The following is a 131,569-nucleotide window of genomic DNA, read 5'->3' as shown; positions in this document are numbered from 1 at the left end:
ACCAGACGATTAACAATCTTTCTATCTACTAATCACATACGACTCTGTCCATTCATCTGGCCATATATCAATTCGTTGTTTATCTATAGTGTGTTTATCTATTTATTTACCTGTATCCACCCAATCGTCAATCAAACAACTAATCGTTACAACAATACTTGCATCTATATCGATCCATGTGTTAATCGATCAATCCGATTTGATCAGCAGTGTTCATAAAGTGGCCCACTTGAAACGTAGTGTTTTCATGCACAAGTTCATCGCACAAGTACACTATACACGTGTGCACACACAGACAGCCACACATCCATCCATCCATACATACATACATACATACATACATACATACATACACACACACACACACACACACACACACATACATACATACATACATACATACATACATACATACATACATACATACATACATACATACATACATACATACATACATTAATACATTTATCCATGCATCCATACATCATCAACCCCGTTCCACCTAACCCCCCCCCCACACACACACACACACACACACACAACATTCAACCCTGGGTCTGACATAAAAACACATGGGAGTGTGATATTCTACAATTTCTTCCAGACAACAGAGTAACACTTTTTGGATCACAACGTGTCCAATCTAATTAAGCCCTAAGTGATTTTAAAATCGATATTACACATCATCTTGCAATCTCTGCCAAATGGCACGATTCCACCACCACTAATCTAGACAACGTCACGATGACAAACTTTTACTGGGTTTACAACCAACACAACCAACTACAAAGTGCCTGCAGTAGAAATTTGAATCATTCAAATGACACCATGGTACAACTGACATGTTTTTAGTCAAATATTATTTGCTCTTAAGTTATGAAATTAGCATTTTTTTTAGTCCTGATACCCCTAACATGCACACATATCATCTCTTCACCATTAATATACAGCAATACAGGGATTTACCCCATCCCACCCCACCCCCATCCCAGCCCCGTTATATCACATGTCTGTGGTTTCACTCACACGGTAGAAACAGTGACACAGGTGAGATGGTTGAATATGTTATCATAACGATGTCCCGTTTGCGTTCGTGCCAGAATCGTGACATATTTATGTGGTCTTTTAATTATCAAATTGTCGGCTTGAATATTAAATAGTTTATTGAATTTAATCAATTGAATCTCATTGGTACACACGTGTTAAGAGAGTACATTACTGGTTATTTATGAGTCGACCATTATTAGATACATCTCCAGATAACCACTTGAAGAAGTACATAAATCATGTAAACCCGAAGATGGAAAGATGTTACTGTTTATAATTACTTGTACAGAAAACAGACTCAGAGAAAGACCCTGAAGACATGCAGCGAACTACTAGTAGACATATGCAGAGAGAGAGAGAGAGAGAGAGAGAGAGAGAGAGAGAGAGAGAGAGAGAGAGAGAGAGAGAGGGGGGGGGGGGAGAGTGTGCGTGGGGGGGATGGGAGACAGAGACAGAGATAGAGACAGAGACAGAGACAGAGACAGAGACAGAGACAGACAGAAATACAGTTGCAAGGATCACTGAAGTCTACAGTATGACAGGAATACGATTTGTTACGTTAATATGCTCGCCTATTCAAAATCTTCCTAAAAGTACTCATTTAGCAATTACCACTTTGGTTTTGTCGACAGTAACCTTTCAGATTCATCAATACGTGTACTTGTCTCGTGTAACGCGAACTTACGTGAACTGCATTTATTAGTATAATACAACCTACTCAAAAATTTCCCCGCTTAGAAAGAAAAAAAATTGCGAACTCAAACGTGACACTTTTAGATCCAAGATTTTATCATATTTTGATAAATGAAGCCCATTTTTAAGATTCAAGTCTAAAATAAGGTTGCTTTATGTAGAAAATTTATAGCAAAACAAGAATTTTTATCAAAATATTTGGCGGGAAAAAAATGACGTTGCAGATTTCAAGTTTTGGAATCTGGACACGTCCTATCATTCATCAAACATTTGTCCATAAAGCAGACGACATCAACACAGTACAGACAGACCCTGAATCGCGTGGTACTAAATTCAGATGTTGGTAGGCACGTGATTGAAATACAAGACGGAGAACTATAAATTACGAATTTTGAAGCAAAAGATATCATGAGTAAACTAGAAAATTGAAGACAAAGAAGTCTTATTTCAACATGATCGAACTTTATATTACCGTTTTCGTTATAGCCACATGCCTGGTCTCATCCGAAATCATTGAATCTGGCCTTGGTTCTCTTTGCCAATGTATCCCTTTCGAATTAGGCCTAAATAATTGTTTGGTTCCGGACTACCATTCTCTCTCTCTCTCTCTAGATATTTAAGAAATCGGATCATGTACTGATCAGCATCACACCCGAATGTATACATGGAGTTGCGATACATTTTAAATGGTATATTTCATTTAGACTAAACGTAGCATCTTCCTATTTAAATCATGACATATGCAGTTTCTTGTTGATTTCTGCGTCGTTGTATCAAACAGAAAAGCTGCATGGTGTTTTGAAATTGGTTGTAATTTAGTCTGAATTCATTCCCTTGATTATTTTCTACTGTTTAGTTATTGGAATAATTCAAACAGTTATATTGAGTGGATGAGTTGAAATTCATCTATTAAAATATTTGCCAATATACACCTTATTTAATAAATGATCCGGTGTTTTTAATTTCCTGTGAACTGAAATCTTTAAGTGGCAATTTATTTATTTTTTTGAATGAGATACAACACAAAGGTACTGTACGCAAATACACACATAAATTGCAATAAATGTCGTTGTTTTCTTTTTTTTTAAAGAAAAAGAAAAAGAAAAAGAAAAAGAAAAAAGAAAAAACTTACGTTCATTGGTGTGGCATTTTTTTATATTTTACTGCAGTTCGAACTGAATATACACTATTCCTTGCCCCTGCGTTCATATGTAAATTGTCAATTTAAACCACTTAGGTGTACCTGAATTATATTTTTTTTCGACCAGACAGCCAATCCATAAATAGTGGTAAAGTTTTTTTTAAAAAGCAGTTGGTCAGTATATCGAAAAATAATATCTGCATCGCAGTTTTAATATGTTGATGACTTTGGCACTTTGAAGGGTTGACCCGGACATGTCAGCTATTTTGTTTTTAAAAATATTTCTGGACTAAGGATATTTCATCTTAGTAAGTTTTCAATCTCAACACGGAGGGAATTTAGCCAAGATTCGTGGATGTGGTTCAGAGCGCTCTTACCTGGCGGGTAAGGGCGTTTAAGATGGAAGAGATTCTGAAAACACATAATTCTATTCAATAAAAATATATTGTATTTGTACAATGTACCAGTGTCTCGTACTTTTAGGACATATTGTGAGCAATGAATTTCACTGGGAGTACACATAGTACCCGCATCATCCGACAGAAAGGTCCTAACCTACAGACCTGTTACACGGTCTTCGTTGCGTGTCATACAAGGCAGAAATACAAATTCTCATTTTGTATAGCTGGAAAATATGATTTTCTTTTTCTGAAAATTTTTGGATATTAGAAATATTGTCTTGAAATGTTTGAAGTTCCCTGACATTCACCAAACCACCCACTTTTTAAACAACTTCTCCAAGTCGTGATACATTTGGGGCAGACATTACCACGCTACGTGCATACATGACACGGCGTACCTTGAAGCGTGGGTTATCCGTGGAGGCGAGACATATTTATATTGGAATACAAGTACCGTGACCTAACCTTTTACAATTTTTTAGTTTCATTATGCTTTTATATACTTACCCCAAGCCCCACCCCGCAATTTATTTTTTAGGTCTATGCACACGGTGAAACAGTGCACACTGTTACCGACATATTTTAAAAGAAGAGAAAGATGTCTATCTACAAAAACATGGTCTGAATCAGATAGGTTATGTTTTTGAGGTAATTTGAACTGTGCCAGATTTGAAGGGATTGTTTCTTTCACTATGAAGGATGTAACAAAATTTTTCTTTCTTTCTTTCTTTCTTTCTTTCTTTCTTTCTTTCTTTCTTTCTTTCTTTCTTTGTTGTAAAAGTGCGTTCCTGACTTCCTCTCTCTCTCTCTCTCTCTCTTATGAGAGTCGAATGAAATCAACGCCTGCTCAGTCCGTGACGAAGTTGGAAATTTACCGCAACATGCCTAAGGTCTAGCAGACGCCACACCTATCACCTAGGTATGTTTTATGGGTCATAAAGTGTCTCAGACTACATATGATTTAGTTTATCTCTGTTATATTATCTTTGGTATTTTAATAGACTCCGGAATTCTTTTTTAAAAAATAAAATTTTGTTAACGACCATTTTGTTACTGTATTTTTAGAATCTAAATAGATGAATGCACACATGTTGACTTTTTTGCACAAATTCGTGCAAATGGTCACGTCGTCTAGTACTCGTCATGAACGATTTTCAGAGTTTAACACGTACACCACGTAGATGATTCTGTATAGTAGTCTGAGATTCTAACAATATTTTATCAGTAAGACACACCAAATGTTTTAATCCGTGTCGACAAAACAGTGACGAATTAGCATGATTCGTCAATAAACTTATTTTGCTGATATTGACCTTTGCATGTGTATATATCTGGTTGTGGTCTATATTTCAGTAAAGTTATGAGTCTTCAGTTATCAGTCTGTGTCGAGCGCTGGAACTATTTTTTTCTATGACTACAATTGCACCTGTATATCATTTTGAAAGAATGTCTACATTGAACTATTGATCTCGCCCCTCACGACAAATTTTCAGCTTCAGTCAACTGAATTATATTAATACGGATTTGTACACGAAACTGAAATGACAGGAGAGGAAATATTTTAAGAGCTTCTGGACTTTGCACTTTTTATACATCTTGGAGACGTCTCCGTATATGCAACTTAAAGTAATCAAGAGGGAAGTTAAACTGAAAAAAAACCCAGGGGTGTACCTATGTAAAGTTTTAATGTGTGGTACTGGTTTGATATATATGGATCTGTGATAACAAAATGTTCATATTTTCTCAGAAAATGGGAAATATTGGTGAGTCATGTCTCATATTTGTTTTCGGACCACGTGGATCGTAAAGGTGGGTTTTGTACGTGGTCCTCGATGACGTCATTTCATACCGACCAATGAAATCAGTGATAACTTTTCTGATATTGGTATCTAGAGTTCCTGAATAGTACAATTACCGAGTACCTTACATTGGCCACGAGTCATTTACATCGTACATTTTGGACGACTAAAAATGTCCCGAATAACTTGAAATTCCGATGTCAGAGTAGATTAGACAATGTATTCAATCACCGGCAATCATTAAGAGGGAAATAGTAAAATGGTTGGGTCGTAAACTGCTGGATAATAGATTGCACAACGTTACGGATAGATGGTTCTTCTTTTAGTGAAATACGAGTTGACAAGATGAGCCCAGTTATTGACTCAATTGTTAGTTTAAGTAACGTCAAAATGAGTCAACTTTGTTCATGCTATGTTACTCTTGGTGACATTACAATATACATTACATTACATTACATCATTTACTGTTATAAGTTGTATCGCGTTGTGTAATGTATCCTATGTTTGTCGAATTCCTAACATATTGCCACATAAAAAAAATAACTAATGAAGACAAATTGACCGCAAATACGGAAAACAAACCTATAATTATAGACTGCAAATGCCTTTGAAAATCAAAATCTGGAGCTTGCAATTTGGCTTTTAAAACAAGACATTTATATGTGTGTATAACAGCAGAAAAAAAATATGGCCACCAGATTTGAAGTTCCATGTGTATTGTGTTTTTTTTCACAACGTTGTAGGTTTGTTTTGGAGAATGTTAGAGAAACACATCAAACATGTCAAATCTCTTTTGTTGAGGTGGGTTTTAAAGACTTGTATGTATGGTTCAGCGAGTCCACTTCATAAAAAAGACACAGGTGTGTGACAGCAGTAACGAGGACAGAAACCATTCCCCTTCAAGCGTAAATCGGTAATCGCGAAAGTGTCAGTTGGCAGCTTCAAATTGAATTCGAATGAAAGCAAACGGGTTTGGTGGAATTTTGTCTGTCTGTCTGTCTGTCTGTCTGTCTGTCTGTCTGTCTGTCTGTCTGTCTGTCTGTCTGTCTGTCTGTCTGTCTGTCTGTCTGTCTGTCTGTCTGTCTGTATGTATGTATGTATGTATGTATGTATGTATGTATGTATGTATGTATGTATGTGCCTTTGTCTTTATATTTGCCTCTCTTTCCCTGTCCGTATCACCTTGTCTCTGTCTCTGTCTGTCTGTCTGTCTGTCTGTCTGTCTGTCTGTCTGTCTGTCTCTCTCTCTCTCTCTCTCTCTCTCTCTCTCTCTCTCTCTCTCTCTCTCTCTCTTCTCTCTCTCTCTCTCCTCGCTTCTGTCTCTCTCTCTTAAACGAAGTCATGGCTTGAAAGTTATTTCGTGTACAGGTTGATATACCAGAGTTGTAAAGGTTTGCCCCCCTCAAGATAAGAGTTGGGCGAGGCACGTGTAGGTCCAGGTAATTCATCATTGAGTGAGATATAGTGGTGACGAAACGATAGGTCATTCGTTGGTGTAATGGAGTACTCACGCAACATTCATAGAAAAGGGGAACGGCCGAAGGCTTACTAACAATGAAACGACTTTTTAAAAATGAGGACAAAAAAAATAAACATTTCATCTCGCTCTTGTTCAAATTTGGTCGACAGAATGTTCTTTTGAACAAGTTAGAATTGTGTATCGCTTCTTATACAGTCATGTAACAATGAAAGGAGATAATGATGCTGGAACCTGTGTAAGCCTTTGTGGGGACACTATATTCTACCGTAGAATGGGACTCTAAAGTCATTCCTTTTTCTTTTCTTTTTTTAAATATTTACATTATAGATTTGCCAAAAGCTCCAGATATCATTTTTATCGAGAAATAGCCAACCCTCCTCCACCGTGATGTAACAACACCCACCGCCATTAGCTTGGAGAATTTTCGTTATGCATAACTTCTGTCCACAATGAATAAAAATACTAGCAATTAGTTTTGTTGGAAATAAATTATGCTCTTGGTTATTTGGAGCGCATTGTTTCTACCTTGGAGCATTGGCAGTATGAAAAAAATAGCATTATTACTGTATAAATCCACACCAGGCCGTTGACTATGACGTAATGGTCTATTTATAGCCACGACGGCTGCAATATTGAATCGTCGTGTCCTTGAATACAGTTTGTGACCCCTTGAGGTCAAAGAACACACGCAATGGCATATATAGGGAAATGGGGTAAAGAGATTTTGTAACAATGGTCAAGTTTAGTGGCCAGACTATACATATATATCGAAAACATTATTCATATTACATTACAGGCAGTCGACCAACGATGTGTTGTGCCGAACTTTCAGGCTAGGTTCTGGAACTTTCAGCTGTTCACCTGACAACCCAGGCTGAGAATCTATTTGAAAAGCCTTTTCCAAAACAATTTTAGCATTGAAATGTTTGAATAGGACAACGATTTTTTGATTATTGGTTTTCGAAGCAGTTGAGAAGGAAAAACTTTTGTAAGATATTATTGGAAATGAATGTCATACATACTGTTTCCTGATATGCTAAAGCGAAAAACGGCCCCAGGTGTGTGATGTTAGTGTCAAAAATTATTATTCTGTCCAAGTACATCATGCAGAGATATTCTCTCCCTCTCCTCCCCCCCCCCTCTCTCTCTCTCTCTCTCTCTCTCTCTCTCTCTCTCTCTCTCTCTCTCTCTCTCTCTCTCTCTCTCTCTCTCTCTCTCTCTCTCTTCATATTTGTGACTCTAAGTGTTAAGTTATTTTTAAAGGTGACATACTTCTGTTAGTTTCACACTAATTGGTCAGTGTCACGCTAAAGGAGAGTTGGGTGCGAGGCACGTGCAGCACAGACAGTACATCATCGACTAGAAACGGTGATGACGAAACAACAGGTGGCGATGCTGTTCGTACATTCTTCGGGTGAAAAAAAAAGCGAAAACAACAAGGTGAAAGAGAAGACATAAAAAAACAACAATGGAAAAGTTCAGAACACTGCTTGCAACTTGTTTTAAGTTATTTTTAACTCTGTGGCTGTAATATCGCGTCGCGGTAGGGCTGTTTAAAGTTGATACCTTTGCCCATTGTTGCTGTAAACGTGAAAGGTGTAACTGGAGCAGACATTTCACAAAATGTAACTACAAGAATCAGTTCTTGAATTGTTGTCACGAGTGTGATGTCTTTATCCGTGTTCCATAATTTACTAGTAGTTCATATTCGTGTTTCGCAATAATCGGGTCACTGTGGGGGCACCGGATAGAAGACGTGTCCTGTCGGCAACCCCAACAAAATAAAAAACCCAGATTAGTTCTTTGTTCTCGGATGACTGTCTACTTTTTCATTTTCAATGGACGATATATTTTTAGATATTGGGGTCGGTCTTTGAAGCAAGTGTCACTTGTCATTCGCTTGTCGCGTGGACTGGAGTAAATGGTCCATTGCAACCCTTGGTGTGGAAAATTCCGGAGGGAGGGTTGCCAGGTAAAGAACTTTCCTTTGTGTATTCAGACCAATAGTGGCATGGCAACAAAACACGCCTTGACATGTTTCGAATGTAAAGAGTATCGTGGAGGTGCACAGCTATTGACTCGGTGGTAGTTACCTGTGCGCCGCACGGGAGAGGAACGTGTCGGTCCTTTTTAAGATACCCCACGTCACGAACAAAGAACCCCTTGTGCTATGGGCCACGTCTTTTAAGAACTAAGAACCGCTTTTTCAACGTTTTTAAATACTCCAAGTCGGCCTGCTGTCGACCCTGGAATCCACATATCTACCGAATAAAAGGCATTTCTTTGTACATCGGATTTTTTTTCTCTTTTTCTTTTTTAACGAGCAAATAGCATTGCTCGCCTTTGAATGGAGAAGTCGGCCATAGGAATGAAAGAACCTTTCTTAGAGAGGTGGTTCATTTGCATATGAATAGACACTGCGTGGGGTGGATCCTGCTACCCCTGCAGTAAATCAGTGACAGTCTTTCTGATAATATTCTGACCTTTTGAAGTAAGAAAAGAGACTCTCTGTCAGTTGAGTCTTAAGCCAGGTCATGAGCTATCATAAATTTGATCCATTAATTACATCTACAGTTGCTTCAATGCCACCCATGTATCACAACTATGTGTCAAATTGCTTGCACAACGACAAGGCTGTCCTAAATCCCCTGTATGTAGACCCTCAGACCACTAAAGGAACAGAATGCTGGTCGTACGTTCCCAACCATGTATCGTGTTATGAAAATAGGGACGAAGATAGAGAAGGAGACTCGAAGAAGTTAATACTGTCTGCAGAGTAAACTTAAAAACCAAGCTTCGCCCCCTTCTCACCATACATGCAAAGTCGGCAGGTATATCATCACTGGTAGGGGTAAGGGGGGGGGGGGATCATAGTTACAACTTATCATCATCATCATCACCATCATCATCATCATCATCATCATCATCATCATCATCATCATCGTTGTCAGCAGCATCGTCGTCGTCACCATCACCTCACCACTTTTGAGTTCATTATCACTATAATCATCATTGTCGATACTTCCAAGTTCATGATCATTATCATTGTCATCGTTGTTGCTATCACTACCACACCACGAAAACAACTACAACTTTTTACTCTCTCTCTCTCTGTGATCCCCCCCCCCACCCTTTTACTCTTATAACCGATACCAATAATATTGGAGATCACACTGAGACGCCTTTGCAAAATCCGTATGGAACCCAATCCATCTTGAAAGTTATTCATTCTTGCTAAACAGAACTAAAAACCTCTTTGTTGACCTCCTTTGAAGTGCAGTTGTCAGATAAAGAACATTATGAAGTGCATTATGCATTTCCATCACCCTATCTAAATTGACACCAACCCCCTGAAATTTAAGGGGAAACAAATTTAAACTCTGCAGGGCTCGAATGAATTCAAAGCCGGCAAACTTAAGCACTAGTCTAGAGGCTATCCGTTGGTTTTTGAATCTGAAGATCCCTTAGAATGTGAATGAGATCTTCACATTCAAAGCCATGGATAACCTCTAGACCATTCCCCTCACATCAGATCTGGAGCTGTTATTTACTGCGAAATTATTGACGGCGCGTTTTGGACGATCGATGCCGTAAAAGAGGCTGTGGTTTACGACGATGCCTCTCGACTAACCTAGTATATACAGCTCGAATACTCGTAGACTGTGCAGTACATTAGATCCATATTAGACGACCAATGCAATGTGGATGTCATTCAATGTTGAGGGTTTTTTTTAAAAAAAGGGAAATGTATGTGTGTTATATTTGGAGGCTGTCATCCACGTATGAATTGTTACATCTCATTGTTAAGATGTTGATGATATGATCTATCATAAATTGAACTTAGGTCGAAGGAGTTGAGGGGTGGGGGTGGGGGTGAAGGCGATAGCAAGTCAATCAATCAAATTTAATCTCATCCATTTTAACAGTACCCAAGAGATAGACACAACCGATGTGATTGTGTGTTGAAGGTTTATATAGGTACTTGTTTCATAGTTTAGTACTTTGCTTTGCTTTCGTCTTTTTTTGTTTTCTCTCTTCCAATCACTTGCGTTTTCTTTTCTTTTCTTATCTTTTGTTTGGTTGTTTTTTACAGATGTAATTGGAAACTCGGAGAAGTAATTGTGGAAAGGGTTGTCTGTTTTAAAACTTTACGCGGTATTTACTCGCAAAGAATGAACAAAAGTGACAAGTTCCCAAGCCGTACAGATCTTCCGGTGGCCACACTAGGATCTTTTATGAATTTCTTTGTTTGACCTGTCACATCAATTGGCCAAAATCAAAAACGTTTGTGTTACTATTTGCTTCCTCTTTTTCTTCTAATTCTCTCTCTCTCTCTCTCTCTCTCTCTCTTTCTCTCTCTCTCTCTCTCTCTCTCTCTCTCTCTCTCTCTCTCTCTCTTCCCTCTCTCTCCCTCTCTAGCTTGATCGCTCTCTCTCTCTCTCTCTCTCTCTCTCTCTCTCTCTCTCTCTCTCTCTCTCTCTCTCTCTCTCTCTCTCTCTCTCTCTCTCTCTCTCTCTCTCTCCGCTCTCTCTCATACTTGGGGAGGGAACGTCCTTACCAATTGATCTCTGAGGTATTGGCGTTTTCCGGAAATTTTCTTGCTATAGATTTCTGTCTTAAATCTAAAGGTGTCTTCTTCTATAACAAATTTGACCCACATAATGGACACGGTAACTTCGCTCTTTCGGTTATACTTATTTTGAGAAGTCAACATTGCATTCAGACGTCGAATAGGACAAACAACACAAAGTAATTTTTAAGTTTGGCCTGCAGACGTTCGAAGAATGTTTTCCAGTGGTGAACTATAATTTTAGATGCGTCTTTCAGGTCACTCGATGCCCGAAGAATCTTTGATACGGCCACAGGTACACATTGACCTAATCGGATCTGTTCGGCTTTCTACGGAGTACACCGATATTGCCTCGTGATATTTGATTATTTGCAGCTGCTCGCCCATAGCCTTTAAGGTATATGATGTAACAGTTTGAAGATTAGTAAATCCTGGACAGAAAAAGATTAAAAGAATCTTCAATGGCTTGGGGAAAGTGTACAATAACAGAAAAGGACCGCAATACATGGATTACGCATTACAGCTTTCATTTCATTGCCGACACCAGCGGCTACAGATGCGTGAGAATCCCACATCTGTCTAGTGATCGCGTTGAAAAAATATCAAACGTACTGTCCGGGATCACCCCCCCCCCCCCCCAAAAAAAAAAAAAAAAAAAAGATGAAAAAAGAAGATTTAGTTAAGATACTAAGAGTTGTCAAAAGGACTTAAAGACTGAGTCTAAAAGATCGATTTGTCGCCTAGTTCATTCACAGAAGTTTTAAGTGTTCAATTATGTGTTTCAATTATTTGCTTATCACCCATGTCCTTGAATGATACTTATCATGCTGAGGGGAAAATTAACAACCTGTTCAAAATCTACCGACTATACTTTTGTTGACCAAAGACAATCACTGTTTAAAAAAACACCAAAAGGTGTGTAAACCACAAAAGTATACTGTAACGAATGGTAAATGGGTGCTGGAACCCTGTAAGTGTTGGTTACGCCAGTCTGTCATGATGTCAGTTTCTCAGACTGTTGTTGAGCATTTTTGTTGATCGTGGAGCAAATTGTTGTTGTTGTTGTTGTTGTTGTTGTTGTTGTTTTGGTTCACTTTGTTTTTAGAATTACACAAAGTAATGATACAGCGGTGACTCTGATAATGACATCGTTGCGTTAATGGCGATTACTTTAGCGGAACGACAGCAATTTTGTGTGTTGTCGAAGTAAGTTTTTAGAGTACGGTCGATACAGTGCTCGCAACTCCATTTGATCATGTTTGAAAAGAACAAGGTTTTGTTCAAAGGTACTGCCAACAGCAGTGTACGTATCAAATATTGAACGAACACAAAGGGGAAACAACAATCTATCGAGTCTGTCTGTCTGTCTGTCTGTCTGTCTGTCTGTCTGTCTGTCTGTCTGTCTGTCTGTCTGTATGTCTGTCTGTCTGTCTGTCTGTCCGTCCGTCTAGTCTCTCTCTATCTATCTATCTATCTATCTATCTATCTATCTATCTATCTATCTATCTATCTATCTATCTATCTATCTATCTATCACCACCACCACCACCACCACCATCATCATCATCAACAACAACAACAACAACAACAACAACAACAACAACATCATCATCATCAACAACAACAACAACAACAACAACAACAATGTTTTCACTGTCTAAAGTTGATTTAATGATATATATCAATTTCAAATTGTACAATGTATGTAATTACCTGTGTAGGCGTTGTTTATTGCCTACATACATAGGCATAGTATAAGGTACCTCCATCCCTCGCTATCTTTGTCACATGGTACCATTGGGAAAAATCATAAATATTCAGTTTCTTTCCAGAAATATTCATAAAAACGACAACTGTATAACAATACATTATTTTGATTTGACAACGACAGAAGTTGTTTTTACTGTATCTTCCCATCGTCTTCTATTTGACCCCCCACCCCCACCCCCCGGCCCCGTGCGTGCTTGGTCCATATTTTCACAAACTTAAACGATTCGCAGATCCAAAATCGTGTGAGGGGAATTAATACCATTTCACTGTGTGGCGGTGATGAGACAAAAACCCTTCATATAATTGAGAATGTTTCAATGGCTCGTGTTCCAACAATGTTTCGTTTTGTTGTCCTTGGTTTTAGTTGCCTCAGACCACATTTTAATTGCCAAACCGTCCTTGTTGGCATATACGCCTGAACACTACAAATACATTTGTAATGCGATTACGCAACGTGATGGAAAACGTTTCAATCAGCTCATTAATTATTTCGCTGTCCTTGATCGAAATAATGAGATATACCATTTTAACAAGCATGAGTGGATTGTGTGTAATGCCATAAAATACATCACACATCTTCATGTGGAGAGAGTCAACTCTTGGGAAATTTCAACAAAGACAAAACAATGCATTCGTCGCCTCTAGCAGAGTTTTTTTTCGAAAGGGATAGGTTTTTATTGTATATGGCTATAGTAACTGAATATTCAGAGCCGTGCAGTCAAAGTCAGGCATGATCACTCAAACACGCCCACACAATGAGAGAAGCTCAGCCTAAGTTAGCAAAGTCTTACTGAAACGATTTACTCTCCCAATCATAATTTGGTCACTGACTAATGAGCTAATGAAACTCATTCCGTCAGTTTGTATGAAAGCTTCAAGCGCACCACTCCCTTCTATTCCATTCTCCAGCTCAATGTTTATTCACTCTTCTATGTCACCTTTCCCCTCCCATTCATTTTCACATTAGCGTACAAGAAAAATAAAAGTTGAGATCCATCATCGTGCTTCTTAGATGCTCTCAGACACTTAAGACCCATGATTACACATTTTGTACTAAGACGATCTTAGACACTTGAATAATAGTATACCTTATTAGAACATCCTTTTTTTCCCCGGTAAATTGACGCCGTCGGCCAAAACCTGACAAGGTCAAATTCATTTTACTCTGTTCAATAACAAACGCCAAGTCATGTAGAGACAGACATTGTAATATAATAACACCTTTAACACTATTCACTCCTATAAAAAGAAAGAAAGAAAGAAAGAAAGAGACAGAAAAGAGAACACAACAACAGAAAAGAATAAAAAACAAAACAAAACAAAAGAAAAAAAGGCAAAAGAAAGTACAGAGGATAAGAAAATAAAGAGATGTTGAAAGAGAAGGAAAATAAACGTAATTTGCCTGTTCATGAAAACACTGTCAACTAATTAGAACGTGTGGGGTGGGAAATGTCTGAGTCTACACTACAAGATAATTAGGGGTTGGGTACATAATATAAACATTAACATGGCAACCCTTTCTTCTACTTTCCTGTCTCCATGATATGGTTTGATTGCATTTCTATGTCGTTTTTTGTGAGAAGCATGCATGTCACAACTCTTTACTTTCTTTTTTCAACGCATCATTAAAATTAACCAGTTTTCCGCTAGAATTACCCCATTTGGTCCGACACACAAATGGTACCATTAACAATATGTGTCATGCAACTAAATTAGACATCATTATTATGAAAATCGATTTGATGGTTCTATTTCTGGAAACAACGATTCCGCTTAGTTGTGTTTCACTGTAACGGGTGGGGAAACGTTAAGTGACAGTCGATTTCTTTTATGTTGTAATGAAAAAAAAAGAAAACGGTTTATTTATGACGTTTGAAGAATAACGTTATTAAAAATGTAAAACTGGATTATTGATCGATATGAATATATAAACTGACATGATGTTTAGAATTTATGTTATGTTTTTGTAACAACATAAAATTACAAGCACGTCTTTTGATGTTTTTGGTCAAAATTCCATTGTATCGTCGTGTTGGCGGTTGCAATATGTTAATATATTCACATTATTAATAAAGAATGGTCATTTCTTGTACGACTTCAAGCGTAACGAATTGACTGCACATGCGTTGAAATCCATGGCGTGATGTTACAACTGAGAACTGAGGATGAAATGGTAACAGTAATATTTGAAAGTTACCTGTTTATTGAAATTTAAAGAACGAAATGGTATTTTATTCTACAACATCCACTGACCGCAATAAACGAATTTGCAACATCTGAAAGTTTATCGTTGAAATATATAACAGATAAGATGTGATGATTTGATAATAGGATGTAACCATAGAGATTTATAAACCAATTAAATTATATACCTTCATATATAAAAACACGTCATTTCACCATCACTGTCATTGCTAGACTGTCTTTACAATGTTTCGGTAAACTGATGGAAAGAGGCACTTCATACACACGTGTGTCTGTTTGTTTGTTTGTTTGTTTGTTTGTTTGTTTGTGTGTATGTATGTATGTATGTATGTATGTATGTATGTATGTATATATGTATGTATGTATGTATGTATGTATGTATGTATGTAAGTATGTATGTATGTGTACGTACGCGTGTGCGTGTTTGTCTGTCTGTCTCTACGCACGCACACATGTGTGTATGTCTTTTCATAAATAAGGTCTTTTCCTTATCTGTGGTATTTCATCTTAATCGTCACTCTGTCGACCTCCTCAAGAAATGTATTATTGTATGTGTAAAGAAACACGGTACGTTTGTTTTAATATAGTGAACCAAAACGAGATCGAAGGGGTGTGAAATTTAGGCGTATGTGTATTGTGATAATAGGCATATTTCCCTCTGTATAAACACCCTTAGATAGTCCAGATGTTAACTCGTTGTATAATAACAGAAAAGTAATAATATTCTGTGATGAGTTTCCATGATGTAACAAAGTGATCAATGTCGGGATAATTGTTAGTTGCTCAATTACCGCGACTTGACGTCATATTGCAGGGTATGACGTCACTGGTTTCAAATTAAATTACAACGCTATTTAGAAAACGATTGAGTTACTTAAAATAGATATTTAAAATATATTGTTGAATACTAGAGAGAAAATGATCAACTCAATATGCTATTTTTAATGGTTAAAAATGAATCATGATCCTCACGTACATCACGAGAACTCGCGAGAAGTAGACTTACTGAAGCCGACGAGATTAAAAAGTTGTTTCCAATGTTAAAGCACATTGAAATTATAATGGTCATAATTATAAAGTGGCACAAGCCGGGTTAATGAGAAACTGTATATCGAAGCCCGCCCCCTTGCGGTCGCAAAGTGAAATCAAGCATACTTCGTTTTTGTAATGTGTCTCCACGTGAGGGCATACATGTGTTGATGGACAGGTTGAGAGAGTGGCGGCCAATAGAAGTAATGGCTCATATCCTTTGAATCACGTTCACGTTCGTCAAATATGGCAAAACAGTGGAGACTGGACATCAATGAAAACTACTAAAAGAGTTCCTCCTGGAAAATACACGACAATAAGGTATTTTGTTTCTTGCACCTACATGTGTTGCTTGTACACGAAATTGCAAGAGAGAACTGCAATATTTTCAGCTTACAGTGCAATAGCCATTTGGTTCTAAAAACAAAAAAACAAACCCACACAGCTAAACTCACTTGTCATTGGAATATGCTTTATTTATTATGCAAATAAATGTTCTTTTGAAAAAAAAACACTAAAATTATTACAATGGAAAACCATTTTTTCAGAGTTACAGAAAAGAGACAAATGTAAATAAGAGTTTTTTCATGCCTATGCATCTATCACTCTTGTTTATCTTCCAGAGAAAAAAAAGACGAAGAAATAAAGAACTATTTTGATATGTTAATAACTACCCGAAAATATACACACAAATTCTTCATATTTAGGTACAAAAATAGCATCCCAAGTTATTTATTTATTTATTTATTTATTTTACTACAGATTTTGCTGAGCTCTGACATGAACAAGACACATTTTCTGAGCATGGATGGGATTATTTTTTAAAATTAAAGTTGAATAGTTCATTAGTTTCTCATAGTCAGACTTTATTTTATTTGAGTGTTTTATCAGTTTTTGGAGTCAGAATTCTCAGCTTTTTTTTCAGAATCTAGCAAGACTCTATTTCCACCCATTTTTTCCTAAAAACACAAATTACACAGAAAATAAATAGCGAAGACACATCGTATTAATCAAAACCTAACACTGTCAAAATTTGCATATTGGGTGATACCACTACATTGTTGGGGGTTTTTACATTGGGTGCTACCACTATGTTGTAGGGATGATAGCTGTCACTTGTATACTGATGATATTGTTTGTGTTGGGTATTTTCAAAGGGTACAAATCGAAGGTGTCTGTTAGCAGTTTAATTTCACAGAAAAAAAATGTAAGCTTTTGAAGACATATCTTGTCCATCTTTTCATTGCAAATACACACACTCAACAAACATCATCAAACAACAGTTAAATAGTAAACTACAAAATTATCAATGTCTTGCACTACTATCTACACACCCTCAGCTAAAGTTCACAAACATACCAGATGTTCATTTGCATATTACGATTCGATGGGGGACAAAACGGTGAATAATTTATAGCCAATATTTTCAAATAAATTTGTATGACACGCCTAAATATACAAATATGTCATCAGCTGAATACAATATCAAGATATACATACCAATCTCATAATAATGTAGTAAAAATATTTTTTAGACTCTTCAATATTCTATGCATGACCACCATTTTGGTTCAAAGGTTAAAAGTCAAAAGTTGCCATGCATGCAAGTTTCTGATTGGATAATGAATAGCCAATCAGTGAGTAGCAAATCTTGCTACTTTGAAACAATTTGTGACAATGTATTAAATCTACTTTGTAGACTCATGTAGTAATTTGTGATAATGTATCCTTCAAAAGAAACATTGCCGGTGTACTGCGGCAGTCATCTTTTTGAAAAACGACAACTTCGTTATGCGATAATTCAACAAAATTTCACCCTCTGTATGCATGATTTTATTGACATTCTAATGTATAAAATCTAGCCTTTATATTTATATCAATGATATATTTCTTGCATAACTGCTGCCTTCATCTACATTCTCAATGTCAATAAATTTTTCCACAAGACAACATATTTCTCTAGATGCCTTAATCAGTGATAGATTCGACTTCGGAAAAAAACTTACACTCCGGTTGTGTCCTCACAACAAAGAAAGAAAAATATGATTATCATTCCATCAAATATTCCACCAAAACTGATTTGTATACCTTATTAATAACATTTTAACCCAAAATATTAAATCGAAAATAGGGTAAGAGTATAAATTTCCTGAACCCAAAAGTATAATTTCAAAATATAAATAAACAGAAAATCAAAATTGACAATTTGAAAACAAAGTATACCCTTGTTATTTGGAGTAAAGTGGATTTATTTTACCGAGCATGATAAACACATTAATGGATAAATTCATACTTTGTGATGTGAATAACGTTTGCTATCTGTTTTGAACATGTCACGCGAAGCGATCGCAAATAAAAATAGCTAAAACAGACACAAATTAAATGTTTTAGTTTTAGGTTAATATATGCTAATGAAGTAATTACACTCATAGAAGGATGGTGTCTCAGATAGCGAGTTTTTTCAATTCGGAGTATGGTTTTATTTTTTTTACAGATTTTCATACGGTTCTAACGTACATTTTCAAAGACTTTAAGTGTTTGCACTATCTTAATTACACGGTATAAATAAAAACAAAGTAATCAATATCATCCACTTGTGTAATTTACAATATGTAACTATAATAGATTTAGTTTGTGTCTATCTTAGATTGCTGATAGTTCACTTTCCGTGGTAATATATTTGACGTCCACTAAATTATTGATAGTTCCATGGTAATATATTTGATGTCCACTAAATTGCTGAAAGTTCACTTTCCATGGTAATATATTTGACGTCCACTAGATTACTGATAGTTCACTTTCCACAGTAGTATATGTTTGATGTTTACTACATTTGCTGATATCTGACTTTCCATAGTAATATAATTGATTTTCCCTAGAATATTGATAGTTGACTTTCTGTGGTAATGTTTGAAGTCCGTTCTTAAATCTGATAGTTGTGCCGGTACTCTACGTTTTCCTCATCGGTCTCTGTTTATTCATTGTGGTCAACATAAGACTGATGTAGGACGTCAACAAATCATCCATCTTGTAACCCTGGTAACAAAAACAAACAAACAATTCATTAGCAGGTGAAGAATCATGTCATGTCCATTGTTTCTTTCCAACAAACATCTTACTTCTAATACAACTAATCAGTTATCATTTAGAGATGCCCGTAATCAGAACATCATTTTATCAGCGGTTGACAATTAAAACTGCCTTTGAAGATGCTAAAACTTTCATCAGTTTGTTTATGTCTTTGAAAGTTCATACTTGAGGGAACACTAGGGTTGCTGTAAGTTCTACACGTACATGCCTCCTCGTATGGTATATTCCCATTAATGGGGAAAAAAACAAAAGATTGCACAGTTTGACCAATGGTGGCGCTATTTAGGAGTATGTTATCATCTGGAAGTGACTGGCTGAGTACTGTAGCATACTTTAAAAAGTGCCCTTTCAGCTTGTTTCATTGTAATGTGAATTGAATGCTATACATACTAACACAGGTCAGCTGTCTCCATCGTCAATTCTTTTTAATTTTTGGAACTCAGGTTCTTTTACATACATTTGTGTAGTAATAACCCCATCAATACCCTCAGAAACAAGTTAATCTAGAGTGCTATTCATCTTTACTCACGAATGACATATTTCTGACGTTTTTTACTCACCAAAGATGTTTCACACAGTAATTTGCTGCCCTTGACCAGATTTCCAATGGTCATATGGAAGTATGTGTTACCACTACTCCAGTTAGAGATCTTAGTGAATGGGTAGGTAGCCAGTGTCTCTTTACTCCGTGGATCTATCAAATTCACTCCTAATTTGTTGATAGCAATCAGTAGGATCTCTGGGAAGCTGGGCTCAGTGGTTTGCTGTCAGAACAAAAAAATAATGGCATTTAATGAGAGAGGGATGGAAATATGATATAAGTATTGATATTTGGGTTCAGAGTACATTGTATAAAACTTAGATGTTTTTTCAGATGTGTTCCAACACAAAGCCTTTCTAAAAGACTCCACCAAACATAAATATATAATTGCCATTGAGCTAGGGAGTTTAGATTTGGGTACAATTTTTGGATAGGCACAGGGTTAGACCACCAAACATAAATATATAATTGCCATTGAGCTAGGGAGTTTAGATTTGGGTACTATTTTCGGATAGCCACAGGGTTAGACCACCTGACAAACATATAATTGCCATTGAGCTAGGGAGTTTAGATTTGGGTAAGACTTTGGGATAGACACATAACAGGGTTAGACCACCAAACATAAATATATAATTGCCATTGAGCTAGGGAGTTTAGATTTGGGTAAGCCTGGGATAGACACATAGTTCAATCCACCAACATAAATATATAATTGCCATCAAGCTAGGGAGTGTAGAGTTGGGTGGTAATATGGGATAAGCATTAGGATTAGACCACCTAACATAACGGCTACTTGTATAGCATACTTCCAATAGTCTTCTTTATTCATAATGGTCCACATATTTCACTGAAGTACACAGTACTCAATTATTTAGCAGACACAAAATAAACACAGGATGATCTCAATTATGTAAAATTACGTCAAAATAGTAACTAGATTTCACAGATCATCAGTGGTGAAGTCTATACATAGACACTGGACAAGAGTGACATACAAGGGGAAAACGCTGACTGGAATGGCTTATGGGGAAAGAAACAGATGAACATAAACTCATGAAAATGAACTAAGATGTGATACTCACAGCCTAAAAGTGATCAAGAAATTGAGAAGAGAGATAATATGATAGTTAAGTTAGCATATATGAAAATGGATGACATTATTTGCATTTTATGAAATTGATAAGTTGATAAGCAAGTTCTCTTAACATTTTACATTTCAGATTTTAACTACAGAGAAAATAACAAGAATTGCAGTTATTCTTACTTGCTCAGTCTAAATGTTATCAAGGGTGTCCACTTCTTTAGGAAAGGACGCATTTGTTGATTTTTTTCTTAGCAATGAAGTTTTCAGACAGATACACTCGTTAGAACTTCAGATGTTATGTTTAAAAGAAAAACCTTTCACCCAATCAAGTTTAATGTGACAGATTAGTGCTAACTGTGACAGGTATAACGGACTATATGATTGGTTGCTGAGAAAAATATTTGAAGCTTGATTGGTTAATTGAAAATATGTATCCAATCAAATGACATGATGCAGAACACATCTGCCTATTCCATAGAGGCAAAGTCAGCTCATCTGATTGGTTAACATGAAATGAGAAACTACTTGCAGCATGTACATGTAAATATGATATGATTACCCATAAACATGATGTTATCAACTATGTCATTGGACAATTGAAAACTTGGAGTAGTATTTCAGCCAATCAAACAAGGAGACACTTACCCTGACTTCAAAGAAAGCTGATCCAAAGGTAGGCCACCTATAGATGATTTTAAGGAAGGCAATCTTGGCTTCATCTCTTGTTTTGCCAGAATGTTTGTTGTAGACAGCAATTATGGCCTACGCAATAGAATACAAAATATAAGTGAAAGTGTCTTTTATCATAAATTCAAGTTATAGAAATAATATGAATATTTCTGGAAGGAAGAAAGTGTTGATGTGTGTGTGTGTGTGTGTGAGAGAGTTTGCATGAGACTGTGCATAGAGAGAGAGAGAGAGAGAGAGAGAGAGAGAGAGAGAGAGAGAGAGAGAGAGAGAGAGAGAGAGAGAGAGAGAGAGAGAGAAAGAGACTGTGTGTGTGTGTGTGTGTGTGTGTGTGTGTGTGTGTATCGGACTGGCTGAGTGCATGTGAGTTGGGGGCTCATTTGTAGTGAAGTGAAGGGGTACAGGGGAAGTGAAGAGTGTCAAAAAATGGAGACTTACTCTCTTCCAATCATCCTGTGATTGTGTCTTGATGAGATCTCCTGGAAGTAACTCTCGTAACATTTTACTGTAGAATGAAAAAATAGGGAAATACATACAAGTAAGTACTCTACAGTCAAGTCAATATTCATAGATTCAATAGACATTACTTTTGTACTTGTGTATTTACTGTGTATATATGTATGTTTTTCTGTGTTGCTCCAAAAGAAGTTTCCCTGTGAGGGATAATAAAGTACTAATCATAAATACAACACTTACGGAATATTAGGGAACTCTGATTTGTCGTCACCAAATCGGACTCTGTACTGTAGTGCTGCTAATTGTGTGGCTTCTTCCTTAGTACATTTGTGGTAACCCCGGAGAAGTTTAGGAAGCTCCTGAAAACAAAGAACAGTTTAATGAGTTGTTGCCATGGTAATGATACCTGGTGTTGTCACAGAAACCATCACATCTGACATAATGCTTTGACATTGATGGAACAATTGAAGATTTCACAGGATGGAATTCTACCATCTGTATGAACTGCTTTTCAAAAATGAAACATATTAGAACTAAATGTTTGATAAATCATGTTATGTACATATGACTCTGGTCAGTTTACTAAGATAGACGCAAAATAAATCTATTGTCCTTCAATGTGGTAGATTACACAAGTGCGTGATAGCAGCGCCATTGTTGTGTGATTCTAATCACTCTGTGATCAAGATATTGTAAACATTGGAAGTCCCAAAACAGCACTGCAAGTTTATGGAACTCTAAATAAACTAGCTTTCAGAGACACTTCCCTACTGAGACTATAATTAAACCAACATCCATTCAATAGCTTATCACTGTTGTATCAACATGTTGTGACAATAGTTTTAGTTTGTGTCTATCTTAGAAAACCAAAGGTTCAACTAATAGGCTCAGAATACTTGCTAATGATAATGAATGTACTTATATCCATCAATAGACTACAACCCTATGTGACTGACTTGATACAATTTTGAGTAGTTGGTTAATCTGTTGACAAAGACTGAAGTATTCTGCCAAAAATTTCAGGGTAACAATTTTCAATTTTGTGATGGGGACAAAATTAGACTTTGATTCGAAGAGATGAAGTTTCATAAGAAGAAAACAGTTTTGTGTTGGCATAAGTTTGCATACCTGGTGATAGTGGAATATACAGTCAGCGTTGGGGTCTTTGCCTGGTACTGTGTTTGTCCACAATTTCTTCATAAAAAACACTTGGTATGTTAAAACTGGCATGGTACCTGTAACCAAATTGAATTATTGTAAAGTGGAGGACATCATTCCATAGTCAGAAAGATCCAGCCGTTGGTCTGCTATGTAACCAAGTAAGCATCTGGATGTCAAACGGCTAGATCTTTCAGGATAATCACTCAGTTGTTCATTTGAATTAGATGAACAATGAATATTCATGACTATTTATCTTAAGGTAATAAGCACTTAGGAATCATGAATATTCAGAGTGCGTCTAATAAATATGTATGCCTACTAAGACCCACAACTCAAAGAACAACAGAGCTGAAAAGAGTTTCAATTTGGTGTTTCTTGGCAACCGAGTGAAATTTATGTGATGTAAAATTATGAAATGACTCTCCAGAACCTAAAGTTTATAGAAATACCTTTATTTTCTGGAGTAGTGTTCCCCTTTATATACCAATATCATACTTTGAGTTACGAATTAAAATTTCTACTCAAAGAGTCAAAACAGTTCTTGGAAGTAAATATCAATTGAAGTACACCCCTGATGATGCTGTTGAGACATCAGCGAAAATTTGAGATTTGCTTCCAAGAAATGTTTTCGACTTGTGAGTAGGAATTTTCATGGGTATGATTATGTCCATGAATATGAATTATCACAACAAACTTTATTCTAGTTATACTAAATTATCATTGCAAGCATTATCCTCATATTCATATTCACTCATTTGCTATCACTGTCATCATCCTCATATTCACATTCGTATTCACACATTCTTTACCACTGCCATCGTCCTCATATTCACATTCATATTCACTCATTTGCTATCACTGTCATTATTGTAACCATAATTTCTTAACTAGGATAGCCAGAATGTCACAAAATAAAATAAGAGTTGTCAGTATTTCCCTTTGCCCCCTCCCCTTCCCTTATTGACACTATCTCTTATTGTTATGCCCCCACCCCTTCTGACGCCACACTTTCGTCACAGCTAATTTTGATAGACTTACCATCTCTACTTGGTCTGGCCTTCCTAATCCAATCTGTCAAATGTCTGACAAAATCAAAGAAGAAATCTCCCTCTGGTACGCTGATAACTGAAAACAAATAAAATGAACAGAAGTTTCAAGCAATGGTCTAAATAATGGATGACAAATCCAGGATTATAAACAGCGCCCTCAAGCAGTGATCTAAATGGTGGACAAATTCCAACATTATCTACAGCGCCCTCAAGCTGGGGTCTGAACAGTGGAGGACGAATCAAAGATCATGAACAGTGCCCTCAAGCTGTGGTCTGACTAGTCGACAAATTCAAGATCATGAACAGCGCCCTCAAGCACTCATCTAAACAATGGAGCCAAGATTATGAACAGTGCCCTCTTGCTGTGACATTTGTAGGAAAAGCTAATTAACATTCATAATCATAATATTTTGGGTTTCAATCACATAACTTAATTCATATATTTGAGATACACTATTTATATACTAACCTTTATCAGCAATCTTGACAAATAAACTAAACCCTTCTGAAGACTTCAATCTAAGACGTGTGGCTATATTCTGACAGAAGTCTTTTGCTCTTGTACCTGAGTCAACTTCAAATGCCTGAAAAGAGAACATTTGTAATAAAGTGCACTGAAGAATAAAACATTTTACGATTGGAAAGTTCTGGTGATAAAAAACTCCAGCAAACTCACATATATCATCTTCAGTGTCACATTCAATGAATTCAACAAAGCAAATTTCTGAACAAGAAACATAATATCTAACCACTCAGATTAGACTGTTACATACATCTTAAAACCAATCAGATGGACTGTTACATACACCTTAATCAGTTTTCAGATGACCATACAGCAGAGATTTAACTGAATGAGGTCAGACCCCCTAACTTAACCAAAGTTATAGTATCTATTATTGACACCTTAGTTTACTTGATCTTACTACATACCTCATCAGTATCATCAGGAAAGTAGACTTTATGGAATATCTGTGTTGTTTTATGTTGGATAGCTTCCACTTCCACCAAATGAGGTGGATATTTCCGCTGACCATTCCGGATTGTTTTTTGTAACCGTTGTTGACAATCTACGGCAAGCTGGTGTCGTCTTGATCGTAGAATTTTGGTCACGTCTGGAAGGAGTGTCTGACTGCAGGCAAAGATACCAGTGACAAGCCACACAAGTTCCCAGCCTCTCTCCTCACTAAGTCTGTAAATAACAACACATCAACTTGGGGTTAAAACCTTTTAGATAAATAGCGCCCTCTAGTGGGTTAAAATACTACAATACAGCAGTACAGTTACCAATCACATATTCTGTTATGTAGTCCTTTATGCATGAATTATTGTCTGATGTACAGAGTGAACAAGTTGATGGCTGCAACCAATCAGAATAGCTGTTACACAAAACTCTTTCCTGTAAGCTACTTGATAATTGGCTGATCAACTGGATACTTTGATAACTACAACCTATCAGATAAACTGGTAACTGAGAAATGATTCAATGACTAACCAATCACAGAGCGTTTTACAAACCTTATTCTGTTTCCTGTAAGCTGCTTGATGATTTGACAGTAGATTTCATCTCTAAGTGGTTCATGTTTTAGGGCAGCTTCAAATATTTGATCAGTGAGTTCATTACCACTACGAGTTCTCCTTGATGGATAATCACCCATATATTTCATGAGAGGTAAGATCAAGTTAAGAAAAGAATTCTTTTCAAGAAAAATAAACAATACATCAAACTACATGTAATATCATACCATGCAGAAGCCAGGTTTAACGAGTTTAAACAGAAAATACAGAATTTACATTACGGGTCAAGACAACATTGATCCGTCTCGATGTTGTTGTTGCGGTGTTGAAATACGGTAAAAATCCAGTGCAATACATACAAATTAACCAATTATGGAACAAAATCTTATGAAGTTCTACTGCTTGAAAACATTGGAGTTAAAAGTTAGAATTTGTTCATGTCAGTTGTACTGACTATAGTGATGACAAGGAAAAACAGAACCTAGGGACAGAACCTAGGGGACAAAACATGTATTTGGACAAAAGTGACGGGTACAAAACACTCAGAACTGGCCAACTACACAGCCCTTGTGTATTTACTTCATGCTCATCACTGTAAGTGCATGGTACTTCTCTGAAACTGTTGCAACTGCTGAAATGGAATTCCGTTCCTCGAAGATTTAGTTCGAGATTTAAGTTAAATCATAACTACAACTGTGGACACTGAAGCATTAACGGAACCTGTTACAAACAGGGAAAGTAAGCAACTGAATTGGATTAATAGCATATGGCACAGTATGTTGGAAATACAGACACATATCCCATCATTTGATAAAAACAGTTGTATAGCCTTTTTACATTATACTTCACATCACAAACAAATTTAAAGTTTCCCTGACATTTCATGTACACATATAAAGAGGTCATACCATAAAACTGTTCTTATCAAACTATGAAATGTAATACAAGTCTCTGCTGTTCCAACATGCTGTGCTTTAAGTGATCCAGTTCATTTGTTTACTTTCCCTGTTTGCAACATGTTCCGTTTGTCAATTTCCTTCCACGTCAGCAGCTGTAAAGTAAAATACTTTGAAAGGATATCTAAGAAAGCTAAGACAGCTTCTTGTGCTAATTCATCACTACTGAGTAACTTCTTAAGCAGTGGTTGTCTAATCGGTTCCTTAGTATAACTCCACAGTGTGTCTTTACCTCTTCTCTTTGATAAGGTGGCTGTCAGTGTCTTCTTGGGCGGAGTTCTGTTAATGTAAAAAAATATACGTCTTTGTCTGTGTTCTATGACTACACAGTCAAAAATCACTCAACCTGAACAGATTGTCATCCAGTTGAATGGAAATGGGACTATTGATACAGTTACGTTTATATCATGTTAGATATCTACTACAATAGCATGTCAGTAAGATCAGCATTTATATATGCAACCCATGAAAAAAAACACCTTGGTGTTTGCTATGAAGTGAGCTGAGGAAAGATTTCATGCAATGACAAAATTAGGTATAAACAACATTACAACAATGGATGTAGGTTCGGGCGACGCTTTTCTCAGAGTTTATTTATATCTGTGGAAGTTATAATGTAACACTAACAGTAGTACTCCATTGTTATAACATGTAGTATTCTATCAGTAAACAGAGTTATGGGATCCTTGCTCCGAGGGTGTTTATACTTGAGTTTGAATAAAAGGACAAGTCCAAGTCTGGTTAAAACTTCTACTTTATTTGAATCTCGACGTTTCGACTGAGCACAGAAAGTCTTTTTCAAGGGCTATAAAAAACTGGAGAGCCAGGTGTTTATACTCTGATAAGTTACTGACATTAAATATACCTTTGCATGAAACTTGTCTCATTCCTGCTTACCATGAGCAGGGAAACACATCAGTGTTTTTTTGCAGGCTGTAATATATACACAGTTCTAAGACTACACTTCTAATGAAACGATGGTTCTGTAAAAAGAGAACTAGAGACTACATGTGCTAGACATTATATTTCCTTAGAATTAAGTTTTACCATATCAGAGAAAGGTAACATTTGGTGATACATAAGTTATGTACAGTCATTAAGTTCTGCCAGGTAAAATTTGACTTACCTAAAGTGATCTATTGAGAATTGTTCTAAGGTATGTGGTTTCTCCATTGGTTCTGTTTCTTGCTGCATTGCCATCTCTGTCGCACTCATCATTCTATCTGTCATGCTACTTGGCTGAATTGTAAACAAGGCCTGGCATGGAGACAAATTTACACTAAGTTAGGAGGCTACAATATGAAGGTATGTATTCTGCACAAACTTAGGGGGTATTACTGACATGCAAGATGGTTGGGAGTATACATACTAGGAAATTCAACTTCAAATTTTTGTAAGAATACATTGATTGGAACCTTGTTTTTATAGTGAAATATAAGTAGTTGGAAAGAATATTTAAATCAAATTAGTTTGTGAAAAGTTAAATTTAAGAGATTTTGTTGTTGGATCAGTTGATTTCTCAAGTGATATCATTAGGATCAGCAGTACTGTCCTTCAAAAATACCACCGCACGTCGAAGTAACATCATATCCATCGTATCATATATTACTCTGGTAATTAAGCCTTTGGTTTACTAAGACAGACACAAACTAAATCTATTGTCACTATATGTTGATACAACAGTGATAAGCTATTGAATGGATGGTTTAATTATAGTCTCAGTAGGGAGGTGTCAACAGAGTTTTATTGAATGAGCGCCATTAACTTGCTTTGCTGTTTTGGGACTTCCAATGTTTACACTTTCTTGATCACAGGGTGATTAGAATCACACAACAGAGGAACCACTATCAACCAAACCCAAAGTAAACCGAAGGCTCAATTAGCAGAGTAATATGTTTAGAAGTTTGAGAAAACTGCACACATACTACTCAAGGCTTTGAGGTCCCACTTACCACTATCTCAGGTGGTGGTTTTGTGATTGTTGGTAGAACATAAACACATTCAGCAGCAAAGTCTCCCTTCTTACCAGTCCTTTCGTTTTCACCGTAACACCAACTGTTCATGACAGAGTCACCATTTTCTTGTCCCAAGATGATTAAATCACCTTTCTGGAAGTTTAGGAATGATGAACCTTGTTCTGTAATGGGATACAAAACATCGATCACAAAAAGGGATTTTAAGTCTTGTTGCAGATGTCGCGAGTTATGCAAATATGCCTAGCAACAACGGTTGTCAAACATGTGATTGAAAAACGGCTTATTTTATTATGTTGCAATCTGCGTTACCTTGGAGTTTCATTCATGGGACATCACGTCTTTTGACACAGAGCTGGAGAAATTTCAACTCTAGACTAACAATAACAGAGACACAACAAACACAGCAGGATCCTTTGCCCAATCACACTGAACACTGATAAGCATTGCTATTCTTTCACAGTGCAATAGAAACTGGCTTTAGCTGAAAGATTACATTGACTTGATGATTTAAATGGTTTCAATTGTTTGCTTTTTTCATGATAATCAACATCATTACTTATCTGTGTTTACATCTCCACTAGATAATGTGAAATGTACACTAGCCACATCAGACCTGGACTAATGAACCTGATACAAATAGTAAAAGTAAACTCAATTGGATTAATAACACTTGCACAGCATGTTGGCAGTATAGAGACTTCTATTACATTTCATCATTTGATAAGAACAGCTGTATGGCCTCTTTACATAATACTTTTAATAGGTCACATTCACAAACAAATTTGAAGTTCCCCTGGCATTTCATATACACATAAAGAGGCCATAAAACTGTTCTTATCAAACCATGAAATGTAATACAAGCCTCTGCTGTTCCAACATGCTGTGTGAAGTGTTTTTAATCTAATTCGTTTGTTTACTTTCCTTGTTTGTAACAGCTAGTTCCATTCATCCATGCTCTGATGTCAGCAGTTGTAAAAATTGAGGTCTAATTAAACTTACCATGATTTGGTGTGTCTTGTAAAGCTACTACAAATCGTGATTTCTTTTTCAAACCTTCAAGGAAACCAACGACAAGATCTCTGATGTCTTCAGCGTTGGACGATGTGAATGTATACTCATCTCCCTTCACTGTTAGCAATGTAAAGCTTTGACCATGTGCTCTGCCAGTCCTGGTGAAGAACAAAAATACCAACAACGTCACAACAATTGAATGTGATTATACGTACCTGTAACAATATCTCATGCTAGAGGGTCAAAATAGAACTACAAGATTGACTTATTCTCAGTACCTACAATAGCATTTTACCTCATTACTATTGTAAAGAAAACCAAGTTTTTATCATTTTTGACAAACATTGAGAAGTGTGGTCTTTCATTAGAAACCACACAGGCTAAAACAGACCATTTTATAGCATAGAAGCTAAATGATTATTTATAAACATGGCACTGAATATTACTGAATATTATACCATTATAAATTCATTTTACTTTGAGCAATAGACTTATTTCAAACCAATCTCGATGTGAACATTTCTAAAAGAACTGACCGTGTTTGTGTAGTGTAAGTGTAGTAGTAATATGATACTGACAACATAGCTAATGTACATTGTAAATGTATTTTCTGATTTATCATATCAATACATGTACCTGTAGTTTATCAAACAATAAATAAAAAAACATTAGCGTTGCCAGATTACTGTAAACGTGGTCTAAAGATGTTCATATCATTATCAACAACAACAGAGTCGCCATGAATTGTATGTACATCTACATACTAAGTCCTGAACAGAGCTATGCTGGTCTTTCATATTAATGTATATGTATTCATTCCACGTCATCTAAATCCTCCGTCATTCACCCAATTTCCTTTCACATTATATGCATGTAAACACTAGTTCATCTAGACCTCCTGTCACTCATCACGCTATATGTATTTAAATTGCTGATTCAGAGAACAGAGATGCTAAAACTAACACGTATGTCTATATACCTGTCTGTAGCCTGCTTATAAACAAAGGTATACCGACTGTCCTTTCACATTTATACAACCCATAACACCAAAGTAAAGTGTTTTCTGTATGTACCACAATCATTTATAGCATCCATATCAAGTACAACCCATAACACCAAAGTAAAGTGTTTTCTGTATGCACCACAATCATTTATAGCATCCATATCAAGTGTAAAAGTATACTTTTTCATTTGCTAATTGACAACATTAAAAAGGCCACATGCTAGGCTTGTAAATAAACCAATTGAAACAGTATACTTTTACACTTGATATGAATGCTATAAATGAGTGTAGTACATAGAGAAAGTGCTTTACTTCAGTGTTACTCATTGTATATATGTATACACTACATTACCTACATCCACTCTTCAAACTGTTGAAGTTTTCAGAAAATGTGTTACACATATGTCTATAAACCCGTCTGTAGCCTGCTTATAAACAAAGCTATACCCACTGGTCTTTCACATTCATATATATATTGACTATATCTCATTTAAATTCTGTGACTAATCTAGTAAAACTGCTGATTCAAACAGTGCATGCTTTCACAGACTGTTACTATGGATAACTGGTAACAATACCTAGGTCCATACTAATCCTACAACATATGTAACAGCTGGTGACTTTATCACTGTAAGGTCAGATAAACAACTAGCTATCATACACGTACACAAATCATTTTAGAATAGGCCTTTCCAAAATTTGCCATGGTGGCGCTCTACTTCCTGTCTGTGTGTACCTTGGGGGTATACATGGTATAGGTTACTTGCATGATTAATCATAGAGCACTGCTGCTTTCCTCAATGTCTGAACAATTTGAAAAACATCCCTGATTTACATTTCTACAGAATACCAAGGGACAAAGCTCTTAAGAAATGGTACTATGAGGTGATGATACCCTTAATTTGAGTGAGGGCGCTGTATTCTCAATTTCCTGTTTGCAGTCTGCAATTGCCTATTCAGTAGTATTGATTGATTTGTTTTCACTCTACTACATGTACAAGTACATTATTTTGTTAAGGACAGACTGTCTAGAATATAAAATCTATCTACGTTCCCTACGTATTTTAGCAGGGTTTCTCAACAAAATTATGGTATAAGATAGGGAAATCTCTGCAAAAGTTATATTGAATAATGTGATGTACTTCCTTAACAAATGTAGTACAACTGGAAAGTTTACACTGCAATATCTATCTTACCTGCTACTTGAAACTTGATAAAATAATAGTGCCAACATATCTCACAATAGGGTGTTATTCATCTAAAAAGTCTTATTAGAAATATTGTGATTATGTGCTAGGTTCTACCACCAGGGTAAAGCAACTCTTTTTTTTTCTCTTCTTCTTTTTTTTTTTTTTTTTTTTTTTTTTACAGATTTTTAAAAAACTTTAGAACCTGACACTGATCTTACCTGCTACTTGAAACTTGTGTGATTTCTGGGAAGGTAAGCTCTAACAAGACTTGTTCTTGGTCATCCACGACGTAGACACCAGTCCAGTTGACAGCAATAATCACATCATTCTTTGGAAGGCTTGGTCCGGAAAACTTGTATGCTTCATAAAATCTAGAGAACAGCAGAGGCCACTTGAACCTGGCATAGTTGACGACATCCTCCTTGACCTTCAACTTCTCTACTCCTTCTTTGACATAGTAACTCTATAAATGAAATCACACCAATTATAAGTAGACATAAAAGTGGTCATATGGACGAGGATTGGTCATTTATTTATTTTGGATTTTTAATTTATAAAACCATTTTATCATGGCTTCCTACTTGAAAAATTTATGTGAAAAAAACACATGCCAAGTCCTTGTTTGTAACTCCATAAATTGCAAAATCATAATAAATATGTAAAATGTTTAGTATTGTACGTACAATAACTTTTTTACATATTTTTTATCTTTTTTTGCAATTTATTTGCTGGCTTTACTATTAGGCATTGTAGTGGAAATGATGCGACCATAGAGATGGACCCCAAAAGTCCTCTAAGAAAGTCCTGTTTGCGTAACATTCCGAGTAATAATTCTATTAAAAATTCTTTATTAGAAACAAAGTTTAAAGGGGAACACCACTCCATGAAATGGAGACATTTTTATAAACTATGGCTCCCGAGATTCATTTCATAATTTTGTATCACCTACAATTACTTGTGATTTCATAGACACATAAAGTTGATCATGTGCCTTTATAAGGTATCTTTGCTATGGCCACATTGCATCATGGGAGTCAGCAGAAATAATTATTCATGGTTGAACAATGAATATGCATGACTCCTAAGTTCTTATGCCCTTCAGTGTAAACACCTCTCATGAATATTCACTGCTTTCGCTCCAGTCATAGCACTGTCTGGAATGTACGTTGTCAAGACACTTACCCTAGTGTGTTCAGCAATGACCATTTGAGCCCATCGTTCTATAGTTTTAGATCCTGTCATAGCACTGTCTGGAATGTACGTTGGTAGACACTTACCCTAGTGTGTTCAGCAATGACCATTTGAGCCCATCGTTCTATAGTTTTAGATCCTGTCATAGCACTGTCTGGAATGTACGTTGGTAGACACTTACCCTAGTGTGTTCAGCAATGACCATTTGTGCCCATCGTTCTATAGTTTTAGATCCTGTCATAGCACTGTCTGGAATGTAGGTTGGTAGACACTTACCCTAGTGTGTTCAGCAATGACCATTTGAGCCCATCGTTCTATAGTTTTAGATCCAGTCATAGCACTGTCTGGAATGTACGTTGGTAGACACTTACCCTAGTGTGTTCAGCAATGACCATTTGAGCCCATCGTTCTATAGTTTTAGATCCTGTCATAGCACTGTCTGGAATGTAGGTTGGTAGACACTTACCCTAGTGTGTTCAGCAATGACCATTTGTGCCCATCGTTCTATAGTTTTAGATCCTGTCATAGCACTGTCTGGAATGTACGTTGGTAGACACTTACCCTAGTGTGTTCAGCAATGACCATTTGTGCCCATCGTTCTATAGTTTTAGATCCTGTCATAGCACTGTCTGGAATGTACGTTGGTAGACACTTACCCTAGTGTGTTCAGCAATGACCATTTGTGCCCACCGTTCTATAGTTTTAGATCCTGTCATAGCACTGTCTGGAATGTAGGTTGGTAGACACTTACCCTAGTGTGTTCAGCAATGACCATTTGTGCCCACCGTTCTATAGTTTTAGATCCTGTCATAGCACTGTCTGGAATGTACGTTGGTAGACACTTACCCTAGTGTGTTCAGCAATGACCATTTGTGCCCATCGTTCTATAGTTTTAGATCCTGTCATAGCACTGTCTGGAATGTACGTTGTCAAGACACTTACCCTAGTGTGTTCAGCAATGACCATTTGTGCCCATCGTTCTATAGTTTTAGATCCTGTCATAGCACTGTCTGGAATGTATGTTGGTAGACACTTACCCTAGTGTGTTCAGCAATGACCATTTGTGCCCACCGTTCTATAGTTTTAGATCCTGTCATAGCACTGTCTGGAATGTAGGTTGGTAGACACTTACCCTAGTGTGTTCAGCAATGACCATTTGTGCCCATCGTTCTATAGTTTTAGATCCTGTCATAGCACTGTCTGGAATGTACGTTGGTAGACACTTACCCTAGTGTGTTCAGCAATGACCATTTGAGCCCATCGTTCTATAGTTTTAGATCCTGTCATAGCACTGTCTGGAATGTAGGTTGGTAGAAGGCCAAGGAGACGGTCATAGTTCATGTCTTTTCCATACTCTACGTAATACTGCTGTGCTGCAATTGCTGCTAGGTCGGAATCCTGTACACATAGCAAAATACACAATTAGAAGTAGGAATTTGTCAATGAAAAACACTCTTCCATTCACGAAATGATGCAAACAGATGTATGGAAATTGTATGTAGTGGAATAGCAGTTGTCATCTATCACCAGAGGGCGATATTCATGTTAAAGGAATATTGGTAAACTTTTTCACAACTACTCTTTCTAAATTCTACTGCTATGACCTGCCACTAGAGGGTGCTATACATTGTAAAGGCACATCCCTCATACCTCCAAACTCAGATATTGCTAAAACCCATCACTTGAGAACCCTACACACTTTAAAGTACTGATCTTATGTTTTCACACCCACTTCTCTTCTGTAAGATATCACAAGGGGGCGCTGTAGCCATCGCCCATCATATACCACTAGAGGGCACTATTCACATAATGGTGTTACACAGCCTTACCTTTTCACATCTGTACTCTCCAAACTTAATTCCTCTGACCACTTGTTGGTAGATAAGGTTAGTACCGACTGGGTCATCACTTGGATCATGCCAAGGTGCAAATATTTCTTTACGGAAGAACAAACGCCAAGGTGCATTACGCTCTTGTGCACCTTGTTCCTTTGCATACTGCTCACATTGTGAGATGGCGTCCATGACGTGATCACTACCACTGCCAAGTGACGAGACCTGAAAAGTGAAAATTTCATTATTTTCAACATGCTCCTTTAATGAGATATTAGATATGGGTGTAAAGTTCTCTTACAATTTCTAACGGTCTCGATAACAATGAAAATTTCATATATCACTTGAGTTATCTTTCATATATGAATAATGCTAAGTACTACCAGCTTACAATAAGCCATTTTTCATCTCGCGGCAGACCTCACGAGATCCTATGTGAGCCGTTGCATCCATATCAACCACGTGAGGGTGGTTAAGCTGAAAGTGTCAAATACTTAGCAACACTATTGTTCTCAACATCATCACACATGGCCATGGCGAAAGCTTGACCATGATCACATGTTTGACAACCTTTGTTGCTAGGCATATTTGCATATCTCCTGAAATCTGCAACAAGATGTATGTAAACATAAGTATCAAAACTGTCTACAATTGTCAACATAGAAATCTCTTTACCTTGTCAAAGAGTGCAATGTAGAGAGAGAAACCAAACTGGTCTTTGAGTCCGATCTTGTCTGCCAGCTGACCACACAGTTCTCTGGCTGTGGTAGCTGAGTCAGCTAACAATGTCTTGGTTGTACCATCCATGAAAGTGATAGGTAACATCAGTGGTTTCTTGGACTTGGTTGCCTGTTAAACATCAAAAGACAAAAATATTTAGACTTGGTAGGAATATACCGACTTTGTACATCTTAATCAGATATAGGACATCTACGCTGATATCACACTGGTAGTTAAGCCTTTGGTTTTCTAAGATAGTTAGGGGTGCTCACCTGAAGTTCTAACCAGCTAGGTGGTTGATTCCTGGTACCATTAGCAAAAGTTCTTCTCAGTCTCTCTTCACAGTATGGTGCGTAGCCTGGAGGTCCTTCACTAATAAAACACCTTAGGTACTTCACAAACTGAAATAAAAAATTTAATTAAAAAAAAATTTGACATTAAAATAATATATTGATGACTCTCACTGTACTATTATTGTTATCATTATAATTTGGGTTTTTGTCTTATAAATTTTGACAACTTTAACAATTTGAAACTGGAAATTTTGTGAGCTGGCTGATATTTTGTCGTAACTTGCATAACATAACTTACCCTGTCTGATGGTGCAAAACATCCAACACATAATGAGATCAAAATCCATCCTCTAGCATGACTACTCTTGGAAGGATTCTGAGTCAACTGTTTACATATCTGACAATAGATTTCATCTCTGCAAAGAAAAGACAAACAAAACATAGACTTCAAACAGAGTTCAAACAATTCTTCTAACTTCTGATAAGACTTTTACTATTCCAGTCAAAGCAGTCACAAACGATAAAACACTGACTGTAACTAATTTTTAAAATAAAAGGGAGTAAAAGTTTCAGCAGCAATCACTTGACAGAAACATAACCCATGCCTTTACAGCAAAAGGTGCAATTCTTCCAATTACCTAGCTACATTCGCCTAAGGCCAAATAAAAAATAGTGTGTTTCCAATAACACGACCGGCCATAGTTTAAGCCCCTGACCCTAAACATTGTTTTCCCAAGGTAAAAGGTAAAATAGTAACAATTTACGTCTATTTATGTGTACACCTTCATGCCTGTGGTCACTTTTTAAAAATTCGTATTCCAGAGAGAAACCAGGTCTTTTTAGACTATAACAGTACAGTCTGCATAACGTGTTTGTCTACTTGTCAACTGCTAACAACTGCTAACAACTGCTATAACTCCTGACAACTGCTATAACTCCTGACAACAGCTATAACTCCTGACAACTGCTATAACTGCTAACAACTGCTATAACCCCTGACAACTGCTAATAACTACTATAACTCCTGACAACTGCTATAACTACTAATAACTGCTATAACTGCTAACAACTGCTATAACTCCTGACAACTGCTAATAACTACTATAACTCCTGACAACTGCTATAACTCCTAACAACTGCTATAACTGCTAACAACTGCTATAACTCCTGACAACTGCTAATAACTACTATAACTCCTGACAACTGCTATAACTACTAATAACTGCTAAAACAGCTAACAACTGCTATAACTGCTAACAACTGCTATAACTCTTGACAACTGCTATAACTCCTGACAACTGCTATAACCCCTAGTCACTAACTTTACTCTTACCTTAGTTCTGGTTTCAGTATACCATGTCCAATGATAAAATGTAATTTTTCTAGATTGGAAGTTGGTCTGTCAATGATCATTTTATTACTGTTATACTCCGCTGGAAGTTGTTCTCCATCTTGTAACTTCTGATACACTTCCTCTGTCAATTTAGATTTTTTCTTTAGTGTCAGAGATACCAGCTTTCTTCGGACACTGTTCTTGCCTTTGTTTGGCACCGCCTACAAAAAATATTTATACAGGGACAAAATTAACACCAAAGTAAAGTTTTGGGATTACCAAAACAATGACAACGAAAAACAAAGTGTTGAAAATTGTTCCATCTAAACAAAGCAGTACAGTGGTTCTTACATGGAAGTTTCATAAAGATGGGAACAGTGCTAAAAAGGATCTGTGATGCAGTAAAGAAGTTATTTATATCAATTTTCCCCCCAGGGCAAGAGTGAGGCCTCCATGCCCCATTGACTTAGCATAGCATACTTACACTTTCATCATCCATGTACTGTGCCGCCTCCAACGCTTCTTTTCTTCCTCTATTTCTACCTAATGTATCATAGATCTTGGACATCATGGATTTCCCACCCTGAAAATCAAGACACTTGTTTGTTAACAATTAATTATCTACTCCAACATTCATTACTCCAGCATTACATCAAACAAGTGCAGATTCACACAATATTTGACTGATCATGAGTAACTGCCAAGAATACAGAAGCTTCCACAAAACAGATAATGGGTCAAGAGATGTAAACTTCACAAAATTTCTCTGTTCCTTGAAAGACTATATTCAGTTTATCCATAGACATACACAAAGATGAATGGTTTATCTATGGATGTAATATTAATATCAACCACCCATGGAGTTGGGGACAATCTCACGATGTCACACAAGCACTGTGAGGTCATCTTTGAAGCTTCCAAACTAACAAGCTTTATTTGGCATGTATTTGATAAAAGAGTTTGCAAGATAGAAGGTACAAGAAATAGACCACATTTGTTTTTGAGTGTCAAGGAAGTTTTTGAAAATAAGAATATTTGATGGGCAACTGAGTGACAGCTAGAATATCAACCTGTTTGGCTTGAAGAGCTCAACAAGTTTGCCTCTACACAAAAGAGAGCTCAGAACCTCAGATCAAAACAGAGTTTATCATCATTTAATGTTATGATGTTACTGGTTCATCACAGCTCAGAGAGTGCTGAATGTTAAAATAAAAGGTATAGTTTTAACAAATTGGCTGAATGGGTGACAAAGTAGGTGTGTGTGTGTGTGTGTGTGTGTATGTGTGTGTGTACCAAGTATTCATGTGTATTTTGTAGCTGAGCATGTGCTTTCATGCATATATATCAACCTGATTAAAATCTGATTTAACTTGAGCTACTATGATACTGGGTCAGATGTGGAGAAAGGTGATCACTCCAAGAACAACAACATTGAAAACAAAGATCAATATACAAAAAGAACTAGAGGTAAATAAATAAACGGACACTTAATTCCAACATCAGATTTTAATCAGATTTGGTATGTTGCGTGTGTGTGTTGCCCTTTACAAGAGTGTGTGGGTTTAGTAAACATTACCACTTGTTACAAACCATTCAACTAAATATTCCAATATTAAGATAAACCTACCCTTTCTCCCATTGAGGTATGGTACTTTGGTTCTGGTAGGTCTCCCATAAACCTAAGAATCATAATCCATACAGCCATGGCCGCCTGTCAGAAGGAAAATAACACAACAACAAAATCAACATGTGATACCTTCTTTTTGGTTTATATGACGTCTGATTTTGGACTAACAGAGAGCTCAGAACCTCAGATCAAAACAGAGTTTATCATCATAATGTTATGACGTACTGGTTCATCACAGCTCATAGAAGTGACTTTTATAACATTTCCAAAATTGACAGACTTTGTGCTGTTCTGTTTGACATTCTTAATAATTGTTTCCGTTAAGGAATGTGTTACTAATTCTGAAGGTGGCTTGACAACAAAGGAGAAGAAAGGTCTTAAGCTGTGACGATTCAAATCAATACTTCTTGAACTTGTTTTAAGAATTGAAAGTGAACTTGTTTTACATTGAAATTCAGTAGGTACAGCTATACACATCAGTCTACCCATACATAGATATTTGGAAACTGGCTATATATGTAGAACTTTCTTAGTTAAAGTTTAAATTATTTATCAATAAGAAATTTGTTGTGAAGACTGATGACAAGATCTGTATACAGATATTCTGTATAGATCTAATTATCTATCTATATACACACACACATACGAGCGCACGCACGCACGCACGCACGCGCGCGCACGCACACACACACACACACACACACACACACACACACACAAACACAATCTATATATATTCATTTGGACATTGTCACATTTCTGATTAAACATGAAAAAATCTGTGTTTCTGTAAATTACAGTAGTTTTGTACCATGCAAGTGAGAAACTAATGATAGACAAGAAATATAAGATAACATCATACCAGTCCATCTTGTTCTGTGGGTACATCTAACAATGTCTGTTTGAGAGGTCTTCTGATGTATGATGCTGTAGCATTGCCTGTGAAGTAGGTAGCAGCAAACTTAGCAAACTTGTAATCAGATATGTCTTCTTCAGCTTCTGGAACAGGTAATCTCATCATAGGGTCATCTAGACCTCTCTGTAAGGCCTCACTACGTGAACTCTCCAAATCCTGTCAAGATAATTATACATCATCTTTCTGAATTCTGTCATGCAGATGTATAAATATACACATAGATACAGAAAAACAGCCAAATATTAAACTTACATGCACTTACAGGCACACACACACACACACACACACACACACACACACACACACACACACACTCTCTCTCTCTCACTTTCTTTCTCTCTCCCTCCAATTTACCTCTCCACATATTTCTTGACCATCTACCTTTCTGCCTGCCCTCTCGATTTCTTTTTCTTCCTCTCCCTCCCCCTCTTTATATTTCTTTAACACTCTCCTTTTATCTCTCTGTCTCCCCCCCCCCCCACTCTTTCCCCTACTTCCAAAACATTACATACCTCAAATCCCTTTGGTCCAGGTCCTTGTTGAAGTCCTTGATCTGGTAAAAATCCAAACATTTCTTCTACCACCTTAGAGTCATCCACTGGTTGATCTCTGCGTTTCTCTGCTGCAGCAATAGCAGCAACTTTAGCAGCTCTCTCTTCTTTCTCTCTGGCTTCCGTCTCAGCCTCTTCCTGCTCCATTTGAAGCAACTTCATCTGTAGAAAAAAATAACCATTTATTGTTAGATTCTTTTCACATGATATGATGATAGACCCTAAAACACGGTGTAGTGTAGCTGCCCGTAGCAGACACAGAAAGGGACTGTGCTCCCAAAATAGAGTGGTGTAACCCCCTTTCTGATATGTGGTAGTCCCCTGTGTCAATTGAGAGAAGCCTGCCCTCTATGGCTGAAGACCAGTACTCATGAGAAGCCTGCCCTCTATGATGTAAGACCAGTCAAATGAATACAAGACCCAACATAGATAACAGGAACTTTATAAAGGAAAGAACTTTCAGAAACCCATACTTAATTATTTTCATACCTAACAAGACCTGTTGATTTATGTGGGATTTGTCTTGTGCAAGAGAGAGCCACTGTATGCAGGTTACTTTGAGTTTTTTCTCCATAATGTCCAACCCACCCACAACAAAAAACACATGTACACATCATAATTAATCAGACAACTGAAATTATTACTATATTACTCAGTGTTTTTGCTAAGGGTGGTATTAAAGTAGGTAAAATCTATCTGTGTTCCCTAACAAAAATTACCATAGACTCTATAAGAAACATTACAATTTTTTTTACCCCTTTCGGCCTTACTGTTATCGGGGTTCCCCATCTTAACAAAAATACTGTTACTGTTACACATTGTACATCACTCTTCATTAAAAAATCATTTTGATATTGATGATACAGCAATTGTTGAGAACTCAAAATGTAGAGTGGTTGTTGGTATTTTACCTGCATAATCTTAGCGGCCTCCTGCTTAGCTTTCTTCGTTCCCATAGCTTTCTTTAATCTGGTTTCCTCTTCTTTTCGGATTCTCTCAGCTTCCTTACGTTTGATGTGCTGTTACAAAAGACAAGTATATCCAGTTTATATAATGAAATCAAGTCTTGATAGAGATATTACGATGCGTGACTATAATTTTCATGCTCTTGTCAAAAGAAAGTGTAAACTTTTGTTGTGATCATGTACTTTTAGGTTTGTTTCATTTTCATTTAGTGTTTCTGAATATTGATTGGCACCTTGCGAAGTCACACCCTTCAGTTAATTACAGATATGTTGATGGACTCCAAGACCTACAGGGTACAGACAGGTGTAGTATGTAGTGACACCATTCAAGGGCCATAAACCCATATTATCTAATATGAGCTTTCTTTTAACACCTTGACCAATGACCTTGAAAGACTTTGTCAAGGTCAAATGCCAATTTCGGTTATCTTCATAGCGTTTTGAATCAACCGTTAAACTCAGATACCAAGATTTTCTGGTTTTGATTTTCTTACCTCCATTCTGATTTTCTTGTACTGTCTTTTAGCTAGAACCATTCGGAATCCCGATTGAATCTTGACAACAGCCCAGCGTTGCTTAGCAACATATCTACGAACCAAATACCCGCGACAATGTCTCTGTAGATGGAAATGATAATCGTGAACATAAAAGTTGTAAGTAATTTCATTCAGGACTTGGCAGTGATGAATGTAGATTATTTCTGAATCAGTAATGCCTAATGAAAGGAGTTTTTCACTTGAAGTTTTTACTGGAACGAAATATCACAGAAAATGGTGAAAATTACTGCAGATTGAAATTGCTGTTTGCATTGTAATGTATTATACCAAAGAGAATGTGTGAAATCATCAATTCTTGTTTATTGTTACCAAAGCTTAATTTGAAACCTAAGGTCTCCTGGAAAAAGCCTGTCTATGCGTGAGACCAGTACAGTCTGAATTTCAAGCTGTTTTTGCACTCAATTGACCAAAGAAAGAATATGAGTTTTATTATGAGAACCTGTCCAGTATATTATGATGTGTAGAGAAAGTCATTTGTTACTTATAACACACATATATACATTATACACATTATATTTTGTTACATTACAGGTGTTCAAAGTGTACAAGCTCTACTATTTCTGTAATACAGGGATGTGTTATATACTTACCTGTAGGTGAATCATTCTGCTTCTGACAAACTGGTACTGATACGATAATTTTCTAGCTCTCACTAAGGCCTGTAGTCTCATGTAACCACGCTGCATCTGTAATTGAAGGAATACACCAAATGTAATTCTAATATGAGAGATTGACAATACTGTACAATATTTTACTTTATTGGTGGGGACAAAATGTCATATCGGGCTTATTTATTTCCTTGAAGATTCCAGTTTCTTGTCCTATATGAATGAAGTTCATTTATTGAGGTTGTGCGACACTGTGCGATCATCCCTTGGTGCAAGATATACTGGTAACAAAACTGGTCATCTTCTGAACAGTGGAAATAAACAGTGAGAACTGACTCAAGACAAAGTTTGAAACCACAAAAACAACTCTTCCATTTCTTTCATCAATGTCAGGGCTCAAAATTAACAGTAGTCCTGTGTCCACAGACTATCAATTCTTGCCATTGGGCTACCATAATTGGCAGCTTGTAGCCCACTGAGGCTATCACTGATCATGTGATGATTTAAAGGATAGAATATTTATGGACATAAAAGTATTTTAATAACAAACATATTTTCAATAGAAGAACTCTGTTTTCAGTTCAGGAATATGGGACTACTGGTCACCATCCTTGGGCTACCACTTTCTGAAATCGGTAGCCCACTGGGACTGCCATAGAAAAAAGTTAATTTGAGCCCTGAATGTCTTATGTGATGTCAACTTACAGCAAGGTATCGCCTTCTCTGTGCATATCCTCTCCAAAACTTCTGAATGGTGACAGAATCTCTCTTCATCTTAAGGAATTTCCTTCTATAATGCCAGCCACGGACCACCTTCTGTATAATGATAACCTTCTGAGATAGTGCAGTGTCTCTGGCTTGCTCCAAGATCAAATCATGGGCATCCTGTACAGTTGAAAGATGAGCGTTACAAATAGTAGAAATCACAAAACTTAGCAAACAGAGATTTACACTTTAATACTTATTCCGAATGTCTTATTTAGATAGTAACAAAATAATACCAGGTTTTACACAGTTTACTTGGATCGTGCTGTAATTTCAGTGGTTTTTTCAAAAAAACTAAGACATCATTCCAGAGGGCTTCTGAGTAACTACACTGGAAAAAGAGATGTTCATGAGTTTCTATAGCAGTTTTACAAAAAGTACACAAAGGGGATGGATATTTTTCTGGATTAAACTTATGAAGTTGACCATTTGTATACAAGATGTTATGCAACAGCTTAAACTGAAATTCCCTACTTTTACACTCTATTGTCATACTTGTAATCAAACCATAGAGTCTGTCCCAAGGAAGATTTCCAATACCAAGTTGAGTTTCCAATTTCATCTGGCTACTAGGAGGTATAAATTTCCTTCGTAGGAGCTCAAATTTAATTTTTTCCTTGGATACATTGTCCAGAGTCTGAAGTGAGTCTTCAATGGTGAGGTATACATTGTCTAAGTGTCTAGTTTTACTTTCTTTTAGAAATGCTGGGATAGATGAAATGATACCAAACCATCTGAGCTTTTGTATCAGTGATAACCTATCATTAGAAACTCTCTCCCATGGAATTGGTTTATCATCCAAAAACAAATCAGATACACTGTTTATACCAATTTTACTAAAATCCTCATAATAAAATGAATGTCCTCCAATCAGAATATGCTTATTATTCCAAATTAACTGATCTCTACTGTCTTGCTGCTCTTTCGTAAATTTACTCCATGTATCAAAGCAATCTGTCATGAAGTCAGTAAATTTAACAGGTAAATATTTTGTATCAAAATTACATCTAAACACTATGTTACCACCTATTTTTTGTAGCTTACTATCAACAAAATATTTCCAAAGTCTTTGGGCTGTAGGGTCCAATAATTTTTTCACTATAAAAACCCTATTTACATCCTTCATAATTGATAAGTCGGGCATTTTTAGCCCTCCTTGGCCCACGTCTCCTATCATAGTTCTTCTTGCCACTTTGTCTCTACCCTTCCACAGAAAACTGTAGATAATTCGGTGAATCTCCTGGATGATATCTTTAGAAATTTCAATGGACTGTATAAGATATGAAAACTGTGAAATCGCTAAGGTTTTGATAATTTGAATCTTACCCAATAAGGTGAGGTTTCTGCTTTTCCAAGAGTTCAAAATTTTCTTCATATTATCCATAGCTTTAGAGACATTTTTCTTTATTGCATCTTGTCTATTATATGAAAAATATATTCCTACAATCTTAATAGGAGATGTGGGCCATTTTACCCCGAACATATTATCCTGTCTAAACCTCCACTTTCCAATCCATACAGCCTCAGTCTTATCAACATTTACATTTAACCCTGAGCTAAGAGCAAATTTCTTCAGCAAATTAAAAAGAACATTAACTGAGTTAATACTGGTCAAAAAACATGTCATGTCGTCTGCAAATGCAGAGTCCTTAATTTCAATACCTGAGATTGTAATACCACTGATATCTCTATTTGTCCTTATAGATAACAGTAGGGTTTCAAGTACTAGAATAAACAATAATGGAGACAGGGGATCACCTTGTCTAACACCCCTTTGTAATTTAAAATATCCTGTGCTGTAGCCATTATTCATAACACAACTTTCTATGTTATTGTACAGTGCCTTAATCCAGTTTTGAAAGGAGTTACCAAAATTAAATTTACAGAGAACCTTGAAAAGAAACTCCCAATTGACTGTATCAAAGGCTTTCTCAAAGTCTATTGCCAAAAGCATAGCAGGAATATCATATTCTAATGTATGTGCATAAACTTCATCAATTAGTCGCACATAATCACTAATGTTACGACCTTTAACAAAGGCAGCTTGTGATGGGCCTATCAAGTCTGGCAAAACCTTATCTATACGTTTGGCAAGACACTTAGAAGCTATCTTCATATCAACATTCATAAGGGATATCGGTCTCCAGTTTTTCAGAAGTAGCCGATCTCTATCAGGTTTTTCTATCAATGTAATAATCCCTTGTTTTTGTGATGTGGAGAACTCGCCTTGCTCATATCCAAAATTTAAAGACTCAACAACTACATTGCCAATAATAGGCCAGAATGCCTTGTAAAACTCTACTGTGAGACCATCATTTCCTGGACTCTTGTTCTCCTTCATAGAGCATAAAACATTGAAAGCTTCACCCACTCCAATTTTCCCTTCACACAAACTTTGCAAATCATGTGGTAAAACTGGATTATTCAGATTTTCCAGGAACTCTCCAACATTTCCTACATCAATAATGTTTTGCGAGTACAAATTTGAATAAAATTTCCTTATTTCTGCTGAAATTTCCCCTGGATCACTTAAAATTTCAGTGTCCCTTCTCTTCAATTTCTTTATACTTGATTTCCTTTTGTTTGATTTTTCAAGCCCAAGAAAATACTTATTGCTTTTTTCCCCTTTTTCATACCATAATGCTCGAGAACGAACAATTGATCCCTCTGTGAGATAGTCATGATAATCTTCTAGATCCTGCTTAAATTTTTCAAGGGTCAGAAAGGCTGTATCGGAAGGGTTGGTAGAACAAACCTGTTCTGCTGTTTTGACTTGATTTTCAAGGTCAATTACCTTTTGTTTTCTCACTTTAGCTTTATTTTTACTAAAGCGAATTGTAAATTCTCTAATCTTATACTTAATGTAATCCCATCTGAAACATTTGTTTTGACTCTCGGTCGAGCTATTCAGCCAGAGAACTATATTTTCACGGAGTGTTTCACAATAATTTCCATCATTTACCAGGCTTGAGTTAAATTTCCAATATGCTGGTCCATGTTTTTGTTCTGAATACTTTAAATGTAGAATTACAGCAGAATGGTCTGAACTAACACCAGGAATAATTTCTATATTTTCTACAAAATTCTGAAGCTCATGTGAAATTATGAAATAATCTAGGCGACTCTGTTGAATGTTTGGTTGACGTCTACGCCAAGTAAACTGCTTCAGATTTGGATTCCTTTGACGCCAGATATCTATAAGCCCAAATTCATCTAAAATTTCCCCAAATAACTCTATTGACATCCTCCATGGTTTCGGGTTCCCCCCATCCCTGTCCAAAACAATATCCATTGTAAAATTTAAATCTCCACCCCAAATAATTACACTATCCGGATCTGGAAAATGGTCGACCAGTAATTGTTTGATTTCCCTCAGAAAGACCATATGTTCCACCTCTCTATTTGGTGTAAAATATTATCAGATCCAGAAGAATCTATTATAGTGAATTTTATATGTCTCATTGTTAGAAGACATATTTACTATTGTAAATTCCTGGAAAAAATACCACGTTTCGAAAGTTTTCTTCCGTATTTGAAGAGTATATACCATTGTGAGTATTGGATAGCTGTACAAAAAAAGAAATTAACCACACATTTGAAAAAGTGGTCTGGTTTGTGCGATCTATTCAAGACCTTGTAACATGCCTTTTTGTTTTTTTTAGTAATGTACTGCTCTGTGGGACCCAGATCAAAATGGAAATAAAGAAAAAGATTCTTAAATACAAAAAAATAATACCAGGTTTCATGGCAAATGAAACTTTTTTCACTCTTATGAATATTTTGAGTGAAAGATGTTAAAATTGCTAAATTTAAAGTAAATATAAATCTGAGGTCAAGCAGCAAGTTTGTTGCTGAATTTCAAAGTAATGGGATGTTTGATATCAAATAGACACAATTCTACCACTAGAGGGTGATCTTTGGGCATCAGCGATAGCCTGCCACTAGAGGGCACTGTCTCAAAATATAACTCTTACTCTACCTTGAGAAAGACTTTATGATAACCAATCTGCCAATCTTGTGTGCCCAGGAGAGCTTTAGAGATTTTCATCGATGCAGCTTTGCAGTCTTCCTTCTGTGAGGGCTGGATTCCAGGAATACAAACACGATACCTGTCCACATAATCTTTGAAAAGATGTCTGATGGGGTAACCGGCTCTACGGATCCTAGAAAGAAGTAGAAAACAATTGTGATACTATCACATGATTGGATAAACAGATTGAATATATTTGAATATATAATTAGTAAACATTCAGTTGCCTGTATTTTCTCAAAACCTATGCAAATGTGGGTATGTTATGTCAGATTCTGAAGGAGATATTTAAGTTGTCTATGAAATCCTGTACATTGTGTAACTTTGTGACTGAATTAATCTATCACATTTATTACTAATCCTTATCATGTAAGTTAGTTTCATCATATTGATGTACAGCCTTGTGACCAAAAAAAGCTGCCATGACTATTTCTTATCTGATGTGATGCTATGCATTGTTAAAAATATCAAGATTTGATGTATGAGGAGAGTTGGTAATTATATTCCAGTTTTAAAAGAGAGCAAAGGTGAGACTGGTTTTATGTGACTGAAAATGTTCATCAGCTTGGTAGATCAATTGATTTACAAAGGTTACAACACACAAGCAGTTTTTTAGCATTGAGTTTTCGTTCCGTCTTGGCCGACAATCCTCATCAGAATGACAAACCACAGCTGACCACTAGGTGGCGGTATAATCAGCCAATTGTGGTTTTATCTTATCTACATTTCTTTATGGTTAAGGGACAAAAAAAAGTCCTCTGCACTGAGCCTACATCAACAACCTCTCTGAAATAGACATAAAATTTGGCTTAGACGAGGTCCTCTGTACACAGGGGCAAGGCATGCTGGGAAACAAACAAAGAGAGATGCTTCTAATCTCTAACTCTCCAAACAATGCCAAAGATATTAGAAGGTCCTCACTTTGTTTGTTTCCCAGAATTCCTCACTCAAGTGTACAGACGGCCTCTTCTCAGCTAGACATGCCCAATTTATGTATTAGAGGGGTTGCATGATGTAAAATGGGTGAAAATGACTTTTTGGGGTATCCAAAGCGTAAGAAATGCAGCTAAGATAAATTTAGCATTGCCTTTGTTCCTCTAAATTCACCATGACAACAAAGTAGTCAAAACTTGCAGTTCACTTACTTGATTGTTTCCATCATACCAGAATATCTTAGTTGTCGTGTCACCAAATCTCTCTCAAACATCTGAAAAGAAATGAATAATAAGTTGGTTATGAATAAAAAGAAAAATCTGGGTTTTTCTTACTAATGGCTGCATTGATAAGATAGTAGTAAATCTAAATTGTGAAACATTTAGGCTTAGAAGGCTAACTTTGAAAAAGAATAAGATGGAGACATGACTGACTTTAAATTTGGTTTTATGAACACACGACTGGCTTACGCTTGGTTTTATGAACACACGGCTGACTTACGCTTGGTTTTATGCACACACGACTGGCTTACGCTTGGTTTTATGAACACACGACTGGCTTACGCTTGGTTTATGAACACACGACTGGCTTACGCTTGGTTTTATGAACACACGGTTGACTTACGCTTGGTTTTATGCACACACGACTGGCTTACGCTTGGTTTTATGAACACACGGCTGACTTACGCTTGGTTTATGAACACATGACTGACTTATGCTTGGTTTCACGAACACACGGCTGACTTATGCTTGGTTTTATGGACACATGACTGACTTACGTTTGGTTTCTTTAATTCATTTGGTTTGATACATCTGACAAAGAAAGGCTGACAAGCACTCAGCGTTGCCATCAATGAGTCTAACGACCTCCTGAACTGTGCACCGAGTGTTGGCGACTTCTTCTTTGTCTCAGAACTCATCTTGACGTCATGGTGAAAGAGATGTAGTAAGAACCGACTCTTTGTAGTTTCTACCAGGTGAAGCAAGTCTGTACTAAAAGTGTCTCTGTTCTTCTCTAGGAAACCTAAAATAATAGATGAATAAAACATTTTGTTTTAATATTGATTTCAGAAAAAAAATGTATGTGGTAAATTTTCTGTATAAGTTAGAGGGACAAAGTCTGTAACTTTTTAAGTTCTTGGTGGTTACTTTTTTTACAACGGATATTCTATATTACTCCAACTATTGACATGGTGACTTATATCTAGCAAATGGTAGCACTTGGGATGTTTATTATATCATTGACTAAATCAGAGAGAGCAAACTATCATTTAAAACATTTAAATGCAAAACTTATTTTGATGTCAGAGCTAAAGATCTGCATCGGTCGAGTAATGAGAAAAAGGTTAAAAATAGGGTCCCCTAAGAAGGAAAAACTAACTTGTTAACTTACCTTGTGTTTCATAGTATACTGGTCCTGCAAAATGTTGGATTCCAAACATTGTAGCTACTGATGATTTCCCTCGGATAAAGAACTTATTCTTGCCATGTTGTTGGGTTAGTTTGTTCAACATAGTTTTGTCTGTACCCTGTAAAAATACAGCCAATGTGAAATGGGTTAGTTGTTCAACAGTTTTGTCTGTACCCTGTACCCTGTACCCTGTAAAATATAATATGATTATGAAGTTCTCTTTGCAATGACATTCCAATGCACAAGTCTGATAAAGTATATGCAATGAACATGGTGTGGTATATTATGGGAAACACATTAAGGGTAGACCCTAGTTCACATCAATGGAGAATGCCACTCCAGGAAATAAAGACATTTTCCTCAACTATAGGTTCTGGAGTCACTGGACGATTTTATTTTTTGAATATTCACAATTGTTTCACACTGACATGTATAGCATTTTGTACTCATGAATATTTAGAGTTCAACCATTGAATATTGTATTTCTATCTCCCATGATGCAATAGCCCATAGCAAAGATACCCTCAAAATTCACAAGATCAACTTGATATTTCTCTGAAATCACAAATAATTGTAGGTGAAATAAAATCATGAAATGACTCTCCAGAACCCAAAGTTTATGAAAATGTCTCTATTTCCTGGAGTGGTGCTCCTCTTTAACACCAGTTCATCTTTTCTCAGTAAAACATGAGGTAAATCAAAATAAGATTTTTTGCAAAATATATGTAGCATTTGGTTCTATCTGGACAAGATTATCAGTATTAGGAGTTACATAAGTTTTCAATTCATTATTACAGTTCAAATTCAAAAAACTTACAAAGTTATAAAAATCATCAATTTATGGTGAAAATGTAAGTGTTATTTTAGACTTACCTTAGGAAATCTACTTTCTTCATCAATCAATGCAATGATATTCATAGGTTTGAAAGCTAGTAAGTCTAACGTTTCTTGGTTATCAACAAACTGTATATGGTGCCATTTTATGCCTTCTCTCTCATACTCAGCCTGTAAAGACAAATTAAAACAATTAGTGTTTTTATCAAAGTGAATTGTTATCATGTATGATGACTGCATTTACCGACAAACTGAACAACTGTTCTTACACGGTGTTATACAGTGTTACCTATAGCAACCAACACTGGTTGGCAAGCTAAACACATCGGATGACAAGAAATATGAGAAACTTTGTCCATTAGCCAGGTCCTCTCTCAAACACACAATCTGTAATTACTGATGTAGGAAACCCAGCATAGTCTGATAATATGACAATGAATACAGTAATCTTTAGGTAAATATGTCAAATCCATCTACAGTAATAACAAAGACACATCAAAAATAGGCTGCAAAGAAGTAGAAAAGACACATGCAAGTCGTAAAATAACAATGGTGTGAAAATAAAGTACCAAGATGATTTTTTCTGATCTGGCTATAGAGGTCGGTATTATCAAACATTTTATTTTAGTATTCAAGAAATATACGGTTGGTCATTAGAAAAAAAGAACAACCTCCAGCTTAGAACCCCTTGTTACCTTTGCATTGAGAACAATACTGACACTGGTAGTTCAGCCTTTGGTTTACTAAGATAGACACAAAGTAAAACTATTGTCGCAACATGTTGATACAACAGTGATAAACTATTGAATTGTGGTTTGTTTCATTATAGTCTCAGTAGGGAGGCATCTCTGAAAAGTAGTTTATTTAGAGTTCCATGAACTTGCAATGCTGTTTTGGGACTTCAATGTTTATACTATGGTGATCACAGGGTGATTAGAATCGCACAACAGAGGAACCGCTTGTGTAATTTACCACATTGAAGAACAATAGATTTAGTATGCACCTATCTCAACAAACCGAAAGCTGGATTACCAGAGTTTTATCACATACTCGTATCTCACAGATGTAACATACCTGCTCAAGTTTAAAGATGTGCCTCACAAAAAACTGCTGTAGATTTTCATTAGCATAGTTAATACACAGCTGTTCAAAGCTGTTCTTGCCAAAGTTCTCAAATCCAAAAATATCCAGCACACCGATAGAAAGTCGTGCTTGTTTTGGGTCTTTCTTGGGTGTGAAGATTGCAATGTTGATTTTTTCTACTAGCCAGACAAACATGCGACCGTAAATTCCTTTGACGAATGCATCACGGACGTCCATTGCCTGAGTACGGCTCATTGGTGAGATGATGGTTTCTCCCTGGGCAAATGTTGAACGTGTTGTCAGGGCATCTTCTAAGGCTTTTTGATTTACCTGTGCAAATGAAAGTACGAGAATTAACAAATTAGCACATTATCTGTACCATGTGGTTATCAATATACTGCTTGTTACTTTTTTTCAATCAGACTCTTTGGTAGTTTGCAATGTTCAGTATTCTGAACTATTTGGTAGTTTGCACTGTTCAGTATTCTGAACTATTTGGTAGTTTGCACTGTTCAGTATTCTGAACTATTTGGTAGTTTGCACTGTTCAGTATTCTGAACTATTTGGTAGTTTGCATTGTTCAGTATTCTGAACTATTTGGTAGTTTGCACTGTTCAGTATTCTGAACTATTTGGTAGTTTGCACTGTTCAGTATTCTGAACTATTTGGTAGTTTGCACTGTTCAGTATTCTGAACTATTTGGTAGTTTGCACTGTTCAGTATTCTGAACTATTTGGTAGTTTGCACTGTTCAGTTATCTGCAATGTTTGCTTATATTCATTCAGCTACTTTATTGCCATATCATTATATATATAAAACATTGGAAAGTGATAATTCATGAGCACTCCTTTGTGAATTGTTTGTTGACATGAACTGTTTGATTATCTGAATTAAATACCTCTGGCTCTCTATTTAATAATGATAAATGAAACATAGGGGAAGACTGCCGAGTTTGATATGAAATGACAAGAACTTGCTCCCAATAAAATTGAATTAAAAACCCTTTATTTCTATATTTTGGCCCTGCACAGAGATTGCCTATGTCATGCATGTCATGTATGACATGTCCTCAGTCATTGAGTGCCAACCTTTGAGGGGCGCCCTCAGTGTTGACAGTTATACACTCTAATGAGTGTGCCCTCTAATGTCTAAACATATTTCAGCATTTTGTATTGGGGTCAAAGGTTAAAGCATGATACCTAGCATAAGAAATTTTTCATTAATCATACCTCAAGTAATCTGGACACAGAGGCTGTTGCATTCTTATTGGATATGGCAGAGGAATCCAGGTGGTTTTCTTCAAATCCTTCATACTCTATGTTTCCCAGGTGCAAAACAGATGCAACTAATTTAAATATATCCCAGCATTCCTGTTCTGAGAACATTAAGACTTTCATCGCTGACCTGATATCGGCAAATTCTTTTAAGTCGTCACGTCCTTCACACGTCAGACAGTTACCCTAAAGATGAAGAATCAAAACAGAGATGGTCAGTGTTTTCAACACGATAGATTACAAGGATGTGACTAATTTGCATACTAATTTACATATACATGACATGGTACTGTAATTTGCATATTGTTTTGCATAGTGATCAGCATATAATACATTGTATGCATGTCTCCAACACTGGGAGACACTCTGATATGTTTATATTTAACACATACACACATGGACATTGGAATCAGCCATTTCTCTTCATGTGAAAGTATTATTATGATATTGTCATTCATTTAAGATTACTAAAGCTCAAGGATGGTAGAATACTTTTGAAGCACGGTAGAAACCTGCCAAGTATGGCGGCCAAGGTGGCAAGGTCTGTGTTTGCACCATGCTTTCTCTATAGTGGGGAGAACACTGACGTTGTGGTGAGTTAACTAGAAATGTAATATTTACATAATCAAAAGAATACACTAATGTCTGGTATTTGTTCATCACACACCTTTTTTTGAAAGAAGTATTCACAAGAATGTGCCCACGATGAGGAAAAAATAAGGGCTAAAATCACGTGGCAGTACATGAAGCAGTCACCATGTGGCTAAAACAACACTTTCAGTTTCAAACAAATATGTACGCTGAAACACAGTTAGCAGATTTTTTGTGATTGGTTGACAATGCCATCAACTTTTGTTGTGGTACAGTCACTGGGAAATTATGCTTTTTACAATAGAGGCCATAGTACTTGACTATCATGGCCCAATTCTGGTTCAACAGCACTCCAAGTGGCCAAACTAAACAATCTTTTGTCTTTCTGGTAATCACAATCTGGTGTAGTTGTAGTCTAAACTGAGCATGCTCAGATGCAAAGCATTGTGGGATTATTTATAGTTTGGTGATACCTCAACTCAGGTGCAAGCTCCCTACTGACAATAAGTGTTGAAGATGTCAGCAAATTAATTCTAGTGCAAAATGATCTCAACAGCAGATTATCACTCGTACTCAAAACTGACCAATAAGAAGCTGCATACAGACAAAGAACATCTGTTTAATGACCAATCATATCCTGTTTTACATACCTTTGTAAGATAGTAGTAGGATGATGCATCCTTCAATTCCAACAGTTTTTTCTCATCTGCTGCTAACCCAGCTAGCATACAGTAAAATATATGATAGTTTCTCTCATCGGTGGCCTAAAGAAATTATGAAAAGTAATAATTAAAAAAATTACATCTTTTCCTACAATTAGTCACTTTCATACTTTCAGAACCGTTCTTGCAAATTATTGAGAACGTGTACATTCCTACACAGGAGAGACTGATTACTGAAACATTTAAATCTATATTCTTATTTCTACACTGTCTTAGGGACAATTGCAAAATGTCGCACAAGATCACTAAACGAACTTCGTTCATTTAGGACAACCCCCCACCCCCCACCCCTTACCAAACTATGAAATGTAATACAAGTCTCTGCTATTCCATCATGCTGTGTCAAGTGTTAGTAATCCAATTCATTTGTTTACTTTCCTTGTTTGTAAATGTAACAGGTTCCGTTCGTCCACGGTCTGATGTCGGCAGTTGTAAAACTAAACATAATCACGTCTACAAAATATATATGGGGTAAAATACTATGCATTTCAAACGAATGAAATGTAACACTTACAGGTCCAACAATTCTGGATTTTTCCAACAAGTATTGTTCAATTTTTGCTCCTTCAATGATACCTCTATCATTGAAATGGATATCAATGTATTTACCAAATCTACTGGAGTTGTCATTTCGCAATGTCTTGGCATTACCAAAAGCTGAAAAAGATGATAAATACAGAAACATCTGTCATGTCAGTCAAGAAATGAAACTTGTATTCTCATCACACAGGTAGTCTCATGAAGGTACCGTAAACCTAGATATTTTGGCTACTAGAAAGTTGTGCAATTTTACAATCATCAGCTAGTTCACAAAGACTAATTTTTACTAATTACCAGACTGGTACATTGCGTTCATGTACAAGAAGGCGTTTAGTTAGTACTTTTTTTTGCGTTTTTGTTTTCCAGTGAAATAAGCAAAAACAAGTCTTTCGCAAAAATTTCTACGTTTACAGTGTCAAGAAACACCTGTCTAAGTCAAGAAATGAAACTTGACCATGGATGCATTGCCGTTTATAAAAAAAAAAAAAATAACCACATAAAATTGATTTCTACTTTCAATCATGGTGTATCTGGAATTTAAACACCACATTTTCTGTAATCATTACATGGCGGGAAGGAGAGGCATGCTCTTGTCTTCATAATATCACGTCCATTTCGTGGAAACGTTAGTGAACAACGCCCAGTATCAGATACCAGTATAAATTCAGTATAAATTTTGAAATGACTAAATACAGGAAACGTTACCAAGTACACAAGGTGTACAACCTGTACTAATTGTATAACAAATAGCATTCCTTTCCTGATTTTCTCTATTTACTTATTTGAATATCAAATTAAGAACAGCTGCTTTGGACACTAAATGGTTGAATAATTTACATAAATGTAACTGGTTTTGAATTATGTCATGTGAGTACAAGAAATGATTAACTTACACAGAATGAGAAATGTCCTTTGTTTTGACAAATATGGCAGACTGAAATACCGAGTATTTCAAAGAATGTGTCATGTATACATTACCTAATCTGCCTTCTTATCATGGTTACAACCTACATCTATCAATTCTTAACCATTTCAGTAATTATTTAAGGCAAAATAAAAAAAAAGTGTGTTTCTGATAACTCAACCAACCCTAGTTTAAGCCGCCGACCTTAAATGTTTTTAAGCATTTAAAACAAAACGATACAAAATCTGTTTTCTTTCCAGTCATGTCTGTACATATTTCATCAAATTATCACAAAACGGCTATTCTAATCTACATTTCATTTAGTTTTGGGTCGAAGCAATATTTTTCACAAATCAAATCCTGACCTACCTACTCTGAGGCCATGTTATCGGAAACACACAATTTTTTTTCACTTAATCAAAGAAAACACAATTCCACATTAGCTAATTAGCAGTTGTAGTAATTTTGAGACAGTAAGTCACTGCAAGTCAACTCTTCTCAAATCTTAACCATGTCAATAATAACAAGCTCTAATGAAATAAGACCTAAAATCCGACATTTGCAGTCACAGACAATTTGTGACATCATGTTCTAAATTTGGCAAAGCCAGGAGGCACCATTAACTGTAAAAAGTTCTGTTGCCAACAATGATGCAGCCTGAGGTAGACATAGGAATGCAATTATCATCAACTGTCTACTTAGGATGATAAACAAGAAACTACAATCTAAGACTCAGTGTTTACACGGATGTCATCTCCATAATTATGTAGACTAAAAACTATGCAAAATTGACTGTAAATCTCCCTCCTGTATTTAGAGCATTTTAAAAATAATTCTAGTATATTACACATCTCCAGTGATTGCACATTGGTTTCTAAAACCTGCCTTTCAAGTCATGAAATAACTGGATGGTTTTAAACATTTTCAGTAAATGTATCTATACAACAGTTGTCTGGACTTTTTCGTAATTTCTCTTAAATGAAATAGAATTAAAACATGGTATTTTTTAGAACTCTATACATTTACTCTATGAATGATAAAATATAACCTGCATCTGAATACAGACTGTGTATGTGTATATATACCCATGATGCATCTGTATTTATCTGTATCTGAATCTCTGTCTCTCCGTCTCTCTATCTGTTTATCTGCCATAATGGGATTGATATTTTAAGATCTGTGTTTCAATCCACGAAACATTTAGGCAGTTCTAAATATTTCAACTAAATGTATCACTGGTTGTCACCTACCTTCCATGATGGGATTGGCTTCTAAGATCTGTGTTTCAATCCACGAATGTTGTCCACTCACAGCAGCTAAGAATTGTAGAATTAATTTGGTACTTTCTGTTTTGCCGGCTCCACTCTCACCGCTGAAATAAAAAAATCAACAATTTGAAAATTACTTTTATGCAGGTGTCTACATTGAATCTTTTATTTTCAAATGCCAGTGAATAAATGCTAAGCTGTTTTGTATTCTGAACTCTCCTGTAGGAATACTTTATGGTGATGCGTAGGCCCATAAATGTCACATGTTAGCATTACAGTGTGCCCTCTAAGCCAATTTGATGCACCACTGTTGCACAAGATTTCTACTGACGCACCTATATTCAGCATTCCCCTATTTCTTAATAAGTGGTGACTCACAAGAAATGCCAGTTTTTATCATTTTGACTCACAACAACACACTAAAAATGTACATGCTCCTACAGTAAAGGCTGTAAATTGAATGAGCCAGACATACCTGATAATAACACATTGATCCCTAGTTTCTCTCAGCATACGATTATAGGAGTTATCAGCTATGGCAAATATATGTGGTGATAATTCACCAATTTTCTTGTCTCTGTATCGATTGATGTCATCTCTTGTATAGATTGGAAGTACTTGGTATGGATTGACAGCGACTAAAATTGCACCTGTATATGTCTAGAAATTAAAACAAAATATTTAGTAATTTTTTTCTTGATAATTTATGACTAAAACAATCGACGATTGACAATGATAAGAAGAAAGAATGTGAGAGAAATGAAGAGGCTGGCAGCAAGACAAAAGAGAGCAAGAGAGAGAGACAGGCAGACAGACAGAGGGAGAGAAAGAGATAGAAAGTGAAAGCGATGAGAGAGAGAGAGAGAGAGAGAGAGATACTGAGAGAGAGATACTGTAGTTAAGTCACAGCAAGTTAGTGAATGATTTCAGTGTGTGAGAGTGAATTTACATAACACATTGTGACATGAGAATGTATACAAATATTAGAAAACTCAAGAACACAGACAAGAGATGTACGAAACAACTAGAATTTGACTGAAAAAATAAAATTGGGTAAACTTACATAGATATAGTTTTCATTGTATCTGACGAGTAGATTTCTGAGAATACCAGCTTCATGGAGATCGCCCAGTTTTATCATATCTTCTACTCCTTCTATGGAGGATGGGTGCATGGTTTTGAGATTCCTAGCATTAGTGCTAGATAACCAATGATCCTGGGGAGACAATAAAGATGATACAAACACAAAGTGTCATTAATTCTTCAGACATGACCTAATAACTAGTCTATTCTCCAAAGCCTTATTGTTGACTTTTTGTCTCTGTATATATATGACACACCAGCATTTTGTAAATTGTTCGCTATATCATATATGTTGTCATCATCGTTACCTTAGCTAATGAGGATTGGTGGGGTTATGTTTTCATCCCAGTTTCTAAACCACTACATGTATGTATGATACTATGAATTTAGATAAAATCATAAATGTGAAAAGATTGTCCATGAGACAAGGACTGAATGACTAATCTTTTCTAGATCTGGATGTTAGTCAAGATGTTACAAAAGCATTACAAGCATTAGTCATCAAGCTCCAACTCTTGAGGGCGCCATTCATTGTTTTTTGTTTTGTATGCATGATTAATTTAGGAGAAATGAACTCTACTGAGTGTATTCAGTGTTATTTTTGTGATAACAACACAAAACAAATTCAAAGGGAAGCTGTAGGACTAGATTTCTTGACTTAATATTTCAATATAAGTTCTCTGGTGACAAACAGTACTAAGTTTAAATCAGGAAGTCTGTACGTGTAATGTTTCTGACCAGGTTTAACTTTACATGACCCTACTATAAAATCTACATCCTTGCATCTACAAAGTAACTCTTTCACTATTGCCAAACGTGAAAACTCACAACACTTCAACTGAAACATGTCAGAGAAGCTGATACCACTTCAACAGTAACATAGTGATCGTTGCTAATCTCTTGTTCAAAGAGTACTACAGAATTGTCACAAAAAATCATTGAACTGTGACTTCAAGGGTTTATGTTGCTGACTGTTTTTCACACATTTTCTTACTCATGTTCCTCTTACTGTCAAAATGATATACCTTGGTAAACTGTACTTTAGCTAAAATGATGTGCTTATTTATAAAAATCTGTAAACCAAAGAATTTATTTAATGTTTCCAAATCATTGTAGAGTATACTCAAAAAATTGATGAAAAATGTTTTGCAAGGACAGCTCATGAATACCTTTCCAATTTACAAACCTGGTGTTTACTTGAGGTTATACTGGGCTAACATAGCATATTGCAAGATTTCACACTCAAAGTTGCAAAAAGTTTGCAGTTGAGGTGATAGTGCCAGCCTTGTATAAGCACTAAGCTAGCCTGGTGATAACATAAGGTTGGTGTAGGCATTAACCCTTCTAGTTGCTAACATACAGTGGTGAGGTGTTAGCAAGTGGATATCCAGGTGTTGACAAAGGACCAGTGCAGGCTTTCACCCTTCCAGTTGCTAACACATGGTGGTGAGGTATAGGGCTGATGAGCCTGGTGCAGGCATTCACCCTTCTAGTAACAAACACATGCTGGTGAGGTGTTAACGCCAGACCCAGTGATACCACTATGCTGGTCCAGTGTTAGCACTAAGCTAGTCTGATCCTATCCCAGTTAGCAAGTGATCCTGAGCCATACAGCATCTTCAAAATGGTGGCAAGAAACAACTTCCGTAGTCTTAGCAACAGGAAAGAGACACAAGAAATCAAGGCTTACCTTTCCCTCGTCATCTTGTAACTGTAATTGTCCTGAATCTGCAATCTTGACCTTAGCACCAATGGGAACATTCAACCCAATATTCCCCCTGGGGTCTTCCAACCAGACATAGTCTCCCTGTGTGATAAAAACATCAAAATTAGTGTCATTTCTACTACAGACATTTACTTTAACATGTCAGTACAAAGAGGCTTGTACATCAAACCTGTTTACTACTACTACATGTATATACAGCATAATAGAAAATTCCTTGCATCTCAAAGTCAGTTCTTCGGATAGGATGACATTTTCTGTCTCTTGGACCTTCACACAAGACATCTTACAAGAGCCTATATCTCAAGACTTTACAAGCCTTCTTTAGAATCAAACCTTACTGCTTTGTGTACTTCTCCTTTTATAGTCTATCAATTTTTCTTGTTTCAAATTCATTTTCAATTATTAAACCCTCAGTAGCTGTAACAGGAATTTTTTTTTAAATTTTCGTTCTCATTTTCAAAGTATTTCTGTTGTACTTGTAGGAGCATCTACAATTTTGTAGGATTACTACCTGCTGGGTGATTATCTGGGTGATTGTGAATTTCTTGACATATGATTCAACTGTCAGTCTGGCTCAAAGATACATTTTGTACCGTATACCAGTATACATGTACACAGTTTCATCAATGATTTGTTGAGAGGTACAGTACAGTAATTCAACTTACTGAATGGGTCTGACCATTTCCTGTAAATTTGCTGTGTTATCTTATAATCATAATGATTGGTGACACATAAACCAAGAATACAGAAAAGTTACAGCTAGAGGGTTTTAATACTCCATACCTACACTAGCTTAGATTCTATGCTTGTAGTTGATTAGGGTAATTATCCCAACTCTTACTAGATTTTGGGACTAAATACTATAATGTACATGTAATGGCCCTAATCAACTACAAGCACAGAATCTAGGCTCTACCTACATGTGTACATTGTACATGTACATTGTATATAATTGTCTACAGTGTACTAAATTTGTACACCAACACTACCATATACCAAGCTACTATTCTGCAAGATTTGACATTCATGTCACGCTATCAACTATTAGTCTCGAACCCTGAACAACATGACATATCTTTCAATACATATGCAGTCTACCAAACTACATCAAACTGCACACTTCATACATACAGATGAATCATGTAAGTCATTTAAAAAATACCTGATATTAAGTTACTCTGTGTGCATACAAAACATGCCATTCATAATGTACTCTATGAGTACTAGGTAAAGAACACATGCTGTGAGCACAGACAACAGCTGTTACAGACGCACTTTCATAAGGTTGCCATGACAACCACTCAACAAATGGTTACTATTGCAAGCAACAATCAATTACAGTTATTACATTACGAATGTAACCATAGGACATTTATTGGTGAAGTGAGGTGTTTTCTTTCCACACAACAAGCTCAAATTGCAGTGTTCAATAATGTAATTTTTAATTTCAGTATTTGTGTGGACTGAAACTGTGCTTCAATTAATTTATAACATTCTTCACAACTCCAGTCCTGTGTGTGTCATCAACGATATTAAATTCTGTCATCGTTTTTGTATTTCAGAATACTGACTTTATGAAATGTGATTGAATTATTTCATTTAAATTTTTGGCAATCCCCGTCTGTGTTCTCTGGGATTGAAATTAAATAACGTCACCTTTTTAATTTTTTAAAGATTGTGTTGTAATTAAATTACAGTATGGCTACACACTTCCAATCATTCTGCGAGGGAACTTATACCATGCATGAGCCTGGTTCAACAAAAAATATGGAATAGATGCAATGTACTCTGGTTGTTCTACATCACGACAATGCACGTCTATGTCACAACAACGTGTGTCTACATCATCAGTTCTGCTGTGTTCAAAGTCTGAGTGAAAACAGTAAAATTGACATTACATGTACGTTCCTCGATTTTGTTCCTTCAATTTTATTTAATCTACCCTGAAATAGTTCGAATAATAACAATACTATGACAGAACTCCATGACACGTGAGTACAAGTGTGGCACACTCAGGGTATTTGCATTCGTGCTTGCAGTGTTCTCTGCGCCCATACTTTCACGAAAGTACCGATTGAGAGTGCAGCAGAAAACACTGCAAGCACGAATGCAAATACCCTTGAGCATACCCACACTGGCACTCATGTGGCATACATGTAGGGTTCTGTTAGTTATTATTACATAAAGTATGTTTATGCGAAATTTCCGTAAAAATGACACTTTGCGTTCAAACGCTTTTGTGTAGAACTATAGACCAACGTCTATGGTAGAACGAACAATTGCATCCTCATTTGCATATCATTTGCATGCAGATATGCAATAATGTTATCGGTATTGCACTGCAGTGAAAATACCACTCGTATACATGTGTACCAGTAAAAGTAATCTCTGATACATGTATCATAATAATATACGTAGTGCAGCTTCACTTGTATTTGGTTTATATCCATATTATGTATGAAATTTTCTGTTGATTTTCATCTTTTTCTCAAAAAGCACTGTGCAATTACAGTAAGCTGGGGCAGGCATGATGACGTGCTTGGTTATTGTTGATGTATAGGTTATGTATAAATGAACGGATTGCAATGATTCTGCTGGCTCATACAAGTTAGATTCATTGTCTATGCTTTCATTTCATTTCATAAGCAGACATGCATCTGTTTAGTATATTATACACATTCAGAACTGTAAGTTTAAAATTGACAATATTTCCTACTTGGTACTTCCTGGAATTCAGTTCAAAGTACTGGTTGATGTGATGGTGGTGTCAACTGGACTGGCACTGTTCAAGTAGAAAAGAATAGCATTGAAACTAGCCAACAGACTTGGTAATCTGGCCCGAAAATGTCATTCACCAGAACATACTGTCAATTGAGCCAGTATAGTACAATGTATGTCGTCAGATAGCCAAGTCTCAGGGCTATACTGTCAAGCCAGTTCAGTATTTCAAGTCAGATAGCCAAGTCTATTGGCTATACTGTCAAGTCAGATAGCCAAGAGGTTTCTGGTCTATACTGTCAAGCCAGTATGTCAAGTCAGACAGCCAAGTCTCTGGGCTATACTGTCAAGCCAGTATGTCAAGTCAGATAGCCAAGTGAAGTCTATGGGTTACTGTATACTGTCAAACCAGTATGTCAAGTCAGATAGCCAAGTGAAGTCTATGGGTTATACTGTTTGGCCAGTATGTCAAGTCAGATAGCCAAGTCTGGGTATACTGTCAAGCCAGTCTGAGATATATTGTTGGTGTACTGTGCTGTGTTGTGTAACCTTTTGTCATCCTGTCATGCATATGACAGAAATGTATTGTAACCTTTTGTCATCCTGTCATGCATATGACAAGAAATGTATTGTAACCTTTTGTCATCCTCCATTGTGAAGTATATGACAGGTACATGTACATGTATGTAGATTAACTTAGTAACTCATGATGACAATGCAAAATTCAACCTTGATTTATCACACACAGTACATGTACATGTAAGAACGACCTTCGTCTATTGAAATCTTTTATTTCGACTTAAATACATGTACAGTAATATCTGTAAATTGCTAATCTTGGGGACAGAAATCCATCTTTTTTTTTTTACATTTTACATCCCATTACCCACAGAAATCAAATGAAGACGTAACGAAAAACTGACAGTAACAGCACTACACCTCAAGATGTACATGCATCTATCAGAACCAACAATAACTAATGGAATATAAAATAATTTTTTATATTGTTTTCCCCCACGGCATTAAAATGTACCAGGTTAATACATACTAGACAATTTATTTTAACTAACATCTTGCCGATAAAAGTTTAGAACAGGAAGGAAATATGAAATGTCACACGAAAGTTGGACTCCCAAAAACCATGCATTGCATGTCATTTAATTTTCATTATTTTCAAATTTTTAATTTCGCAATAAGATAAAAAGAGTAAATTCATGGTTGAAATAAACATGAGAATTTTTGAATGTATGAATGAATTATTTTTTATTGTTTTCGCCAGGGTATTAAAACATATTAAGATAATAAATGGTCGAATTTTTACCTAGAAGATGAGACTGAAATATGTTTGAAGTATAAAACTGGAAACTCCAAAAAATCTTTCAAATACAAGACGAGACAGTGTTATTTTCAACATTTTTCTCTATAATTTAATAAATTATAATAATTAAATAATTTGATATAATGATAATAACCTTTACACTGGATAGGTCTCCCAAGAAGTCCAGTGAGGGCCATCCCTCATGGGTTCAGTGTTAATGCAGGAGGTACAATGTACCCGAGCAAAACCTGTTATTCGGTAGAGTCAAACTGAACGACACTCTTCTTACTTACAGCATGGTAAATTTAATCAAACCTCAAATGGGTTTTGAACTCCAACCACAGTGGTAAAAGGCAAGTGGTTTAACCACTTGGCTAGACAATCCATTAAACAAGTACAAACATGGTCAGAGGGGTATCTGAGAATTTTTTGAAAAAAATGAACAAAAGTGATGAAAATATTTGCAATTCAGTAAAATAGTAGAATGGTAATAACAGCAGAGGAAACATAAAATATGCCAATTTCTTTGACAGCAAGACTACACCCTCAGGTGATTCACTACTGCTTTTGTGTAAGCTACATGTATTTATGTGTTTTTTTATTACAAGGAGAATATTTTGATTTTCAGGAAATCAGCTCCCAAACGGCTTCCCTTTCTTTAAATAAATCATTAGCTTCATAATATATAAATTTGTCTTTTCACCTTGAAAGTTGTATAAACCAGTTATTGGTTGATTTTAATATTGAAATGGTATTATTCATATTTTGAACAGAGCCAATTTTGGATGCTTCCTCCTAAATTTTAATAATGAACGTCATGAAATTAAGAATTTTCATTGATTGAAAAAGAATGCTGGTAATACATCCTACTAGTCATTCACACGATAAACCAGCACTGCATGGATGAAGGTAGACCAGAAGATCCAGTGTTGATCCACCTATGTAACCACTCACTATCCAACATTGAAGTATATAACATAAGCAGACACACTAACAAATCTTTCACTCTAGAGTCCCAAAATTCAGGAAATATCAGACTGATTTATTTGGTATAATAAAGTAAACCTTTCTCACTACTTTTTAAATCTGATTCCAGTCGGGTAGTAGTAGTAGTAGTAGTCTGTACACATATGAATTACTTGTAAATGTGAATATAACTTATAAAGTAAGATTTAAACAAATTTACAGGAAGTGGTATGCACATACAAGTCTTCTACTACAAATGTATGTCCTGAAGTACGCTTCACTGTAATATGTACATTTTATATACAGTATAGACATATGGCCTGCAGTGAAGAAAATGAATTTGTTATGATGCATTTATTCATTATTTCAAACTGACAGATCCAATCTCACCAGCTTGGCAGTTGAATTATATCAAAATAATTATGACAGCAACAGTTGAGGTTTCGGTTAATAGTAAAAAATTAATTTCTACTTTCATATACAATGTGCATTTTTTTTGGTCAAATTTAGGATGGACTGTTTTATGTTATTGCTATCTCATCCATCAAACTGTTGAAATTGCATTAATATTGTAAAAAATTAACGAAATATTTTTACAGCCATATATAAAATCAATAATTGTAATACATTACCTGCTATAATCATATACTGTGGGGGTTGTTAAAAAATTCAGGACGGGCAGTGTTATTATATTATTGCCATCAGATCTACCAAACTGTTGAAATTGAATTAGTATTTTAATATTTACAGTGAAATATTTTTATATGAAATCATCAGTCTGTGGGGTCAGACGACTATAATTATGCTATTTTTATGCCTCCCATTACCTTTGTCTACTTTATAGTACGAACTGTAAAATCTTATTTGATATGGGAAATAAACTCTATATACATACATTTCTAATTTGATATGATGGCAGGTTTGTTATCAGCCTAATACTCCTTTTTATAAATTGTATAACATTTACCAAGTTATTCAAATTTAATTACTATTTTGATAACATTTCTTACCTCAACGTATCTATCGACATTCATTCCTAATTTCACCCAAAGGGAGGTTTGTTATCGAGTTTACGATTGACAATTACACAAATGCTATGATCTCATCTACTAAACTTTTAAATGACTATTTTGATAACAGCCTAGCATTTTTACAACCACAGGTACAATCTCTCTAGTTTAGTATTATTTCTGATTTCATACAGTGGGAGGTTTGTTATCATGTTTAGGATTAAGAGTTACACAAATGCTATGATCTCATCCCCCAACTATTTTGATAACAGCCTAGCATTTTCACAACCACAATTCACTAACAGTTAACTACTAATTTCTAACTTCTAACAATTAAAGGTGTGTTATTAAGTTAAGGATTGACAGGTACATGTACATAAAATGTTATCTCATCTACCGTACCAAGCTTTTTTTGATAACAGCTTTAACATTTTAACATCCACAGATATTTATAAACACCAAGGCCTATAACTCATTTCAAATTCTATACAATAACCAATTGTTACCGACTGTCATTTACATTAGAATTTACATGCTATAAATTCCATGGAGGTAGGAAGGACCTTCTTACCTACATGTACAACCCCTGTCTACTGAAAGGCAGCTGCTACATTACCTTATCAATTTGTACTGACAATCTGTCTGCAGCTAGACATTTTATAACTTTTCTTTGTAAAACTGAATACAATTACGTCAAACTCAGACTAAAAACTCCAGTCATCATTAGAACTAAACTCAGCACAATCAGAGAGTTGAAAATCCAATAAAGAATTTTGTATGTCTATGTTTAATTCAAAAACAATTTTGATGGTCCACTTGAGAATACTCTTAAAGACTAGACAATTCTGTTAAGGACCTAGCTACTTAATACCTATTGTCCGCAACAAGGGAACTGATTAATATTTTAAAAGAAAACAAGTGTCTACAGACAAAAGTGTGACATCAATATTGCAATTACATAATAGGTACTGAACTGAACCTCTGTACAAAACAACACTCGGATAGTATAGATATTGTGAACTCTTCAATATTTATCAAATGACTGAATTCCCTTTTTTCTAAATATTCTTTAGAATGTTTCTAACTCTTACTTTTATAATATAGCTTTACTCTGATTGTTCAAATATAGCCAAGAGACTTGAATATTTAGCTTGCCAATCAAGCTATTAATTATTCTGAGTCAGATAGCTATCTAAATATCAAAGTCTACTTTGAACTTAGTGTAAGCATAGTGTAAGCATAGACCCTCCACAGACTCAAGATTCCCTTTCCCGGTTACTGCATATAGTCTGGTATTAGCTCCCTTTCCCGGTTACTGCATATACTGGGCTAGTCTGGTATCAGCTCCCTTTCCCGGTAATACTAATGTTTATAGCATCCATATCAAGTGTAAAAGTATACCGTTTCATTTGCTAATTCACCACATTAGAAAGGCCACATGCTCTAGACTTGTAAATAAACCCAACTAAAACAGTATACTTTTACACTTGATATGAATGCTATAAATAAGTGTAGCACATAGAGAAAGTGTTTTACTTCAGTGCTACTGGTTGTAAAAAGAGTACGAAGGTCACCTTTACTTTTAACAGTCCACATATTTGTCACTGTTTGCCTGTCAATTGTATCATCAAATTACCATGGTTATGTCAATGTTATCACTCAATACCAATAAATATCAACTATTTGTGTCATTATCACATCTATGTCTAGGAGGTACAATTATAATTTGGTGTACTCAAATAACCCATTTGAAGTAATGCTAAACTATGCTGTCCATTTCAACTATGTCAAAATGGCTGACACCCTACAATACAAATTTGCATAACAATACTGCAACCTGTGGGATTCATGGATAACACAGACACCACCCCATGTGATTCATACCTGCCATGTCAATTTGGTAGTTTCAAAATGACTAAAGTTTTATTTATGAAACAGTAATCGCTACAGCCACCTAACCCACTTACATATTAATAAAGCTTTATGAAGCATAGTTGTCATTCTTGAGATCTTCAGGACTGAAGTGGCTTCATCAACCCTTCTCCAAATAAAGACTACACCCATTTTATGCCATTGTTAGTAGGTTCACCAGAGTATATTAAAGTGAACACACACACAACCAATATCTGAGTACAACTGAGGCAGTATTCCCTACATTTTGGGCACCGCATTTTTTTACGTTCTGCTCTGAAGACAATGCTGAGGCAATCACCCCATACAATTACAGAATTAGATCACCATTCATTTAACTTTATTGAGTAGTTGGGTATATAATAGTACATGTTTAATTTCTCTAAAATGTTTGAATAGGTAGACCTTGACATAACTTCAACTTCATATTTATTACCTCTGGTACTGTACCGTAACGATTTATACCTGTGGTTAGAATTTAAACCACAGTTGGCATCCAGACTATACAGTACATGTACCTCCGGCAAAGTGGGTTGGGTGGAGGAAGGTTGTGATTTGTCACTTTGTCTGTCCAATGAACTTTTTATTTGTTATATTTTATTTGATATACTTAGATGAAACTTTGTGGAAAGGGTGCTTATATTATAAGAAAGGGGAGGGCCAATACTCGGTACCTGAAATAGAGTATACTGCCTAGGTGCACCATTCAATTTCATGGTTGACATTATAAGTTCTGCTCCATGTGCTTCACATGCATTACTATACATATGCACACGTGGGAATACTGTAACCTAGATATTTTCACTACTTGAAAATTGTGCAATTTTATAGTCTTCAGGTAGTTCTCAAAGATTAATTTTTACTAATTACCAGACTGGTACATTGTGTTCATGTACAAGTCATTTTAGTCACTACTGATTTTTTTAAATTTTGTTTCTAGCGAAATACGCAAAAATAAGTCTTTATCAGAAATTTCCAGGTTTACAGTAAGCTGATTTTCTTGTTCTATTTTGTCCCTCTAGTATACATGTAAGGTAAAAAGCTATTGCAGGTACCGAGATTTGGAAAGATTTTGATGGAGATCCAATTCCAAATCTTGATTTCAGTGATAGCAGAATGTCTGTGCGCCATCTTGTTCTCAGAATAGCTGATTGAGATCACCACTAACAATCTTGTAATCTGCTTGCAATGTCATAGATCCATTCTAGAAATGATTAGATTACTGTCTGATGGGATGTTATGAGTCCAGGCTTTGTAAAAGACGAATAAATTATCCACAAGGTTATAAACTAAATGTGATTAGATCTTGGAATTTGTTGCCAATAATCCCTCAATCAACTCACACAATTGCCCTAGAACTCATTTATTACTGCACTGAACTATATTTGTGTATAATCAACTCTAGTATTTGTGATTATAGTGACTTTTACTATACATCAATCAAGCTATTATCTGAAGATTTTCATTATTGGGCACTAACCCCTTCCTGATTAAAATCAAAATGTATTCCATGCAATTCATATCCACATTAATTATAAATGGAATATTCGACCCATTTTTATATTTTTTGCATCAAATCTCAAGATCAAAATGATCAAGATCATCAAGATCTCAGATGATTTGGTACCACTAGTACAGGACTCCAAATTAACAGTAGTCCCGTGTTCACAGACTACCAATTCTTGTCATGGTGGGACTACCATAAATTTTCAGCTGGTAGCCCACTCAGACTGTCAGTCACTGATTATGCGATGTTTTAAGGATGGAAGATTTACAGACACAAAAATATTTAATAATACACATATTTCCATTAGAGGGAACTCTGTTTTCAGTTCAGGAATATAGGACTAATGGTCACAATCCTTGGACTGCCACTGTCTGAAATTGGTATAACTCACAAGGACTACCAAAGAAAAAACATTACTTTTGAGCCTTGACTGGTAACATCTAGACTTGAGACTGGAAGATTCGTTGTTGGCCTGATTATGTAACCACTTAGCCACTCCACTAGAACATAGTACATAAGTGGACATAACAAGGGATCAATCTGTCTGTGTAAGTTTTTCACTGTTATATGCATATTCCTAATATTATGATATCCATCACCAATAAACTGTGCCACAGATGTTTATGATGATATTCTTTATAGTACATTATTACATATTTTGGTCTTAAATTTCTCTGTATATAAATTGACATTTTTCTTTTCAAATAATGCTATATGTGTATGTGATTTAGGTAACAAAAGAATATATTTCTGTTATGCAAAATTATCAACATTGGACAGAGAAATCACAGGTAGGACATTCTATGGTGGCATTCTAACTTTTAGTCTTTCAGGTTTAACCAAGTGAAATGATTCAGCTACAGTTTTCTATTGATTTCCATTGGTTTACCACCTTAGAAATTGGTAGTCTAGATATGATATTTAGTAATTCAGCTACAGTTTTCTATTGATTTCCATTGGTTTACCACCTTAGAAATTGGTAGTCTAGATATGATATTTAGTAATTCAGCTACAGTTTTCTATTGATTTCCATTGGTTTACCACCTTAGAAATTGGTAGTCTAGATATGATATTTAGTAATTCAGCTACAGTTTTCTATTGATTTCCATTGGTTTACCACCTTAGAAATTGGTAGTCTAGATATGATATTTAGTAATTCAGCTACAGTTTTCTATTGATTTCCATTGGTTTACCACCTTAGAAATTGGTAGTCTAGATATGATATTTAGTAATTCAGCTACAGTTTTCTATTGATTTCCATTGGTTTACCACCTTAGAAATTGGTAGTCTAGATATGATATTTAGTAATTCAGCTACAGTTTTCTATTGATTTCCATTGGTTTACCACCTTAGAAATTGGTAGTCTAGATATGATATTTAGTAATTCAGCTACAGTTTTCTATTGATTTCCATTGGTTTACCACCTTAGAAATTGGTAGTCTAGATATGATATTTAGTAATCTGTGTACCCTGGGACTACTTCTAAACTTGAGTCCTGGCCAGTGTACCCTCTGAGGCAATTCATTTATGTATTTAATAATCTTTCATATACAGACACCATTTCAGTGCACTAGCACTGTTCTCCCAATGGAACCTGTTGCAAGATTACGTACACAGAAAAACAAACAAAACAAACAAACATAAGGGAAAAACCAGGACAAAAAGTTACAGACGCAGAGTTCACTTTAAAGGATATCCACCCACATTATTACCAGACTACATTCTTAAGATGTCTTTTAATATCGATGAGTTCGGAGCTGATCTTATGGATGAGGGGTAGATTGTTCCATAGAACAGCACCACTACATGTATAGTGAAATGCCTCTTTCCCATATTCCGTTTTAACTGTAGGGATGTATATGTTACCTTTACTGGCCTGTCTTGTGTTATGAAGATGAATTTGGTTGGAAAGATTGAACATTTCAGTGAGGTAACTAGGTTTGACGTGCCAATGATGCACACAATTTCTAGTGGCGCACCAAACTTTGGTGTTCCTCTACCTCTTACTATGTGGTGACTCACAAGAAATCCCAGTTCTTATCATTTTGATTCGGAACAACAAAATTTAGCAATGATGCTTAGAGGGCACACTGGTCCTGGCATTCATTATACATTCATTCTTATCAGTACTTTCTGTTCACCCTAACTGCTGAAGGTTACATTTTTTCTGAGAATAAAACTTTATTATTTTGTCAACAAGCCAAATGAACTAAACTGAGTAAACAACAAAACAACTATGGAGTGAGTTATGTTTGTAGATACACATTAAGTATTTGATAACTTTCACTGAATGGAGAAATATAAATACACATCTATTTATAGCTAGTATAATCCTCTTTCTACTAGGTGGGTATTTGTGTATACAAACTACAAGTTAGGAAAAACAGGAATGATTTTTGAAATGTTGTCCATATCGAGACTATTACAAGCAATCATATAATTTATTACATACATGTATCAAAAATAACATTAACCCAATATATTTCTATTTGTGACATTTTTATGTACTTGTCAGTCAGCCTTTGACATATTGTTCAGACTGTTTCACTTCTTTATAATTTATGTTTCATTTTTTTTGAGTCAACAAGTGGCATCGTCTTCACAATTACTGATAGTACATACTGCATGCCAAAGTTGTCAGTTATTTTTCATTGTTCTTACTTCCTCACAGATATTACCTCCACATAAAAGTCTTCACTCAGCCAATAGTTTAGTTTAGTTTAGTTTATTTCAGTAAAACAACAAGATCGACAGTGCAGGTATACAAATAAAAACTGGTACAAATTGGTACAAACTGGTACAAACTGGCCAATACAACATGTATATAACTCCGATACTGATGGGAGCCCAACCTCCCAGACACAATATATTACACTGCAATCTGATTAAAATCTGATGTGGTAAAAGCGGCTGAATGCTTTATTCACCTCTATTTCCATTGTTTTTTGTTCCGAGTGATCGCCACCTTCTTTGCCCCAACCTTCGCCCCAGCCTTAGTAAAAACACCGCTAAGTAGACCATACAAACTGATCATTTGCTCTGCCAGCACTGAAATATTCATACCCTGTGAATTCACAGGTCACCTATCTACCTACATGCTGACAAGTTACTTTTCCACATAACTGAGTATAACTACTCTCAGGTGGACCATGTCATCTGATACAGTGATAGTCTGTACATCTACATCTTATGAACATACACTCTAAATTCATACATTGTACAAAGATTGTATGACACCAGTGTGAAATCACAAGTTTTTTTACCTTTATATGATTTTAAATGCCAACAACTTGCCCTGGTCACTGTTGAAATTAAATAGCTATCTCGTCATCCATACAAACTGATCACACATAACAGTTAGCACAGACTATTCATATTCAAAGCCACTGAATTCACACATCGTCAGTCTGTCTGGTCTTCACACAATATGTACACATCCCTTTCACCTATAGCACCATGATGAATCTTTCACAATAGGATCATCTTGGAGCAGAGTCAAACAGGTCAGACAATATATAGTAGGTTATTACCTTAGTCAGGATAACCATCTTGGTATGGTCTTCACGGATGTAATCCTCTCAGACTCAGTATGTATTGTCTTGTGCTAGATGTTACATATACATGTACTTCTGTAAGGAAATGGAATAAGCATAATTATCTATACCATGCATGAGCCAAGTTGAACAAAAAATATGGAATATATACTGTGGTTGTTTTATGTCACGACAACATGTGTCTATGTCACGACAACACATGTCTACATCACTGGTTCTGCTCTGTTTGCATTACGAGTCAAACCGTTCAAAATTACCATTACATTTACTTTCCTTGATTTTTCTTTGATATTATTTGAGATGGTATAATTATGTTAATCTCCAATATTCAATATTTTTTTTCATTCAGCTGAAAATACTCATGACCTAAAGGTTGTCACTACTCATCAGGAGACTTGTAGTGACAAAGGCCCCTTAGGTCACTCATATTTTCCTTGGCTGAACGAAGAAAAATATTGGGAAATAATATTTACAATATGCAAAACAGCCCTTTCTGTTAGTGACGTTCCTGAGACTGTAGAGAGTCTATTTCATTGACTGAATGTACATCTACATTTATGTATACCACCATATATTACGGAAATCAACTGTCAGTAAGAAATTCACCTCTTATCAGAAACCTGTCAGAATAGGATGACTGGACTTTACAATTCTAATTTTTATATCAAGTATGACCTGGGTGGCCTTGTAAACTGTCACATGGCAAAGGTGGCTTGGTCTACAGTGACTTTACAAACAGTTACATGATAGGTCTGGTCTAGCTTTAGTGACTTGCATGTTATAAAAGTTGTTTTAAAGGGGACGCCACTCAAGGAAAGATATCATGGTATGAAGTATGGAAATCTGTACATGGTTTACCAGACTCCCCCTCTAGTTTTTTTGGGTTTGGTTCCCAAATCTTATCAACTTTAAGCACTGAGTACTGAAAATATGTACACAGTACAGAACATATCATACATGTAGCTTTTGTAGCAATGTTACACATACATGTAGTCTAGAAACAATACATGTGGGCTCGTTTTTTAATTCTCCCTCCATGTAATGATGTATAGTCAAATGGCTTTCCCTAGCAGACGTTCTGTTCTTACCAACCACCTGTCAGTGTGTGATAGATTACTACTGACACACGTACTGTTCACCCTTTCCCCAGCAGGAGATTTGGCTAGATTGTCGATAGAATTTGTCCATTTGACTATACATGGAGTGAGAGACTAGAAGAAAAGACCACCACACATACATTTGTATGATACATTGACTTTCTAGACTACAATGCAAACTGATTATACTACAATGTTCTCAAAAGACACTGATTTTGATTACAAGAGTTTCTAGTGGGAGTTGCTTTGATGAATGAAGTCCATGTCAAAGGTCATTTGGTACACTTGAAACCTCTCTGAGGTATGCAGTACAGGAGTTCTGACCCAACAAAACGTAGTAACTATCAGTGTTACAATCTCTATGTCAAGGGAAGCTACACATGTAGTGTATATTTTATGTGGTTTTCCCTGAACTTGCTGCGATAGTGAAATAAACTAAACAGCAACCATATTATAGACATGTAAACTGTAGAACACAATTTGTTTTTCATGGATTTATACCAAACTAATTTCTCTTGATTAGGCTGGTTGTTGTTATCACATTTTAGCCTGCTGTAATGAAACACTGACTTGGATGTAATTTTATGTAGCCAAATTAGTTTTGATTAGATTTTGACTTGGCTATCTACATTGTACATGTAGCTCCTTATGCTGGCTCCACAGAGGCTGTTCTGGCAAACGACATTATCAAGCCAGATACTGAGATAGCCAAATTTCTGTTCTGACAAACAACAAACTCACATCTGATAGACAAAAACCCTCAAGGCTATTTGCTTATTCTTTACAAATGAAAGCAATGACTCATTTTGTCAGTTCACTTCTGCTCAATACAGGTTCATAAATATAATATAGCTATATGTTTTATCCGTTTAATATTAATTCAATTTTAGATAAATCTAGTAAATCTGTCCTCAAAACTTCTCCTATGCAAATAATAATGTAGAGAATGATCCTGCAAAGATCGTCTCGTTATAAAAGAAACCATTTTCATTTATGATGCATATTTCCCTATAGCTATATATTTTACTATTATTTCATTATCACTAATATCAGCGCTATTCATGTGATATACAGGCCATCAGCCCTAATACATGTAATGTATATATTTCTTTCACTATAAATGCCTGTTAGAACTGAGCAAATAACTATGTATTTCAAAAGATAACAAATGGACCAATGAATCTAAATTGACAGATCGCCTGAAATCAATTTACTATTAAAAGGCTGCCATTGACTAGTATTGTATATTCGCTAATACACAATTAGGCCTCGCTATAATAACTTATGAATAGGACAAATACATACATTCTGTTTATCTGACTATAGCATTGGTTTGCTACATGTGTGTATAGTGTTTGGCAAAGGTTGAGGAACCCTGGAACCAAACAGGTAGCCCATAGACTTGGCTATCTACCTTGAAAATGTCATTATACAAAATGTACTGTCATGCCAGTATGTCAAGTCAGATAGCCAAGTCTGTGGGCTATACTGTCACGCAGTATGTCAAGTCAGATACCCAAGTCTCTGGGCTATTATATCAAGTCAGATAGCCAGGTCTGTGGGCTATCAAGCCAGTACATCAAGTCAGATAGCCAAGTCTCTGGGCTATACTGTCAAACCAGTATGTCAAGTCAGATAGCCAAGTCTCTGGGCTATACTGTCAAGCCAGTATGTCACCATAAGGAGGAACAAGGGTACCAGTGGAACATTAGAACATACCGAGGCTGTGCAAAGCTTGACATTACATATATCTTTCTGATCTAAGGGATGACTGCACAGTGTCACACAGAGGAGGTCTGGCGTCAATGCGATTGCTGAACTTGATTTTCACACTTCTAACCAAATTTCAAAAACATTCATGCCTTCAATGATAACAGGTTCTGTAGTTACTAATGAGATGTTGATAACATTGATCAAAATGTGATATACAGTGCTGGATTCCCAGTTACCATTGTTTGACAGTGTATCATCAAAGTGGCATGACAGTTACAATTTTTACCATAGTTTACAGCATATATAAACAAATCAATGTCGCACGTCTTGTGATCGTAAATTTAAAGGAGGCGGTTTGACCTAAACGAATGAAGTTCGTTTATTGAGCTTGTGTGACATTGTGCTGATTGACCCTAAGTGTAAATGACAATAGAATCATTTGTTATATTATATAAATATGACGTCCACCACTGCACCAAGTCAACACATATACATGTACACACCCACTAAATCATATACATAAATAATGTCTAGTGTAAATGATATTGTCTAATATATTCTCTAAGTTACTGCAATGTTATTTTCAATAATGGCAGCTTGATTTGTGTACAATCTAAAATGATTTTAAGATTACAGAAATTCAGTTAAAGGCCAAAGTTTCGATAACAGGTTTTCATATCAATGTCATCATCTTGGCTCATATATTGCTGGTTTTGTCATATTCTTACATTTAATACCCCTATTCATATTGACTTTCTATGCTATACAGAGTTATTTCAAAGAGTAATTTCACAAGCATGGACAATAATGTTTACATATTAATACATACATGTATACTTTGGACAACAGGTGCAATATATTACCTGCTTAATATACTGCTCCCTAAAGTATAAACATCAATTAGTACATTGAGGTTGCATTAATGCATTATTTGTGCATATTTGACGCCATATTTGACACTGGAGATGCAATATTTTTGGATGTACACTGGGATGCGTCATAAACAGGAGACAAATGGAGCTTTCCTGTTAGCAAATGTGCAGTCTAGTTCTTATATGGTATCATTACGATATCAAACCTCCAGGCTCCACTCACGTTGGCATCAAGACTAGCATATGTGCAGTTACTGAGCTATCATTGCCCTGTATAACCTGACGGTTATTCAGAGATCTGCATTGTAACGGTCTCTAAATCTCTGTCATACTGTGGAGATGATGAGGTCTTGTTTGGTTTCTTTTAGTACTGGTATACAGTAAAACGTATACATGTAGACATTTGTATATGTACACCTTTAAAGGCGTCAAAGTGGCCGTCACCTCACAGTACCATATGCACACGTACAAACAGTTTTAAGTTTTGGTCGCGAAAAGAACCGTTATACATGTAGTACTAGGTTTAAGTTTAGTTTCATGCCAAGATCAATTCCACTCATTAATCACATGTAATCACTCCTACATGTATTTATTAGTATATTGTAACCTCTGCTTTTCATGGATTTCTTATTTTAGTAAATGTAATCTATGTGGTTATGTAGTTCCTGTCAATGCAAAGGAAATTTCATATTTTACATGACAGATTTAAAGTAATTATTATTTAAAGTATAGCAGAAGAACATAAGAATGACTCATCAAATTCACTATAGTCTGACACACATGTTTTTTGACAGAATACGAAAAATGAATTTGTGATCGCTAAACTTGTACCATTTTAGTACTGTCTACAACTATACAATTTTCCCCAAAAATTAACAAATTGATGAAACTATAAATACTGCTAAAGAAGGAAAGGAATGCACCTTTGGAGACGTCTTCCTAAAATCAAAGTTGTTCAAATCTTTCAAACCTTGCCATATGAAAGATTGTTCCTGGTCCTTTTGAAATAATAAAAGACATTTTGGGGTTTCACCATCTTGTTTTCAGGGAAATCGACAATCTTTTATTTTCCCAGAGTTAACACAGTCATTGTCGGCCATATTGGATTCTACGGCCATATTGGATTCTAGAATGGCTTAATATTGATATCATTTTGAACCCTATTTTAAAAAATTGTACGACAACCCCTCATTTTTTTACTTGATTTGAATGGAGATTGAGTGCGAGTTTTCTTGAACAAAGTAACAGAAAAGTTTAGCATTTCACAAATTTAATAATGACAAATCAAAACTCAAATGTACAATTCCAATACCCAAATGATTTGATATATTTATATACAAATGTTGCTATTGCAGAGTGTACCACAAGAAAGTAATAGACACTTATTTCATTAGTGGACCTTAGTTATCCATAAATGATACAATGAAATTAGGTCATTCATGATGAGATGGTCCACATAGCAACTCATTACTGTCAGGAAATATAGATCTGCACATCAACTTTTCATCTAACTCATATTAAATTGCAGTCTAGTTTTATGAAATTGTTGCCATGGCAACTATGGGCAGGTACTACACATAGTACAAACAATAGTTATCTCTTGGCAATTCGGAATTATTTCAAAATCTTTTAAGTATTGTGGGTAATCTGGCAAAGATTACTTAATCAGGGCTCAAAATTAACGTTTTTCTTTGGTAGTCCTAGTGGAAATATGTGTGTTATTAAATTACTTTCATGCCCATAAATCTTCCATCCTTTAAATCATCGCATAATTGGTAGTAGCCTGAGCAGGCTACAAGCTGCAAATTATGGTAGAAGCATGACAAAAATTGGTAGTCTGTGGACATGGGATTACTGTTCATTTTGAGCCACGACTTTGCAGTTTATTTTTTTGAAGATGCCCCTCTAATTCTAATCTGTAATTTTTGGAATATAATTTGAAAGTCAACTTTGATAATCTACCTTACATTTCTTTTCATTTACATAGAAATGTACTATCTTAATCACTTTTATTTCCCTGTTGAAATTTTAGTCTGGATACGAATATGGTTTCATACTTTCATGAGTGGAGGTGTAAATGGTAAGTAACATAACAATACTGTATAGGACCTAGACTATTGAAATTTAAACTGACCATCAGCAATCATACTTGAAAAATACACTAGGCATGTTTGTACATGTACACGTTGCATTGTTTCACTATCCAAAACAATTGTGCAATGGATTTACTTATCGGATAGATACTGTAATCAATCCATTCCTCCACATTTCAATAATGAAAGAAATTTGGGTGTAAGTATACACAGGCTGTTTGATATCAAATTTCTCCATTACAATCATTTTGTATCTATTTACTAACCTAAATACATGTAAATATAGACTAGTGACATCATCGCATAAATTTGCATATTTAAATGTACATGTATATTTTATTTACATTTATGCATCCATTAGTATGTTGTTCCAGCCGAGTGTACATGTAGCTGCTAAACTCAAGCAGTTCTGATAACTTTTAACCCTACACCTGCCACAGCCATTACTTGGTATGTTTTACAAGAACTTGGCCTGAAAAGGATTAAAGTGACCAAAGGTCACATAATAGAGCCATAGGCACTGTCGAGGAATAGGCCTTTCCAAAATTTGCCATGGTGGCGCTCTACTTCCTGTCTGTGGTGTACTCTACTTCCTGTCTGTGGGGGTATACATGGTATAGGTTACTCAGTTAATCATAGAGCACTGCTGCTTTCCTCAATGTCTGAACAATTCGAAAAACTCCCCTGATTTACACTTCTACAGAATACCATGGGACAAAACTTTTAAGAAACGGTACTGTGACTGCGAGGTGATGATACCCCCAGTTAGAGCGAGGGTGCTGTATTATCAATTTCCTGTTTGCAGTCTCGAATGGCCTATTGCTGGAGCTGCATACCTGGGGTACTGTCATCTTCAGCTTTTGTTTGGCAACCTTCAGAGTACAGATCCAAGGTCTTAGTACAAGAGGCCTAGCAGACACACAATAAACACCTGTATACAACTTAACAGGTGGTTGTACCTTGTAGCTCTTGAATACCAGTTGTCTGTCTATTAATTCCTAACTTGGTAACTCAAGTTAATGGTAGACCCAACTGGCTTTTACTACCCTGAGACTTCTCAGATCCCAATATGTTAAATGTCAATTTAGGGTTCAAACCCAGTATCATTTGTCACCATCTTAAACTCTAAAGTTACCCAGCCTTCAAAGAGATAACAAGCACCACAAGAATACATGTAGTATGATGATGTACATGTATGTACAGTTATGAGTTGTGTACTAACCTGTCCAAAGACTTTTTACATGTACCATATCACGTATGTTTTGTATGTCTGCTGACTTCCATGAGGTAACCCTGGATCAGTGCTAAGTCAATCACAGAACAATGAATGTGAAACAACACTCTCAATTTGGTGTTTCTCGGCAATTGCAAGAAGTTTCTGCGATGTGAAATTATGAAATGACTCTCAAGACTCAAAGTTCACTAAAATGCCTTTACTTCCTGGAGTGGTGTTCCCCTTTAATACCAGGCTAATCAATCAATCGAATAATTTGTATAGTGCCAAAATCCAATGCGATGCGATGCAATGTTCCATGGTGATGAACAATGCCAGATAGTTATAAAAGTTAGGAAGCTCTTCCACACAGATGTGTCTTCACATCCTTCTTGAATTTATCGACAGCAAGTGACAAAGAAGTTCAAGTGGTATACTGTTCCATAAGAGCGACGCTGCTAGCGAGAAAGCATGACTTGGTATTACAACAGCTAAGCTATCAAATCCAAAAGCAATTCTGTAGTGTACAACGTTTTGTAACAATACAATGCAGACAATAGTATAGTAACAAGGGTGACAGATAAGTCTACCATATCATTAAGTATTTCAAATTTAACATTTTGACCTTTAAATAAAGAGCACAGTACCATGTTGAGTATGCACAAGTAGATTTTCCCCGACAACATACAAGGAAGTAGCTATGTAAAATATGCTAATGTCTATTGTGTGATCTGACTTCCTGGGTTTCTAGTTAATTGTTACAGCCAACCTTGATTGTACAGGAAATTTACAACAAGAGAATTTCTCCTCAGATTTCATTCATCAGAAATTAGATTTATGGTCATAGACAATGAGAACAATGGGTGGGTTTGGGGATGACAATAGACTGATAGACTGTAATAATACATGTATGTACAGTAAGTAGGCCGAAATCTCCCACAGAAGGCCAAAAAAAATTGTTTCTGGTCAGGACATTTTGTCTAAAGTGGTGCGACGATGTGATTTTCTTTTTTTATTCTCAACAAACCTGTCACTCAATCTACTATTTATGGCAGGTACTGTTCTTTTTATTTAGTACTTTAGAGCAAGTGTGTGTGCTTGTTCATGATTGACTTTACAGTTGTCTTCACTGAAGTAGGGAGGGTTATTTTTGTGTTTCCCCTCGGATCTGCAGACTGCATGGGCTGGACAAACTAAAAAAAAAGAACGACATGAGGGTATTTAAGTGATGCACACGCTGACCAGAAACAACTCTTTTTTTTGGCCTTAACCTATGAATATTTTCTAGCAACCTTGAGAGATTCATTATAAAGTAAGGTTTTTCAAAGGCCATTTCTAGCACAAGTAAGCAAGCAGAAATCTCCCACACATATTCCAGCAGCCTTGTTCGATTTATTAAGATTTCGAAAAAGCTATTTCTGAGTGCATTCTGAATAAGGATTTCACTTCAGGGCACACAGGTTGAGAAAATCTTATATTATTAAAGTCTTCACATAGGATAGTCTTTTGTGGACTAGTCTGTAGAGACCACACATGTGACACAATGGTGTGCTCTTGAATTAACCTTCTAACTAATAACTTAATTCATTGGACTATACCTTATTCAGTAAACATACAATAAATATGCATTAAGTCGACAACGCAATAAGTTAACCACATACTGGGTGGAGTTTTTATACTGAGAGAGAGAACATAGTAACATACCATTACTCCACTAACGATACCTTGTCTTACTGAGCACCTACTACATAAACATTAATCATTTATTGGGTGGAGGTTTTATACCCGACAGTGAGAGTCATGACATTAATATTAGCTATCATGTTCTGGTACTGAGGTATGACTCATTCCTAAGGTCATCTGTCTATCTTTTGTATTTGTGACAAATGTTAAAAATAAATATCATTATTATTAGGTCAGAATTCAATAACTATTTTAATATAATATATACACATGACTTGACCTTGTGAAGCAATACCATTAATAGCCCCAAGGTAATAATTGTTTTCATAACTAGATGTTTATTGACACAGCCCACAGAGTTATCTTGATCTCATTATCTCAAACCTACCTTTCAGATAAGTTTGAGATGGTGAGACATGACAAGTCTAAAGGTAGGCCTGAGATGGTAAGTAAGACATGACAAGTCTAAAGGTAGGTTTGAGATGGTGAGACATGACAAGTCTAAAGGTAGGCTTGAGATGGTGAGACATGACAAGTCTAAAGGTAGGCTTGAGATGGTGAGATGTGACAAATCTAAAGGTAGGCTTGAGATGGTGAGTAAGACATGACAAGTCTAAAGGTAGGCTTGAGATGGTGAGACCATGACAAGTGTAAAGGTAGGCTTGAGATGGTGAGTGAGATAGTGAGTGAGACATGACAAGTCTAAAGGTAGGCTTGAGATGGTGAGTGAGATAGTGAGTGAGACATGACAAGTGTAAAGGTAGGCTTGAGATGGTGAGTGAGATAGTGAGTGAGACATGACAAATCTAAAGGTAGGCTTGAGATGGTGAGTAAGACATGACAAGTCTAAAGGTAGGCTTGAGATGGTGAGATGTGACAAGTCTCTAACTGTTGGTTACAATATACATATGTACATGTACACTGACAACCACAAGTGTTCTCCACGAGGGATTTTAGCAGGACACAGGTGCAAGAAATGGAGAATACAAACAAAACTTCTACAAAATTTAAGAAATGTGCCATTGGCCATGGTGGATATGACCATTATTGTTTTGGCGAAGGATGGGAACCCTGTTAATAGAAAAGGGCAAGTGGGTTAATCTGACATAGCAATAGTTTGACCAAACATAGTACAGTGGAAACATGACAAACTAACTAGGAAATTCTGGTGCATTTTACCAACATACCACTCTAGTCTTAAACGAAACACTGTGAGCAAGGAATAAAGGAACACAATACCCAACTTCTGAAAAACAATCAAAATATTTTTCAATTGTTTGTGTAACACTATTGGCTATTGTTCAAATACAATACTCTGTCTATCAATATAGGAGTTATGCAATAAACAATGGATATAATTTTAGAAGAGCGATGAAAAGAAATACATTACCTTACATGTATGTGGCTAGATACATTTGATGACAGTAACTTGAATGAAGCTGCGAAAACCATAAATTAATTTGCATGTATCTGTAACTCTATAATTTTACAGCTGAATTAATGAGTCATCCCCCAAACAACTTAACTGACTCTTTCTATTCTTTCCTCCTCATTACTTGATAACAGAAATCAAAGTAGAATAAACATTAAACTGTTGACAAAATATACCTCATTATATGAGTACACTTCCATATCAATTTGAATTCCAACACAAAATGCTACTGGTCTTTACTGAGTGAACTAGATTGTGATACCGTAGTTTTATATTATTGCCATTCTTCATTTAATCTCTGACTACTTTTCACTGTACAAACAGTTCTAACAACTTGTCAACTCCAAAACTTGTACGTAAAATTGCAAGAACAATAGTAAAATACACCTCCTGAAGGTAAGGTCACTAAAAGGGGGTGTTGCCAACAAGACCTTTGGATACACACACACAATACCCCATATCCATGATATAGCTACTTCAATCTTCATACTAACTTTTATGTTGTGTGTGTACTTCTATAGGAATGTGCCAACAAGTTGACAACCAATACTTGGACCACAACCCCTAATATTCAAGTACGGTAGTCCATTCTCACTGTTTCTGAAGGACAGGTTGCACATATGTGGACAAAATAGGTAAGGTCAAATGGAAATAGGCCAAGCCTTGACAAATATTTGACTACGATGACTGGGTAACCTACTGCTTTAACTTTTAAGCCAGCTCTCATTCAGAAATGTACCTTGATCCTAGTACTACGGTAATAGTAGTATGATCGCCATAGATATTTGAATACTTAAAAGTCCACATACAACCTTGACCATTGCCTATAACATGTTCTTCTGTAAAACCGGTCTTTAAAAGATTTGTTACTGTGATTGTGCATTTCTTTGTGGTGACAATGTGCAAATTTACGAATGAATGGCGGTGTGGAATTTCATAGACAAAAGGAATTTCCAAAAGGTGGGGCACCATGTATGCTACTGGTAATACACTAGACTGGGGTAACTACTAAATGTAAAGGTGTGCTGTGTCTGTATAACTGGTGAAGATATTACCTCACACCCTTTGTGTTATCAAAGAGGTCACAACACAGTGAACAATATAGTTGTTATTTCAAAATATATTTTCAAGGAACACCCATAATTGAACAGAATACAATGCAAGGACAGATTCTGTCTGTACCGAATACCAACACATCTAGTGATATCTGAATTGATTTCATGTGACTGCTATCAAACTTTTAGTCATTTTCTACCATTGTTTCTTTCCTGATAATTTTTGAGAGCTGTTGAAGATCACTAATGTCTGATCGTATTTTAACCTTAGCAAACTATGTATCTGGTTTCCGATCGTTATCTAACTTATCTCTTTTTTTTTGCCTACATAACACGAGATACTACAGTGATTATATGCAGACCCTGGAGTGAACTGTGCTTTTGCAAAATTCCCAGGACTATAACTTTAAAAATTCGATGAGAACTTTACTGTTTGTGATTATTATTTGCTTATTCAATATAAACCTAGGATCCTCAGTCAGAAACTTGGTACCAGATCTGGAATCCATTTCAAGACATTTTAGGTCTTTTCAGGAGAGAGTGGGACAAACCATGGATCTATTATTGAGATGGACAAACCAAGTTAGGAACTTTGATGTTTTGATCTTAGGCTATCATCACAACATACTTAGTACCTCTGGTTCAAATTGACCAATTCCTACTCAATATTTTGATCATCTGGGATATAAATACACCATAATAAGGAACAATGTGACAACTTGATATTAATTTACATCAGATTTTGCTTTCAAAATGCAAAGTAAAACAGACAAGGTCATTCTGAACTTCTGAGTCCAAAAGTTACATCTGTAAATGGTACAAGTACTTTGTAACTGTAAGGTCAATTACTTGTTTAGAAATAGTGAATACCCATACTATACAGATATTTCAGATAACACTGTAACTATGGTAACCTAAATGAGATCCCTGGATTAACAATCCAAATACTATTCTCATTTCAAGACCATTCCTGTGACATTTTTGTTGGACAGGGTACCATAACACAGTCATACAACTTATGTTTGCTGTATAAATTACAGATGTTAGGTATTCCATCTATTCCATCAAAATTCTTTTGATGTATGATATAGTAGAACATTTTTACATTACTAATTTTGATACAGTTCAGTGATATGAACAAATATTCAGTTGATTTATTTACATTTCGCATATTACTGAAAATTGAATTGTTATTTCAAATTCATTGTTGTGCTAACATACATCCCTACATTAGTACATACATACATTTGTACTGGTGTGAAGCTGGTACAAATAATACAAATACTACACAGCTAACGTGATATTAATCGTAGATTGCAAATCACATTTGAAATAATTTATTTATATTACCGTTTTCACTAAGAAATTGGTTTTATTGTTACCGACAACGTATCGCAGAAGGTAAATTTCAACCCAAATCATAAACAACTATGTCACTTTTCCTGGTTATCGGACGGTTGGTACGATTTTTTCACGGGGGTTGAAAGTGCAACTTTCGGGACTGGGCAGGGATTCCTTGGCTATGGAAATATGTGAACATTTTCTGGATGTTTTGTAACAAACAGTACTAGGTAAGCATTTCACTCCAGGGGGGTTGGTTGCAGTGCACTTTTATGTACCACGAGCATTTTTCGTAACACAGTTCGTAGACACCCTACCCATAACACCTGCCGGCCGCCCTCGTGTATCCGGACAACAACCTTCGTCGAAAGGTGAACGGATTCTCACCGTCTTGGGGGATATATTATCAAATAAATTGGTCCAAGTATTGACAACATATCGTACATACCTTCAAATGTGATGTTACCGGTGTTTCACCCGACGCTTTTTCGCTCAGCTGTGATAAAATTCATGAGCGTAGTGCTGATTATGTTGCATTCAATTTCAACCGGCACACCCAACATATGGGTGGAGAACGTTATCGGGCAAAAATGACGTCACCACTTAGCGTCGGTAACGTATGGGGCAGGGACTAGTTCTACCTCAAAAAAAGAAGCTTACTCTTCCGTAATAAAAGTTTTTTAGGGACCTAATTTTAATATTAACACATACATATGACTAGTTTGCAAAACGTTCAAACATATTTGATGCAAATAAATCTGCTTTCTACCCGCGCTAGAATACAAACCGCAACACCCCTATATAAATAATGGTATTGGAGGGCTGACATGCTCAGACAATTTACCCAGAATGCTCTTCTGAACATGGCCGACCAGGTGATTCAAGTAAACTTCACCGAGTAACTTTTGTTTTGCTAATCTCTCGTCCACTGTATCAGGTATGGATGTACATTGTTCTTTCTTTGGCAACGAACCCGCTTGCTATTTCTCTCCCCCACAAAAGTGTCACGATATCTTGTAGATTCACGGAATCTCTAAATGGGGTCAAAGTCCGGAGAAACAGCGTCGCGTCCGATGTGTTTGACATTTTTTTTACTCAGATGAGAGTCCGGATCAAGGCCTTGGCAATCAGATGTCGGAGCGTTGGGTACAGTGTCTCTGGTGACCAGAAATATTATCCTTACACAAAGAACACCCTAGTAATATATCTAACTTACGTATTTAAAAAAACGCTGTTAGCGTGAATATAAAAAGAGATAGAATGTGTGTTTATATTGCATTTTCACCATTTTGACGTCTCTTGAATACTTATTTGGCAGTCGACAAAAACTACACGGAAAAAGGAGGACATATTTTTATTTTTCTATTTTTGATAACGGGAAAAAATATACATCTGTAGAAAAACTTACCCACTGAAATCCGAAAACTTTTACCGATTCGCTGAAGTTTAACATGTCATGCCAAAACATTTGATAGCTGGCGCTATTCACGAAATGTTATCATTGGTGTCAAAGCCGGTCGGCCGTCATCACTTGTCCTCAGCATGTCCCCGAGCAGGTCATATCACTTTGAGTCGCCGTAGTCGCAAAATCATTTTGTAATTCCTCTTATAATAACGTGATTTTTGCAAATGAAAATTTTGACTTCTAATGAGTAGAAAAGTTCATTTCAACTATGAACCAAGTGTCCAGGAACATTTGTGATCCTAACTTTCGTTTTTGTTTTGTTTTTGTGTCGTTAGATTAGTTTATTTAAAGTAAGTAAATAAGGCAGATATTTAAAAAAAAATATATACTTAAAATTTTAAATGAAAAGTGATAATTTGAAATTTGTGCATACTTAAAATGAAAATTGCCACTTTTTGTTCAAACCCAGTGTGTAGGAGGTATTTCCAATTTTAACACATCATGAAATTGTTGACCAATGAATGCGATAGTCTTGGGGAGTAGGTTTGGTAGTAAATTAAACCACAAACAAATAGACATTTCTTACTTGTCTGTGATTAAATCCAGTACAAACTGAAGACCATTTCATGTTCACTGACAACCAAATAACAAAATCACAAGGCTTGATTTATTGGTGTTTTCTGGTTTTGATTCATACATGACATTTTTCCTCCCAATGCAGAGGGCATGATGAGGGCATTTGGTGTGGCATAAGAGATAAAAATAAGTTTTGGATCATCACAAAACTAACTACTGCAAACGCATTTGCCAAGTAATTCTGTGCTATTTGCTATACTTTGATCCATGACATCACCTCCAATTACCAACATTCAATGAAATGTTTCTAATCAATCCCATTGTTGGAGTGGGACATGCAGTGTTTGGTATATGCTGTAGTGTATGTTATTCCCCCACATTGGTGTTCAACACTAGAGGGTGCTATATTTTCCACTTCCTGTTTGCAAATGTGCAAGGCAATTTATGGCCTTCCACTTTAATGACTCATCAACATTCTAGTGTGTGAGGAAAATCAGACCACATATTAATCAGTATATTTACTTGTACAGTAGCAGGTGTATATTAACCTAATGTACAGGGTCAGTGCTGCAACCAGTGTGCTCTCTAATGATAGCCAAATTTTGTAGTTATAAATCAAAATGAGAAAAACTGGGATTTATTGTGCGTCACTAAATGTAAGAGATAGGGGAACACCAAATTTTGGTGCGTCACTAGAAATTGTGTACATTAGTGGTGCATCAAATTGGCTTAGACGGCACACTGGCTGCAACTGTTGTGATTAAATTAAAACTAGAATTGTTATGTTGACATGAGTTTAGAAAAATGCATTAAAACATACCTGTCAAAGTTCCTTTCAATGTTTTTGTCTTTGGCTTGTTCAACCTTTCCCTCGTTCATATTTTATGTCACCTTTGACAAACATTGTTAAATTGTATTCATTTGTAATGTCATAAATTAAACCATACTGATTGTCTACCATTTAAACATTCCTAGCCATAACCACTAAATCCAGTACATTTCACCTTATGGTCAGGTCAAAGGTCATGTCCTGAAACGCCTCCTCGTTTAATCAATGGGTGCTTTGTCAGCTTTACTCTAGCAATTCCATTAGAATGGACTACTTTGCATCTTTAGCTATGCAGAAATACTTTGAAATCTTTCAAGTTTTGCAGAAATTCTGTTCGTTTATATTGAATCATTTTTCCGTTGTTACTCTGTAACTTTACATTGTCTATTTAATCATCAGCATGAAACAAATATCAAAACACTGTAGTCAAACATAAATTTTTCAAGTATTTTGTAATGGATTGTCCTAAACTTGGGTCATTTCACAAGTGGAAATTAGAATTTGCAGACTATCTTGAAGAATATAGTAGGAAATTTGGAAATGTGGTATTATTAGATATATGAATCAGCATGGTCACTGCTGTAAGTAATCTTGCCACATTATGTGTAACCAATAAATTTTCAAGACTGTTTCCCAGATTCTTACAAGGAGACTAGGTAACCACAACTAAAAGTAATCCCAATAATGCTCTGCATCTGAGCATGCTCAGTTCAGATGACATATTATCTGAGAAAATCACTCAAAAGTTGGCCTAGTGTCTAGTCGTGTGAGGATTTTGACAATCGTCTCTTACCATAACCAGAATTTCCCGTAACGGTAGTGTATAATACTGTTCAAACCTAAAACTTAGAATTAGGTTATTTCCTGCAGCGTGACGTTCGACCCACTACAGACATGTCCATTATAAAATCTATCCCTAAGTGATTGGCTACACCTGTCTGCTGAGACAGGTTCGTTAATATTCATAATAGCAGCCGTTTTAATCTCTAAGTTGCTTCGAAGTTCTAGCCATGTGATAACATATAATAATACCCAATTAGAATTTGCACCATCTTCTGTCCATAGCGTAGCTTCAATAAAGTAAAAAAAAACATTTAGCGAAATACTGGTTGTGATGTTTGGGAAATGATAGTCAAAATCCCTAAGTACAATGTAACTACATGTAGACATTAGGCTACTCAAAAGTACACAGAATCTTCAACCACTTAGATAACAGGGATTAAAAGTATGATAGAGGGGGGAGGGTGTGATTACCCCACCCCTACGTTAGTCTGTAAGGTACATGTGCGTCTTGATGGGCTGCCCTCACACATTAGCCACCCGGGCGAGGGTAGAGTTACACGATGCATCTTACAGTCTACCCCTACATTAATCTGTAAGATCCATGTACATCATGATGGGCTGCCCTCACACATCGGCTACTGGATGTATCTTACAGTCTACCCCGTACATCCCTACATTAGTCTGTAAGGTACATGCATGTACATTGTGACAGGGTGCCCTCACACATTGGCCAGTGAGGGCAGAGTGACACCACATATTACAGTCTACCCCTACATGTACACACTTTATTGCTTTGTCAAAGTAGACTACTCCTGTTGTGTCTTGAGTTAACAATCCTCATCAGAATGAGTTTGCTAATTTAACTTTTATAGTCCTGTGTTTTTGTTAAAGGGTGTTGAAGGCCCACAGCAGAGTAGGATTGAAGTGTAGGTCAACTCTGAAACCTGTTTGGCAGAGATATAAAAAAAAGTTAAATCACAATAAAAGAATAACCCCATGTAATACTTATTAAGATAATACTAATGCAATGACCTGGGATTGAAACATAGTCCTTTAAGTAGCTAAAATCTACTAGGCTTCCCCATTGAAATTATGGTATAAGGTATAGAAAGCTATGCAAATTTTACCAGATTTCCCCTTCTGTTACTGGAGTACCCAACCACAATTATGGTACATGTACAAGGTATAGAAATCTATGCAAGGTTTACCAGATTTCCCCTTCTGTTACTGGAGTACCCCACCACAATTATGGTACATGTACATGGTATAGAAATCTATGCAAATTTTACCAGATTTCCCCTTCTGTTACGAGGGGTTCCCCTCCAAAATTTTCCAGACCTTACCCCTCTGTTACTAGGGTTTCCAAACCTTGTAAAAAGCAGCCAATCACTGTATGTACATGTTACTTACAAAATGTATGGTTGGAGTTAGGCATTTCATATCTGTAGATGCTGGAAGTGGGTCACCCGTTGGCAGTCTTTAGAGCTTGAAATGGACTTACAATCAGACTTATTAATATATTTCCTTGGAAATACGTCCTAAATTATCACAAATAGTTGTTTTATTTGACCAAAGAAATAATTAGAGACAACGACGTTCATGTATATTTCGATCTGAAATTAATTTCAAAGCTGTAAAATATGTAGAGTGAAAGGTAACTGGTATAAAGCATGTGGTAAATCATGTGTAGCAGGGTATGCAATTAAAGTTAAACATTAATACAGTACATTCCAGAATGCCACAAGGTCTAGGTATTGGACCATAGTTAAGTCTGACCTGATTGGTCAGAATGCCATGTCTGCGTAGGAGTATAGGTACGTGGGTGTGTTGTAAAGAGCAAACAAGTAACATTGTGTTGATAAGTTAGAAATCATTTTCAGTTTGGCTGGTGATACTGTAGGTGGGTAGGATGTAGGTCAGAACAGCAATATGGAGATGCAAAGTGCAAGCCTTTTGAAATCTGTGTGCGGTCGATGTGTATGCCTCTGCTATAGCTGTGAAGTTTCCTGACAAGACATGAAGCTTGTCTCATGGTATTCATTGGCATAAGGATATGATCCAGGTTGGTTTGTGGTGTACAGAATTTTATGAGGGTCGGTCACATTGATGACGTGGCTGTTGAAATGCAGATAAAATTAGCCGATATTGAGGGATGGTTTATGGGAGAATGGAAAATTTTGATATCAAAGTTAATTATGTTCATTATTTGCATCTGTTTGAATACTTGGCATAATGATATTTTTCCAGGTTACTGTGTGGTGTTTGTCATTTGACAAGGGTTGCAGATTGTCATCTCGGTGGTGTTATTCACAGCCTAGCTACATGTATAGTCTTGAAGGACTAATGCTACTTCACTACTCAGCAAACCTAACTGCCATTTTGAATTTTTGTGAAGAGGAAAAAGTTTAAAAATCAAACTGGTGGCTTGGATGGCTGATGTAGCTTCGCTAGTCCTTCAAGACCACAGGTATATGTAGGTAAAGAAGCAGAACAGATAGAAAACCTAGTGTTTTTGAATTCAAAAAATAGTAGAGCCTGTTGTAGTGAAATCATTATTTACAGCTGGTTCTTTTGGTAAGGGTATTAATGACTTTGTTAAGCTTATCGTGTGGTGTTCTTGATTTGATAAGGAGCTGCAGTTTGCCATATCGTAACTCAGAAGAGACTTGGCTATCTGACTTGAAAATGTTGTTCATCAGAACATATCTGTTACACCAGTATGTCAAGTCAGTATGTCAAGTCAGATAGCCAAGTCTCTGGGCTATACTGTCAAGCCAGTATGTCAAGTCAGATAGCCAAGTCTCTGGGCTATACTGTCAAGCCAGTATGTCAAGTCAGATAGCCAAGTCTCTGGGATATACTGTCAAGCCAGTATAAGTAGTCGAGATGCCAACGTGGTATGAAATCATCTCTAACCCCCATAAAGAGAGATCTTGAGATTTGGTAAAGGATAACACCAGACTACAGTAGAAGCTATATAAGCCTTAGGTGTTTGTTACCATGGCTGTCCTTGATATTGGTTATACCGGTACATGTAAACCTTGTTTGTATTTGATTGCAATATGAGTACTCATACATGTATTAGGACATTTAGCAAGTAACATCGAAAATTTTTGTGATGTCAAGTTTGAGGTTTAACTTTACATTACAACCACAGAATTGAATATATGTAAAGTATAAACTAGCATTGAAAATTGTACAATAATGGTATTAATAAGAATGAATGTTCATGGAGTCTGGGTTCGTAGCTACTAATTAATGAAAAATTCTGCTCACAGAGTCAACACAAAGTCCTTGGAAATGAACCCCAAATTTTAACTAATTTTCGTGGTACAACCCTGATGATACTGACAAGACATTAGCAAAAATTCAGGATTCACCACCAAAAAAGTTGTTAAGAGAAGTAATTTATGAAATTTAATTATGCAGTAAAATAATTTCTCAGACAATTTATGGAATATGAAATAACTTTCCCAGAATAAATGATATTTTAAAAGTGTTGAAGTCTAGTTTTTATCAGCAATATTAGGAGTCATTCGTCATAATTTATAGCATGGTTGATTAATAACAGAATTTAAAAACATTTACCTGTAATGTATTTTAAATATTTGACTCTACACAGAGTACAAAGAGTTACTGTACAGGGGTCAGTATTAAAGTACTTGTAGTCTAGGTATTTATACCTAGCATAACATCCAAAGAATGTGTATGAGATAACAATGTAGAAGTAGCCCTATATATCTTGTAGACTGTTGTATGCACTCCTGTGTAATCACTCAGGGGTATAGTGAGTGAATACAAGCATGCACACCAGGGTACACACAAAGAATATTTCATATATATATTGCACTGTCATAAACCATAGCCTCTTCATAGCCCCTTTATGGCACCGCTTAAGTCAAGACATCAATATTTCGCAGTGTCATGGCAGAAACATCAACTCTGGTTTGAGAGAATGATATATTGAATGATATGAGAGTTAGAGAAAGCAGGGGCATTTGATAAGGTAACTTCGTAGTGGAAAAAAAAATATTTCCATTTGTAAATCGTAAATGTTTCTTATTTCATTTTCCTATAGGCCAGTGTGCCTTCTAATAAAGACAAAATTGCATATTGCAAGTTGAATTGATCAAAACTGTTTTTTGTGTGTGTGTCATCATAGAGTAAAGGCTAGGAAATGCTAACTTTTGTTCATATTTGACCCAAAAGTTGGCTAGACAAAAAACATCTGAAAAAAACAACATCCACATGCTATACTTGAAATGTACTATGCTGTATGTTCACTTTTTTAACCATCTTGTTTTATTTTATCATGTAGAAGAAGTAGCAGAAGGCTAACCAAGGTGTGATTGCAAGTTGGTGACTGTTCAATATCTTTCTTGATGTAAAATCTACAAGAAAGTTATCAAGGTGAGAATGAGATATCATTTTATGTTAATGAATGTATAAATGACTGATTAGTCAGTATAAGTTAAATATTATGATGAAAACTCGTCTGTGCAAACAGTCAGTCTAAGTTCATGAATCTAACTTCGTATTGCACCGTTAGTTGGACTGGTTTAGGTGAAGGTTTAGGAAGCGATTCGTATTCGGACTTTAAAACCATCTATGAACCGTGATAGGGGACGTTACCAACTTCTGAGAATTTGGGATAATTGTCTGAAGTCAGACATGTGCATAGACCCTCCATCAACAGGATACACAACTGCGGCATTTCCAATGAAACGAACTCTGTTTGCATACATTAAGTTTAATTAATCCTGTTACTATAGCGGTAATGAAGACTTCCTGTCCTGGGTGTAAAAACCTTGTGACACTACATAAATCACACATAAAATCTCGCAAAAGACGAGAAGAGATTATACGTTGGTGGAGGGTCTATGGACATGTGTCATGACTTCAGAAAACACAGACGAAGCCATGGTGGATACCTGGCGAAAGCTTTGGTGAGCTACTTGAAAATTTGGGTGCAATGCGAAAACAACTTCATGAAGTTAAATATTATCAAACTTTTGTTGTCCTTGAAAAATTTAAGAATTATTTTTTATTTTTGTCTTTGCTATCAGCAATGTAAAGATAACCAGAAATAGGTCTAACATTGTTACCTAGCAGTGTTAATAAGGATGATAAGATTAAACAAACACAGTCCATACCTCCCCCTCCCCAGTCCTGTTCCTTGTCGTTTATAGATTATTTGCAGGTTTTGTTTGTAACAAAGTACATCCTTTGACATACGCAACTCTCAAGGCAGCAGATATTACAGTTGTTGTACTTGCAAAAGTGAGTAATATTTAGATATTGTTCCCCAATATTTTTCTTCGTTCAGCCAAGGAAATATGAGTGACCTAAGGGGCCTTGTCACTACGAGTTGCTAGAGGAGTAGTGACAACCCTTAGGTCATGAGTATTTTCCAGCTGAATGAAAGGAAAATATTAGAGAATAATATAATTATACCACCTCAAACATAATTCATGAAAAATCAAGAAAAATAATATTGATTTTGAATGTTTTGACTCATTTTTCAAGTATCACGGAACAATGACATAGACACTGGTTGTCATGATGTAGAAATTCATTTTAAAAAATCATGAAATATATTGTCTTCTTAACAGGCATGATTTGACAGTATAGAAAAAACAAAGATGAAGTTTTATATGCATATCGAGTCTTTCCCGGAATTCACTATGGTAGTGAAATGGGACGAGGAGAAAGGAGGGAAAGTAAAAGACGTACTCCAGGTAAGTGTACAGTAAATGGAATTCATCACAGTATCAATTTATTTGTCTATTTTACTGTTTTTTAAATGCAATGTAGCCAGCCGCTTGCTTCTTTAAAACTGTAGTTATGATGTTGATCTCATTTAGATGGTGATTGCACACTTTTTTAGTCAGAGGAAATACTAACATGTATGAAATATACTAGAGGAGAAATTGTGAGTAAAAGTTTGTCTGCCCGACCCCTAGTCCAGAGACTTGGATGTGTGGACTGAAAGTGTCGTCTACCAGAACATATAAATCAAGCTAGAATGTCAGAATCAGATAGCGTAGTCTCTAAGCTAGCCTACCCCACCACTAATCAGGGAGAATAGCGACATGTATGATATGTATTAGTCTAAGAGGAACTTTGATTGAAAATTTGTCTGCCCCACCCCACTCCTACCCCAACTCCACCCCTTTAGTCTGAAGAATTAGAGGGACAAGCTTAGTGAAAGTTTGTCTGTCCCCTCATCCCTTAGTCAGGGAGAGTACTGAACTGTATGATATGTATTTAGGACAATCTGAGAAGATTTGTCTGCCCTGCCCCATCCCACCCCACCCCTTTGTCAGGAAGAAGACTGGGAACTTAATCTGAGTGAAATTTGAACATAGCTGAAAAGACTGAAACGAAAGTAAACTGAAAGGACAAGTACCAAACAGCTTTGTTTAAAATATTTTATCAATTTGATTTATTTAAGGTGTGTCTGGTGACACATTAGTGGAAATGAAAGTAAAGTGTGAAATGAACTGCGTGGGTGGTAAAATGTTTATGAGGTAGTTTATCATTGGACACTTACAGAATTACAGTCATTAATTTTAAAGCAATGATTTGTATTCTAAGCTGGTAGAATTTCCAGTAGTTTTGGAAAAGTGACAGGACACTGAACAACGCTGTTTTACATACTCCAAATCATGTTATAACTTGTGAAAATGTATCAGCGCATTTGCTTGAATAGAGTGAGCCATGGAAAGACTTCATGCAAGGAGAAAATTAGGTAAAAAAACCCATTACAATCGATACGCATCTGATGTAGGTTCACGAAACCATCAATTTGTTTATATATATTGAAGTTATAATGTAACAGTAAGAGTAACCTCAGTATGTAAATGCATGTAATGTATAGCGTTCTATCAGTAAACAGAGTTATGGGATCCAGGGCTCATGTGGTGTTTATACTTTGACAAGTTACAGGTACATTGTATGTCTTTGCATGAAACTTGTCTCATTCCTGCTTACTACTAGCAAGTGAACACACTGGTGTTTTTTCGCAAGTTACTTGACATGACATATATGACTCTGGATATTCTGCCTAGCTTTTAGATATGTAGACAATATATCAGTTATACAGGGACCCTTTGCAGCAACTTACCAAACTATTGGTTGGTTTGGATTTTGGTGACGATGTCTGAAATTGCAAATACTTCATATTATACCATGCACAAGCCGTTTAGAACGAAAAATATGAAATATATACTCTGGTCATTCTATGCCACGACAACGTGTGACTATATCATGACAACGCATGTTTATGTCACTGGTTCTGCTGTGTCCGAAAATATGAGTCACAACGTTCAGAAATGCCATTACTTTCCTCGATTTTTCTTTGATATTACTGGTGCTTGTATAATTATGTTATTCTGCAATATTTTTCTTTATTCAGCTGGAAAATACTTGTCACCTAAGGGTTGTCACTACGAGTCACTAGATGAGTAGTGACAAAGACCCTTTAGGTCACTCATATTTTCCTTGTCTGAACAAAGAAAAATATTAGGGAATAACATTTAAATATCTTCTTTTTTTTCAATTCAGTTGTTTTGTGAAAACTACAACAGAAAACATAATGAAGTTAGAACACTGGATTCTAAAGATCTGTACTTGAAAACCAAAGATAGGTATGTTGGATGTATAATATATGGGTACAGCTACATCAGTGTAGTACAACTACTAGCAGATTTATAGAAATTCCATCAAGCAAGACAAAATTCATAGGCCCGCTCTCAATTTTCAAGTGGTAGGGAAAGCATACTGTATGGAGTATCAGTTTAAACAACAAGAATGTCGACATTTTGTTTTTCTGTACCTTTTTGGTATAATAATGGATTATATGTAAGTTCCCTACATCAAATTTTAATCAGATTGAACGGAAACAAACCTCTTTTTTTATAATAGCTGCCAAGAACATCAAGGTGTTAAAGAATGTAACGACTTTTACTTTGACTTATCATAGTGTAGTGTGCAGAATAAACAAACAAACTACTTCAATTCTCATGGTGATTGTTAAAATTTATGGCACAGGGATCAACCAATTTACATCGTTATAGTCACATGTGTATCGTACAAGAACACCAGTCAAGTGTCATAAACATAAAGTCAGATATTTTGATATCACTGAAATATTTGTCACAAACTATCAGTCCAACATGATATTGTTTATAATGAAAATCAAATGTATACATATAAATTTAATTGTCAATTATTATTATAGTAGTTAATTTTCACAATTCTTCAGTATACAACACTATAAATTACAATGTGAATCAGTGCATGAGTGCGTAAACTAAATTTGCATATTATGCGGGCTGGACTGCTACAAAGTCTCATTGTTACTTACTAGACATGTGTTTACTTTTCCTACTATGTCGCTATCTTGAAGACACTAATTAACTCTGCTGGTGAAATTTACAATATATAGTGTCAAGCACTAAATACAAAGTAGCTGGTTCTCTGTAGCGGGCAGGATGAAGGCAATGGGTTGTAAATTGCAGTGCAGCTAAATATAACACCAAAGTAAAGCATTTTCTGTATGTACATGTACCACAATTGTTTATAGCATCCATATCAAGTGTAAAAGTATACTGTTTCATTTGCTAATTCACCACATTAGAAAGGCCAGATGCTGAGCTTGTAAATAAACCAATGAAACAGTATACTTTTACACTTCATATGAATGCTATAAAGAAGTGTAGCACATAGAGAAAGTGCTTTACTTCAGTGTTAGTCATTATATATATATTAGGTGTTTCTGCTAATGTTGTATAACTCCCTCTAAACCTCACCCCTTTCTCTGGACTGTAACAATATTTTCAGTATTTTCTCCAGTTTTATGCTACACATTCACCTCTGTTATGAGAATGTATATAAAGACTGTGATTAACTTTTGATGTGTGATTGAATTACCAAAATGTAAATATAGGTAACGGATATCATTTCATTTTGTATTCAAAAGTCCTAGGCAGAGAAGACAAATATTGGCCTAGGAAAATACATGAGTCCATCAAAATTTGGGAACTTCATCCATCACTCAGCCACAACTGTGGTTACAATCTACCACCTACTTACAATGATGTACTGTCATGTGACTCCACTCGGTCACCTGATCAAACAACTAACATTCATGAAGTCTGAATGATTCAAACAAAAGTTATGTAGTCACTTCAAACCTAGATTTCAAATGCTCAGTGAGCTGAAGCAGTCAAAAATTTCATAAGTGTGATAAAGGAACAAAAATAACTTTATCACTGTTAATATCATTTGTATTTTCAAGTGTTTATTATTTTCTGCTGCAGGATATTCACTGCCTTTGACAGTGTCTTGAGAATCAAAGAAAAATCTGATGTCTTTGTGCATCACATGACTGATGAAATGAAAGAAATAGTACAGATTGAAAGAAAACAATTTGAAGAACGGCAAGAAAAACTAGAGAAGGAACTCCAAGAAAAACTTCAGATGAAGGACCAACAACCACTTGAAGAGACAGTAAGCAAAAATGTAGAAAAGAAGGAGGAGAAAGAGGAGGGAGAGGAAATGAGGAAAACAGACAAAGAAGAGAAATCAACAATTCAGAAAAATGATTCATCAAAAATAGGTGTGAAAAGTATGTTTCTCAGTTCAGTGATGTTGGCTTCCAAATAAGTTAGGGTATGTTGCGTGGATCATTAAAATGAGGGGGAAACCAGTCACAAAACATTTGGCACTAGAATATTAATATAATTGTATTGTTCTTTGTTAAAATTTATCTGCATATTAAGTAGCTAATTTGCATATTTTGATTCATCAGCTGTCTTCTATTCATTAGCTAACTTTGTTCCACAACAGACTTTATGAGCTCATTGCATGCTTGTTATGTTTTGTACACTTACACCATAAATTAGTACCTGCATGATATTAATGTAATGTCATTTACAGGTATTTTTCCAAAGATCATAGCTGTAACCTATGGCCTGGGTACGTACCGTATGCTGACATAGCTGGGCAACTCTTATTTGCATATGATTGAGGCAATTTGCATAATGATGTGAGCTCATTTACATGACTTCTTTATACAGAAAGCAGGCTGTCAGGACAATTAGCCTGCTGTACATTATTATGGAAATTGCCTCATTAATGTTCAAGTAGGGGTGCTTGTAAGTTGCCTTTCTTCTCAGGAAGGTTTTAGTAATATAGCAGTACTGTATGCTCAGGCAATGCTTAATTGCATATTAATGAGGTAATTTGCATATTGTTTAAACATTAGATAATGGTGCCAGTAAATCAAAGAGTAAAGATGGTGATGGGGCGTGTGCACACAAATCAAGATCAGATACTAGTGTGAAATCTAAAAAGAAATCTAAAAAAGAAGGAACAACTAAGAGTGATTATAAAGTTCATGTTGAAGGTGCCCCAGCATCATTCTTTGGATTAGGAGATGGCGACGATGATGACGACTTCAAACCTCCATGTGGATCAGCTAGATACAAACTGGATCTTGTCGTCAAACCAGCAGAGAAAACAATCAGGTATAACACATCTTAATGCTTGTTTTAGGGGTAAACCATTTGATTTCAGGGGGGGTGGAGGATATTTGATTGTTGCTGGCCTAAAGCAAGAAAAAAAAATTTGCTGACCGACTCAAAACAGAAAAAAAAATGTTTCCAGGGTATGAGCTGAAAGAAATTTTTGTTGTGCTGGAAGTGCAGAAAGTAGCCACAAATGTCAAATTCTGATGTACATGTGTTTCTGACACTTGTTCACCTTTTTTCTCAATGAGTACTTGTTTTCTGTACCCTATTGCTTTGGGTTGACAGCTGAGTAGTAATACTCCTGTGTATGGTTTTGGATTCTGGAAACCATGTTGTTTTTGACAGTTATTTGATTGTGTTTGGTTGCTTGAAATTATTTCCTCCAATTATTTTGCCACAAAGGTCATATGTGAAACACAGGTGATCCAACCACAAACCTCTTACTCTACTCTCAATACAAAACACATAACTATCAGTACTTATCTCATCAGAACACACAGTGTTCTTGAAATTGTTGTGACCACTGCAGTTTTAAACATGACATGAGTTTATGGCTAAGCTCCAGCCTGGTCCATCCATACATACACAAAAAGTGGACCGACCCTTCATTCAGCTTACAAGAGTGCATTAGTTTCAACCATATTCAGAAACAATACATGTGGCATTTTCAATCAATCATGCTCCCAAACTTTGCAATTGTCTCCCTAAATTTTAGCTAAGCTGCTGCCGTGGATAGTCCCATAACCATCTTGAAGACATGTCTACTCAAGTGAACGTTCAGTGGGGAGTGACTGTTTCTGTACCTTTTAACAGACTGAACCATGGGCCAGCAGCACTTAAGAAATGTATATGATTGATTGGATGGTTGATGGGTTGGTTGGTTGTTGGTAGGTGGATAGGTTGGTTGGTTGGTTGGTTGGTTGGTTGTTGGTGGGTGGGTGGATGGGTTGGTTGCTTGGTGATGGGTGGGTGGGTTTGGTTGGTGGGTTGGTTGGTTGGTTGACATACAGAAATCTGTTCTTTTGACAGTATTAAAGCTGAACAAATATCTGATGATGATGAACCTGATGATGATGGTGGAAATGTTATGATCAAAGCCAAGAAGTACTTAGAGGAAAGTAATTGCAGAAAAGCTAGAGAAATTTATGAAAAAGCACTAGAAGAAAACCCAAAGTGTAAAGAAGCATTGATTGGCATGTGTAGGTATATGAATGTACAAGTCTGTAGATGTATTTGGTATTGTTATTTTATATGTAATTAACCCAACAGTGAACTAGCTGAGTGGCTGGTTGGCTGGTTGGCTGGTTGGTTGGTTGGTTGGTTGGTTGGTTGGTTGGTTGGTTGGTTGGTTGGTTTATTGGTTGGTTGGTTGGTTGGTTGGAAGAGTGAATGTAGTGAGTGAGGGAGGGAATGAGCGATTCTATTTGTTCAGATAAAAAGATTGTTCTGAAGTCAAACTTTAAAACTGAAGTAATAGCTGTCACTGTTGTTTAAATAAATATCTGAAATTAAACTGTGTAATTTTAAGGCTAAATTAATGGCTGTCAGTAATAGACTATAATATAAAGAAATAGACAATTTGACTATTTTTGCATATGTTTTTTTTTTATAGATCGGGTCTACAGAAGGGCTGGGAGGATCACCGAAGCTTTGGATTATATCAAGAAAGCAGATGAGTTTTATCCACACAGTTATAAAATCAATCAAATGTAAGATATAATAATTATTTTATGATTTGTGTACATTTGTAGTGACATGTGATATGTATAGTTACTGCAACATTCAAGAGGCAAGTGATAAACTTAGGGGTCACAATGTAAAATCTCCCTTGACCTTTGATAGATTGTAGCTACTTTCGGCCCTGAAAATAAAATGCTCCAAAATAAAATAAAATTGTGTGTTACCGATAACCCGACCAATCCAAATTTAAGCCGCCAACCCTAAACATTTTTAGACACTTTTACAATGTAAAACAAAAAGGAAAGAAATTCTTTGTCTTCTTGACCTTCCTGTACATTTTTTCGTGCTCCAGTGATATCTATGTACATATTTCATCAAACTATCACAGAATGGTTATTCTGACTGACATTTCATTTGGTTTTTGGTCAAAGCACTATTTTTAAAAATTAAAAATGAAATAAAATCCTGACCTACCTACCCTATTTTCTGAGGCCATGTTATTGGAAACACACAACTATTTTTTTTTTTTTCCTTTCATACCTGAGTAAAAGCATCAGTTCATTATGTCAAAACACTGACATGTCATCTTTCCACAGGCTCGGCGATACATATCTTGAGATACGACAGGGGCGTGACGCCCTCTTAGCTTTTACGACATGTATGCGTTCAAGAGACAAAATGAGTAAACGCAGACTACATGATATACAGGTTGGTTTGTGTAGAAGTTTCCTACAAGCTGGCAAGAAAACGGAAGGACTTCGATCACTTCAGGTCAGTTTGATTTTAAGATAAATATTTATATTTTACCACAATCTCTTTGTGTTGACATTCTTCTTAATTTTTAAGACAAAAAGGATTAGGTAAATATGATGTCATCATTCAAGATTTTCCCATAAACCCATGTGGGAAATAACCAAAATGGCCAAACACATGCCCAGTGCAGTAGGGCTTATTTTACCAGATTTTAAAGTTGAGTAAGTTACTGAGGTACTATTTTATCACCCATTCCCCCCCCCCCCCCCCCCCTCCAAATCATATGCAAGTTTATAGCAGTAATCACTACAAGTGTACACAAGACAGAAATAAGTCTGACAGGACTTTTCCTATAATGTGAACAAAAATGATAACATGTCATTGCATGACGGTATTGAGATAATCACTTTTAACCATATCATATTGATGTCATACTAATCTTGTGTTTAAAATAGTAATTTCTACTTCCTTATTAAACAGAGTTTGCTGAGAGAAAACTTGGAACATCACAAAGCCCTGTTAGAGTATGCCTCCATGATTTACCAGAGGACATCACTAGCTCATAAAGAATCTATTACCATGGTATTGACAGTAATAACACAGTCTAAAGGTAATACATCATATAAGGGTAAAGAAAATATCAAAGTTAAACAAGTATCATAGTACTTAAACTAGACTCTCTCACAGTCCTCGAAGCTTCGCATAAATAGCTAAAACTTGGGTTGTTAGCCCTATGTGATCGATGAGGGCACACAGTACAGGGCTAGGGATACTGGGATACTAGTATATAAGTACAATTATGCAGTAGATACATACAAAACAACCCAAGTTTTAGCTATTTATGTGAAGCTTCGAGGACTGTGAGAGAGTCTTTACTTAAACACGTATACCCTGTGTGCTAATAGTGTAGAATAAAAGAACAGAACTGTTGGTTCTGAAGTCAAAATGTTTTGAATGTTTTGAATTAGACCTAGTGTGTATATATAGTTTACTTCCTGTGACCAACATGTAACGACTTTAAACTAGTTTCAGATTACCTTTCAATATTTATAGAAACTTTAAAAAAACAATTTATGGTGAGTTTCAGTAATTTTGGAGTTTCGATTGAAAATTCTCGTAAACGTTTGTTCAGTTGTGTGTATAGAAACTTAATGATGTATTTGAAATGAAGTTTTGACTGGTTTATGATAATGTTCATAAATTCCTGTTTCTATCGTCAAGGTAAAGACAAACAAGCCATTGAGTTGCTGATCAAATTATTACGTCATCAAAACGGTATGAAGTATTTACAAAGGTATATTATATTCCAGTTCTTTCTGAAATCTATACTCATTGGAAGTCACAGGGGTGAACAAATCCACTGGTCCTGGGTCCAGGACTAGCGATTTTTTTGGGTGGACCACACAAATTTTATCTTGTCTGGTCCGTCGGACCAGTACCTTACTGTTAATAACTATGTTAAAAAGTTGTCTGAATATACAGATTCATAGGTAAGATTTAATTTTTCACATTAGTGGGACCTGGGACCACTAATTCTTTCAGCAGGACCACTGGATTCTTCACAAAGTTCACAAAATGATTTGTTCACCTCTGGAAGACAGTATTACTATGGAAAGCAAGCTATCGACAAACTATGACAGACATAAACTAAAATTATTATATATAATATTGAATTGAACTTTTGTTCCAAACTCAACTTTGAAAATTTGTACCCGTGTTTGTCAACAGATTATTTTGTAAATGTGACCTTTTGGACATGTGAGCCTAATAAGGAATCACAGGTGCCAGGAAGTTTATATAGCCCTTCGTCTCTGGTTAATGATGGTTTAAAATTATTGTTGCTGCATATGGTAGATTACACAAGTGGGTGATACTACCAGTAGTGACATAGCCTTTGTTATGTGGATACAATGTATAATGACGCACATGGTCACAGGCCAAACCAACATTTATAGTTGTCACATCAGAAAATTAGAAAAGCTACTCTTAAAATATATAATCTATTTATAAGGAAAGAAATCAATAAACAATAAGTATAAAGTATAAGGTCAGAAATAGACTATAATATTAATACAACCATGGCTGAAGCTCTGATAGACTTTTCTAGTGAGTAGTGGAGACTATTACAGATTCACCCATGACTGTATTTTACAGTAATGGAGCAATAACTTGAGGCAATGGAAACCTGTTTTAATTCAATTTGTATTTTTGTATTTGCAGTGAAATTCATGATGCATGGAATTCATTCACAGCTTTGTCATTCCTGGGTAACAATTTACGAGATTTTGGAGGTGAGTTGCATAAAACATATAGAAATAAGTCATACTAAAAAAAATGTGGGTTAGAGTTAGGGATCCTGGGAACAGAAAAGAGGTTTTGAATAAAATAGGTGTTGTTTAGATGAGCCTTCTCTTTTATGTAAAAAAAATGAAGACAAGGGCAAAACAAATGAAATATTATACTACAGGGCATTGGGATTATTGCTGAAAGAAGAGTGGAAATTCGTAATGGTATGTGTGCAATTCAGTAATTCAGTTTATTTCCCAAATAACTATAACAAAATCAAAATAAACTTAATTGTAATGATGTGAATTTGGTAAATACAACAGAACAGAATCAGTTATAATAATTGCGTGATACATAAAAACATGAAAAGATAAAGTTATAATAATGGCATAAATATTTGACAAGCAGAACTGAGTAGTAAAGATTGTGTGAACATGCGACATAAACAATTCCCAGGAACAGAATTAATCATAAATATTGCGTGAGTAAGTGTCAAGAACAATGGGTCCTAAAGAACTGAATTAGTTGAAATTTGTACTAATATGTTAATAGAACAATTGGAACGACTTAAATTGCAACAATTGTGTGACTATGTGATAGGAATGACAAGAAAAAAATTTAATTGTGAGTGGCTGTGGGAATATGAACAAAAAGAACAGCAGGAACTGAATAGGCCATTGCAGACTGCAAACAGCCGGGAAATTGAGAATACAGCACCCTCACTCAAATTGGGGGCATTATCACTTCATAGTACTGTTTCTTAAGAGCTTTGTTCCTTGTATTCTGTAGAAGTATAAATCAGGGGTGTTTTTTGTATTGTTCTGACATCAACGAAAGCAGCAGTGCTCTATCATTAACTGAGTAACCTATACCATATATACCCCCAAGGTACACACAGACAGGAAGTAGAGCGCCACCATGGCAAATTTTGGAAAGGCCTATTAATCGTAGTGATTGTGTAAATACAATGAGACGTCGCTATGAGGTAATAATGGCACAACAGGATAAAAAATTACTTATATTGTAATAATTAAGTGAACGTTGTGTGAAAAGTGGGAGCAGAATTAGTCAAAACAGATGTATACGTAACAAGAACAAGACCATAATCAAGTTCTGAAGATCACATGATACAATTATATGAATATGTGACGAGAATGACAACAAGAACTGAATATATTATGGTAATTATGACACAACAGGATAAGAGTGACTTGTTTTGTGATGATGAAGAGAATAAGTTGCATGAACAACGGAAGCAGAGTTAGTCAAAACAGTGAATACATCACAAGAACAAGAATTGCATCAAGGTGTAATGATGACACAGATATGACAAGAACTGCAAACACGGAATGAGTTGTAATAATAATAAAAAAGACTGGATGATTACTATCATTTGATATTGCTAAAGATAAATGAACAAAGCAGTATCGGAAGATGGTTGCATTCAGTATTTACATCATCTTTCAACGACAACTCACATGATGTTTTACAAGATATGACTACCATTAGTACATGGTCCAAGTAAAGAACGGAGATGGAGCGTCTCATAGTTTAAACTGTAATGAAGTCATCAGTTCAGGCTTATCAGCCTGGCCTTTTGGGGAAAGGGAGATTAGACCGTGCCCACAATGGCTAATCTGTCACTCCTACTAATAATTATGTGATCACCATTTGTACGATCCAGATAAGAGATGAAAATTATCATTTTATTGTTATCGGTAGCATGCCAACTATCACCGTTAGTAACAATCGATATAAGAGATGAAAGTTAATAATAGTTCTTTATTGTTATTTACCAGTTCTTAGCATGCCAACTATCACCTCTAGTATGATCGAAGTAAGAGATGAAAGTTAGTTCTTTATCGTAATTTACCAGTTCATAGCATGCCAACTATCGCCTCTAGTATGATCCAAGTAAGGAATAGAGCAGGAGCATTTCACAGTTGTTGACAATCTACAGCATATCAACTATACTGTAATCCTCCTATAGTATGATCCAAGGGAAGAATGAAAATGACCATTTTATCGTTATAATTCAGCGCATGGCAAGTGTACTGTAAACCATCGTTGGTAAGAAAAATAATAGAGAGACACACAAATCTAGCTCTGCTATGATGTTGACAATGGTTGACTAGAGATCTAGTTTTGTTGTCTAGTTTATTAATTTTCTTAGCAATGAAGATGGAATGGGTTCCATCCTCAGATACAGACAGGGACATTATGTGATATGCTGTCTCTGATGACGGTCACCATTCCATGCTTTACAAACACCTTGTAATGGAAAGAGAGAGAGAGACAGAAGGTGGTGAGAGGGAGGATGAGTGATAAAAACTGACAGACAGGCAGATAATGTGGTCTGCTGTCTCTGATTTCAGTCAGCATTCCATGCTTTACAAACACCTTGCAATGGAAAGAGAGAGAGAGAGTGGGAGAGACATGAGGGAGAGAGGGGGAGACAGACAGGTGGTGAAAGGAAGAGAGAAAGTTAATAAAGTAGGTGAGAGAGAGAGAGAGAGAGAGAGAGAGAGAGAGAGAGAGAGAGAGAGAGAGAGAGAGAGAGAGGGGGGGGGGGGGGAGTGTGAGCATGCGTGCGTGAGTGAGTGAGTGAGTGAGTGAGTGAGTGAGTGAGTGAGTGAAAAAAAGAATAGTTTGTTGAGCTGAGATGGATGGAATGTCTTAATAGTACTTGAAGACTGTGCCACTTGAAACAAATCCTCGCTGGAAGACTATTTACCCTTATGATGATTATTGGTGGTAGAAAAAATGGTCAAAGGTCAGCAGTGAAAACATATCATTTCATATACTTAATTACCATAACATGGACTCATGCATATATAGATGATTTTAACAATGGTAATAATAACTAATCACAACTCAGTAACAAAAGTGATGGAATGTTACACAACCACAGAAATGAAAATTTGGATAATTTCATTCTAAGAATATATACAGACAGGACTGCTGTATGTGAGAATTGGGACCATTCCACCATATAAATATTATATCCAAGCTCTCACTAAAGTTAATCTAGCTCTTCAGACTTTCTAAAGAACTAATCATTCTAACTCGCCTCCAACTCTCCAGATACTCACCTATGTAATGACACAGTTTAGTGTTTACATGTATTAAAGTAGACAAGAAAATGATGTACATTTGCAACAAATCTTACTATGGAAAGTAACCCTCTGTGGATTATATGTATAATGTCAAAATGCCATCAAGAACCAGGAAAGGGTGTAACAATGTTATTACTTCCTTGTTGATGGACATCAGGGAAAGGATGCCTCCATTTTTAGATACAGACATAGTCCTGTACAAGAAATGTGTTCTCAGAAATGAAGCATACATGTAAGCCAGGCAAAAGGAAGTTATGAAGAACCATGGAGGAAATGTATTATTACCCCCTAAATATGAGGGAAAGGATGGCTCCATTCTTAGATACAGACATCACCATCTAGTAGAAATGCTGTCTCTAAAAATGGAGATCATTCATTCTCTATAAAAAAACTGCTTGTAAAGTCGTGTTTTATTCTTATTTTTTTTCATCCATTCATTTTAATATTCCACTCAACACAAATACATGGATTTATAATTCATTCACACTGTATGTTTATCAGGCTTCTTTAGAAATAGATGGGCAGGAATGTAGAACAGTGGACTGATTGTACAACAGAATGACACAGTTTGTATTCAAGCTAGGGGGTCTAGAAGTAGGGTTAGACCCCCTAACATAACAGCTCATTTGTGTCAACATCCACCATAATAGCTCATTTTCATTGCTGGCCCTAACAGATGTACTGACAAGCATTGGATCAGGATTACGAAAAAAATAAAATTTGTCGGTTTGACCAGCTGTCTGGCAAAGAGTTCCTAAAAACAAAAGAATGGCCATGCTTAACCGGTATGGCTCATCCCCTGATGGATTTGAATATTGAGGTTTAATACTAGGTTGAAGGTATAGAGACTCACAGTTACATTAGATTTATCTAATTTTACAGCTTGAAGCAACTAAGATTCTACAAATACAATGAGTTGTATTTAAATTAATACAATATTAAAGCTACAGACCTAGAATTACATCATAGTTTTCTAAATTTTACAGCCATACCAGAAGCAACCAAGATGCTTCAACTAGAATTACATACTTTCATGCCGGCTGAGTTGTATGTAATACTACATCAAAGCTACAGACTTGGAGTTACATCGTATTTTTTTCTCAATTTTACAGCCATACCAGAAGCCACCAAGATCCTACAAAGAGCTGTAGATGTAGAACCTGAGAATCCAAGACCACTATTGAATCTGATGCATTTGTATGAAGTACAAAACAGACATCAAGAAGCTGTGGAAATGGCATTGTATGTTACCATGGTTACTCTACTTTTAACTGAATATCAATAAGTCTGTGTTTATCATTATAAAGGCCCATTTCGGGAAGTTCACAAGATATTTATGGTTTTTCGAAATATTAACAATTATACTTACAAAGGTTTATTCAAATGATTTGATCATCTTATTATGATTGTAACAAATAGCTTTTCATGTGCACTTGAACATATTTTTTACATTGAACATTTCAGACATACCCATCTACACCCCACCCCTCCCCTAACTTTCCACTTCTCTCCAGTTGTTGAATTTATAAAAGCATACATTGGTAATATTTCGACACATTCAAAATTACGATCCAGCCATTCCAATCTGCATCCCTCTCCTGCCTACTTCCTTCTATATTATGCAATGTGGGTAACTGATATTAAACAGTCTTTACATTGCTGTAGACTATGATTATTATCACTATCAGTCTTATCAGCCTGTCCTAATAGGCAAAGTTGGGGAAATGGAGATAAGACCGCACCCACAACAGCTGATCTGTTTGTCTATCTACATTGCTGCTACCTCTAACAGTAACATCCTGAATCCAAAATTTCATCTTATTAATATTTGAGACGAAATTAGCAGACAAGTTATTGATGTCTCAGTGAGCAATGATGACTACAACTCTCTCTTCCTGAGTAAGACCTCGTATGGTTATGATGTAACATTGGGTCTCTAACGCTCTGAGCTCACTGTATTCACTAATATGTCTAGTCTAACAGATACCGTGAATCATGCCACCCTACCAGATACCATATATCATGTCACCCTACCAGATACCATCATATATTGTGTCACCCTACCTGATACCATATATCATGCCACCCTACCTGATACCATATATCATGCCACCCTACCTGATACCATATATCATGCCACCCTACCAGATACCATATATCATGTCACCCTACCAGATACCATCATATATTGTGTCACCCTACCTGATACCATATATCATGCCACCCTACCAGATACCATCATATATTGTGTCACCCTACCTGATACCATATATCATGCCACCCTACCTGATACCATATATCATGCCACCCTACCAGATACAGTATATCATGCCACCCTACCTGATACCATATATCATGTCACCCTACCAGATACCATCATATATTGTGTCACCCTACCAGATACCATATATCATGCCACCCTACCTGATACCATATATCATGCCACCCTACCTGATACCATATATCATGCCACCCTACCAGATACAGTATATCATGCCACCCTACCTGATACCATATATCATGCCACCCTATCAGATACAGTATATCATGCCACCCTGCCAGATACCGTATATCATGCCACCCTACCAGATACCATATATCATGTCACCCTACCAGATACCATATATCATGTCACCCTACCAGATACCATATATCATGTCACCCTACCAGATACCATATTATTGTGACACCCCATATAATCATGTAATCCCATCTTGATAAAATAAAAATCATATATTGAAAATATTTCTAAATCAATATAATGACAATGGATATTAGACATTGACAATTAGCTCTTGCATGAAATGTCTGTTTTGAACTACTACATCAGAGACTCTTTTTACAATTTATTTCTTCCAGTATTAGATATTAAGGTAGATTGCACTTCGGGGACAAAATTTACTGAAAGTTGAAGTTCTCAAAATCGCGCCAAACTTTTCCATATGGAAACTTGCTTCTTGTATTTTTGAAATAAAAGAAATTTGGGGTTCATTGTTTTGTTTTGGAGGAAATCAACAATCTTTCATTTCCCATAGTAAACACGGTGTTTGGCGGCCATATTGGATGGTGGCCATATTGAATTCTAAAATGACTAAATTTTGATGACATTTTGACCTCTATTTACAAATTGTGTTTGGTGACCCCTGATTTTTTTCCTTGATTTTAGCTGAGAATGGAGTTGTGTTTTGTTCATTAAAGTACCAGCAAAAGTTTTTTAAACAGTTTATTTCCAAGGCATATTTCATGTTTAGTGTGAAATTGATCTGATTGGGAGTTCCCCAATTATTTTACTGTTAGTGAGTTTAGTGAAAGTTATGTTTAAATGTTCATGCAACTCGTAAATTTTGCCAAGTTTCTTGGTCTGTATTTGGGGTTGTAAAATATTAGCGTAGATGTTGGTAGGACCAGAAGCTAAACTGTTTCTCTCATGGTAATTTTCCCCCCTAGACTGTATTTAAAAGAGAACAAATCTCTGAATGTGGCAGGTGTTCAGTGTTCCAGTTTTGTGCCTTTGATTGAGTGTGTCAAGAGTGATATATATTTAAATGGTAAGCTTCAGTTCAGATTTTTGTCCTTATATCTACCTTTCACCTCGTGTTTATTATGCTACCCCAATAGTATGCGTTTGGATTCCTAGACCGGAGATCATCCTTGATCTGCCTATGTAACCACTCACTCTCTCCTCCATGTAAGCAAAATGGATCTTCTAGTCTATCGGATTCCCTACTGTGTTATTAAAAGCTCATGCAGTGATCCCTCGGCAGTTTTATGAGTCTAAATATTAAACATGTCTTTGGTCATAGCATGTTGAATTTGATTCATTTGAAGAGAACAGTTGCATTATAAATCTTTTTTGGTAATTCTAATTTTTTCCGTTATTTCATATTACCAGTAGATATGCAATTTGCAGGCAATACATTAAAGAAAATGTTTCAGAATTTTCCATAGAATGGAGGGGTAATAGAATTGTTCTTCTGAAAGGTATATTTTGGAATGATTGAAGGAATTATATTATGAAGAAACAAAGCTGTCTTCAACAGCCCACAATACTTGAGAAAAGTTTTTTTTTTCTTTTTTGCCTAAATAGCACCCTCTGCAATATTTTCTGGTTAAGTTTTACTAAATACTCTCATGTGGCAAGTTTGTGTATTTCAGTTTTCTGTAAACAGCGCCCTCTTGTGGCATTCTTGTGTATTTAGGTTTTACCTAAATAGCACCCTCAGTGGCATATTTTATAATTTTCATTACCTCCTCAAAATAGAACCTCAAAACTGTCATTTTCATCTCAATTATTCCTTATCAGGTGCTTCCCCTGGTATGTCTGGCATTGTCATCACCGTAGTCCACCCAGAGGATAGAGTCTACACCGATGATGAACTCTATCTTCTAGCAGTTCTATTCACCTTGGTTAAAATTTTATTTATAAAAGGTTCCACTCGTCTATTACATGGCATTAATAGACTGTTGGGTAGGTGAACTCATCTTATATTGTCTACCTTCTGGAAAATTACTTATTTCAGGATCTCTACAAATTTACATTTACCAGTTAGGATGTGTAAAATCACGATTGTACAAATACAAGACATTTATTTATTTCTTACATGGTCCATGATTTGTAATGAAACCACTACATTCAGTACTTTGCAATTGATTTTGACATGTCTGTTCTTTATTCCATGTTTTATAACATGCGAGTGGTTTTTTGCACCATGTAGATCCTTACTACAAGGGCCGTGACTTACACTTGAGAGGTTATACACAATGCTAAGTTACTTTGATTTTAGAGCTAACAGGTATATTTTTGTACCATATAGATCTGTGCTATAAGGGCCATGACTTGACAGGTTATACATAGTACTAAGTTACTCTGATTTTAAAGCTAACAGGTGTATTTTTGTACCATTGTAGATCCTTGCCACAAAGGCCGTGACTTACATTTAACATTGATACGTAATGAAGCAGCATACTATGCCACCATAAGTCAACTGATGACCATCAACATGTACCCATTACCACAGAATCCAAAATTTATCTACTTTGCCTCTGATAGTCATTGCTTGACACCAGCATGGAGAACCATTGAATATAAGGTAATTTACAATATGCCGTATTCTGGTTATCGTGATAAAAAATGTTGTGATTTGGCTGCTGGGAGTGCTGTTCACAAGCCGTTTTGGGGCCCAAAGAGAGGGCTAAAGTAGTTGAGTATTGTAGCATATAGACCATTTATTTTCTGTATTGTTCCCATCATGGATGTCTCCCCTAAATGCAGTCATGTTCCCATTGAACTGTTTTATTATCGGTAGTAATCAAAACATGCCTCACGACAGTAAATGTAATACCCTTTTATACACACTTTGTTCACAGCTTGTATTGGCATATAATCAGTTGCCATGACCAAATTTTAGCCCTAATTTTGTGAAATCTCTTGCAATGTCTTTTCGATCCCCTTTCCCATTTATTTATGTTAACATACTCTTCACGAACCTGTATTATTATTTTGTATCTGGGAATAAAGTCATATTTATATGTATGTGTGTGTGAAATGGCCAGAACTACAGTATGGCATATTAAGGCATCCTTTTACCGGGGTACGATAATTTAGCTTCAAAATGAAAAATGATCAAGATTATGGGACTGAGGATCTTTCAAGAGGGTTTGTACACTTAAAACTAGAGATCATTGATTGATTGATTGATTGATTGATTGATTGATTGATTGATTGATTGATTGACCATTGGATTCTTGTTACTTCACTATTATTCTGTTTAATTTATTCTATCTCCCCATATTTCCTTTACAGGGTTCGCCACACACCATACATCCATTGTTAGCCACAGGATGTAAAATATGGCATCTTAGACCGGAAGGAGTGTTTTATCCCAAGGAAAGCTTCTTTTCCATGATGAAAGTAGTGCCCAAGAGATCCACTGTGATATTTAATATGGGAGAAATTGATTGTAGAGAGGGCATCCTCTTTGCAGTGGAAAAGTGTAAATATGATGTAAGTATGTTAGTATCTCTTGGACATTCAGACACCAACTAGAGAGGTATGTAAAGGTCCCAAATTTGCCTTTTTCGACAAAGTGAGTGTTGAGCACTTTTATGAGCACTTTGTCTATTTCGGGACCTTTATATACCTGAACTAGAGGGACTATTAGACATATCATGTACCTCAATATTTTGAATCCTTCAGCCAAGAAAAAGAATGATTGTCCTAAGGGGCCTTGCTACTTTAAGAAGATGAGAAATGCTAAAATCTTTAGATTACTACAAGCTGAATGAGGAGAAATATTGGAGAATGATATAGTTCTACTTGCACTTGCACATGCATAATATATGAAAACATGGTGGAGTATTTAATATGTTTTGACTCACATTTCAAGCACCATGGAATGAATGTTATAGGCATGTATTGGTGTGATGTAATACAGCCTGGGTATAAATCCCATATTTTCTTGTTCAAATGTGTTCAACTCGGCTTGTGTGCAATGTACTGTAAACCTGGAAAGTTTTGCGAAAGACTTATTTTCACTTATTTCACTGGACAACAAAAATACCAAAATAAGTAGTGACTAAAATGCCTTCTTGGACATTAACACAATGTACCAATCTGGTAATTAGTAAAAATAAGAAGTGACTAAAATGTCTTCTTGTACATGAACACAATGTACCAATCTGGTAATTAGTAAAAATAAGTAGTGACTAAAATGCCTTCTTGTAGATGAACACAATGTACCAGTCTGGTAATTAGTAAAAATAAGTTGTGACTAAAATGTCTTCTTGTAGATGAACACAATGTACCAGTCTGGTAATTAGTAAAAATAAGTAGTGACTAAAATGCCTTCTTGTAGATGAACACAATGTACCAGTCTGGTAATTAGTAAAAATAAGTAGTGACTAAAATGTCTTCTTGTAGATGAACACAATGTACCAGTCTGGTAATTAGTTTGTGAACTGAAGACTGCAATGACGCCAAATTTTCTAGTGATGAAGATATCTAGGTGTACTGAGTAATATAAAACATCTATCTTACAGAATATGGAAGACGGTATCGCCAAGGTAATTGACATCTATCTGAAAGTGATGAAGAAACTGAAATCTCTGTATAACCTACGTATCTTTGTACATCCAGTCAACCCAGTACTTGACATGACTAGGACCATGGTCATGAGATTCAACTTAGCCTTAGAGGAAGCTGTACGTAGCATGCCTGGGTTGTCATGGCTAGATTTTGTCGGTGAATTGGTGTCTCACGATAGGAAAGACTTAGACCCTCAATATTGTAAGTTAAAGTTATTGCTATCCATAATATGACACTGGTAATCCAACCTTCTGTTTACTATGATAGATGCAAACTAAATCTATTGTTCTTCAATGTGGTAGATTAAAGAGGTGGATTATAGCAGTTCCTCTGTTGTGTGATTCTAATCACCCTGTGATCAACATAGTGTAAACATTGGAAGTCCCAAAACAGCACTGCAAGTTCATGGAACTCTAAATAGACTAGTTTTCAGAGACGTCTCCCTACTAAGACTATAATTAAACCAACGTCCATTCAATAGCTTATCACTGTTGTATCAACATGTTGGTACAATAGTTTTTAGATTGTGTCTATCTTAGAAAACCAAGGTTCAACTACCGGGGTAATAATCCATGGCAAGTTGAGTTTTTAATGGAGTATGTGCCTCGCAAATAAACATCTTAAAGTTTTGTTATTTTGTTCAAGAAAACTCCACCCTAATCTCAGTTAAAATCAAGAAAAAAAATCAGGGGTCACTGCACAGATTTGTGAAATAAAGGTCAAAATGATATCAAAATTAAGTCATTTTAGAATCCAATATGGCCGCCGAATCCAATATGGCTGCTGAATCCAATATGGCCACTGAATACCTTGTTATTAACTCTATGGGAAAATAACAGATTGTCGATTTCCTTGAAATACAAGATGGTAGACCCCAACATTCCTGTTATTATTCCAAAAGGATGAGGGAACAAGCTGTCATGACAATATTTGGAAAGATTTTAAGAACTTTGACGTTCAGGGACATATGTCAGGAAGTGCATTCTATATTTAAATGATACACATGCATTACCTCTTCCACCTATTCAAATACAAATAGTAGTGACACCCCCTGTAAACAGTTGAGTAAACAAAAATTCTAACAGGTTTTTTTGTTTTTCCCCCAGATCTGGATCAAACACACTTGCATCCTTCTTATTTAACACTACTGGAACAAGCTATCAACCAGAAATATAGTTGATCATTTTATCCCTTGTGATCATACATTGAAGAAAATAAAACAGAGAATCAACAACTCAAGTCATTCATGTGGTAATCATGTATAGAAATCAGGAATAGACCACTCAAGTCATTCATGTGGTAATCATGTATAGAAATCAGGAATAGACCACTCAAGTCATTCATGTGGTAATCATGTATAGAAATCAGGAATAGACCACTCAAGTCATTCATGTGGTAATCATGTATAGAAATCATGAATAGGCAATTCATTCATGTGGTAATCATATATAGTAATCAGGAATAGATAACTCAAGTCATTCATGTGGTAATCATATATAGTAATCAGGAATAGACCATTCAAGTCATTCATGTGGTAATCATATATAGTAATCATGAATAGATAACTCAAGTCATTCATGTGGTAATCATATATAGCAATCAGGAATAGACCATTCAAGTCATTCATGTGGTAATCATATATAGTAATCAGGAATAGATAACTCAAGTTATTCATGTGGTAATCATATATAGCAATCAGGAATAGACCATTCAAGTCATTCATGTGGTAATCATATATAGTAATCAGGAATAGATAACTCAAGTCATTCATGTGGTAATCATATATAGAAATCAGGAATAGATAACTCAAGTCATTCATGTGGTAATCATATATAGCAAACAGGAATAGATAACTCATGTCATTCATGTGGTAATCATATATAGTAATCAGGAATAGATAACTCAACTCATTCATGTGGTAATCATATATAGCAAACAGGAATAGATAACTCATTTCATGTGGTAATCATAATATAGAAATCTGGAATAGATGACTCATTTCATGTGGTAATCATAATATAGAAATCTGGAATAGATAACTCATTTCATGTGGTAATCATAATATAGAAATCTGGAATAGATAACTCATTTCATGTGGTAATCATAATATAGAAATCTGGAATAGATAACTCATTTCATGTGGTAATCATAATATAGAAATCTGGAATAGATAACTTATGTGGCAAATGTATTATACAAATAAAAATAGAATAGACTGCTCACGTCAAACTTGAAGACACATCTGTTCAACCCAACAGTCAGTGTGGCTTGACCCTTTTTATTGCACCATGTAACAGAACTAGAGTTAGTGCATTATAAACTTGTTCGATTGATCAATGGATTTAAGTCAAAATGATTGCCTCGTATCACAGCTAGCTTTGTTGGTGCACAATGGACAGAGTTGCCATTTCTCACCTAAATATTACATGAAGTCATCGCCAGCAATGGAATGAAATCTAACAAAAAATAGTCAACAGTTCATTTCTAATTTCCATGTGAAATGTATTTTTTAACACGAGTGATTGAGAAGGTGAGATAACATTGACCCATGGAATAGAATTTGTAAAATTTGTGACAGTAGTTATGTAGAAAGTGGATATCACTTTTAATACTTTCCTTCTACGACAATTTAGGAAAAAAACTCATCCCCCAATAGAATTCATAGCCAAACCAAATTTTAATAACTTCATAAGACTGATGATAACAAAAAAACCTGAACTTCTGACATCATTATGTAAATTTGCATACAATGCATTTAAACAAAGTGAGACATAATACAAGTAAGATAATGTAATACTAGTATTCAGATGAATTAAGCTATATGACTGACTTTTATCTATATTTCTTTCATTGTATATCAGCTGGAGGCCTAGAAAAGAAATAAAAATACAGATATTATTATTAATATACTTAAAACTTTGTGGTAGTTAGGAGTTTGGGTGATTATGTGTCATATAATGAGGGGTGGAAGCCCTGAGTTTTTGACACATACCTGCCAAAAGAAGTTCACTATCGCACTTTAATATGGTCTGATTGACTTTGAAAGAAATATTCACAACATTTTGTCAAAAAATTTGCTACAAGTGTTTCAAATGTTGTACTGTATTTTGCTCATTTTTCATTTTACAATTTTGCTGGTGTCAGTAATAATATGATGATAAAAATCAGTTCGGGGAAATTATGATTTGCTAGAAACCTCATTTGATCTTGAGTGGGCTGATATCTCTATAATGCAGTTGGTAATACAAGAGGTATTCCTGTATGTCGACACATGGAATGGAAGATTTTTTACACCACTACCAGAGGCACATTGAGTTCAAGAAAGTCTTCAGGAATGGATGCCAACAGGAAGTGGAAACAGTGTATGGTATTGCAATATGCTTAGGACAGTTCAGTAAACACATCAGTGACAATTTCATTTTAGTTGTTGTTTGCATTGTTGACATCTTCTGTATCTTTTAGTGTTTGAGCAGGAATAAAGACTTTACTCAAAATGTTTTGTGTATTTTTTTTTGCATGCAAATGAGAACAGTTGAGCAAGAGTAGATGTGTCCAGATAATTCACTGCAGAATATGAAATATGGGGTGAGATGGGGTGCGGGTGGCTATTTATATAGGATCTAACTGACTTGTTGCAGCTGCTCTGGAGGCTGAGGGGGGGGGGGGTATGTTGTAACAATGCAGTTTATTCTACTAAATCATAGCCTTGGTGAAAGGAAACAGTGGTCATACACACTGACTTGAAGAGTTCCAGACCTTTGTTATGCTAATTAGCTATTCAATTAATGGCGTCAGAGGGGTGACCTCACATCTAAGGTCAATCTATTCTGTCATACGATACACACTATATCTGTACTGGTATTTTAGCTAGGTGCTAGACAATTACACTTCCTCAAGTCTTGGGGCTTTTTTTACTATTAATTTGAATTAAAAAATTCGCTCTCTTAGTGACCTGGGTGAGTGATTGTGAAAAGTCGGGTGAACACTACATCCTTGGGAAACTGAAAAGTTTTTAAACACTGTGAGTTTTTTATCACCAGTACTTTCCAATTGTAAAATGTTTTATTCTTCAGTGCACTTTATTACAAATTTTCTCTTTTCAGGCATTTGAAGTTGACTCAGGTACAAGAGCAAAAGACTTCTGTCAGAATATTGCAAAACGTCTTAGATTGAAGTCTTCAGAAGGGTTTAGTTTATTTGTTGAGATTGCTGATAAAGGTTAGTATATAAATAGTGTATCTCAAATATATGAATTAAGTTATGTGATTGAAACCCAAAATATTATGATTATGAATGTTAATTAGCTTTCCCTACAAATGTCACAGCAAGAGGGCACTGTTCATATTAAAGCTTGAGGGTGCTGTAGATAATGTTGGAATTTGTCCACTATTTAGACCCCAGCTTGAGGGCGCTGTAGATAATGTTGGAATTTGTCCACTATTTAGACCCCAGCTTGAGGGCGCTGTAGATAATGTTGGAATTTGTCCACTATTTAGACCCCAGCTTGAGGGCGCTGTAGATAATGTTGGAATTTGTCCACTATTTAGATCACTGCTTGAGGGCGCTGTTTATAAACCTGGATTTGTCCTCCATTATTTAGACCATTGCTTGAAACTTCTGTGCATTTTATTTGTTTTCAGTTATCAGCGTACCAGAGGGAGATTTCTTCTTTGATTTTGTCAGACATTTGACAGATTGGATTAGGAAGGCCAGACCAAGCAGATATGGTAAGTCAATCAAAATTAGCTGTAAGGAAAGTTTGGAGTCATAAGGGGTGGGGGGACATAACAATAAGAGATATTAAGTGTCAATAAGGGAAGGGGAGGGGGCAAAGGGAGATACTGACAACTCTTATTTTATTTTGTGACATTCTGACAATCCTAGTTAAGAAATTATGTTTACAATAATGACAGTGATAACAAATGAGTGAATATGAATGTGAATATGAGGATGATGACACCGATAGCGAATGAGTGGATATGAATGTGAATATGAGGATGATGACAGTGATAGCGAATGTTTGGATATGAATGTGAATATGAGGATGATGACAGTGATAACAAATGAGTGAATATGAGGATGACAGCGATAGCGAATGAGTGAATATGAATGTGAATATGAGGATGATGACAGCGATAGCGAATGAGTGAATATGAATGTGAATATGAGGATGATGACAGCGATAGCGAATGAGTGAATATGAATGTGAATATGAGGATGATAGCGATAACGAATGTTTGGATATGAATGTGAATATGAGAATGATGACAGTGATAACAAATGAGTGAATATGAGGATGATGACCGATAACAAATGAGTGAATATGAATGTGAGGATGATGACAGTGATAACGAATGAGTGAATATGAGGATGACCAATAGTGAATATGAATCTGAATATGAGGATGATGACAGCGGTAGCGAATGAGTGAATATGAGGATGACAGCGATAACGAATGAGTGAATATGAATGTGAATATGAGGATGATGACAGCAATAACGAATGAGTGAATATGAGGATGATGACAGCGATAACGAATGAGTGAATATGAATGTGAATATGAGGATGATGACAGCGATAACGAATGAGTGAATATGAGGATGATAGCGATAACGAATGTTTGGATATGAATGTGAATATGACGATGATGACAGTGATAACGAATGAGTGATTATGAGGATGATGACAGGTATAACGAATGAGTGAATATGAATGTGAATATGAGGATGATGACAGGTATAACGAATGTGTGGATATGAATGTGAATATGAGGATGATGCTTGCAATGATAATTTAGAATATGCATTGTTCATCAAATTCAAATGAACAATGACGTGATTTCTTTCGCTTATGTGGTTACATAGCGGACCAATGGCTGGAACTTTCAGACTATGGAGTGATTCCCCCCACCCCCCTCCCCCATTACAATAATTCAATTTGGTTACAGGTATGCCAGTTTTAACATACCAAGTGTTTTTTATGAAGAAATTGTGGACAAACACAGTACCAGGCAAAGACCCCAACGCTGACTGTATATTCCACTATCACCAGGTATGCAAAGTTATACTAACACAAAACTGTTTTCTTCAAATGGAAATTCATCTCTGTTGGTAAACGTTCAATTCAAAGTCAAATTTTGTCCCGAACACAAAATTGAAAATTGTTAACCTGAAATTTTCAGCAGAACACTTCAGTCTTTGTCAACAGATTAACCAACTATTCAAAATTGTATCACTTCAATCACATAGGGGTGCAGTCTATTGATGGATATAAGTGTATTAGTACATTCGTTATCATTAGCAAGTATTCTGAGCATATTATCCTAGTAGGTGAACCTTGGGTTTTCTAAGATAGACACAAACTAAAACTATTGTCACAACATGTTGATACTATGGATGTTGGTTTAATTATACAATAGTCTCAGTTGGGAGGTGTCGCTGAAAAATATAGTTTATTTAGAGTTCCATTAACTTGCTGAGCTGTTTTAGTATATAGGTACTTCCAATGTTTTTAGCACAACTGAGGTTACAGTAGTGCGATAGGGATCGCCCAGCGTGTGTGTGTGTGTGTGTGTGTGACGTGTGTGTGTGTGTGTGTGTGTAAACGACTTAAAGTCAAAAACTGCTGGACCGATTGCCATGATATTTGGTGGGTGCATTACCTTGGGTGTCTAGTTGGGAAATTGTTCAAATCAAAATGATCTTAAATATCACTACATTGGTACGATTTAGTGTCTACAAGGTTTTGTACTTCTTTATTTTTTAAAAATCAATTTGGAACATCACTTTAAAGTTTGATTAGGATGTTGCTATACTTGTCTTGATTAAGTACACTTCCAACATAAGGATGGCTGGATTATTATGATGGAACTTAGTTTTGAAAATTTTGTTTTGGTTACAACTTTAAATCTTCAAAAAATTATATATCTATCATTGCCCTGAACATGAAGTTGTGCGACAACGCAATATTTGCACTATTTTTACACTATTACAGAATCGCACAACAGAGGAACCGCTATCACCCACTTGTGTAATCTAACACACTGAAGAACAATAGATTTAGTTAAGCATGTAACTTAGTAAACCGACCAGAATCATACTTAATATCATCATGTTTCATTTTTGGAAAGCAATTCATACAGATGGTAGAATTCCATCCGCTGGCATTTTCAATTGTTCCATCAACGTCAAAGCATCATGTCAGATGTGATGACAACACCAGGTATCATTACCATGGCAACAACTCATTAAACTATTCTATATTTTCAGGCACTTCCTAACCTTCTCCGGGGTTACCACAGATGTTCTGTGGAAGAAGCCACACAGTTAGCAGCACTACAGTACAGAGTCCGATTTGGTGACGACAAATCAGAGTTCCCTAATATTCCGTTAAGTATTTAATTTCATTTAATTATTACTTTATTATCCCTCACAGGGAAATATCTCTTGGAGCAACACAGAAAAACGTGCGTATAAACAGTAAAGTACAAAAGCAATGTTTATTGAATCTATGAATATTGACTTGACTGTAGTTGTATGTATTTCCCTATTTTGTCATTCGACAGTAAAATGTTACGAGAGTTACTTCCAGGAGATCTCATCAAGACACAATCACAGGATGATTGGAAGAGAGTAAGTCTCCATTTTTTGACACTCTTCACTTCCCCTTCACTTCACACTACAGAGACAAGCATGTAACTGATACAGACAAATTGGCCAGACCCATACAAATGAGCCCCAACACACATGCACTCAGCCAGTCTGATACATACACACACACACACACACACACTCTCTCTCTCTCTCTCTCCAGACAGTCTCATGCAAACTCACACACACACACACACACACACACACACACACACTCACACACACACACACTCTCTCTCTCTCTCTCTCTCTCTCTCTCTCTCTCTCTCTCTCTCTCTCTCTCTCTCTCTCTCTCTCTCTCTCTCTCTCTCTCTCTCTCTCTCTCTCTCTCTCTCTCATTAAATTCTGTATATTCTATTGTGTAGGCCATAATTGCTGTCTACAACAAACATTCTGGCAAAACAAGAGATGAAGCCAAGATTGCCTTCCTTAAAATCATCTATAGGTGGCCAACCTTTGGATCAGCGTTCTTTGAAGTCAGGGTAAGTGTCTCCTTGTTTGATTGGCTGAAATACTACTCCAAGTTTTCAATTGTCCAATGACATAGTTGATAACATCATGTTTATGGGTATATACCATGTATGATGTATGTACCAAGTTACAAGTGGTTTTTAGCACAACTGAACTGATCAGGTTCAGTAGTGCTATAGGCATCACTAAGAGTCTGACTGTCTGTCTGTCTGTGTATGTGTGTGTGTGTGTGTGTGTAAACAACTGAAAGTCAAAAAAATGTATGCAAATATCCCTAGCAACAATGACAACGCCCATAGCAACAACCTAAAGGTGGTGTAATTCAGAAAGAAAACAGGGATTAATAGACAATTAAATAAACATTCAAAAAATGTAAATGTGCCTAGCAACAAGACTATCCCTATAGCAACAGCTAAATGATCATGCATTTTGCAAAGATAACAGGGATTAATAGACAAGTGAATAAATAATCAAAAAATGTATGTAAATTTGCCTAGCAACAAGACCATGCCTATAGCAACACCCAAATGGTGGTGTATATTGCAAAGACAACAACAGGGTTAGGTAGGCAACTGGATAATCATTCAGGAAATGAACATTTTTTAAAACTGTACAGTTGTGCTACAACACCATTGGCGCTATTTTTATTGTCTACATGCTAAAGGTTCATGAATATTACAGCCATACGGCACCTATGGAACTACGCTTTTGCCTGCAAATGCTTATTAGTTGCTTATGTTTTGTGTGAAGGCACAGATCAGATTTTAGAGCCAGTAAATTTTAAGGTATTTCATTTCTTATGTGTTACGTGTACAGCTACACATGCAAGTTTTTATACCACAAGATGACACAATACAACTCATGGCGTGCAAAATCGAGAAGTCATTTCTAACAAAACTATTGCTTACATTGTAAAGGTAGCCATATAGTGCAGTGTTGTGACTCCATGTCATATGCATGGGATGTATCAATTAAGAGACAAAGAGTTCACATTATATTTGAATGTATATTAATAGCTATTTATTGTTTATGGCTTATTGTATGCTCATACATTTGTTGTTTACTAAATGTAAGGAAATTTAAGTACATTTCATTTAGTTGTTGAAAATAAGGTGACCCCCCCCCCCCTCCTTACTCACTAAAAATGAGACCCCCTTCTTTGAATCCAAAATTGTGGTGACCCCAAAGGCATAGCCCAACAGGGGCTTCAATGTTGGGCCCCGTCCATCCGTCTGTCCGTCCGTGTCCACCTGTATCTCCAATATGCAATTGCATGCCCCAATTTCAACCAAACCTGGTACAAATGTCAGATGTTATGGAGGACATATGCACGTCACTTGGTTTTTACAACCCCCAAGACAACAGTGAAATGGTGGCCATATTTGTCGTAAATAATCACACTTTGAAGTTTAACAGATAGAGACCTCATTCAAGTGTCTTCACCCATGATATCAATCGTGAGCTTTTTAATGACACATTGACTTTTGACCTTGACCTCCATCTTCAAGATCAAATAGCCGTATTATTGTCATATGCATGGACTGATTTTAGCCAAACCATGTACTAATACCAGATGCTATAGTCTGCATATTACACATCACTCCGTTTCACACCCCCCACAGTTACACAGCAAAATGACGGCCATATTTGTCATAAATATTTACATTTTGGCCGATAACTCTTGACACTTAACAGATAGAGACCATGTTCAAGTGCCTTCGTCGTGGTTATCAATGATGAGCTTTCTAATGGCACACTGACTTTTGACCTTGACCTTCATCTTCAGGGTCAAATAGCTATGTCTTCCTATTTTGAAATCATTAAGATAATATAAATATTAATGCTAATGTGCCAAGGATCTACACATAATAGATAAGAAAAGAACAACCCTTTCAGGTGTTGTCAGTGTATCTTTTTGATTGCCTTAAAGGCCATGCCATAGTTGTTGTCCTTTTTGAACTGAAAGACATAATGTACAAATGAAAGAACTTGTTGTAGTCACTACAAGAAATTTTTTTTTTTTTTTTTTTTTGGGGGGGGGGGGGGTCCTATGTCTTCCATGAAGCCTTGTTATTGTTTTTTCTGACTTTGATAGATCCACGGAGTAAAGAGACACTGGCTACCTACCCATTCACTAACATCTCTAACTGGAGTAGTGGTAACACATACTTCCATATGACCATTGGAAATCTGGTCAAGGGCAGCAAATTACTCTGTGAAATATCATCTTTGGTGAGTAAAGAACGTCAGAAATATGTCATTTGTGAGCAAATATGAATAGCACTCTAGATTAACTTGTTTTACAGGGTATTGATGGGGTTATTCTAAAAATTGTTGTATTGACAATGAAGACAGCTGACCTGTTTTAATATGTATAACATTCAATTAACATTACAGTGATACAAGGGGAAAGGAAATTTTTTAAAGTATGCTACAATATTCAGTGATTCTTGCCAACACTTCCAGATGATAACCTACTCCTAAATAGCGCCTCCATTGGTTCAACTATGCAATCTTTTGTTTATATCCATTAATGGGAATATACCCAATCTGATTAAAATCTGATGTGGTGAAAGCAGCTAGATGCCTTTATTTACAAAACAAACGACACAAAATGATGTACATATAGAGGTAAATAAAGGCATCTAGCCACATAAACAAACTGATGAAAGTTTTAGCATCTTCAAAGCCAGTTTTAATCGTCCACTATTGATAAAATGATGTTCTGATTACAGGCATCTCTAAATGATAGCTGAATAGTTGTATTAGAAGTAAGATGTTTGTTGGAAAGAAACAATGGACATGACATGATTCTTCACCTGCTAATGAATTGTTTGTTTGTTTTTGTTACCAGGGTTACAAGATGGATGATTTGTTGACGTCCTACATCAGTCTTATGTTGACCACAATGAATAAACAGAGACCGATGAGGAAAACGTAGAGTACCGGCACAACTATCAGATTTAAGAACGGACTTCAAACATTACCACAGAAAGTCAACTATCAATAATCTAGGGAAAATCAATTGTATTACTATGGAAAGTTAGCTATTGGCAACGTAGTAAACATCAAACATATACTACCGCGGAAAGTGAACTATCAGTAATCTAGTGGACGTCAAATACATTACCATGGAAAGTGAACTATTAGCAATTTAGTGGACATCAAATATTACCATGGAAAATGAACTATCAATAATGTAGTGGCCATCAAATATATTACCATGGAAACCGAACCATCAGTAATTTAGTGGACATCAAATATATTACCATGGAACTATTGATAATTTAGTGGACATCATATATTACCGTGGAAAATGAACTATCAATAATCTAGTGGACATCAAATATATTACCACGAAAAGTGAACTATCAATAATCTAATGCACGTACGACTTTTGACCCCATATTTTGAACAAGGTTGTTTCCACGGGCTGTTTTCAGTTATCTTTATTGCTTTACTTGGCTAGAGAACATTGAAATGAAGTAATACTTCCTGGCTATGAATCTATCCATGTTACCAGTCAAAATTTGGAAGACACTGCTGCTGGTGGAATTTCACCTAATATAATATGAATATTCTAAAGCTGAAAAGTGCATCCAACAACATTATGTGGATGTTATTTAAGCCACATAGTACCGACTGTCGTCCTATTTTATTGGCGAGTATTTACAGATCCCCAGGTGGGTCATTGTTATATGTAAGGGTTTATGTAAGGACTACGACTATCCAGGGTTCTACCTAGGGCTTTGTAGTAATAGTTGTGAGGTTATTGTCTGAATTTTATCATATTTCACTGTGATGAAGAAAAGCTAGATCTACATATAATGAAAGGAAAAGCTTGTAACATTTGATAAAAGTGTGGAAATCTGGTACTATCAGTGTCCGTTGGTTGTTATAAATACACATATTATCTCAGTGAGTAAGTGCAAGTGAGCAATCCTTCCTATTTTAGAGAGTGAATTACCCCAATATATCAACATGTACCCAGATGCTATGCTAATTATCGGGGGTAGAACTGGGAATGAAAATGCTTATATAACTGTTGATGACATTTACCTAGTATTGGGTACATTTACATGGTAGATTCACCATTACCTCAAAGTAAGTCAAATTATTCTGAAGGAAACGCATATGGCAGAGAAATGTTGGAATTTTGTAAGTCTACAGGTGTCAATTATTAATGGTAAATTACCCTCCTGTAAAAGTGAATAAAGACAAAAGGCAGAGGTTTGGCAGCAAAATCTGAAGTTCATCATTTATTGGAACGCCACCAAACCAAAAGAAATATATGAATATTAATGATTAAATCAAATATATAAAAACAAATTTTAAACAGTTAAACAGTAAAACCACATCCCCTTGGTTAAGTTTTTATAAAGCAAGTATTCCCATCTCATTCAAGGAACATTTATGGGTGATGTTGTGTTAAACTTTAAATATGAACACCATCCCAGGAAATGGAAGTATTTTCGTAAACTTTAGGTTTTGGTGTCAGTTCATGATTTCACATCATTTACATTACATATGTACATCCACAACACAGTTGAGATATATCATATCTTATAAGATCAAATAATACTGATAACTTTATTAGTCTTGTTCATAAAAAAAAATGTCAATTCATCACTGTTAATATAAAAAACAAGGGCAGAAATAGTGTAAAAGATAAAAAAAATCTGAATATATTACATTTCATATGTCGTGTATAGCAGAGATTAGTATATACCCAATATCTCCATGTAATAGCAGAGATTAGTATATACACAGTATCTCCATGTGATAGCAGAGATTATAATATACCTAGTGATAATGCTGTGCCATGATTCGCTAGAATCAGTGACGTGATAGGAAAATAGAATGTCATGACTATAGTTCCCTAGGGAAATAGTTCCATCAACATTTACATGGTCACGTCGCCACCGCAAGTTCACAGCATGAGGTATATTATAAAACACATATTGCCTGGCCTATATTCGGGCTATAGCACACATTCATTACCCCCTCGTGACTGTGAGTTACCTGGCAGAATCACATGCTATTTCCCTCGGCCTTTGGCCTCGGGAAATAGCATGTGATTCTGGTAACTCACAGTCCCTCGGGTGTAATAAACGGGTGCTATAGCCCTCATGGCCAGGCAATATGTGTTCATTAGTATATACCCAGTATCTCCATGTAATAGCAGAGATTAGTATATACCCAGTATCTCCATGTAATAGCAGAGATTAGTATATACCCAGTATCTCCATGTAATAGCAGAGATTAGTATATACACAGTATCTCCATGTAATAGCAGAGATTAGCATATACACAGTATCTCCATGTAATAGCAGAGATTAGTATATACCCAGTATATCCATGTAATAGCAGAGATTAGTATATACCCAGTATCTTCATGTAATAGCAGAGATTAGTATATACCCAGTATCTCCATGTAATAGCAGAGATTAGTATAAACCTAGTATCTCCATGTAATACCAGAGATTAGTATATACCCAGTATATCCATGTAATAGCAGAGATTAGTATATACCCAGTATCTCCATGTAATAGCAGAAATTAGTATATACCCAGTATCTCCATGTAATAGCAGAGATTAGTATATACCCAGTATCTCCATGTAATAGCAGAGATTAGTATATACCCAGTATCTCCATGTAATAGCAGAGATTAGTATATACCCAGTATCTCCATGTAATAGCAGAAATTAGTATATACCCAGTATCTCCATGTAATAGCAGAAATTAGTATATACCTAGTATCTCCATGTAATAGCAGAGATTAGTATATACCCAATATCTCCATGTAATAGCAGAAATTAGTATATACCCAGTATCTCCATGTAATAGCAGAAATTAGTATATACCTAGTATCTCCATGTAATAGCAGAGATTAGTATATACCCAATATCTCCATGTAATAGCAGAAATTAGTATATACCCAGTATCTCCATGTAATAGCAGAGATTAGTATATACTGAGTATCTCCATGTAATAGCAGAGATTAGTATATACCCAGTATCTCCATGTAATAGCAGAGATTAGTATATACCCAGTATCTCCATGTAATAGCAGAGATTAGTATATACCCAGTATCTCCATGTAATAGCAGAGATTAGTATATACACAATATCTCCATGTAATAGCAGAAATTAGTATATACACAATATCTCCATGTGATAGCAGAGATTAGTATATACCCAGTATCTCCATGTAATAGCAGAGATTAGTATATACACAGTATCTCCATGTAATAGCAGAAATTAGTATATACCCAGTATCTCCATGTAATAGCAGAGATTAGTATATACCCAGTATCTCCATGTAATAGCAGAGATTAGCTAGTATATACACAATATCTCCATGTAATAGCAGAGATTAGTATACCCAGTATCTCCATGTAATAATAGCAGAGATTAGTATATACCCAGTATCTCCATGTAATAGCAGAGATTAGTATATACCCAGTATCTCCATGTAATAGCAGAGATTAGTATATACACAATATCTCCATGTAATAGCAGAAATTAGTATATACACAATATCTCCATGTGATAGCAGAGATTAGTATATACCCAGTATCTCCATGTAATAGCAGAGATTAGTATATACACAGTATCTCCATGTAATAGCAGAAATTAGTATATACCCAGTATCTCCATGTAATAGCAGAGATTAGTATATACCCAGTATCTCCATGTAATAGCAGAGATTAGTATATACACAGTATCTCCATGTGATAGCAGAGATTAGTATATACACAATATCTCCATGTGATAGCAGAAATTAGTATATACCCAGTATCTCCATGTAATAGCAGAGATTAGTATATACCCAGTATCTCCATGTAATAGCAGAGATTAGTATATACCCAGTATATCTCCATGTAATAGCAGAGATTAGTATATACACAGTATCTCCATGTAATAGCAGAGATTAGTATATACCCAGTATCTCCATGTAATAGCAGAGATTAGTATATACCCAGTATCTCCATGTAATAGCAGAGATTAGTATATACCCAGTATCTCCATGTAATAGCAGAGATTAGTATATACACAATATCTCCATATAATAGCAGATATTAGTATATACACAATATCTCCATGTGATAGCAGAGACTAGTATATACCCAATATCTCTTCCTATGTAATTCAATGGAGAGCATGCATATATAGAACCCATGTACTAATTTTCTTTCATCATATATGTATGATCAATAATTCTTGATGACGTTTAATCCCCCTGGGGATTGTATACCAAGAGGTTTTGATCAGTCGACGAAATATATGCACGAGCGATAGCAAGTGGCTTTATTTTAGCTGCTAGTTATTTCTAGGGCTAATCTGTACATTGGTCGGCTCATTAAAAGTGGACAGTGATGAATAAACAACGTCCTGTTTGACTCAAGGTATAAACTTGAAGTGGTGTATTGCATGCTTCGTGCCCGGCTGACTTTGCGACTCGGTGGAATGAGACCACAGTCACTTGTGAACTAATATTCCATTCCAGGGATGGTGATATTCTAGTCTAGGATGATCAGTGACTCGTAACAGTATTTTTTGAATATCATAAATACCTATAATAACGTCATTATTTTGTATTATGATCATCCTAGACTAGAATATCACCATCCTGGAATGAAATATGAGTTCACAAGTGACTGTGAGTGAGACGATAGACATGGTGGCAGGTTGATATTTATATTACTGGAAGTTACGTCAGTAGATTGTTGGGTTTAAGGATTTCCTTCTCGGATTGATGACTGATAATCTAGGACAGGATCCGAGACAAATTTCTATTTAGATTAATAGGTAATTGGCCAGTGTAAGCTCTTACACTGGCTTCATTTTTATGACAGGACAGCTCACTTGTTTCCCACTCCAGCTGAGGCTAGCTAGACAGTACTAGAACCGATCGCAAGCATGCCTTGACCATAATTAATAGGTGACATTGATCTGTACTAATACGTGATAACTTGGCTGCTTTCGAAATTTCCTTCATAATTTCCCATAAGATATTCTCAATGAGAAAATTCTCCTTTGACAATTCGCAGAGTTCACTATCAGTATCACGGCGGACTACAACGCAACGCTCGAAGACGAACAGTGTACATCAAAATTTGGACCTGTGCCAACTGTGCATTATCGCTCATTTTTGATGTGCTAGTTCAATGTCTAGACCAATGAGATCTCACGATTTGCACCATCAATAAAATGGTATTATGCGAAATATCACATCAGTGGTGATCACGATTTCAACCTATCACTTTACTACTTCTGGATAAAATCAAACTCTGAGTAACATCTCAGAGTGGTCTGAGGTAATATGTACGAAAATAATAATAATCTTTATTTATACTGGATAGTTCTCTTTAAGTATGTAAACACTTGTCTCCCAAGAAGTCCAGTGAGGGCCACTATTTTAAACCACTCGGATACATAGGGGCAATGTGAACACATTACAACCATGAATATTAAACTGGACAAGAAAGGAATTCGTTAGTCTTATAAACAGTTGATATTTAAAGTGTAATGACATCAACTTTGAGTAAATGATATGATAATACTGTACATGGATAATGTAGGATATACAAAACAAAACAAAACACATTTACTTTGTTTAAAATTATATACACAGGGTTGGCACTGTATTAAGTTGTCCAATAGACCTGTTGCCAGTTTCAAGATGCACTGCGCATCTCTCCATACAATGCCACACATTATGTATGCACTGAGGGTTTAAATGCACTACTCAGAGGAATGGTTGTCACTTGATCATACTCTGGGTTCACCTGTAAAATCACTCTCTCATTGATGGCTTTTAGTCTTTGTTATATAAAATCACTTATATTATAATCAAAGAGGTCAACATGTCTTTTAGTGTTTAAAACACTCAAAAATCATTTCATTATCATGCAATATCATATATTAAAAGATTAGAATGTAGTTGCTGTTTAGTATATGGTAACTCTAAACTATTTGAAGTTCATATACTGAAATTAAAAGCCCCTTACTTTAATAGTGCCAATTGTATAGTGTATTCAATGTTACTGGTAGTATCATAGTCCCTACATGAAAGGGTCTATGGTAGTATCTATATAATATACTTGTATGCACAGGATGCCTTGCATACACAATTAACACCATGTATGCATATTGTACATATATATAGTCCCTTCCAGATTCCTAGGCCATGTATGCACATATGCAGACAAGATTACTAATTTGTATAATTTGTAAGCCCAATTTTCACCTCTTCACCTCATATCTGGGTAAATTAACATTCACTTGTCAATATATATTGAATGA

The 131,569-nt window shown here is 35.9% G+C and overlaps 3 protein-coding genes across 4 annotated transcripts; 2 read left to right on the top strand and 1 right to left on the bottom strand.

Annotated features, from left to right (window-relative positions):
• Window positions 1–16,607: 16,607 nt before the first annotated feature.
• On the bottom strand, window positions 16,608–85,648 carry LOC144442373 (myosin-VIIa-like). Its single transcript, XM_078131701.1, has 44 exons — window positions 85,542–85,648; window positions 72,571–72,669; window positions 59,575–59,691; window positions 57,865–58,017; window positions 57,277–57,461; window positions 56,784–56,905; window positions 54,604–54,746; window positions 54,018–54,131; window positions 52,732–52,962; window positions 51,494–51,832; window positions 50,459–50,590; window positions 49,568–49,703; window positions 48,954–49,198; window positions 48,388–48,449; window positions 47,192–47,375; window positions 43,153–43,332; window positions 42,430–42,525; window positions 41,777–41,899; window positions 41,229–41,336; window positions 40,279–40,479; window positions 39,713–39,922; window positions 38,851–38,934; window positions 37,708–37,806; window positions 37,224–37,444; window positions 36,189–36,306; window positions 35,870–35,998; window positions 35,553–35,726; window positions 34,875–35,102; window positions 34,273–34,443; window positions 32,073–32,317; window positions 29,650–29,819; window positions 28,627–28,811; window positions 27,801–27,931; window positions 26,799–26,953; window positions 25,719–25,872; window positions 25,134–25,392; window positions 24,673–24,787; window positions 24,193–24,279; window positions 23,122–23,228; window positions 22,234–22,352; window positions 21,976–22,042; window positions 21,496–21,612; window positions 19,786–19,989; window positions 16,608–19,171 (listed from the first exon to the last, which is right to left on the bottom strand). Exons 2-44 carry the CDS (start codon window positions 72,586–72,588, stop codon window positions 19,085–19,087), a joined length of 6,525 nt encoding a protein of 2,174 aa, XP_077987827.1. The 5' UTR covers window positions 72,589–72,669; window positions 85,542–85,648; the 3' UTR covers window positions 16,608–19,084.
• Window positions 85,649–85,949: 301 nt separating this feature from the next.
• LOC144442265 (uncharacterized) lies at window positions 85,950–117,609 on the top strand. 2 transcript variants are annotated; one of them, XM_078131564.1, is made up of 19 exons: window positions 85,950–86,030; window positions 93,005–93,096; window positions 94,299–94,424; window positions 96,253–96,335; window positions 98,010–98,308; window positions 98,957–99,218; window positions 100,251–100,420; window positions 100,834–100,930; window positions 101,498–101,672; window positions 102,135–102,264; window positions 102,876–102,948; window positions 103,875–103,945; window positions 108,169–108,298; window positions 110,504–110,604; window positions 111,360–111,524; window positions 111,965–112,146; window positions 112,860–113,060; window positions 114,095–114,341; window positions 115,247–117,609. In XM_078131564.1, exons 3-19 carry the CDS (start codon window positions 94,329–94,331, stop codon window positions 115,318–115,320), a joined length of 2,556 nt encoding a protein of 851 aa, XP_077987690.1. In that variant the 5' UTR covers window positions 85,950–86,030; window positions 93,005–93,096; window positions 94,299–94,328; the 3' UTR covers window positions 115,321–117,609. The 2 variants fall into 2 exon arrangements, with proteins under 2 accessions (XP_077987690.1, XP_077987691.1); XM_078131565.1 differs by lacking the exons at window positions 85,950–86,030; window positions 93,005–93,096; window positions 94,299–94,424 and adding an exon at window positions 95,317–95,437.
• LOC144442050 (myosin-VIIa-like) lies at window positions 117,412–124,459 on the top strand. Its single transcript, XM_078131322.1, has 8 exons — window positions 117,412–117,507; window positions 118,244–118,358; window positions 118,781–118,867; window positions 120,088–120,191; window positions 121,409–121,527; window positions 121,705–121,771; window positions 122,155–122,271; window positions 124,356–124,459. The coding sequence occupies exons 1-8, from the start codon at window positions 117,412–117,414 to the stop codon at window positions 124,437–124,439; spliced, it is 789 nt and encodes a 262-aa protein (XP_077987448.1). The 3' UTR covers window positions 124,440–124,459.
• Window positions 124,460–131,569: the final 7,110 nt, after the last annotated feature.

This window comes from Glandiceps talaboti, chromosome 11, assembly GCF_964340395.1.
Source record: "Glandiceps talaboti chromosome 11, keGlaTala1.1, whole genome shotgun sequence".
NCBI classification, from domain to species: Eukaryota; Metazoa; Hemichordata; class Enteropneusta; family Spengelidae; genus Glandiceps; species Glandiceps talaboti.
Note: the sequence above shows the minus strand (reverse complement) of the source record. Positions and strands in the feature narration are given on the sequence as shown.

Excerpts from the sequence above, each read along its gene's own strand:
- LOC144442373 (XM_078131701.1), bottom strand. Across the intron at positions 41,900-42,429 it reads GCAGAATGATTCACCTACAG|AGACATTGTCGCGGGTATTT; the intron begins GTAAGTATATAA and ends TTCCATCTACAG. Across the intron at positions 40,480-41,228 it reads AGGCCGCTAAGATTATGCAG|ATGAAGTTGCTTCAAATGGA; the intron begins GTAAAATACCAA and ends TTTTTTCTACAG.
- LOC144442265 (XM_078131564.1), top strand. The coding sequence starts at position 94,329 with ATGAAGTTTTATATGCATATCGAGTCTTTCCCGGAATTCACTATGGTA. Across the intron at positions 99,219-100,250 it reads CCAGCAGAGAAAACAATCAG|TATTAAAGCTGAACAAATAT; the intron begins GTATAACACATC and ends TTCTTTTGACAG. Across the intron at positions 114,342-115,246 it reads AGACTTAGACCCTCAATATT|ATCTGGATCAAACACACTTG; the intron begins GTAAGTTAAAGT and ends TTTTTCCCCCAG.
- LOC144442050 (XM_078131322.1), top strand. The coding sequence starts at position 117,412 with ATGGAATGGAAGATTTTTTACACCACTACCAGAGGCACATTGAGTTCA. Across the intron at positions 118,868-120,087 it reads GGCCAGACCAAGCAGATATG|GTATGCCAGTTTTAACATAC; the intron begins GTAAGTCAATCA and ends ATTTGGTTACAG. Across the intron at positions 121,528-121,704 it reads TCAGAGTTCCCTAATATTCC|TAAAATGTTACGAGAGTTAC; the intron begins GTTAAGTATTTA and ends GTCATTCGACAG.